This window comes from Erinaceus europaeus, chromosome 1 (genome assembly GCF_950295315.1).
Source record: "Erinaceus europaeus chromosome 1, mEriEur2.1, whole genome shotgun sequence".
In the NCBI taxonomy this organism is placed as follows: domain Eukaryota; kingdom Metazoa; phylum Chordata; class Mammalia; order Eulipotyphla; family Erinaceidae; genus Erinaceus; species Erinaceus europaeus.
In genome coordinates, this window is record NC_080162.1 from 32,307,468 (window position 1) to 32,424,158 (window position 116,691).

At 46.5% G+C, this 116,691-nt stretch overlaps 1 protein-coding gene and 1 non-coding gene across 2 annotated transcripts; one reads left to right on the plus strand and one right to left on the minus strand.

Annotated features, from left to right (window-relative positions):
* Positions 1–14,101: 14,101 nt before the first annotated feature.
* NTSR1 (neurotensin receptor 1) lies at positions 14,102–72,070 on the minus strand. Its single transcript, XM_007520372.2, has 5 exons — positions 72,005–72,070; positions 61,989–62,819; positions 18,440–18,641; positions 16,065–16,155; positions 14,102–15,106 (listed from the first exon to the last, which is right to left on the minus strand). The coding sequence occupies exons 2-5, from the start codon at positions 62,757–62,759 to the stop codon at positions 14,857–14,859; spliced, it is 1,314 nt and encodes a 437-aa protein (XP_007520434.2). The 5' UTR covers positions 62,760–62,819; positions 72,005–72,070; the 3' UTR covers positions 14,102–14,856.
* On the plus strand, positions 26,496–26,602 carry LOC132542805 (U6 spliceosomal RNA). The gene has a single exon (XR_009553774.1). It is a non-coding gene; the product is annotated as a U6 spliceosomal RNA (small nuclear RNA).
* Positions 72,071–116,691: the final 44,621 nt, after the last annotated feature.

Here is a 116,691-nt window from a genome sequence, read left to right on the forward strand (position 1 = left end):
GTTCTGCAGGCACTGACCTTGTTATCAGCTGCTGTGTGGCTAGTCAAGAAGTTTCTTGATGGGGCTGGGTGGTGGTGCACCTGGTTGAATGCACATATTATAATGTGCAAGGACCCTGGTTCGAGCCCCTGGTTCCCACCTGCAGGGGGAAAGCTTTGCATGTGGTGAAGCAGCACTGCAGGTCTCTCTTCCCCCCCCTCCTCTCTCTCTCCCTCCCACCCTCCCCCTCTTGATTTCTGGCTGTCTTTATCTAATAAATAAAGATAAAAAAATGTTTTAAATGTAAAAAAAAGAAGTTTCTTCTTGTTGTCTTTCTGCAGACTGAGGGACCACATGACCAGTGAGAACACAAGCGTTTTCCTGCTGTAAATATGCCTCCATTTCTTACCTTTATAATCCACCCACCCACTCCCCCATTCACCCAGCTACATCTACTCATCTATCATTCATCCATATGCAAAATAAATCTGTATTGCTAAAGAACTCAGCCAAAAGTCACTATCTTTCTTGGACAAAAAACAAAAAAATAGGGCTCAGAGGGGCTGGTTCAGTAAAGAGGCTGTATCCCAAACCCCTGGCCTCTGTGAAGGACCAGGGGCACAGTGACCTGAGATATGTGCTTCAACAATCACCAAGCTGCACAAACATCTGTCAACACATGATGTATGCTCCCCAGCTTCTAGAAGAATGGGTTAATGATCAGAACTCACACAAACACTCGATACAGGGATAACACTGACTCGTGAATAATACTAACTGCTACTATACTGTCGGGTCTTTCAGATACTAGTTGCGACCTCTCCTCATGTATACACAATGTATAGCACCTCTACACCAGGATCCAGCCTTCGGACCGATTCTCTCAGGGTTATGTGAGAACTATTCCCTCCTGGACTATTCTGCATCATGGATCAGGTTCTTAGATTGAGGTGTTTTTTTTTTTTTTTTTACCAAAGCACTGCTCAGCTCTGGCCTATGGTAGTGCAGGGGATTGAACCTGGGACTTTGGAGCCTCAGGCACAAGAGTCTCTTTGCATAACCATTATGCTTTCTACCCTCTACCTGAGTTTTTTTTTTTTTTTTTTTAACAGAGCACTGCTCAGCTCTGGTTTACAGTGGTGCTGGGGGTTGAACCTGGGACTTCAGAGCCTCAGGCATGAGAGTCTGTGTGCCTGCTTTGTCATGTGCATGACCCAGATTCAAGCCCAGGCCTTACCACACTGGAGGAGCCTCAGTGCTGTGGTGTCTTTTCTTTGCTGTCCCTTTCTCTGCCTGAAAAAGTCACCTTGGAGCAGCGAAACCGTAAGAACAATAAAAATCAAAGTATTCTCTTTCTGTTTGTCAGTCAACACATCCACCCACTCATCACCCACACTTACTCACTGAGGCATATCCATATCCATCCATTCATCTCTTGTATTGCTTTTCTCATGACAAAAGACTGGAGGTAATAATGCATACTTGCCACAGTATGGTGTTACTTCTAGTTGTAGCACAGCTCTGTGCAGGAGACTGGATCTGTTCCCTTTGACCCTGCTTTTTTTAAAAAAAAATTATATTTATTATTTTCCCTTTTGTTGCCCTTATTGTTATTGTAGTTATTATTGTTGTTATTATTGCTGTTGTCATTGTTAGGACAGAGAGAAATGGAGAGAGGCGGGGAAGAGAGAGAGGGGAAGAGAAAGACACAGCAGCAGACCTGCTTCACCGCTTGTGAAGTGATGCCCTGCAGGTGGGGAGCCGGGGCTTGAACCAGGATCTTTATGCTGGTCCTTGTGCTTTGCGCCACATGCACTTAACCCGCTGCGCTACCACCCTGACCCTGTTTCTTAGAGGCCACAGTGTAGCAGTTCACACAAGAGCGCATCATAGGCTTACATTCTGCAAATCGGAGGTCAGTGCAGGCTCCTGTGCTTAGGGTTCCTCAGCTGAAATCCAGGTGTCACCAAGGAGACACCGACAGGAGGCTGTAGGAGGAAGCTGCCAGCCACATACCTCCAACCTAAGGTCAGGGTCAGCTCCGGGTGGTGGCACAGAGGTTCAGGGGTCAGTCAGTCCCTGGTTTTAGTTCCTCCTGGTGATGATGGGACAAAGGTGAGAGTCAAATTCATGAGTTGTATTTGAAAAAAAAAGTACATATGTATTCAATGAAAAGGTAAGATTCAGAATCAAGCCCAACAGAACTCACAGGAAGACTTGCAGATTGGGAAGCGTTTGGGTTTCCTAACCAGTAATTAATGCAAAGTCGTTGAAAGTCAGTCTTGGGCAGTAGCTTTTAATGACCCAGCCTGGGGTTGTGCCAGTTGACGCTCTTTGAATTATGCATGGGGTTGATGTTCTGGGGGTGGGGCAAGTAACCAGCCCTGATCCTAGCCTTGTCAGGTGAGCCGTGCTGGAAGTCCTGTGGGAAGTGGGGCAGAGCTAGTGGGTGTGTGTGTGGATGGGGGAGGGTATGCTTTCCTTTTCCTCTGTGCCTTTGGCTCTTCTCAGGGAAGGCTCAATGTCCATGACATGTGAGAAAGTATAAAAAAGAGGGACTGTGGGGGTCGGGTGGTAGGTAGCACAGTGGGTTAAGTGCACATGGCGAGAAGCACAAGGGCTGGCCTAAGTATCCCGGTTTGAGCCCCTGCCACCCTACCTGCAGGGGGGTCACTTCACAAGCGGTGAATCATGTCTGCAGGTGTCTATTTTTCTCTTCCCCTCTCTATATTCCCCTCCTCTCTTGGGGGTGGGCAGGGAATGAGGCTTCAGGAGGCTATAGTCAGTGTGTGGGTGCACAGGACTTAGAGGGGGTGCCTCGCCCACGACAGCTTGAGGTCACCTCAGATTGGCAGATCCACTCCATGGGACAGGAGCTGAGTGCAACTCAAGGGCCAGGAAGGCATTCTGTGGGACCAGTGTCTGTCTATGGGCAGGGATATAGTTCTGGGCATCAGAGGTGTGTCTCCAGGCCAGTGAAAGTGTCATTTCCTAATCGAGACAAATGACAGGGTCAAGCAGAAGAGCCTGTCTGCCTGTGACGGAACTGGGTTATTAAGGGTAATTCAGGCCAAGGGGAGTGATTGATTGGATAACAGGGCCAACAATGCAGGACATGCTCACCCTGACCTGCAGGACACCAAGGTCTCCCCTGCTAGGTTGGGTTGACAGAGATGGGGTGGCTTTTGGAGGGGAACCCTATAATGTAATGCCACTTTTATATACTTCTATGCACATTTGAGTCCCTGAGGAACTCAAATCAAGACCCTTAGGCCCTGTGGTCCAGCCCTGCCCACCTGGGCTCCTCCTCTGGTCACACGCTGTCACCTCTCAGGTCCTGTCCAGTTTCCGTCCATCTCCACCTGTTCCCCGACACCAGAATGCTGGGACTCCTGTCTCTGAGTCTGTCTTCCTCCTCACCTGCTCCCATGGAATCCCAGGTCCCACCCTTCCAGGATCCTCAGATGATTGGAGGAGGAGGGTCTGGAATCTGTTGCCATCAGTCATTCAGGGAAAAAAAGGTGACCCCTGCCTGGGACAGGGAGACCACATGGATGAAGCACCAAGGGTGTCTGAGGACCAGAAGCTGGAGGTAAGGACAAGCCAGCCCCAGGTGGGATAATGCTGCATGGAGCCCACACAGGGCTTTCCACTCTGAGCCCAGCTTCTTATCAGTGAGAGGGACCATCCCTAATCCTGCTTGACTAGTATACCCAACAGGGGGCTATAGGGGCCGCCTGCTCCTCCTCACCTTCCTGTTGCCCTTGCTGGCCCCTGGCTCCTTACCTGGGCAACACATAGTGATTGCTAGGTAAGGAGAAGGGGAGGGATGTCGGGGACATTGTGAGGATGTGGTTGAGCTTGGCAGGGTTTGACCTGAGGAGTGCGTCTATCCTGTCAGTCTCTCTCTCTCTACCGAGAGGTTGAGCAAGAAGAGATAGGAGTAACCCCAAAGGTTTACCTCGTCTTATCAGACTCCCTACCTCATAAACACCCTGCATTCCTAATACTATGGCCTATCTACATAATCATTGTTTTGCCTGAAAGATCCCCACCCATTCCATTCCTTTCATCTCTCTTCTTTCTATCGTCAAGGCCCTCCCTGCCTCCAGGGTATTAATATTAATCCTACCAGTTAAAACCTCGCAACAGCTGCTAAGGAAGTTTCTATCTTCCCAGCCCTCTTTTGCCTTTCTCCACCCCTTTCCTAGCTATTTCCGTTTCCGACTTGCCACTTCTGGGTTGGACCTTTTTTTTTTTTAGGTAAGGAGAAATCTGGACTACACTGTAGTCCATTGCTCTTCCCTTTTTTTTTAATTCTTTATTGAGGAATTAATGTTTTACATTCAACAGTAAATACAATAGTTTGTACATGCATAACATCCCCCAGTTTCCCATTTAACAATACAACCCCCACTATGTCATTTATCATCCTTCATGGATCTGTATTCTCCCCACCCACCCACCCCAGAGTCTTTTACTTTGGTGCAATACGCCAATTCCAGTTCAGGTTCTACTTGTGTTTTCTTTTCTGATCTTGTTTTTCAACTTCTGCCTGAGAGTGAGATCATCCCATATTCATCCTTCTGTTTCTGACTTATTTCACTCAACATAATTTTTTCAAGGTCCATCCAAGATCGGCTGAAAACGGTGAAGTCACTATTTTTTACAGCTGAGTAGTATTCCATTGTGTATATATACCACAACTTGCTCAGTCACTCATCTGTTGTTGGACACCTGGGTTGCTTCCAGGTTTTGGCTATTACAAATTGTGCTGCCAAGAACATATGTGTACACAGATCTTTTTGGATGGATGTGTTGGGTTCCTTAGGATATATCCCCAAGAGAGGAATTGCAGGGTCATAGGGTAGGTCCATTTTTAGCCTTCTGAGAGTTCTCCAGACTGTTCTCCACAGAGATTGGACCAATTGACATTCCCACCAGCAGTGCAGGAGGGTTCCTTTGACCCCACACCCTCTCCAGCATTTGCTGCTGTTACCTTTTCTGATGTATGACATTCTCACAGGAGTGAAGTGGTATCTCATTGTTGTCTTGATTTGCATTTCTCTGACAATCAGAGACTTGGAGCATTTTTTCATGTGTTTCTCGGCCTTTTGGATCTCTTCTGTGGTGAATATTCTGTCCAAGTCCTCCCCCCATTTTTGGATGGGGTTATTTGTTATCTTGTTGAGTCTGGCAAGCTCTTTATATATGTTGGTTATTAAACTCTTATCTGATGTATGGCATGTAAAGATCTTCTCCCATTCTGTGAGGGGTCTCTTGGTTTGGGTAGTGGTTTCTTTTGCTGCGAAGAAGCTTTTTAATTTGATGTAGTCCCATAGGTTTATACTTGCTTTAGTCTTCTTTGTAATTGGATTCGTTTCATTGAAAATGTCTTTAAAATTTATGCGGAAAAGAGTTATGCCAATATTTTCCTCTAAGTATTTGATAGTTTGTGGTCTAACATCCAAGTCCTTGATCCACTTGGAATTTACTTTTGTATTTGGTGAAATACAGTGGTTCAGTTTCATTCTTCTGCATGTTTCAACCCATTGTTTCCAACACCATTTGTTGAAGAGACTCTGCTTTCCCCATGTAATAGTCTGGGCCCCTTTGTCAAAGATTAGATGTCCATAGGTGTGGGGGCGGACCTTTAAAAGCTTTGGCTCTCTGATCAATAAAGATATTGCATTGCCCCACCACAAGCTTGGTTCATGAGTCATCTCTCTCCCTTGCGTTGCTGAGTGAGCAATAGCCCAGGCTGGCTCCGGTCACGTTTTTTCCAACTCAGAGAGTACACACCCGGGAAGAGGCACCCCCATGCTAGCCTGGCAGAGGGAAAAAGGCCTCTTCCTCCTCAACTCCCAAGAGCCCCCAAAGGGCCTTTTCAGCCCCTGAGCGCTCCAATAAATTCAGCTGAGACCTGCCAAGACTGTATATGTTCCCTGCTTGGACATGGGACACTCAGGGATAGGAACCTCATGACATAGGCAGGCTATTTTGCCTTGGAAACATTTGAAACCTGGACATGTGTGTCTGAGAGATTGGTTTTGTGAGTGAACACTAGGGAGAAGGTGCACATGCACTGCCATGGCCCCACGTATACCTATGTGTGCAGGTGGGTGCATGTACCTGGGTGCACTGTGTGTGCCTGTGTGCAGTGCACCTCATATGTGTGCATGTGTACATGTGCACAGGTGTGTGTGTGAGGGCCCCAGGGTTGGTGTATTTGTGTAGCACCAGCTGGCAGTGCCACATTGCCAGGTAGTGTGTGCCCATCTGTCACTGTGAGGACCTCCTAATGGGACTAAGTGGGGATGCCATTTGGCACAGTCTGCTCTCTGATTATTTAAAATGTTCACACATGAAGCAGACACTCTTTTTTTAAAAAAATATTTTATTTATTTTACTTTTTGAAAGAGATGCAAAGAAAGACAGAGAGAAACACCAGAGCACTGCTCGACTCTGGCTTATGGTGGTGTGGGGGATTGAACCTGGGACTTTGGAGCCTCAGGCATGAGAGTCTGTTTGCATAACCATTATGCTATCTCCCCTACCCAGAAGCAGACACTCTTATGATAAAAGGAAAAGGTTCTGCATGTTGAAAGTTAATATTCACACAGCCAGCTAGATAGACTGGCTGGGGGGACCAGATGCAGTCATCCTCCTTGTGCCCCATGGCCTTGGGCATCCCCAGTGGTTCCTGGGTGAGAGGTCAAGCTCAGGTTCTAGGAGGTAGGTGCCTGTGTGTGGGCATGGTTGGTGTCATGGGAAGCTCATTGTCAGCCCAAGCAGCACAGGACAGACTGTCCCTGACTGTATTGCCAATGACCTAACCCTAACCTCCAGTGCAGGTGTCAAGGTAGCTGGGAGAGATGAAGCTATGGGCATCAGAGACCTGTTGCTGCCCTTATCTCAAACATCCAAACCCTGGAAGCTTTGTCAGTTCAGAGTTTGGCAGAAGGTTGGTCTTCAGAGCCAGCACACCTCAGGTTACAAGGTGCACAAAAGACCAGGGGGTCCCTCCAGACTAACATTCTCTACCCCGTCTGGTGAGCTATGCCACAGTCTGTCCAGCCCTTCCAGGATAACCCTCCTCCAATTAGGCCATGGGTCTGGGTCAGGAAACCACTGGAAAGGTGGGGTCACGGAAGCAGGGGTGGGGGAGGCTGTGCTCAGAGGGTGGGGGTCAGGAAGACATTTCAGATGGAACATGGCTCCTCACTCAGCAAACAATTAACACATAGATCCAGGTTCCCTTTCATTAAAAATAGTTTCCCTGAGGCCAGAAATTAGCTCACCTAGTGGGGCTGTACCTTACCATGCTCAAAACCCTGGGTTTGAACCCTGGCACTGCATGGGAATACCATAGCACAGGGAGAAACTTTATGGATGACAGCGTAGTACTGTGGTGTTTCTTCTTCCCACTACCTCTGTCTGTTTCTCTGTATTTGAGATAGAGGGAGTGAAGGAGTTGGTCCCAGGGGTAGTGGAGGTATATAATTGTGATGCCCTGGTACTGCAAGAAAAATGTCAAAGAAGTTCTACTGACAGACATTTTTGTGGGTCTGAGACTGAAACAAAGATGCTGAGATGGAGACCCCAAAAGCAGAGGTATCTCTCCTTCCTCTTTCCCTCTCTCACTCCTTCTCTTTTGTCTTCAAGGTCCCTGGGACATTCTCCAGGGTATCACTTTGGTTGACTGAGCTCAGAGAAATCAGTGTAGCAGATTTTCTGGAATTTTTTCCTTTTAAAAAGATATTATTATTGACAGAGAAGGCAGAGTGAGTGAAAGAGACCAGAGCACCAAAGCTTCCTTCAACGTAGTGGGGGCTAGGCTCAAACCTGGGTTGTGTACATGGTAATAAATATGTATATAAATTTTTGTTAATGAGATAGAGAGAGAGAAAGAATCAAAGTATCACTCTGGTACATGTGGTGCTGGGATTGAACTTGGGACCTCATGCTCTTATGTCCAATGGTCTAACCACTGCCCTACCTCTTGGGTACTTCCCTGAGATTTTAATACATTTAAAAATATTTATTTATTTATTTATTTATTAATTTATTTATTTATGAGACATATAGGAGAGAGAGAAAGAACCAGACATCACTCTGGTACATGTGCTGTAGCCGGGGATTGAACTCAGAACCTCATGCTTGAGCATCCAATACTTTATCCACTGCACCACCTCCCAGACCACTTAATGCTTTTTTTTTTTTTTTAGAAGAGATACATGGTTCAACTAAACTAAACAGAAAACTTTTTTGAAACTTTACTTTATTTGATAAAACAGAGAGAAATTGAGAGGGAGGGAAGGTAGGGAGAGAGACACCTGCAGCCCTGTCCCACCACTCATAAAGCTTCCCCCCTGCAGGTGAGGTTGGGGGGCGTGAACCTGGGTCCTTGTGCATAGTAATACATGCACTTAACCAGGTGCACCACCACTCGGCCCCAATAATCCTTTCATTATACGCAGATACAACTACAGTCATCAGGCCTTCATTAGCTTGCTGATATTAACCTCCTGCAGTCCTGGTTGCAGTTGACATGACAACAGCTAATGATGCAGGATGATGTGCATTTTCCTTTCTTCCTCCTCAAGGGCCCCAGGCCTGTTCCTTGGCCGTATACTACACTTCACCTTTGTTCTTCCGGGTAGAATGAATTTGAAAGACTTTGCTCTCCTGAATTAGCCAATTCTAAATAAATTTTGCCTTTTTCTCCAAGCACAGTGTTACTATATTATTATTGTTGTTATTGTTATTACCAGAACATTGTCCATATCTGGCTTATGGTGGACTTTAAAGCCTCAGGTATAAGAGTCATTTTGCACAACCATTAGGTTATCTTCCTTGTCCAGAGCTTAAGCTGGGATCTCTAGTGATTCATCATTTGTTTCCCTTCATCTGAGCTTTCTGGCATTTTGGACATAATCCAGCCCAGAGCACTTTCTCTCTCAATACACTCACATAGGGAAGCAAAGGGTGGGGTGGATCTGCTGGGCCGTGGCTCCAGGATGCAGTTTGTGGGTTTGTGTGGGTAGAGTTAGGGTGTCAGGTGTCTTTATGGTAGGATGACCTCAATTTAGCTGTCATTCCTCTAGACCTCTATCCCTCCCTCCCTTCCTCCCTCCCTCCTTCCCTCTCTCCTTCCCTCCCTGTCTCCATAGTCACTGAGGGCCTGTTTATGTGCCAGCCCCATGAGAAACAGGCAACCAGGTGTTGGGGTGCTGACACTGGGCCTCATCTTTGTGTTCCCACTTTTATATCATCTGGTGAATGAAGCTATTCTCCCAGAAACATAACCTGAGACAGGGTTGAGTGCCAGCGTTTATTGGGGACAGTAGCCCCAGGATACACAGAGAAGGAGGGGGACATGAAGAGGGCTAATAAAGAGGTGACAGCTGCTGTCAGATCTTCCCTGGCTTCTGGGGTGAAGGCATGCTGGGTACTTACCACTCCCCCATCCTTGCTGGTGAGGGAGATAAGGGACCCTGTTTTGTGTATACTACCCAGCCCATGCTACCATCCTCATCCCAGGCAGCCCCTGTCCTGTGGCAAGAGCCCACAGTGCCTACTACCCCCACTACTCCTGGAAGCCCCCACCCCTGCTCCCTACAGTTGTATTTACCACATAGTAATTGGACCTCAGAACATCCACTCTCCCCAGAGTGTTGTCCTGTCTTGTCCTGTCCTGATGCGGGCTGGCCCAGAGCTGGTGTCACAAGCCCAAAGGAGATGTCCATGCTGTGTGGCCCTGGGGGTAAGCAGAGGAGCAACAGAGGCAGCATCTGAGACTGGGCCTCCTTCTCTGGTGCGCTCTTGGCCTGGCCCAGTCTGGCTGCCTCCCGACCCAGTTGCTGATCCTAGGATCCTGGGTGCAAAGTGGGACCCAGTCTGTCCATCTAGTAATAGGTGGGGGTGGCAGGGACTGAGCCTCAAAGGTCTTGCCTCAGGCCATTGGAAAGTGGCCCTGGTCCAGCCTGCCAGGACCTCCCAGGGGTTCTCTCCGCACTCCCAGGGGAGCATGGAGTGGAACTAGAGGGCTCAACAGGTCAGCAGGGCAGGAGTCAGGCTCTTGCGGTTATAGGCTGAGAGCTGGAATCTCTCTGAACTGGGGTGAATCCAGTGGGGTGGGAGGGCTGGGACAGGTTATGAGTATGCACAGAGTCAGTTTACATCTACACATGATGTCCCTAAGCTGTATGCTCACCTGTGTGCATGGTATGTACATAAATGTGCATGCATGTGAATGATGATTGTGCATTGTGTGTGCTGGGAACCTCCCTGAGCAGCAGCCTTCTGCATGGGCCCTGGGTTCCACTCGTCGCTTGTGTCCCTTATTGGGCCCCAGTCTCCCTGTCCCGTTCTCTCCACACTGCAGCATCATTCCTTTCATCAATTCAGCCTGGACATGGTTTCCATGGTGTTCCAATAAAAACTGGAATTCAAACCATAATTGTGGGGAGTGCTGGGAATGGTGGGAGGAGGCAGGGGCAGGAGAAGGGGGGGAGGGAAGGGAGGAGTAGAGGGAGAAAGTAGTGGAGGAGGGGGGCCATCCTGCACTCAGCTTCCCATAGCCACTGTCTGGCTTTCTTCTCCACTAGCATCTTAATATAAAGAATTCTCTCCAAGTTCTCCTTTGGTTGCTTAGCAACAGCATGGAGCCCACAGTGTCCCCTGGAGGAGGGGACTTCCTCTCCTGTGTGTTGGAATAGGGACCCCAGCTCAGCAAACCTATAGGCATGGCAAACCTGGCCCATTGCTCTTGTGTCAGGGCCTCTGAGATGTGGCCCAGATGTAGGGCTGCTTGCATCAGAATTTCATTTCTTTGGATGTTGTTGTGGCATGGCAGGCTTCACACCTTCAATGGATGGGAGTCTGACTTCCTTGGTCTCTGGGGTGGGGGCCATGGCTGGGAGGTGGACAGCATTTGGAGCCTTGTGCCCCCAATTCTGTGCAAGGAGAATGGGGGAGGGTGAGTCAGGTGATGAAGATGTAGGGCCTAAGGTGAACCTGACAGGTGAGTGAATGAATGAATGAATGAATGAATGAATGGGAGGCTGGGGATAGTGTCAGTGGCATTTCTGCGAGCAGTGGGCATGTGTTGTTAATGTAGACACCAGTCCTGCTGACAATGGGAGACCCAGGAGGCCACAGAAAGTCACCTTTGAAGACCTTGCTGGTGCTCCCTCTGCCACCAGCCCTTAGACAGTGGGAACACCAGAGACACAGGAGGGAAGCTCTGACTGGCCTTGGTCTCTGCAGTCCCAGCCAGGCCGTCATGAAGGAGCACCATTGGTGCCAACCTGTCATGAGGCCCTGCTGACCCGGGAAAGGTGGCCTTGTTTCCTTCACTCTCACCTCAGCACTAACGAGTATGGGGCAAGCAGGGAGATGGGTGTGTGTGTGTGTGTCACCGAGCACACAGCCAGAGAGGCAGACAGACAGTGAAATGGAAACCAGGTAGAACTGGCTGGTATGGGAATGGGAAGGGCATTGGGGACAATGTGGGAGGCAGGGCAGGGAGGAGCAGGCCCAGTCAGAGGAGGTCCTGCTGGCTTTGGTCCCATGTCCTCCACTCTCTCTGGAGATGGGAGAGACTTGCCCATGTTCTCAGCTGCTGGTCAGTCAGTGTTTCCTGTGAATGTTTCTCCCCTCGGGCACCAAGACTTGTCATGTTGACAAGTCCAGGACATGAGGGCTGTCCTTGAGTTTGATCATTTGCCATAAGGAAATTCTCTCCCCTCTTAGTCTTGGACATAGCTTTCTTTTTTTTCCTCTCTCTTTTAAAAATTTTTTATTTTATTTATTTATTCCCTTTTGTTGTCCTTGTTGTTTTTATTGTTGTAGTTATTTTTTATGTTGTTGTTGTTGGATAGGACAGAGAGAAATGGAGAGAGGAGGGGAAGACAGAGAGGGGAGAGAAAGATAGACACCTGCAGACCTGCTTCACCGCTTGTGAAGCGACTCCCCTGCAGGTGGGGAGCCGGGGGCTCAAACGGGATCTTTGCGCTGGTCCTTGCGCTTTGCACCACCTGTGCTTAACCCGCTGCGCTACCGCTGGACTCCTGGACATAGCTTTCTTATGTCAAGGTGGATTGTGGTGTCTAAAGTTTGAGAACTGATTAGAAAAAAATTAACCAGGGTTTAAAAATAGCTATTGATTTCTGGGGAGGAATTTACTGCCTGGGAATTTAGCTTGAAGTCTAAGCAGGAGGGAAGGAGGGCAGAGTGTGGGAGGATGCCTGCAGCCCCCTAATTGATACTGGGGGTGGGGACTGTAGCTGGGCCCCCCACGTCCTGTAGGGCCCAGCACAGCTGAGTACTGGTCCCCACTGCTAGTGCCTCTACGTATGTCTATGCTGAGGGCCCCCAGCCATGGACCCCTTGGAGCATAACCAGGGGCTTTGGAGACCAGCACCAAGTGGTCAGGAGGCCCTATATCCCTTCCCTTGGGTTCCTCTGTGCCTGCTTCCCAGGTCAGGAGACTGAGCTGGGGTAAGGGATCTTTCTCCAACCTGGTGGTCACCCACCTCTGCTGGAGAGGATCCATGAGTACAGGGGTCTTTTTCTGCAAGGACCCTGTTTCCTTTCTGATGCTTTGTGGGGGAGGTAGACAAAATCTGAACTGGGGGTCCTGGCACCCAGCTTTTGGGGAGACATGACCAAAGACCATATATTTTTAGGTAAAAAGGCCCTGATTGGAAGACATATGCCATCAGAAGACAGGGAATGAAGGAGCAAGTGAGTGAGTGAATGGGTGAAGTGGCAATTCTCTCCCTGCACCCTCTCGCTACCAGCTCCTCAACAAAGAGGCCAAGTGATAGGGCCCATGGTCTCCTTTATTGAGAGATTCTGGTTTGTTCCTGTTGTTACTGCAGGATGTGTGGGGCATGGCTGGGAGGTGGTGGGTGGGGGTGGGGGGTGCATCATTAACAACCTGGGGAATAAGACAACGGGGTTTCAGTGTCTTAACTGTGTCACCACACGGGGTTCTGGACTTCCAGAACAAATGCACGTGGGGCTGGCTGCTGGGAGTCACAGATGAGAAGGTGGGATCCAGGGACAATGAGCTGGAGTGCCATAGTCAGGTTTGGTGGCACCTGGACACATAGCCCCACCCGCACTGGAGGGATAGGAATTCAGAGACTATGTTGGTGTAGTAGCTTTGGACTTGCAGTGAGTAACCTGTCTGTATCGGGTGGAGGGAGGGTTTGGACTTTGCTGTCCATATCAGCACCCTCCCCCCCGCAAGGACCTCATTCCCTTGTCATTCTGGGCTGGCTCTTCTGGGTCACACCCAGTCCTGGCACAGGGGAGAGAATGCAGCGTTCACACCCATTTCTCAGCTTTCTCAGATGGGAAGACTGAAGCTGAGAGGAAATTATGAAGTTTCCAGGGCCCAGAACACCCTGCAGAATTTTGAGGACCTCTGAAAATGAGTTCAGAACCCCTCTGAAGTCATGTCTAATCTCTGTCTTTGCTGCAGGTTGGGGCCTGCTAGCTGAGCAGGGAGGGGCTGCATTGTTATGGGTGGGGGGGATGGACCCAGCTGGGCTCTACTGTCCTGCCCTGGGTCCTGAATCAAGGCTGCAGGAGCATTCACTGCCAGGGTCTAGGGAGGGCTGTCTTGTGTGCCTAATTCCTTGGGTTCTGTTCTGCTGAGCTGGAGGGTCTTGAGGCTGGGACAAAGATTTTATGGGGCTTACTCTGTACAGAACTGCCTGGCAGAGGGGCAAATTGGAAAGGATTGCAGATGCTGTGCTTTCAATGTGTGTGTGTGTGTGTGTGTGTGTGTGTGTGTGTATGGGGACTGAGTCCACCTGGATGCAGGGGGACTGAGGAGACTGCAAGCATAGTTTGGCTGCTGTGGAGACAGCTTTCCTGCCTGAGGTTCCAGATCTCGGAGAGCCAGCCTTAAAAGGCCAGTCTTTCCTCGAGGACCGATGGGTCTGGGGTTGCCCCTTGGGGCCTGCCCTCCCTGTTCCAGGCATCTTAGGGAACCAGATGCCTATTCTGTCTGGAGACCAGCTCCTGCAGTTCAAGGAAGCACTCAGGGCTGGGTGGTACTATCAGCTGGTCACAGCCACTGGGGCTTTACTTTGGTTGCCAGCCAGAAGGCCGTTGTCCACAGCTCCACCTCACCTATCCAGGCCCTGGGCCCAGGGAGGGGTGTCTTGGTGGGAAGGGCTGCCTGGAAGTGGCTCAAGTGGGACTGAACTTGGCCTAAATGATAGGGTGTGGGGGCGGGTAGGTGAGTGGATCTGAGAGACCAGCATGGAGGGTTGCATGTCCAGCCTCATGTCTCTACAGAACGGATTGCAAAGAGGAGGGGGAGGCCCATCTAGTCAACAGACTGAATCCTTCATTACCCTTTGACCATACCCTGGAGAGGTAGGGGCTCCCGCTGTACCTGGGCTGCCACTGTGATCAGGGAGCCTAGGCCCAGCTTGCCAGCTCCTTGGGTCTCTTCTCTCAATACCCATTAGTCTAGGATCAAAATGGCTTTTCCTCCAGTACCCATCTCTCCTTACTTAGTAAAGGCCCTTTCATAACTGGGAGAGAAATGCTTTTTTTCTTGACTTTCAAAGAGGTAAGGAGGCAGGGCTGGGCTGAGGCAAGGAAGAAGGGGTGGGGGTGAGGAGGGAGAGGTGAAGGGAGGAGTTGTGGAGAAGCTGAAAGGAAATGGGGGTCTCTGGGATTGGAGGCCAGATCCCAGGCCTCAAGAATGTTGTGGCCTCTGATCAAGCTCCTTCCAGCTCCAGATTGAGATTGCAGCTAAGGACTGGGACTTAAAGGTCCTCCCTACCCTCCTTGCTTTCTCTCCACCCCATTCCTGCCCCTCTCTGACCCTGCAGCCCCCACCCGGCCCTAATAGAGGGTTTCTCGGGTGACGTTGCTGGAGAAGGTGTGGTTGCTGGACACGCTGTTGGTCTTCCTGGAGAAGGTGGGCTTCCTCCTTCTGCGCCCCCACAGTGGACAGAGGCAGACCAGGGTGGACAGGAAGATCTGGCGGAAGTTGGCGGAGACGAGGTTGTAGAGGATGGGGTTGACGGTGGAGCTGACGTAGAAGAGGACGTTGGTCAGCATGTAGAAGTAGTGGTAGAAGTCGTAGAGGAACCTGGGCAGGGACAGCATGTTAGGACACTGGGCACACAGAGCTGTGGCCAGCTCCTGGCTCCCATCACTGAGACCTGGTGTTTACAGACAATAGCAGAAACTACCTGCATAACTTTGGACATGGTATAGGCTCGTTAACTTCCAGGGTTCCTCTCTCTCTAGTGGCATTTCTTTTTTTTATATTTATTTATTTATTTTCCCTTTTGTTGCCCTTGTTGTTTTTCATTGTTGTTGTAGTTATTATTGTTGTTAATGTTGTTAGATAGGACAGAGAGAAATGGAGAGAGGAGGGGAATACAGAGGGGGAAGAGAAAGATAGACACCTGCAGACCTGTTTCACCACTTGTGAAGTGACTCCCCTTGCAGGTGGGGAGCTGGGAGCTCGAGTCTGGATCCTTACTCAGGTCCTTGAGCTTTGCACCACGTGTGCTTAACCTGCTGTGCTACTGCCCGACTCCCTCTGGTGGCATTTCTAATGTCTCCTTGTCCCCGTAGGGATTGCTCTACCTTGCCATCCTGAATACTCCTGCTGCTCCTCCATGCGTAGAGCCCTGGCACCCAGGGCTGAAGGGCTGAGCTGAGTTTGAGCTCAACCAGCCAGGCAGGAGCCACCTGAAACCTGCAGGACAGGGTGCACCCACCCTTGACTTGCTTCCTCTCCTCACGGGGATCTCACTCCTTCACCAGGCAACTCCAAGTCTTTGCTCTTGCAGCTTCTCATCATCTCACCTTTGTTGTCCCCATGGTTCCTTGAACCTGTCTGAAGCCAGCTCATAATATGCATTCATTCTTGTCATAACCTGTTCCCTGGTCGAATGGCTCCTTGGGCATGTGTCCCTTCATGGTGATTACAGGTACCTGGGAACCTGACTGTATCCTTACCTGAACTCGTCCTTCCAGCACCCCTCTTCCCCTGTCATACTTTCTGAGGCGTGCCCTGGTCACACCCCTGTACTCACGTGGTCCAGTGATTTTCTGAAATGTAGCAGAACATAAGGCGCCGCACATGGTAGGGCAGCAAACAGACGACAAAGGCCACGACCACTGCACCTGAGGTACAGAGACAAAGGCTCAGAGACTGAGAGATGCAGGACTCAGGGAGATGGGGATCAGAGACAGACAGAGGTGGAGAGGTGGGTCAAGCATGTGAAAGACAATATTCTGTGGTCACAGATGGGAAATTTAATATTTAGATGATCTCTACCTAGCTGAAATCTCTGTCAAAAACCCAATGACAGATTTTGCACAAACAGGACAACTCACTGAACATCATCTCCAGGACTTTTCATCTTCCCAAACGGATACTCTGTAGCCATTAAATACTCAGTTCCCCAGCCCCTAGAACCAACCTTTCCGCTCCTTGTCTCTGTGGATTTATTTGATGACTCTGTAGATCTCATCCAAGTCTTTCTATGTCTGACTCATTTCACTTAGTTGGGTGTCCTTACGGTTCATCTACGTTGTGGCATGTGCCAGAATTTTCTTCCTTAAAAAATTGTTGATTTACTTGCTAACACTAGGGAGACAGATTGAAGGTGGGGGCAGGAAAACCAATGCTGCAGATCAAACACAGGACTTCATGCTTTTACATTCAGTGGTCTGGCCACCTCCTGGGTTGCCTTCCTTCCTCTTAGAGACTGAATAGTATTCCCTTTTCCTCTACATTTTGTTTTCCATTCATTCATTGATGGACACTTGGGGGGCTTCCACATTTTGGCTATTAAAAATAGTACTACTACAAACATGACTGTGTAAGTCCTTACTTTAAGCTCTTTATTTTAAAAATTATATTTATTATTATTTTATTTAATTAATTAATTTTTTATTTATTTTTACCTAAGCACTGATCAGCTCTGGCTTATGGTGGTGTGGGGGATTGAAGCTGGACTTTGGAGCCTCAGGCAAGAGAGTCTCTTTGCATAACCATTATGCTATCTACCCCCACCTTGCTTTAAACTCTGGAGCATTTACCCATGAATAGAATTTCTGGGTCATGTAGTAATACTTTGCTTAATTTTTTGAAAGGCTGTTTTTCATTTGGGCTTAACCACTTTTACATTCCTGCCAACCATACTTTTTAACTTTCCAACTTTTCCATATTCTCTTTAAAATTATTTTCTGCTTATTTATTTTATTTTCTAGTAGCTGTCCCAGTGAGTGTGAATGGCAGTTCACTGTGATTTTGATTTGCATTTCCCTGGTGATCAGTGATGCTGAGCATCTTCTCAAGTGCTCATTAGCTGCTTCCATTCCTTTTCCCTGAACCAGCTCAGAATTTTTGTCAGCATCCTTACCATACACCCTTTGCACAGGCTGTGCCCTCTGCCTGCAGCTCTTAGTACTGATGATATCAGCTGGTTATCACCCCTCAGCAAGACCCTCTTGGGAGCCTGGCAGTGGTTCAACTGGTAAAGAGCATAAGCTACCATGGACCAATTAATCATTGCACAAGAGTTCAGGTTCAAGCCTCTGGTTCCCACCTGCAGGGAGCCAGCATCATGAGTGCTGGAACAGTATTGCAGATTTCCTCTCTCTCTCTCTCTTCCCTTATTTCCCTTTGTCTCTGTCATAATTTAATTTGAAAAAAAAAAACATATCTTGGCTGCCAGTTCTAGTCACAGGGTTTTATTTTGTTCTTTGTGCTTCTCACTGGATGTGTCTGATGTATGTATCTTTTTCCTTTGGTGAGCTGTGCTCCCAGTGGAATGTGTGGTTCGCCCTTCCTTTCTTTCTTTTTCTTTTTCTCCTCAGCTCTGTGAGCAAGATTCATGATCCAAAGTCTGTGCACAAAACCTGAATGAATGAATGGGGGTATGAACAAATGAGTGAAGGAATGAATAAATGAGTGAGTGAGTGAAGTAATGAACAAATGGAATGGATGAGTGAACAGATGGATAAGCTACCAAGTTTTTAAATGGGTGGTTGCTTGGATGAATGAATGAGTGAATGAATTAATGGGCACATGAATAAATAAATAAATGGATGGCTGTGTGAGTGAATGGATTAGTAAATGAATTAAGCAAATAAACGAATGGCTGAATAAATGAACACATGAATGAGTGGATAGGTGAATGTGTGGATGAATTGGTGGATGGGTGGATGCATGGGTAGATGGGTGGGTGGATGGATGGATGGGTGGATGGAGGGATGGGTAGATGAATGGATGGGTGGATGCATGGGTAGATGAATGGATGGGTGGATGGATGGATGGGTGGATGCATGGGTAGATGGATGGGTGGATAGATGCATGGGTGGATGCATGGGTGGGTGGATGCATGGGTGGATGGGTGGATAGATGGATGGATGAGTGAATGAAGGCCCAGAGGTTACATACGTAAGACATGGACACCATGCCGCAGTGCCTGGACTCTGCTGGGCTCAATGGACATGTTGAAGGAATTGTGCTGATCCCCAACTGTGCACACTTGGCCCTGCTCGGCTGCCTGACGGACCATGACAGTCAGCTTATTGGCGATGATGGTGTTCAGGACAGAGATGACCACCATGGGGAACACAAAAGACATAAAGGTGTTGATCTGCAAAGAGAGAGAGAGAAGGAAACTGTCAAACACCCTAACCACAAGTTGCTAAACCAAGATCTCTCTCAGGATGGCCAACGCCATGGCCCTTATGCTGCTCACACTCAAACTGAATCCCCTTCCTCCCACTTTCCCATTGCATCTGTGCATGGAGAAAGACATCCTGTTGGCACTTGTGTCCATATCTATCTCTGTTTCCATGCCATTCTGTATCTGGAGAAACTGAGTCCCACAGAGGCTTGCCATGCCCAGTGGCTCAGAAGTGGCCAAACCTGGACATGGACTGACATGTCTGAGCAGAAGCCTGTGGCACCAGCTTTTAAGGCCACTTTGCAGGGCCTGGTCCAATGGCAGTGACATGGAGTTGTCATGGAGCTGGTTCTGGAACCAGCATCTCCTCCAGAGACAGTGGAGTAACTGGATGGTGAAAACCCATTCTTGGCTTGAGGTCATGCCATTTTATAGCATGCTGCTCTGGTAATGGAGAAGCCTTGCTCATTCCATTTCTTTTTTAAATTTCTTTATTGGGGAATTAATGTTTTACATTCAACAGTAAATACAATAGTTTGTACATGCATAACACTGGTCTGCAATTAATGCTCCTTTTGTTTTAGCTTCAAGGAAGAGACTGTTGGCATTTGTGACTGTGATTCCATTAGGAAGTTCCAGGGTGACTGCACCAAGAGTTCTCCTGCACCCTCCCAGTGCCTCCTTGCCCAGGCTTGTCCTTAAGCTCTGAGGGTGGAGCTAAGGGTTCTGCCTGGAGGCCTCTTCAATACACAGTGACGCCATGGTTAGGGCAATCCTGCTCTGTTCTGCTAAATCTACAGTGCCCACAGAGAACCAGACAGTCACCTAGAATGGTCAGAGATTCAGAAAGTTGCTGGGCTTGCTCCTGGGCATCTGAGGCGAAGCAGGGCAGCCCTGTATGCCAATCTCTTTGGGGGCACTGGCTGATGTCCCTCTAAGGTCCTATCTACTGATTTACTTAGGAGGGCTTCCAGAAGGCAGTGCCCTGAGTGAGCCTCTAGTTCCTGGACAGCATTGGGAAAGTTTTCTGGGTTCTCCATTGGATTGGGGGGTGGGCTGTGCAGGGAGGACTGCAGGAGGCATGCAGGACCCAGGAGACAAACCCATTCCTTGTGAAGCACTTAAGCCTGGATATAATTTAAACAAAACAAATATATCCAACACAAAATTTAAAATGTCCAAATATTTATTTAAAATACCATACCTTGCTGAGCATGCAGTCAAAATAACATCTTCTGGGGGCTGCAAGCCATTAGCCAGGGCTTGGCCCAGTGGACTGTGGGTTCTGACCCAAGCTCAGCAATGGACCCTCCTCCCCCAACAGGAGAAACCCAGCCCTTGAGGCTGAGGTTCTGAGCAGAGGGGAAGGCCCTGCCCATAGACCTACCCTGCCTAGAGGCTGGGCCTGGGGCCTAGAGATGAGGTTCAAGCCAATGCTGGCTTCCCTGGAAAGGGGAGAGGGTGGTGGGGGAGGGGGTTACCTTAGCTTCCCTCACCCCTCCAGTCTGAAGTTGTGGGGGTGCTGGGAGACATGTTTGACCTTTTCTTTTTTTTAAAAAAAAATTTATTTATTCCCTTTTATTGCCCCCCTTTTTTTTGCTTTCCCCCTTTTGTTGCCCTTGTTGTTTTTTTATTGTTGTTGCAGTTATTATTATTGTTGTTGTTGTTATTGATGTTGTCATTGTTGGATAGGACAGAGAGAAATGGAGAGAGGAGGGAAAGACAGAGAGGGGGAGAGAAAGATAGACACCTACAGACCTGCTTCAGCACCTGTGAAATGACTCCTCTGCAGGTGGGGAGCTGGGTGCTTGAACTGGGATCCTTATGCCGGTCCTTGTGCTTCACACCACGTGCACTTAACCCGCTGTGCTACCGCGCGACCCCCTAAAATTTTTTAAATTTACTTTCACTTAATGAGAGAGGAGAGAGAGAGAGAGAGAGAGAGAGAGAGAGAAGAGATACCAGACCACTGTTCAGTTCTGGCATATGGTGGTGCTGGGGATTGAACCTGGGACCTCAGAGCCTTAGCCATTAGAGCCTTTTTTATATCTTTTATGCTATTTCCCTAACCCAAGACATGTTTGACCTATGGGGTTTGCCTGCCCTTGCCAAGGCTCACAGTGTGAATGGGTATTCAACCCATGCCCTCTTTTCTGCATTCTACTCCTACTTCTGTGTAAAGGGGAGCAGTTGACTCCCCAGCAGTAAGCAAAGAGAAACATATCTTCTAAGCACATGCAAAGTCCTCAGAAAATGCCGCAAATGCCTCCAGGAAGGCAAAGGCTAGACAATGAGACGCCAGGTCCTCCCTGGACAGGCTCGTAACTTGAAGGACTGTTTGACTGTGCATTCAGTCCCAACAAAACACCAGGGCTACTGGGAACAGACAGACTGATTTAAAGATCAAAAGGAAAAAAGCATTTAATGATAGCTAGGATATTTCTGGAAAGAAAAGGTCAGACCAGTACTGAGACTGGGAGGCATCAACCTAGACTACTGGAATATTCTGAGAAAAGAGGCTGGCTTCTTCTAGGCGATAAGGAGGGCAGCTAAGTCAGAGGGGGAGTGTGGTAGGCAGGCTGTCTAAGTCAGCGGGCAGGTGTAAATAGTACCAGTGTGTGGGGGGAGAGTCAAAGACCCTGAGGGTCTGCAGCTTCTGTTCATCTGGCATCAAATCCCCTTCTCCATCCAGCTAGAACCACCTGAAACCTTCCAGTCAGTGGCTTTCCCCCCTCTCCACACCATCCAATCAGCACATTTCAAAATACTTGAATGGAAGGGGGTCTCACTGGACAAACAGCAGGCCAGTTAAACATGATAGAGTCATCCTTGCACCAATCATGTCTGTTTAATGAGGGGGCGCCCAGGACTTACATTTTAGGAAAGAGACTATCTTTTGGGGAGACCTGTTGATGGAGGAATTGCCTTTATGATGGGGTCATTTTCTACCTCAGGGGAGGATCTGCCTAAGAACAAAATCAGCACAGGCAAAAGGAGAGTGTCCCAATGACATACTTACGTAACAATGACACCTGGGTGCAGCTGTGCCCACCCTCCACACTCCTGGTCTTTTTGTCTTTCTTGAGCAAAGTAAACATCCTTTTATTTTCCTGAAGACAATCCCAAATAGTTCCTGGCAACTGCCTGAACTCATAGAGATTTCACACCAGAAAAATCCCAGACAGAGTAAAATTAAACCTACAAGGGGTCATGAAATAGCTTTCTGGATACAGTACATTTTATCATGTGTGAGGCGTTGGGTTCAAGTCCAACATCACATGGAAACACCAGAAATGGTATTGGGGAGCACCATGGTACTTTTTTTCTTTTCTAAGTAAAAAAGAGAAAAATGGTCTCAGGAAGCTTCTCAGTGATATCACACATTAAAATGAAGAAGGAGAAGGAGAAGGAGGAGAAAGAGAAGAAGAAGAATGAGAAGAAGAAGAAGAAAAGGAAAATCCACATGACTAGTAATAGATTTCATGGGAATTTTGCATTTTTTTTTTTTACAAATACTATTGGAATTTTTAAAAATAAATTAGGTGGTAGAGGCACTGCAATATTGTTGCTAACAATTTAGTGATGGGTACACTGGGAGGTGGTACAATGGATGAGGTGTTGGCCTCTCATGCATGAGGTTCTGAGTTCAAGCCCAGTATTGTATGTGCCAGAGCAATGTTCTGTTTTTCTCTCTGTTCCCTCTCCCATAAATAAATAAGCAAATCTATTAAAATTTTTAGTGATGAAAAGATTTAATTCTTTCAGCCTATTGAGATTTCCTGGCTCACTTAAAATGTTACTAAGCTGAGTGATAGAGCATAGGCCTTGGATGTCTTGCTCTAAGCTTGATCCTTTGTACTGAATTTGCTAGTCTGAGTGCTCCTCCGATTCTCCCCTTCTCTCCCATAAAAATAAATCTTCAAAATGTTAAAAAAAATTAAAAAGAGGGCTTAGGGGACTGGGTGGTGGCATACCTGACTGAATGCACATATTGCCAGGTGCAAGGACCTAGTTTCAAGCCCTCGGTCCCCACCCGCAGTGAGAGGGGTGGGGTAGCTTCATGGCATGAGCCATGAAGCTGTGCTGAAGATGTCTATGTTTCTTTCTATCTATCCCCTCTTTTATCTCAGTTTCTTTCTGTTTCTATCCAATAAATGAATAAAGAAAATATAAAGTAAAATAAAGAGGGCTGGGGAGATAGCATAATGGTTATGCAAATAGCTTTCATGCCTGAGGCTTGGAACTCCTAGCTTTAATCCCCAGCACCACCATAAGCCAGAGCTGAGCAGTGCCCTGGAAAAAAATAATTACTAAAACTGGGTCTTCTGCTTCACTGATCCTTAGACAGTGGGGACCCTTAACACTTAACCCTAACGCTGAACACCAGTTTATATGAGGATAGTTTGGTTCTGACAAATGAATGGAAAGGCAGATTCATGGAGTGTAACAGAGGCCAGAACTGTATCCTGGAGGAGGAGGAAGAACTTGACTTCAGAGTTAGAGACTCTGAGCCCAGACCTCAGCAATAGGCGGTGACCCCTCCATCCCAGAGCCCCAACTCTGTCCTAAGAAGACTGGCTAGGCATCCTCCACCTTAGGCCTAGCCTATCAGTGGGTGTGCTCTACCCACACCAGGCAGCCTGCTTGGGGGAGGCAGGACCTCTTGGTACCAGACCAGGTGACATGCTTGCACAACTCCCTGCTTCCTCCCATCTCTGGGCTCTGAACTGAAGAGGGTGAGGCCCAGAATGGTCAAAAAGACTGACATGTGAGTGTGCCTGTGACTGGAGGGTTTCAGCTCTAGGGCAGGGGTGTGGGCTGAAGCCTCAGGCTCTTTCTAATGGCTTTCTAGTTATCTCACTATAGCAGGGAACAGCCAAGGTACTTCCTTAGGTGCTGACAGCGTTGTCTGTTCTCTCTGGAGTCCCGGTTTATAACTGGGAACAAGGGAAGCAAGCTGGAGAGTGGGGCTTCAACTGGGCAATCAGGAGTGGGGTGCTCTGTGGGCACTGGCCGTGGGTAGTTATATCTGAGGGTCTGAGGCCTCTCTGTGCTCCAGTACTGTGACTGTATGGGGAAGGTGGAACATGTCTAAGCAGTAAAGAGGAGGCGCAGGAGCTCTTAGAGGGCAGCTGGAAAGGGTTGTGGCTCTGCCCAAAGGGGAGAACTGGCTTCCCATGGTGGAGACAAGAGTGGGGGAGCCCCAGGGAAGAGGAGGAGGAGGAGGCTCTTGCTTCCAGGCAGCTGGCTGAGGTGTTTACAAATTCATACCTGCTAACAGGTGGGGGTGTCAGCTCCAGATACAACAGTCAGCCCAGGGCAGGATTTTGGCACCTGGGGATCCTCTTCCTCCTTCAGTGGAACTTGTTCCTTTACCTTCCTCTGCAGAGCAATGGCTTGCTTCCTATAGGACCACTTTCTTTCAACTTACTCTCACTGTGCAGAGATAAAAGCAACAGCCCCTAATTCGGAGAATTTCACAACCAGCCTGGTGAGTGGGAAGGTGGGAAATATTGTTCAGGATGTTTGCAAAACCCAGCAGCTTATCAAACACCATCTGAGGCTGCTGGGGGAGGGAAGGGCAGAGAAGAAAGCCTCTAGTCCAAACCCTCCCCACTACATTCCTGGCTGACTGACCTGGAAGGGAACTCCCACAGATGATTTGGCACCCTCTTCTCCCAAGGTGACCTTTCTTTCCTTCTTTCCTTCCTTCCTTCCTTCCTTCCTTCCTTCCTTTAATTCTTTCTCCCTCTCTCCCTTCCTTCTTCTTTTTTTAAAAAAGATTTTATTTATTTATTTATTAATTAATGAGAAAGACAGGAGGAAAGAGAGAAAGAACCAGGTATCACTCTGGTACATGAGCTGCTGGGGACTGAACTTGGGACCTTATACTTGAGAGTCCAATGCTTTATCCACTACTCCATCTCCCAGATCACTCCCATCCTTCTTTTCTTCCTATAAACATATTTATTTAATTTGCATAGAGACTGAGGTTGAGAGGGAAGGGGGAGGGGGCGCAAGAGAGCTGCAGCACTGTTTCACCACTTGTGAAGTTTCCCTCCTGCAGGTGGGGACCTGGGGCTTGAACCTAGGTTCTTGTGCACTTAATCAGTTGAGCTACCTCTCAAATCCTTTTTAAAAAAATAAACAAGTAAATAAATAAATATTTATTTATTATTGAATAGAGACAGGAGGGGGAGATAGGGAGAGAGAAAAGAGAGACACCTGCAGCCCTGCTTTACTACTCGTGAACCTTTCCACCTGCAGGTGGGGACCAGGGGCTTGAACCTGGGTCCATATGCACTGTAATGTGTATACTTAACCAGGTGCACCACTGATTTTTTCCCCTTGAAGCCTTTTTTTTTCTTTTAAAAATATTTATTTATTTACGAGAGTGAGAGGGGGGAAAGGGGGGGAGAGACAAAGAACGAATCATCACTCTAGAAAATGTGGTGTCAGGACTTGAACTTAGGACCACATGTTTGATAGTCCAATGCTTTATTCACTGTGCTATCTCCTGGGTCACTAGAGGTGACTTCTTTTTAACCTCTAGGACAGAGTTCGTGCACAACAGAGCACTCTTCAGACCCAGGAGCAATGTCCTGATTTCTCATAAAGCCTTCTCCTCCTCTCTTGGCTTGCTTGGAGCAGAATAAAGGTGTCAGTGAGGTCATAGTCCCTGTGTATCATTACCTCTCAATGTCATCTGGTTTAAAAGATTCAAAAACCACTTGAATGCCCTGAATTTGGGTGGTTGTTGGTTATGTGTATCTATTCCATGGGATGCTTTCCACATGTATGAAGCTAGTAGGGTGGGCTGGGATGTCGGGGTAACAGAAGAACAAGCTCAGAGCAGTGGTGAATCAGTAAAATAAGCAGATGACTCTAAACAGTGGTGTTCTCAGGCCCAAGAAAATCTCTGGAGAGTGGCTTAAGCAGTTAATCAGGCAGGGGTTGCAGGGGTCACCTGGTGTGAGTCCTGAAGGTAGATACAGCAATGAAATACATGGAATGCTCAGGTTGTGTTACTTCAAGTGTGTCCCATTGTTAAACCTTGGGTTCAGCACCATGGACAGTGATACCTGCACTGGTAGGCAGGGAATTAGGTGGGAACCCCAAGCCAACAAGGGTTGGGGCCATCAGGAGCATCAGTCCACATGCACACCCTTCCTGTCTGATGAGTGGCAGGTAAGCAGCCTGTAATCTTGGCAGGAGCCCCCAACCAAGGATTGTCCCTCTTCCAGCATCTCTGTACACTAGGGTCTTTGCCCTCCTGGGCTGTTGGAGTCAGAGACAGCATCTGAGAGTGACCCTGGTGCAACACACACTCCCCTGCCCCCAGCAGCATCCGATCTGGTATTGGCTGTGCTGCAGCCCTGGCACCAGTCAGGCTGCTAGGAGACCAGCAAGTCAGTCCAGAGGGCCTCAATTAGATTAGAGAAATGGCCTTCCAAATACTCTGTTCCCTCCACCTGTGGCAGGGGAAGTGTCTTCCAGGAGATGCCAGATGGGACCCCCTTCCCTTGCCAGCACAGGGTGGGGCATGAGGTCCTGGTGGGGGTGAGCTGTGCATGTAGGGTCATTTTATTAGCAGCTGTGAGCACAGCAGCTGGGGTGGTGAGTTGCTTTTTGGTCATGTCAGCAGCTCTCCAAGCTGCATGGATGCCATCTGCACAATGAAGCTGGCCACCAGCGTGTGGGCTGAGGGCCTGTTTGCTATTTCTTCAAATATCTGTCAGTTAGAAAACCCACGAGACTGTTCATATGAGTGGGACATCTGCTAAGTAGCCACAAACAGGGCTTTAAAAGCTCCTTGACCAGGTGCTTGCTTTGGCAGCACATATACTGAAATTGGGATGGTACAGAAAAGGTTAGCATGGCCCCTACACACAGAGGATATGCAGGTTTGTGGAATGTTCTATATAGTAAAAGGAAAAAAAATCCTCTATGGGGTGACAGGGAATAAGTAGGGGACAGGTGGGTGAAGTCTGACCCAGGCACAGCCCCCATGACTCTGTCTAATGGCACTGAGCCAGGAAGGTGTCTTACTGTCATTTTGTGCCCTGGAACAGTGGCTCCTATGGGGGGGTCCCTTGGCTCTTGTCCCTACTCACACTGATATTGCTATGACCATGTCCTAGCTCACAACAAAGCCTATCTTGCAAGTGTGTGTCCTGGTTTGACTGTAAGGGATTAGAAGCAGCTCTATTCCACTTGACATACAGTGTTGGAGAGACACTGCCTATGTTCTTGACAAGCCACGCCATCAGAAAGGTCTGGGGGGGTGGGTGGGTATTGGGCAGTAGCGCACTGGGTTAAGTGCACATAGTGCAAAGCATAAGGACCCATGCGAGGATCCAGTTCAAGACTCTGGCTCCCCACCTGCAGAGGGGTTGGTTCCTAAGCAGTGAGGCAGGTCTGCAGGTATCTATCTTTTCCCCTCTTTATCTCTCCCTCCTCTCTCAATTTCTCTGTCCTATCCAATAAAATAATGGCCTCCAGGAACAGTGGATTCATAGTGCCAGCACCAAGGCTCAGCAATAACCTTGGAGGAAAAAAAGTTCTCAGGTCTGTTCCAGGTAACTTGGATACCTGGTGTTTATCAAGATCTCCCGGGTCACATGGAGATTGGGAGCAGGTTCTGAGGGACTTTCTGCAAAGCTTGGCTGTGACTGAGGGTAAGGTCCGGTAAGGTTGCGGCTGAGGTCATGCTGCTGGGACCCAGAGCTCCACTTCAGGAAACACATCTGGAACAAAGCCCAAGTGTCCAGCTGTGAAGCTGAGGCCTGGGCCCTGTGGACTCATCTGTATCTGTGTGACTACCTTCCCTGTTGCCAACTCTCCATATTCCTGCCATCACTGGTAGCTTACTTTCCACCCTACAATTTCTGTGCTTCCTCACCATGTAATTGTTTAATGAATATCTTCTCCCCTCCTGATTTTGAAGTGACTGTCATTGTCAGTGTTGGTCACGGTACTCCCCTTGGACAGCTGGCTCTGCTGGCTCCAAACCAGTGCTTGGCTCCTTTCAATAGAATCAGTTCCTTAGGTGGACCTGATTAGAGCAGACACAGAGGTGGGTGCCACTGATAGAAGTTGCTCATGAGCCCTGGAGCCCTGGCAGGGGAGGGAACTCACCCTCATCCTGCCAACCTTTGACTGGTTTCTTCCCAGGCTGAGTCTGTGCTCTGGGTTTAGTCTCCAGGAAGCTTCAACTCCACAGCCAGGCAGCCAGTCCTTCTAGGGCATGAGAAGATGAGGATTAGGAGCAAATCTCCTTAGAAAATATGATCTGGGGCTGGCAAAATAGTTCACTGGAGTAGTGTGCTGCTTTACCATGTGTGAAACCCAGGTTGGAATTCACCCCCCCCCCCGCAATGAAGAAAGCTATAGTGCTGTAATTTCACCCTCTGACTTTATGTCTCTATAAAGAGAAAGAGAGAGAGAGAGAGGAAGGAAGGGAAAACATGGTGTGTTCTGTGTACCATGTCCCCACTTGCACCCCACAAATGCAGGTGAGCTTGGCTACAGGCTATAGACTAATATATCAAGAGGAGACTCGGGTATACCCAGATGCCCTTTTCAAAGCACATGCCCTGATTCCCTCCTGAGTGGCCCACAGGCTACCAAGAGATCTCAGGACAGCATTAATTTCCATTTTGTTCTTCTCCTTCACATAGCTCTTTGCAACAGTGCACTGGCCTGCCTTCATGTGTCTGCACTTGAGACTTGCAGGGCCACCTGCTCAGCTGTCTGTGGGGACTGCAGGCCTGACCCGCTGCTTCTGGAGCCTGTGTGCAGAGGTGGCCCAAACTCAGAGCCCTTGATCATGTCCTTCTTTCACAGGCCTGCTTCCTCTCTACAAAGGGGGCTGGCTGGTCCCCTAGGAGGGCCTGACCCTTGGAACTAGGGCAACCCCGGCTGCTGCCTTGAGAGAAGGGGGCAGAAGTGTCCCCAGGTCCAGGCCAGCCACAATAGTCAGGGCAACTTGCCTTCAGGACCTGGCTCCATTGGGCATGGCTGCGGTGACATTCTGAGTCCCAGCAAACGGGAGGGGCTGATTAGCGGCAGGAGATGCTTTGCCCTTGAGAGCTCAGCTGAGCTGCTCAAAGGTACTGCTGAGATGTTCTGTGTGTCTCATCAGTGCTATTCTCCTGAGGGAACTCAGGAGCAGCCGAGACAATTTAAAGAAATGAGATTCAGCCTCACTGTGACTCAGGCTGTCACTGCTTGTAGTCAGGAGACACCAGAGATCTGGTCTCGTTTCCAGTCTTGAAGCCACAGGGTTGAGCAGGCACTGGCCCTCATCTCTTAGAAAGTTCCAGCATTACCTGAATGCACCCCCTCTCCCCACCTGGATTTGCTCAGCTGCTCTCTGCCCCACCCTCTGAATGCCTGTGGCCAGGCTTGCCTGCTCTGACCTACACCTCATCGGAGTATCTGCTACATGGTGAGGGACTCTGCACAGACAACAGGTGACAGTGACCATCATGACACAGGTCAGCAGGAAGTGTGATCTGGGGGTGAGCAAGGGGGAATTTTTGGGAGAGATCATTGTGCAGAGACCTAAGAGATAAGAGGCAGGCCCCCTGGGTCAGGAGAATGGAGGGGAGGGCTTGTGAGATGGCAAGATTTTGTGGGGGACAGGTGGCTTAGCACAGCACAAGGTTGGGGGTGTTGAGACCATAAAGGGCATGTCTTAGGGCTTAAAGAAGGGTCTCAATATTTCTAGCCCCAGAAATAGGATAGGACATAGGAGCTGGCTGCAGCCACATTTGCATATTCAGGAAGTCTCCCTGCAAGATGGAGGAGAGAAGGGAATATGCAGGGTGATGGGGCAGGGCCCATGTGGGAAGTATGTGGGGAAAGGGTAGAGAGGGTCCAGCTAGACTCTTGCCTCCCAGGGCCCCAGATGGTATAACTGGAGGCCCTGGTGGCTCTGCTACATGGTTCCAGCTGTGCTGGCATCTCTGCTACCCCACATCAGGGGTCCCCTCAAAGCCTCCCCTATCACAATGGAGCCTCTCCCGGAAGCACCCTGGACAGAGGCTCTTCCTGTGTTCTGGAACAAGCCCACCATCCTGGCAGCACTGGTTCTCTCATTCTCTCCTCAGTCAACAGCACCCCCTCTGTGACTCACAGGGAACGGGATGCTGCACTTCAGCTGAGTCACAAAGTCAGTGCAGCCCAGGGCTTCCTCCAAGCCTTTCCCAGCACAGCTCTGCTGGCTGTCAGAGTGAGGAGATACATCTCAGACAGACAGAACACCTGTTAGTATTTTCCTGACCTGTGCTACACCTCTCCTGAGAGAGATGCCCTTGGCTTAGGTACCCCTCACCCACAGCACCACCATGGGCTGAAAGGGAGCCCAAGATGGTAGGTAGGGAGGAGGGGTGCAGCAGCAGCTCAGTCTGTGCATTGGACTATGACTTGTTTCAGAATGTGCAGTCTGGCATGCATAGGAATCTCCTGGAAGGTCTCATCCTTGCCTCACCACAGAAGAGGGGCAGAAGGGAACCTCTGATTTCACACTGGCTTATGATATTTTAAGATTATAGGAGCACTGTCATGCCTGTGTGTGTGTTTGAGCTTATACATCTCATCATATCTATCACCAAAGTTTCTGCCATCAAACCAGTCAAAACGCTCCACCAAATCCCCTGGGGGCAGGGGGATTTTCTCTGTCTCTCTCTCTTTTTTTTTTTTTTTTTTTTTTTTTTTTACCAGAGCACTGCTCAGCTCTGGCTTATGGTGCTGTGGGGGATTGAACCTGGGACTTCGGAGCCTCAATTCTTTCCTTTTGTTTCCTTTTCTTTCTATCTCCTTTTTCTCTTTTCTCTTCTTTTCTTTTCCTGTCCCTGGAAGAGGCTCATGAGCAAATCTGAACATTGGCCTACTTGTGGAGATCTCCAGTCACACACAAAGAGAAGTCCTGGCACTCTGCTGCCCACCCAGTTTCAATGGACCATGGCAGAGAAGGAACCAAGCTGCTGGTGGGAGTGGTGTGCAGACACCTCTCACGGGAGGATGAGAAAGTCACCTATGTGACAACAACTGTCTTGTAAATCGTTAGTTTCTCCAATAAAACATAAAAAAAAAGAAAAAGTGAGCCCTGGGCTGCTGACATGGGTGGCTGGTCCTTCAGGAGGCCAGTAGTTTGGTGATGTTGACCCCATAGTCATCAAATGGGTCATGATGCTGTTGTTCTGTGTGTGAACAGATGCTGTGTGTCTGTGGGTGCTATTTGCACCTCCCTGTGTGTGCTGTTCATGTCTGTATGAGTTATGTATCTGTGCACATATACTTCGTGTATCTGTATGTGTAGCCCTGAGTTGGAGTGTGTGTTTATTGTTTTATTTTTTTTCTACCAGATCACTGCTCAGCTCTGGCTTATGGTGGTGCAGGGGATTGAACCTGGGACTTTGGAGCCTCAGGCATAAAAGTCTTTTTTTTATAACCATTATGCTATCTCCCCTGCCCATGTTTTGTTATTGTATCCTATCCATAACAGAAACACCACAGTTGGCCTGGGCACCTCAGCTTCCTACACAATCACCACCTCAGATACCACCTGGCTCAGTCCTGCCTTGTGTGTGTGTGTGTGTGTGTGTGTGTGTGTGTGTGTGTGTGTGTGTGTGGCTGATGAGACCATGTCAGGTGGGTCCTTAGGTCCTGAAGGGTGTCTTGGGTGCTACTGGCGGGGCCTTAGCACCTCCCTGGAAAGACTGATCCACTTGAGCCACACAATCTTCATCCTGCCCTTCCCACCCTCCCTCACCCCCACATGCTGCCTAGGAGCCAGAACAAGCCCTCCCTCTGGTGAGTGCCAGGTTCATAAGGGCCACACATTGGATTCTGTGAGGGATGAAAATTAACAGGTTTAGATGGCAATTACCAGGCTCTGAACATTATTTGATGTAACGAAGAAAACAGTCAGAGGTTACAAATCAGAAATTCAGACCTTGTTTGGAGACAACTTTGAACCAGAAACAAGAACTTAGCTAGAAACTGGCTAACAATTTTTCTGCCTCTGCCTTTCTGAGTATGGGAGAACTCCCCCCATCCTTGGCCTGAGGCCATGGGTGCAAGTGCTCACCAGTTTATTTTATGTTTTACCCGCTACAGTAGAGGAAATGGAATGTCTGTATCTCCCAAAATTCACAGGTTGAATTCTAAACCTAGTGTGATGGTTCTGCGAGCTGGGGCCTTCTTGGGGTGCTTACATCATGGGGGTGGAGGCTACATGACAGGATTAGTGTCATTATGGCAGGAGCCCCCTTCTTATCTGGTGCCTAGATAGCTGCCTCTCTCCAGAAACTGGTCAGCCAGGACTGTGACCTGGGACCTCTAGTGCCTACCTAGCACCGAGCACTGGGGCAGCTAGTGTGCAGGCAATCAGGTGTGCAGACACTGGGGTCCCTGGCCCTGTGCCAGGTTACAGGTCACTGCCCCTCTGGGAAGGTTGTTCCCTAGAGCTGGGCATCTCTTCCTGGGACTGCTTCCCTCTGCGTCACTCCTCCACCTACCTAATCTCCTTCTGGATAATGTACTTGTCACAAAGACATAATTGATTCATTTATTAGATGGGAATGCTTCTCAACAGTAACTACGGGCTTTTTGTAGCAGAAAGCCCACAATACAACTGAACCGCCCGCAGCCTTTGAGGAAAGCAAATGAGGCATTCATCCTTCCCTGCCGACCAGTGGGGCCCCACCTCTTCCGCCCGATGTATCAATTAAAGTCATTTGCATAAATGTGAATGGGGCTTTCCAGGCCGCTAGGACTGGCTGGAGTACCCAGGTGCAGACTGGACCACACGGGGACAAGCTGAGCTCTCTGATGCTCTGCCAGGGATCACCTGAGCATGGAGGTGGTGGCAGAGGAGCAGGCAGTGTATGTGTGTGGGAGGGGTCTGCTTTTCTCTTTAGTGGGCACTTGGCCAGTTAAGTGTATGTGTATGTGTATGTGTATGTGTATGTGTATGTGTATGCTTAGGGTGGTGTGTGTGTGTGTCTCCTGGGCTTTGGCCTCTGTTCCCACACAGGAGGCCCACACCTGGTCTCTGCAATCACTTAGTCACTGAACTTAAATACAAGAATGAGTGCATGAATGAATGACCCAGTCACAGCACTGAGTCCTACTCAGCTGCTCTCACAAATCATGGTGGGGCTTACAAACAGTGATGTGAAGACTTATTCCCCTGCTAGGAGTCTCCCTCATCAGCTGACACCCCAACTTCCAATGACTGTCTAATGTGGCATGCCATCCTGTCTCCCCAGAAGCTGGACCACTAATTATAGGCCACTGTTTGGGTCCTCCCTGGGCTGGTCAATCAGTGGCGCATCCTAGAACTTCTCTCATCAGGCTGGAAAGCAGAAGTGGGATTCAGGACTGACTCCTCTGGGGCAGTGGCTAATGTCCTGCCTGGGAGAGGAGCAAAGCTAGTGCCGCTCACTGCTTCATTCTGCCATAATCGCACCCTCCCAGAGCTCTGACTCAAAAGGCTGATTGTGCAGAGGTGCCTCTAGGAAGCCTTGCCACGACCGAGGAGGCTGTTTGCCTGTTATGACTGAAAATCAAGATTCATTTTCCCCGACAGAGCTCAAGACATTCACACTTTGTTTATGACATTTAAATTACTTGGAATTTGCAAGTCCGATGTTGGCATGAATATTTATGATTGCAAGATATCCCCAAGCTCCTAGGACAGGGCAAATGCATTCACGATGTTATTGCTCTACTCAGGGATGTGACCATTGCCACTGACCTCCATGGTGGCTTCTCACCAGAGAATATTCCAGAATGAAAAAGCTGCCTGAACAGACACCCTTGCCTCACCATGTGTCAGCAGCACCCTCAGATAGAGTCACTACACTGTGACTGAGTAGCGCTGAGTAGTTGTGAGGTTTTCAGGTGGAGGGCACCCTGGAGGAAGCCAAAGTGGGTGACATAAGCATCTGGGGGTAGATGAGAGCCCTAACCTTGCTTCTGTGGGATGGAGGATCAATTCTGGGAGAATGTAGGGACCAGTTTTAGACTCATGTTGACACACGTGCTCACAAGCAAACATACACGCACACAATTTGCAAAACATAGGAACTGTGTGGAGCTCTGTATAGATGGTGTGGGGCTCCCTTGGGTTCCCAGGGCATGCTCTTCCCACAGTCTCACATGGTCCTCCTCATTGGGTGATGGACATGGAGCAGGGAATAATGGGCATCTGCTCCCCACTGACCACTGACCCAGCCCAAGCTCTGCAGCCCATCTGTGAGTACTGAGCATTTCGGGAGGCTGGAATCCCCCACTTGGGGGAATGTCTGACTTCCTGTCGTAGTTTCATGGTGCAGCTCCAGAAGCCACATAACCCTTCCTGCTTGAGTACTTCTGTGAGTCAGAGACCCACTAGCATGGGGGTGATTAAAAAATATTCAGGTCTGAGGGAAGCTACCTGTAGAATCTTAGACCACTGACCCATGGATGGGAGCACCTTTAGCAGAAAGAGCCACAGGGCAACAGCCTTTGCTCTATAAAGCTGATGCTTTGCCTTCCTTCGGGTATGCTCCAAGTAGCCAGGCCAATGCATTTCATCGTCATGGTGATGAGATGAGGAAACTTAGGCAAAGAAGGTCTCATTACCTGGCTGGCAAGAGCAGAGGGGACCGTGCCTCCTGGCTCTTACCTGCAGTTCAGTGGTTCAGGACCCTGGGACCTGGCAGACTTGCTTCTGGGCATTTGCACTCACTATTCTCTAACTGTGACCAGAGATGATACAGGGACATACTGTCTGCAGTCACCCTCAGAGCTCAGTGCCTCCAAGTAAAGAATGAAGCCACTGGAGAGTATTCCATCTGGGTGCTCTCTTCTGACGTGGGCCTGAAGAGAGCAGTTCTGGGTTCTGTGGGGGCCTGTGGGACTGGCCCCATTTATACAGAAGAAAAATGGCCATTCAAAATCCACCGGGAAAGAAACCACAGTCTCTGAGTCAGCTCATCCTCCACACAGATTCTTCCCTGCTTTCCTGTCTCTGAGAAAGACTTGAACGAAGAAGGTTTGCTGTGCATAGTACATCATTCTGTCATCGTTACTGTCATCATCTCCTCCTCCTTCTCTTCTTTTTTTTTGCCTCCAGGATTATTGCTGGGGCTCGGTGCCTGCTCTATGAATCCACTGCTCCTGGTGGCTAATTTTTTCCCCTTTTGTTACCCTAGTTGTTTATCGTTGTTGTTAGTTAGGACAAAGAGAAATCAAGAGAGGAGGGGAAGGCAGAGAGGGGGAGAGAAAGATGGACACCTGCAGACCTGCTTCACCACTTGTAAAGTGACCTCCCTATAGGTGGGGAGCTGGGGGCTCGAACTAGGATCCTTACGCCGGTCCTTGTGCTTCGTGCCATGTGCACTTAACTCGCTGTGTTACCTCCCAACCCCCCCTTTTTTTCTTATAACCAAGGTTATTACTGGGGCTCGGTGTCACCACTGCGAATCCATTGCTCCTAGCAGCCATTTTTTTCTCTTTACATTTCATTTGATTGGGCAGAGAGGAATTGAGAGGGGAAGGAAGAGAGAAAGGGAGAGGGAGAGAGAAAGATAGAAACCTGCAGATCTGCTTCACTGCTTGTGAAATGTCCAGCCTGCAGGTGGGGAGCACGAACCCCAGTCCTTGAGCATTGTGTGCGCTGAACTGGGTGCACCACTGCCCTGCATAGTCCATCTGCTTCACAGCATGGACCACTGTGTGGAGACAGAGCCCCAGGACTGTTGAGGAAAGGAGCCAAGGAAGCCACATTTTCTTCGGGTATTACTGAAATAGAAACAGTTTGCAGACAGGATGTTGAAGAAAGAGTTTTCTGCTGTTTTTAGAAACCAAACAGTAGAAACCTGCAGAGATAAGCTGGTGTGGGAGACAGAAGCTTGGTTTCCTCAGATAGTGGGCATCTGTTTGTCCTTCCCATCTGATAAGCATCTGCCTTACAGATTCATATTGGGAGCTAAGGGTCATAACTGCCTTGCTTGGCTTTATCCTTGTTACTGAGGATGGCCACATGGGAGTTGTGAGGTTGACAGATGGAGTGCTTCCTGGAGGAGGTCACAATGGGGAAATACAGACATCTGGGGGTAGGTGAGAATATCAACCCATTGTTATGGGGTGGAGAACAATGCTGGGAGAATGTAGGGACCAGACATTCACCTTTTTCCCCAGACTTGAAAGCTGACTTGACTCCTTCTCCAGGAAGCCCTCCCAGTTACTTCCATCATTCTTTCCCTGTCCTTATAAGAGCATGGGAAAGGTGCGCATAACAAGATATGTCTTGCTTTATCCTCAGATGGGCTATGGACTTGGGGCAACTCTGGGACTGTGCTATAGGGGCACTGTTTTTTTTTTAAAGTTATCTTTATTGGATAGAGACAGCCAGAAATGGAAGGGAAGGGGGTGATAGGGAGAGAAACAGAGAGATACTTGCAGCCCTGCTTCACCACTCATAAAGCTTTTACCCTTGCAGATAGAGATTGGGGGCTTGAACCTGGAACCTTGCACACTGCAATGTGTGCACTTAACCAGGTGCACCACTGCTTGGGCTCTGCAGGGCCTCTGTTTTTATGACATACTGTGGGCAACACGGGTAGTGTGCTCTAGCTAGCCCATCACAGCACTAGGGTGCCCAGACCACAGGGCACAGCTGCTCTGTTCCTCAGCTGGCCTCCCTGCCTTCACCCAGCAGCCAAATCTGCTGGTCTGAGACACCACATCTCCTGATTCCTAGGAAGGACCTGAGTGTCATGCAAAGTGATCTGGGTGACTTCCTGGGCACCTGTCCCAAGCTCTGTCTCTTGGCTGTGCATTGGGCTTCATGAAGTTGCTGCAGATCAAGTGTTTTTGAGTTATGTGCTATAAACATTTCCTGAGCTAGAGTCAAGGTCTTGGATCCTGCACTTCTCCCTGGGGATTCTCTCCAGCCACTCTGGACACATGTCTTGGTGGGGACCCATATCCAGCTGTGTCATCTGTGCCTGCAATAGCCACTCTGCCAACTGGGGACTCAGCTCAGTAACTGGAGGGGTACTGGTTAGTTGTCCATTGGACACCTGTGACATCTGTGTGAAGAGTGCAGCAGTGAGGCAGACCCACTATCCTGGAAACACTTTACCAGGCATGACAACGTTTATTTTGGTGACAGAGATGAACTGTTCAGGCCTTGCTTTTCTGGCACTTGGACCCCTTCTGGTTTGGAACTTGCTGTGATCCCATCCTCCAGCCCCTGCTGTACCCACCACCCTATGCAGAGATCAAGGGATGGTGCTTGTGGCCCAGGGCTGGACTGGTAAAGTGCTAAGGTAGCTGCAGAGGGTTTGCAACACACAGTAGTTGTCTGCGGTGACAAGTCTGTGGGATTGGTTATGGGCAGAACCTGGACTTTAGGGTACTTCCTGTTGGTATGATTCTAATTCTGCTTCTAAAACCCCCTTTTGTTTCATTTGGTTTAATCCCCCCTGCTTAACACTGCATTCTATTTACATAACCACTGTATTCTATTTACATAACCACTGCAGGGCATTGGTTTAATCCCCATTGGTTCATGTGTTTTTGCTCCGCCCCCTCTCCTTGTCACACCCTGATTTTCACCAGTCACTTTTCTCTCCACCCTCTCTACATCACATCCTGTTTACACCCTACTTGGCAAGTATATATAAAGACAGCATTGTTAGTTTTAGTTTTAGTTTAGCTTAGCTTGGTTTAGATTGTGCTGCGTCCTGCATGAATAAAGAGATATTGCGTACAGCTCAACCATGAGTCCTGGGTTGTCTGTCTCCGCTTGTGAAGCCAGCCTGACACTTCCTTTATGGGTTCCCAAGGAGGCTCTAATGTCATCTGATTTGGCTTCACAAAGTGATACTTCCCCACTAGGCTAGAACCTGGGGATTCCAGAAACCCCCAAATCCTCCGGGACCAAGGTACATTGGAGAGACTAAAGTTTCCACCACATGCAGTGATCCCTGCAGGCCTGGCAATGAGGTCAGTTTCCCTCTGGACCAGAGGACACATGCATAGCTACCTGGTTTCAGAGGAGTCTCTGGTGGTGTGATGCGACACTGGTTTAGTGTTGGGTAGCATGCCAGCTCCTCCTGACTTCTGCTTAACCAAGCACCAGTATGCCTATCTAGGGATTGGTTTGATCCCATTCAAAGTGGTCTATTTACATAAATCACTTTTACATTTACATAAAGCACCACATTCCCTCCAGGGCATTGGTGGTTTAGTGGTAGAATTCTCACCTGCTCCACCCCCTCTCCTTGTCACACCCTGATCTTCCGCCAGTCACTTTTCGCTCCACCCTCTCTATGTCATATCCTGTTTTCACCCTACTTGGAGAGTATAAAAACAGCTGCTCTTCTGATTAAAGACACTTGGAAATTGCTTTCTGGTTCCAGAGTGTATCTCCTGCGAAGTTAGTGTGGCACGAGTTCCTGATCCCTCTCCCACGCAGCAGCCTAGATCGGCTCCAGTTGAGTTCTCTCCAACCCAGAGAGCACTAGCTCGGGAAGAAGCACCCTCAGGCTATCCCAGCATTTGGCGCCTGAACAGGGACATGTAAGCAGCAGATTTACAAGAAGACATCCTAGATAAGTACACACCTTTTGGGTATCTGCAATATTGTGTTAAGGCACTGTGATTTTTTTTCTTTCTTATTGTTTTCCTGAGATCTCTCCACCATGGAAAATATTTTCCAAATTCTGCATTCTTTTTCCAGTATACAATTTTTATATATCTGGGACATTTTTCTCGGGGCTGCACCTTATATCCTGTTGATCATCATAGCAGCTTTTAAGGGATATATAGGGCAACCTCTCAAAAGGCTTAAGGACCTAGAGGCTGAGGTCCAAGAGATAAAGGAAGTGATCATAGAACTTAACCAGCACCTTAAAAACAAGAAGAAGCAAAGGCCTGTCGTGATCCTGACACACCCTAATTCCTCTGCATCTTGCCCTGAGGCCCCTATTTTGGCAGACACGTGTCCGAATTCTCCTTTGGACTCCACAGCCACTTCTTTGGCCACCCCCATTTTGGCAGACATGTGTCCAGAACCTCCTGCTGCCTCCACAGCTGCTTCTTCGCCCACCCCTATTTTGACAGACACATGTCCGAATTCTCCTGTAGCCTCCAAAACCACTTCTTCAGCCGCTTGTCCAGAAGCTTCCACTTTGGTGACTCCTCCTACTGCTACACACTTATCAGAGCAAGTCCACACATTTCCGGTCAATGTCGCCCCCAATAGACAAAAACCTCAGGCCTGGTATCCGTATTCCGCCACAGACCTGAAGGAACTACGCCAGGCTGTCAAGGATGACGGTATTCATGCCCCATGGACCAGGTCCATTTTACAAGGCCTGCTTCAGAACCTTAATACCCCCCAAGATTGGAGGGATGTAACTCGCGCTACGCTCCCAGGCCCCCTCTTCCTGCAATGGGAGGCATTTTTTCACGATGAATGTTTACAGCAATCGCGGAAAAATATTCAAAATCAGCCAGAGGGGAATTTTGATGCATTGTTTGGAACAGGCCAATTAGAAACAGGGATTCAACAGGCGGAAGCCAAGTTTCCACCTGGGTATTTTGATCAGGTACGCCTGTGTGCATTAAAAGCATGGGAGCGATTAACACCACCCATGGGAGCGGCCTCAGCCCCCATTCTCTCCCTTCAACAAGAACCTGATGAATCCCTTGCTAAATTCATTGCCAGGGTCCAGTCGAGTTTGGAAAGGAAGATTTATAATCCTGACACTCCTTTTCTCCTCCTGCAATCCATAGTCTGGGATGGAATGCTTCCGCATTTTCGACAGGCCTGTATCACTCTTAAAACGAACACCCAGATACTTGGATTATAGCTACACAGGATCTCAGATCAAGCTCTTTTCAAGGACCTATGTTACAGGCCTATGCAGCTACCTTACATAAGCAAAAAGGGGCTTGCTTTCAGTGCGGTTGCCAAGGGCATTGGTGTAACCAATGTCCAGAAAATAGACCGTGACCCCACCCCGCCTACAGTCAGGGCAACCCCGCCTCCAGACAGGGAACCAGAGATCATGAATGCCTTGTCCCAGATGCCAGAAAGGATTTCACTGGAGGAGAGATTGTTGGTCAAGGTTCTATAGGAACGGCACGCCTCTGCCAAATGTAAACAGGGATTTAAACTAGGTGTGGGGCTTCCCTTAGCCCCGCTCCCAAGAGGGAAGGAAGCAGGTCCCCCGCTTGGTGCTGTGCCCTTCTTCCACAAACAGAAGCCCAGCTTGGGACCCAACCCGTCGCTACACCCACCACGCCAAGTAACAATAACAGAGGGTGAGCAGAGGGAGGAACCTGCGGTATGTGGGAACTTCCAGCATAGAAATAACCGGCTGGAGCAAGAGAACAGCTCAAATTCAGAGCCTGAAATTTTATGGACCACCCGTTTTAGAAAGGGGTCACCCAACTATGACAGTAAAGATTGGTAATATTCCTTTTAAGTGTTTGATTGACATGGGAGCAGATAAGACAATCTTAAGACAAGCAGAGATTCCCCAGAGTTGGGAACTCCTCCCAGGACCACGCTTACATGGTGTTGGAGGATTGACTCAGGCATTCCTCACATGAGATTCCCTTGTGTGGGAAGATCCAGAAGGAACCGGACGCTTTCGGCCTTTAATAGCTGATATAAGCACCAATTTATTGGGAAGAGACTTGCTGGAATCTTTAGATGTAGTGATATCCTCAGACACCTCTGCAGGACACCACACTTACTCCTGTGAGACTGCTAGACCCAACCAGCACCCCCAATACTAACTGCCACTGTTCGTAACAGAACTCCCCGCTTAGATTGGCTTTCTAATAAGCCTGTCTGGGTGGAACAGTGGCCTTTGCCTAGGGAGAAGCTAGAAATTTTAAAAGAACTCATCCAAGAGCAGTTATCTTTGGGACACATTCATCATTCTCGGAGCCCATGGAATACTCCAGTTTTTGTGATTAAAAAGTGCTCAGGAAAATGGTGCCTCCTCCAAGATCTTCGTGCAGTTAATAAAACCATGCAGGTTTGGGGCTCCCCCCAAAGGGGTTTGCCTCTTGCTTCCACGATTCCCACAGGAATTCCAATCATAGCTATTGATATACAGGATTGTTTTTTCTCTATTCCCTTACACCCACAAGATTGTAAATGTTTTGCTTTCTCTGTTCCTTCTATTAATAATGCCAGCCCTGCTGATAGATTTGAATGGGTGGTACTGCCCCAGGGCATGGCTAGTAGACCTACTATTTGTCAAGAGGCTGTTAAATCTGCCCTTTTTCCATATATTCATAAGGGCCTTAAGCTTTTTCATTATATGGATGGCGTGTTAATATGGGAAGAATTAGATGTGGATCTCTCCGCCCTATGTGATTTTCTAATCCCTGCCTTAAAGAGAAGTGGACTTAATGTAGTTCCTGAGAAGATACAGCTAATTCCTCCAATATCTTTCTTAGGCTCAGAGATTTCCCTAACGCAGATTCATCCTTTAAAACCTTGTGTTACTTTTCCTTTTAATCTCACTCTTGCTTCCTTACAAAGTTTTCTTGGAAATTTGAATTGGCTTAGACAGCATCTTTATCTGCCTATGAGCTGTCTGCAACCACTGTTCGATCTGTTAAAAGGAAACAAACAGCCCTTCTCAAAGTGTATGTTAACCCCCGAAGCCTCCTTGGCACTGGAAAAAGTTAACCAGGCTCTCCAGGACATGCACCTTGTTCGATTCTCCCCCTCCTCTCTGGTAAATCTTCTAATCTTTGACTCCACCCCCACGGTAGTGGGGGCATTGTGGCAGAAACATGGCGTTCTCGAATGGCTTCATATGCCAGTAGGCGGAGCTCCAAGACTCCTTACCGAGACTGATGCCTTAGCATTTATGGTTTGCCAAGGAAGAAACAGATTGGTTCAGGTCTTAGGAAGGGAACCAGATTCAATCATTCTTCCCTTTTCTCTCACAGATACAGAATGGCTCATATGCCACCATTCTTGTTTTGCCATAAGTTTAATGGGTTTTCCAGGACAATTAGATAATCATTTTTCCTCTAATAATTTGATAGCTTCTTTACCTCTGTTGCCTCTACTAGTACCTAAACTTTTCTCTTGAGATCCCATTCCCTCTGCTCCTACAGTGTTAACTGATGGTGGAAAAAAGGGAGCTGCTGCCCTTATATATTATCCAGACCAGCAATACCCCAAACCTCTCTTTACTGAACTTCCTGATAATTCCCCTCAGTACAAAGAACTTTATGCTGTTTTCCTTGCATTAAAAGCTGTACCAGAATCCTTCAACCTTTTTTTCTGACAGTGTGTATACTGTTAACTTACTTCCATGGCTTGCTTGATCTTATGTAAGAACTGATGACAACCCACTTTCTCCTCTTTTAATTCAAATTGCCTCTATACTCTGTTCTTGAACCCAACCACTGTATGTTCAGCACCTACGTTCCCACAGCCCTCTTCCTGGTTTCGAAGGGAATGCTGCAGCCGACCACCTTGCCTCCACAGGAATTCTCCTAGCCTCTCTCTCTAATCCTGCTGACTTTCATTCCCTAACCCATGTTAATCTTAAAGGTCTTCGAGCTTGATATCCTGATTTTCCTCTGCCACAATTAAAACGTATTTCTTGCTACATGTTCCTCCTGTGCAGGTCTAATCAAAACACCTGCTATTCAAACTCTGGGGGTTAATCCTCGAGGTTTAAAAGCCAACACTCTTTGGCAAATTGATGTTACCCACATACCCAACTTTGGCAAACAAAAATGTGTTCGTCTCAATTGATACCTTCTCTAAGTTTATGTGGGCTACAGCTCAGACTGGAGAAAACTCAAAAAAGCTTATAAGCCATATGCTCTCCTGTTTTGTTGTAATGGGCTTACATCTTCAACTTAAAACGGATAATGGACCTGCTTTTACCAGCAAACAATTTAAAGATTTTTGTTCCCTCTGGAACATTACTCATACTACAGGCATTCCATATAATCCACAGGGACAAGGCATTATTGAGAGGGCCCATCAAACTCTTAAGGCTCAATTAAATAAAGAAAAAGGGGAAATGTACCCCCCCAATATCCAGCTGGCAAAAGCCTTAACTACATTAAATCTCTTTAATATTTACAAAAACTCAGACCAACCTCCTATTATTCTTCATTGGCAAACATCACCCACCCTCCCAGCTATTAAAGTCAAATGGAAAGACTCACTTGATAAAATTTGGAAAGGACCTGACCCCCTGTTGACTATGGGGAGGGGTTTCGCATGCATTTTTCCACAAAATTACTCCAAGCCTGTTTGGGTTCCTGCCTGCCATGTCCGGCAATACCCACATGATGGTGCTGATATCCCTGAAGAACAAGAAACACTGCAAGAAGACTGGCTGCAAGAGGACTGGCTGCAGGATGCACCCCAGGATCCATAATACAGCATGGCAGAATCTAAAAAAATCTGATTCACAGAACTCTTCCTCCCCCCCCCCCGAATGTCTTATGCTATGACTAGCCATTTGTGTTTTGTGAGTGAGTGAGTTAAAAAAAATTGAGTGAGTTGAGTGACCAAAATTTTTTGTACGACCCATTGTGCTCATAGTACTCTGAAAGTTAACTGACTTTATATAAAATGGCTTGACGCAGCCATGGTTTCTGGAGACATCCAGAAACAGTCCAAAAATTGTCTATTCCTCTTTTGATTTCTTTTTTAAGTCTTGATATAAATATGAAATGTTTAGTCTTAAACTGTGTGAGTAAAGATGGTTCAACTATGACAGTAGATCTAAATTTGCATTTGAAATGATATGTCTTAGTTACAAGTTTTTCTCCTCCTGTGTGTTATAAACTATATGTTTAATATGCGTGTTTCAAGTTTGGTTAACATTAACTTAACGGTTAAAGTGTAACTTTGAAGCTACATTCTTACCAGGAGAGGTAAAATCAATTCATTAAAGTAACTGAGTGTTTAAGGTAAAACTCTAAATATTCAATGTGACAATTCATCATCTCCTAAGTTAAAATACAAATTCTCTATACAGGACATTTTTGGAAATGTCCTGTAAGCTATCTTGTGGAAATTAATCCACAACAAATTTGGCATCAATCTGACATTGTAAATGTACCAAAAAAATTGTCACTAAAATGTGTTAACTCTAGTAACCTGAGTTTGCTTAAAAACCCAATGTAAAAATAGTTAAGAATCAATATATGTGACACTTACATTCGGTATGAAAATTTTGCTATATAGAGACTGCTACATGAGGTCACATAAGATGACCTTTACACGAAATTATAAAGATACCTAAACCAATTATAATCATTGAGTTATCAATTGTAGTAAACTTCTAATTTGTTACAAAGTTATTTCATAAGTAATTGACTACAGCTATGACAAGCCTTTGCATAAAGAAGCATCTGCTCATATAGAATCCCCAGAAATCCATCTTGGACCCCCTGACCTCTGACATCACCCACAATTACAGCCATCCCCCGAAACCCATGTGACCTGACATGATCTGGAGAACCTGATTCACAGACTCCAAAGGACAAGACTTTCCTACTGCCTTTCTCTCAACCATCGGTGTCTGCTCTTCCTGTTTCTGTTTTGCCCATCATGTTTTGGTGGTTCCAGGTCACTCTCTACAGAGAAGAAAAGTTCCAGTGGCTGTCCTCCTCCATCAAAATAGACGTGTGGCATTTATTTCCTGGCCATTGACATTGAACTGATGCTTCTATAGAACTTGCTGGACACTCCCTTTATACTGCTGGACTTCTTGAAGAATGACTGTAGCAGTTCATAGAACTTTCCGCCAGCTGACTCGGGATTTTGCATTGCCAGATCACCCCTCTAGCTCCTCAGCTTATCAGTCCCCCACTCCTCCACCCATCAGGCTCACTCTGTCCCTTGCTACTCTTACTTATCCCTCCCTGTCTTGTGCTAGTTCTTTCTGAAGACACTTACACGCTATCATTCTGCTTTCTTCCCAACAGGTTTCTGTTCACCCCTACACTGCTATTCCCCTGACAGAGATTAAGCCTTTTACAGACATTGACCCAGTTATATATGGCCATTAAGTAAGAGGGAGATGTTGGGGAATTGTGAGGATATGGTTGAGCTTGGAAGGGCTTGAGCCTGAGGGGTGTGTCAATCCTGTTAGTCTCTCTCTCTCTATGGAGAGGTTGAGCAAGGAGGGACAGTAGAACCTCAAAAGGTGTGCCTCTTATCAGTCTCCCTGCCTCACAAAGTGCCCCGCACTCCTGATACTATGGCAAATAGTTAAAAAGAAAGGGGGAGATGTTGGGTAGTATGCCAGTTCCCCCTGGATTCTGCTTAAGCAAGCACCGGTATGCCTATCTAGGGATTGATTTGATCCCATTCAAAGCGGTCTATTTACATAAATCACTTTTACATTTACATAAAGCACCACACTCCCTCCAGGGCATTGGTGGTTTAGTGGTAGAATTCTCACCTGCTCCACCCCCTCTCCTTGTCACACCCTGATCTTCCACCAGTCACTTTTCACTCCACCCTCTCTATGTCACATCCTGTTTCCACCCTACTTGGAGAGTATAAAAACAGCTGCTCTTCTGATTAAAGACACTTGGAAATTGCTTTCCAGCTCTGAGGGTTCCAGAGTATATCTCCTGCGAAGTTAGTGCGGCACGAGTTCCTGATCCCTCTCCCACGCAGCAGCCTAGATCGGCTCCAGTTGAGTTCTCTCCAACCCAGAGAGCACTAGCTCGGGAAGAAGCACCCTCAGGCTATCCCGGCAGTTTAGGCTGGGTTGGTGAGCGTCCTGTGGCTCTCCTGGCCACAGGAACTGCAGACAACCCAGCTCTGTACTTCAGACACTAAGTTATTTATTTTTTATTTCCTTATTGGGTCCATATGTTTTATTTTATTTTAAAAATGTTTATTAGTGATTCAATATTGATTTACAAAATTATACTGATCTAAAAAATTTATAAGATGATAGGAGTATAATTCCACACCATCCCCATCCCCTTTCTGTGGGAACTGCAATAGTTTTCTCCAGGTTACAGATATGGATTGACTCTATCTGTCTGTCTGTCTGTCTGTCTGTCTATCTATCTATCTATCTATCTATCTATATCTTTGCCCATTTTTATTCACTTCAATGGTCCTGCTTTCATTTCCTTTCTAAGGCACCCAGTTATTTGTGGAGAATGGTACTGGCTCACCCTTAGGCCAGCAAGAAGACAAAGGAGGTCCCTGGGTGGCAGGTGAAGTGCCTCTAGGACCCAGTCTGTACTGTGTGGCTAAGAGTGGGGGTGTGGGTGCTTTTGGGACTCCATGCAGGCCATGGGGATGCTGGCTTCATCTTAAAGGGAGCATGGGGTGCAGGGCCAGGGGCCATAAGGGGTCTCTAGTCACCTCTCTAGCACCCTGGACTCTGCTCTCTGATAGTGGCTGCTTCCCCAGAGCATAAGTGAACACAGATTTAATGTCCTGTCAAGAGGAGAGAAAGTTACCAGACAGATGTAGCCAGGCTGCCAGCTTCTGGAAGCAAGCATTTCTCTCTAGAGAAATGTTTCCATTGGATTCCTGGCATGTCTGTGCCTGGCTTTTTAACTGTGGTTCCTGTACTGTGACCCCAGCTCACATTTTGGGAGCAGTACCCAGGGAATTCACCCAGGGATACACCATCTACCTGGTGAATTAGCTAAAAGAGAGCAAGGAAGGATTCTATTAAACACACCAGGCAGCCCCCTAGAAAGGGCTGGAATCTCAAGGTCAGGCAGTGGTGCACCTGGTTAAGTACACATAAGTCAGTGCACAAGGATGCAGGTTCAAGCACCTGGTCCCCACCTACAGGGAGAAAGTTTCATGAGTGGTGAAGCAGTGTTGCAGATGTCTCTCTTTCTCTCTATCTTCCCTACTCCTCTCAATTCTCTGTCTCTATCCATTAATAAAAAATAAAAATATTAAAAAAAAGAAAGGGCTGAGTCTCTAAATGTTGCCACAGATGCACCCCCATTGGGGATGAGGTGACCATTAGTCCTGATCCCAGGCTGTTGTCAGATGAATCATGGTAAAGTCTAGGGCATGAGGACAGTGTGGCATGTTTATTATATACTTTTCTTTCTTTTTTAAAATATTTGTTTATTATTGGATAGAGACAGAGAGAAATTGAAAGGCTAGGGGAAGATAGAGAGGGAGAGAGACAGAGAGACACCTGCAGCTCTGCTTCACCACTCATGAAGCTTTCCCCCTGCAGGTGCAGACCAGGTACTTGAACCTGGGCCTTGAGCACTGTAATGTGAGTGCTTAACCAGGTGTGCCACCACCTGGCCGGAAACACTTTTCTCTCTCCCTTTCTTTCTTTCTTTCTTTCTTTCTTTCTTTCTTTCTTTCTTTCTGTCTCTCCCTTCAGGGTTGTCACTGGGCTCATTGTCTGCACTATGAATCCACTGCTCCTGCGGTCATTCTTTCAACTTTTTTTTGATAAGACAGAGAGAAATTGAGAGAGGAGAAGATAGAGAGGGGGAGAGAAAGATAGACCTACAGACCTGCCTCACCACTTGTGAAGTGACCCCAGCTGCAGGTGGGGAGCTGAGGGGTCTGAACCAGGATCCTTGTGGGGATGCCTGTGCTTCCTACTATGTGTGCTTAGCCCGATGTACCACTGCCTACCCCCCAAAACATTTTTCTTTCTCTTTTCTTCCTTCCATCCATCTTCCCTTCCTTTCTTCCTTCCTTCCTTCCTTCCTTCCTTCCTTCCTTCCTTCCTTCCTTCCTTCCCTCCTTCCTTCCTTCCTTCCCTCCCTTCCTCTCCTCCTCCTTCTTCTCCTAGTTTTCTTCTGTTTCTTTTCTTTTCTTTCTTTTAGTTATTTAATAATGTTTGACAAGATTGTGGTATAAGAGGTGTACAATTCCATACAATTCCCACCACCAAAGTTCCCTCCCCTCCATTGAAACTTTCCCTATTCTTTATCCCTTTGGGAGTATGGACTAAAGATCTTTATGGGGAGCAGAAGGTGGAAGGTCTAGCTTCTGTAATTGCTTTTCTGCTGGACACAGTGGAAACACTTTGCTATCCAGTGATTCCTGGGACCAGAATAGCACAGAGCATGTCTTGGTTTTTTTTTTTTTTTTTTTTGGGGGGGGTGGATATCCCTGGGCTCATGCAATGGGTAGACAAACCTTTGGGGCCAGAAATCCAGGTGCTCCAGTGTGCTCAGGCCAGGGAGTTCCCTGCAAAGCAGAATCATTAAATCCAGGATTGAACCTAAGCTGTTCTATACACATGACCCTTGAACTTCACCATGGGAGAGAGGCACTTCATTTTTGGCTTCCAGGGTTACTGCTGGGGTTCATTCCCACCCTGACTTCTTTTCATTTGATAGGACAGAAAGGACTTGAGAGGGGAGAGGGAGATAAAGAGGGAGAGAGAAAGACAGACACCTGCTTGTGAAGTGTTCCCAATGCAGGTGGGGAGTGGAGGCTTGAACCCAGGCCCTTGTGCAGATCCTTGCACACAGTACTATGTGTGCTTAATCGGGTGTGCCACCACCTGGCACCCTTGAGAGCGGCACCTTTAAGAAGCCCTCAGCTGGGCCTCTTATAGACCCGGGGGGCTGCTCAAGGCTTTGGGTCTGAGGTGGAAAAAACAAACTTTAAAGGTATAGATGTCACCTCCTCCTTGCTATGGCTGGTGTCCTCTATGACTCCTTGATTGTCTATGTCCCCATGACAGGCTCACACATGGTTATTGCAGTGTCAGGCAGGATCTGCAGGAACCAGCTGTCAACTCACCCCTGAGCCACTGGTGAACATCCTTAGAAGACTGGGGTCAGGGGTGCACAGAGAGAAGCCACATGAAGGTGGCACAGAGACTGGGAGGATGCAGCCACGAGCCCAGCGACATCTGGGGTCGCTAGGAGCTTAGAGCCACCAGAGAGCATGGCTGTGGGACCCCCTAGTTAGTTTGCAGTCCTTTGTCTTGGGGGGGGTCCCAGGACATGGTTGCTGGCTCCAGGATCCTGCCACCCTGATGAGAAGTAGCAGCATAAACAGTGTGGGGTCAAAGGTTTTTCAGAGCATGAACATCACACTGGTTTTAGCTGGAAGCTTTCTAAGCATCTTCTAGCTAAGCTCCAGATCTGATACAAATGTAGGTATTTTTAATACATTAGACAGTGTCTTTTAAACAAGCTGTCAGGAAAATGAATTACAGGAAGTTGAGCGGGTGTGAACCTTGTCTGAGTGCCCTGCAATTACCCGTGTCTCCTCGGCAGGCGAGTGTGACAGGGCGGGGGCCTAAGAGGCGGCTCACTCTTCCAGAAAAGCTTCTCTCAGCCTGGAAGGCTCCCGACCCCATCACTGCTCAAGCGTCTACTTGGCAACTCAGGCTACTGTTTCTTCCCAATCTCCTGTGCTTCTGAGGGTGAAAAGGCCCTCACTGCTCAGCCTCCTGGGTCCTGCAACCCCCTTGACTGGGTGTAGTCCAGCCCAGAAGCAGAGCAGATGTCCCCAGTGTGGCTCAAGTTCTCTAAGAAGACAGTTTACCTCACCAAAAGAATCTCAGAACTGAGTGGAATCTGGGGTTCTGGCAGTGACTAACCTGTGAGGACAGAGAGGTTTTCGGGACTGTCACTATCTCTCTTGCTTCCTGTTGAAGCCACACAGGTATCAGGATGGGCATTAGGATGGGACTCACCACGCAGCTCACAGGCCTCCCTGGTTTGCAGTGTTTTATTCTCCTGCCTTGGATGTTGATGCCTCTTCCCCACTATCACAGGAGCTGGGCCACTACCCAGAGGTCCCCAGGGCCAGTGCTGAAGGGATGCTGGTTTCAGAGAAGCTGGAACCTGCCTCCTCTAGGCTCACCTCTGGGGGTTGGAGAGAGACAGGCCAGCACAGCTCACCACACTGAGGATAGTCCAGATGGGGTGTCTGCAGACCACATGTCTGGGAGGGGCCCTGGGCTGGAAAGGCCCCTGTCTACCTTGGTCCTTCTGCCCTTTCAGGGGTCCTGGGAGGACTTGGCAACTGGTGCAGCTGGGAGCTCATGTTTCAAGATTCTGGAAGCAGGGACCAGTCCAGATGTGATTGCTTCTTCCTCCTGGTGATAAATAGTGGTCCTGGACAGTGGCTTCTGACTGTGCACATCCTGTTGGGCACAGAGCCTGAGCAGACGGCTCACAAGTGAGCGCATCCTTGATCCTGGCTCCTGCCCAGCATGTCTTTGTGGTTGACACCCGGGGCTCCAGGGTGATACAACCCAGATGGCACTCTTCCCATTGTCTTTGGGAGCAGGACACAACATGTAGTCTCCCCCCACTAGAGCGCTGGGGAATTATGCATGAGACAATTGCACCCATACTTTCTATTTAAATTTTTTTTATTATCTTTATTTTATTTACTGGATAGAGACAGCCAGAAATTGAGAGGGAAAGGGGTGATAGAGAAAGAGAGACAGAGAGATACCTGTAACACTGCTTCACCTCTTGCAAAGCATTCCTCCTGCAGGTATGGACTAGGGCACGAAGGAGGATCCTTTCTTACTGTAATATATGCACTCAACCAGGTGTGCCACCACCCGGCTCCTATTTTTTCTTTTGTTTTTAAAATGTATTAGTGACTTAAAAATGGTTTACAAAATTATTAGATAACAGGAGTATAATTCCACACTTTTCCCACCACCAGAATTCTGTATCCTTATTCCCTCCACTGGAAACTACAGTAGTTCTCCCAAGGATGCAGATATGGATTGACTATTATTTTATAACTATCTATATACATTTATACATATCAGCCCCCTCATGATCCCACTTTCTCTTCCTTTGTAAGTCACATCTACACCTATTATAACTTCCGAAAGTCCTTTCTTTCCTCTTCTATCTCTGGGTCCTGATGGAATCGGAGTTCAGAGCTCTCTGGTCATCTTCCTTTATCATTTCTCCCTCTCTGGGAGCTGCACCCACACTTTCCACAAGCAATTAGGACTTAACAATTCCTAAATGAGAATTATTCCCAAGAGCCCGAGATGCTGAGCCAAAGGGAGTGGAGAATGGCACAGACTTTCAAGAGAGGAAATGTTCCTGAAATATGAGTGTGCAGAACGTGCTGAAGAGTGCTCTTAACCTTTGCATATGTCCAGGGAGAGTTGCTGAAATTTACAATACATTCATCTTTTAACAGGAAGAAGGCTAAAAATATTGCAGTCCAAATAATATTACTCTTTTTTGTAAGTCTCAGCACAAGATTTACTCAAACACAGGGGCCTCTTCTACTTAGAGCTCTTGGGATTATTTCTTTGTTCTGTGTTCTTTTGCAACATTGTTTTAATAATTCCTTTGAACCAGAGTCTTTTATCATAAGCAGTCTCCTGTATTTTGAAGTGGGTATGTTTAGTTTCCACAGAAGACTTGGGAACTGGACTAGCTCTCCTGTGATAAACAGGGAGAAAACTGTACACAGTATATTAGGCCACTGTCTTCAGATACTGGATAAGCTGCAAAACCAGACTGTGATTGCTGAGAACATGGGCAAGCCTATAATCACCTTTCCTCTGCTTGGGGACATTTTCCTGATTAGAGTTTTAAGATCTGGGCAGACCCTGGTGATTCCAGCAGAGGAGGCAGAAATCTGACATCTGGCTGTAGGAGTGTCTTAATCTACAGAGGGAGGCCTGTGTATGATGGAGGTCCTCAAATATTAGTGAGGAACTGGTCTGATGAGACTGTGACTGAAGACTGAAACCTTGAAAGGCTGATAGGCAGACAACTGGTTTTCTGCAGGGCTGGGAAGGAAGTCACAGCATCACACAGAACATCCCACTGGGCTGCCAACAGCTCCACAGCTTAGGGGTGAGGCTCAAGCCTGAGAAGGCCTGCTCTAGAACTACTTTAACTGAGCCTAGAGACAAGCATGACAAAACCTACAGAGGAGACTAAGTCCAGACACGGAGTCTTCTCAAGTTAGAGGATTTGGGCTTTCCATGGAGTAGCACTTATGCAGTAAAATCCCACAAGTTCAAAATAGCCAGTTTGCAATGAGAATCAGTGCAAACTGATTCACAGGAAGAGAACAAAACCCAGGCATTCTTTGAAGTGTCATTACAGTAGCAAGCAAAAACAAAGTTACTAGCTATAAAAAAAGGGGGGGGGGACGGGAGAGATAAGATGAAGAAATTACAGAAACCAGACCTTCTACCTTCTGCACAACATAATGATCCTGGGTCCACACTCCCAGAGGGATAAAGAATAGGAAAGCTATCAAAGGAGGGGATGGGATACAGAATTCTGATGGTGGGAACTGTGTGGAACTGTACCCTCTTATCCTATGGTCTTGTCAATATTTCCATTTTATAAATAAAAATTATATAAATTAAAAAATAGTGTATGTCCCTCTTCTTCACATTTATTAACAACTCTATTTACTGTAAGCCATTAATACCTCAATAAAAAAGTAAAAATAATAGTAATTAAAGAAATCTACTGCCAGCAAAATAGTTCACTTTGATACTATTTTGTTTTGCCATGTGCCAGTGATTCAGGTTTGAAACTGCCCCCTCCCCCCACACTGAAAGAAGTTGTAGCCTTTTCCCCAGCCCTCCTCCTATATATTTCTATGTATTTAAAATATCCATCAATTAAAAAAAGCTTCAGATGGATAATGAGAGGAGGGGAGGGCAAGGTTAGAGCACGCAGAGTATAGATGCTCATCAGATGTTGATAAGGTGGAATCACACTGAGTGTCTGGAGCAGCCACAAGGAAAAATGTAAGAGGTACATCTAAAACCACCAGAGAGGAAGTAAGATGCAATACTCGAGCTCCCAGTCAGAAGAGGGCACCTGGAAACTGGAACAGATGGAAAGAACGATCACTGAGTGGAAAGTGGTCTCCTAACGGCACAGCCCTGAGGATGCTCTTGACCTATCCCTTTTTGGAAAACTCTTAAGAATCCTAAGATGTAAGAATTGAACTGTGACATAAACCACTTCCAGGATCCACGATGATCCCCTGAGAGGTGCAAAAGCACAGGGAAGGTGTGACCATAGAGCCAAGGGTTTGGAAACAGAAGTGCCACTGGGGCTACCATAAACAAGCAGCAGACAGTCTAACTGTTCCCATAACATTCTCCAGGAGGTCTGAACAGAACCCAACCCACAACAGTATTCAACAGACCCAGAAAGTAATTCCAAACTACTTGACAATGAAACAACCAAGAAAGTCTAACTAACTCTTCAGGAAAAGACAATCAGTGCATGCTACTGTGAGAAGGCTCAGCGGACAAAACTACCAGGAAAAAATCCAAACAAACAAAAGCACACTAATATTATAACCATACTCCTTGAGATAAAGAAATCACTTGAAGTGAACAGAAAGATGGAAGATCTTATCAGAAAAAGGTAAGGCATTACATTAAAAGAACCAAAGTGGGGAAAAATATATTGCCACTAGGGTTATCACTAGGGCTCAATGCCTGCACGACAAACCCACATCTCCCTACAGACATCTTTCTCTTTTCATTTTATTTGCTAGCACAGAGGGAATTGGGGGGGGGATAGAGAGGGAGAAAGAGAGACACTTGCAGACCTCCTTCAACCCTTATGAAGTCTCCTCCCTGCAGGTGGGGAGCAGGGTAATGTGTGCACTCAACTGGGTGCACCACTGCCACTGCCTCCGAAGGACATTTCAAAGCTTAAATAATACATTACAGGCCATGTTCACTCTTTTAGAGGATAAACCTAACACTAGCAGAACATACATTTACCAAGACAGGGTATTATCCTAGACTACAGTACAAACATTAATAAGCTTAAAGAAGGGAGTTGGGCTGTAGCGCAGTGGGTTAAGCGCAGGTGGCACTAAACACAAGGACTGACATAAGGGTCCTGGTTCAAGTCCCCGGCTCCTCACCTGCAGGGGAGTCACTTCACAAGTGGCTAAGCAGGTCTGCAAGTGTCTGTCTTTCTCTCCCCCTCTCCGTATTCCCTTCCCCTCTCCATTTCTCTCTATCCTATCCAACAATAACAACAATAATAACTACAACAATAAAACAAGGGCAACAAAAGGAAATAAAGAAAGAAAAATAAAAAATTAGAAAATAAGCTTAAAGAAATTGCATAACTATATTCTCTAAACATAATAGAATTTAATTAGAATCAGAAAATAAAATTCTATCCAGAAATAGCTGAGCATCTGGAAATTTAATAGTACACTTGTAAATAGCCCAAAAGTTAAAGAAGAAATCTCAGGAAAAATAAGAAAATCTGCAGAGCAATGCTAGTAGGGTGGGTGGAGGTTCTCAGATTCTAGTGAGGAGCTGGTCTGGTGAGATTGTGAATGAAGACTGAATTACGATATCACTTGAAATTTTTGAAATACTACAAAAGTAGTATTTAGGAGGATATTTATGGCATGAGATGTTTTTAAAGAATATTTATTTATATTATTGACTATATAAATAGAGACAAAAAGAAATTGAGAGAAGAGGGGGTAGATAGAAAAGGAAAGAGACAGACATCTAAACCCTGCTTCACCACTACTGAAGCCATTCGCCTGTAGGTGGGTACCAGCAGCTTGTACCTGGGTGCCTGTGCACTATAATGTGTACACTTAATTAGATGCGTTACCACCTGGCCTCTAGCATTTGATTTTTTTTTTTTTTGTCTCCAGGGTTGTCACTGTCGGTGTTAGCACTACAAATCCACTGTTACTGGAGGCCATTTTTTCTTTTTTAAAAAATAGGCTAGGACGGGAGTCGGGCTGTAGCGCAGCGGGTTAAGTGCAGGTGGCGCAAAGCACAAGCACCGGCATAAGGATCCCGGTTCGAACCCCGGCTCCCCACCTGCAGGGGAGTCACTTCACAGGCGGTGAAGCAGATCTGCAGGTGTCTATCTTTCTCTCCTCCTCTCTGTCTTCCCCTCCTCTCTCCATTTCTCTCTGTCCTATCCAACAACGACAACAACAATAATAACTACAACAATAAAACAACAAGGGCAACAAAAGGGAATAAATAAATAAAATAAATTAAATTAAAAAAAATAGGCTAGGACACAGAAAAATTGAGAGAGGAGGTGAAGATAGAGAGGGGGAGAGAAAAATAGACATTTGCAGACCTGCTTCACTGCTTGTGAAGCGACCCCCCCTTTGCAGGTAGGGAGCCAGATGGGGGCTCAAACCGGGATTCTTGCACCAGTCCTTGTGTTTTGTACCACATGCACTTGACCCAGTGCACTACCGCCTGGCTCCCCCTAGCATGGGATGTTTATAGAAGAAAATAGTTAAGGTCTCAAGTTAATCGTCTAAATGATCATTGTATGCATCTAGAAAAATAAGATAAATTAAGCCTCACGCAAACCTAAAGAAGAAATAAGTAAAATTGGAAGGAGAGGGAGGACAAGGAGGAGGAAGTGGGGGAGGAGAAGGAGAAAAGGAATAGAGAAAAATACAGGAAGCCAAATCATTTAATGATAATAGCAGCACTGGTAAACTCCTAGAGAAGAGAGAAGACCCAGGTCACTAACATCAGAAATGAAAAAGGAGACATCGATACTGTCCTCACAGGCTGTAAGAATGGTAAGTAATCACTACAGCAACTCTGTGTCCCCAACCCTCCCCCCTGAATTGACAACTAAGACACACTGGATCAATTCCTGGAAAAATACAAATTGTTAAAACCTACTTAAGAAAAAAAAAAACCTACTTAAGAAGAAGTGCATAATCTGAATCTCCACTTAGCTACTAAAGGCATTCGATTAGTAATTAGAAACTGTGCACAGAACTACAGGACCAGGTGACTTCACTGAAGAGTTCTACCATTTTTTTTTAAAAGATAGGACAGAGAGAAATGGAGAGAGGATGGGGAGGTAGAGAGGGAGAGAGACAGAGAGACACCTGCAGACCTGCTTTACCACTCATGAAATGTCTTCCCTTCAGGCAGGGAGCAGGGACTCAAACCTGGGTCCTTTCACTTGGTAATATGTATGCTTAACCAGGTACACCACCACTCAGCCCCATACCAAACTTCTAAGGGAGAAATAATGACATTTCTACACAATCTCTTCCAGAAAATGCACAGAAATGAGTAATCCCAACTCAGTGTTGTGAGGTCAGTGTTATCTTGATACCCAAAATGATCAAAGAGGTTAGATGAAAATAAAACCATTGGGGTGCTGAGCAGTGGAACACCTGCTTAAGTAGACACATTGCCATGTGCCAGGACCTGGGTTTGAGACCCCTCCCAACCTTCAGTGGGGAAGCTTTATATGGGGTGAAGTAGGTCTGTAGGTATTTATCTCTTTCCTTTTCTGTCTCCTCCCCTCTTCTCTCTGTCTTATCAAATAAGATTGAAAGAATGAAAAAAAAATGGCTGCCAGGAGTGGTGTATTTGTAGTGTTGGCACTGAGCCCCAACAAATAAAACACTGGTAGAGGTGAAGTATACCTGACCAAGTGGAATTTGTCTTGGGAGTGTGAGGCTGACCCAACATTAAAAGTTAGTCAATATTTTTCACTGACATGAAATTTCTAAAGGAGTCAAATTCATAGAGACAGAAAGTGGAATGGTGGCTTCTAGGGGTTAGGGAGGGATAAATGAGGAATTAGTGTTCAGTGAGGATGGAGTTTTTGTCTAAGATGTGAGAGTTCTAGAGAGGATAGTGGTGATGTCTATATAATATTGTGAATGGATTTGGTGCCACTGAATTGTCCACTTAATAGAACTAGGGCCTGAACTGGTGTACTTGGTTAAGTGCACATATTACTGTGTACAAGGACCTGGGATCAAGTTCCCAGTCCCCACCCACAGGGTGGAAGCTTCACAAACAGTGGACCAATGTTACAGGTCTCTCTCTCTCTCTCTTTCACCTTCTCTATCTGCCTCTTCTCCATTTATCTCTATCCAAAATAAATAAGTATATTAAACAATAAAAAGCATAGTGAAAATTGGAAATTGTATGTATATTGTGTTAGTAAAAATTAATTAATTGCTGCAGTATACCCAGTTGACTCACAAATAAAGAAAAAACACCATATAGTCATATCAATAAATGTAGAAAAAAAAAGAAAAAAATGTAGAAAAAATATCGAATAGTATTCAGTATCCTTTCAAAACTAAAACCTGAGCAAACTTGGAGTAGAAGGGTTCTTCCTAATCTAATTAAAAGCAACAACAACAACAACAAACAAACAAAATAGGGGCAAGGGAGACAACATAATGTTATAGAAGAAGACTTCTATGCCTGAGGCTCTGAAGTCCCATGTTCAATCTTCAGTACTACCATAAATCAGAGTTGAGCACTGCTCTGGTGTCTCTCTCTCTCTCTCTCAAATAAATATTAAAAACCAACCAACCAACCAAGCAACCAAAAAAAAAAAACAACACTATATTCCTTAAGAGAGAAGAAACAATACTGGGAAGCTTTTTTTTTTTTTTCCTGTTCAAGTTCAACATCATAATTGAGCAATAAGTAAGAAAAGAAATTAAAGGTATATAGATTGGAAAAGGATGACATAAAACTTTCTCTGTGCATAGGCAACCAGACTGTCTACACACAAAATCCCATGGAACCTACAAAAGATTTTCTAGGATTAATAGATGTGTTATGATTGCGAATGACAACTTCAATATATAAAAACAAATCATATTTATGTAGAATATCCCTGAAGACAAGATTTATGAAGTAATATCATTGTACAATAGCATCAGACCATGAATATTTAGGTACATCTAGTAAAATTAATGTAGTATCTTGCTGCCAAAACAGCTAATGATAAAGAAATCAGAATGCAAGTGCACAGAGGAGCATGCTATGCTCATGGATTGGGGGCTTGATGGAGAGATGTCAGATCTCCTCACATTGATCTATAGTGTAGATTGACATAATACTAATCAAAATCCCAGCAGGCTTCCAGAAAAATGTTGAAGAGCTCATTAACATTTTTTACATAGTAAACAAAGGAAGGGGAACAGCCAAAACAATTTTGGAAAAGAACAAAGTTGTGAGGCTGTTGCTACTTGAAAAACTTACTCTAAAAGTATGGCATTCTAGGTGGGCAGAAATGGGGGCACTGACACTGAAGGCAGGATGGGTGTGGGTTGCTTGTACTGCCTGTGAGCTCAGCTGAGTGCTGATTAAGGCGCAAGAACACTTCATAGAGAAAACGGTTGTTTTTCTACAAGGGGTACCAGATCATTTTGTGATATACATGCAAAGAGAAAAAAAGGTAGACATATTGTATAGAAAAACCAATCCCAAAAGGGTCATAAATTCAAATACAAAACTGTAAAAATTATAGAAGTTAGCAGGGAAGAAAGCCCTGGTAACACTAGGTTAGGCACAATACCTAGAACACAATCTATGAATAGTTTTGGAGAACTATATATAGTCCCTTGTAGGAGGGTGAAGTGATGGCCACTGAGTAGGGCAACAGTGGCATGAATGATTCTCCAAGAGAAGGAAAAGGCAAGACTCCCAGCTCTGTCCCCAGAGGACCCCTGGACACAGCTCCTTCTTCCCTTGCAACCTTCTGTAACCTGAACAAGTTTCAAACTGCAGAAAAGCTGCAAGAAAAGTAGAGAGCTATTCTCTACTCCTTTTCTAGATCTGCTGATTTTGTTTGTTTGGGTTTACCTCCCACATACTCCTCCTTGGATGTATCCACTTGGGTGTGTTTTCTGAATTGCTTGTGGGTGGTTGAAGGCATCTCATTTCTAGACCTCTGAATACCTAACTCCTTGTGTCTTTTGTAAGACAGGGACCTCTATTGTTTCAAAACCAAGAAACAACTTTGAAGTTGCATCACCATTTAATCTACAGAATGCATCAGCCTAGGTCTGGAATTGTCTTCCTTTCTGACCAGAGCCATGTCAGTGTTGCCTCTTTACCGCCCTTTACCACTCCTCAGATTGTCTTGATCTCTTATGGCCTGTGCATGCCCTGAGATCAGGCTGTCTGACTGTAGAAGGTTCCTTGATTTATGGGACTAAGTGATATGGATTGAGGGTCCTCGTTTTGGGCAGGGACCCCTGAGGAGCTCCTGTGTCCTCAGTGCATCCCAGAAGAAGGCATATGGTGTCAGTTTGGGAGTCATTTATTTTGGTGTCTGCTATGTTTCCCTTTATAATGTCATTTTTGTGACAACCTTGTCACCTATCAAACTTCACTTTCTGGTATTAGTGCCACCAACGCCCAGTTGGTTAGGCTTCCAGAGCCTGTGCTCATGGATTGTGGTAGGTGAAAGAGCAGGAGAGTCAGGGTACCATCACCAGGCCAATGTGTGAGCTCCCACAGTATTCAGACCCTGCCCCCCAACATCCTTCCTGGACATAGGGGGTGCCCTTGGAACCCCAGGGAGAGGTCATAGGCAGCTGGTACCCAGGATACATACAGATCATAGCCTAATTTCACTAGAACTCATTTCTTCCCACTGTGTGGAAACAGGTCCTAGCTTCCTCACCCTCTATGGAGGCTGGGTCCTTAGATGCTGCCTGGCCTATGGTGTGAACTCAGCAGGTGGATGTGTGAGCTCCCACAGGACTCAGACTTCACCCCCAACTTCCTTCCTGGACTGACCAGTGTCTCTGAGCTCAGGCCCATCCTGTGAATAGTGTTTCTGTTTGAGCTGAAGGTGAAAGAGTTTCTTGGGAAGAGGAACAAAGGGGCAGGGTCCTGGGTTTTGAGGCTGGCAAATGATTCAGAATGGTGATAATAACTGGAGGCACAGAGAACCACAGACCAGGAGCTTGCAGCTTGGGGGCGGGGGAGAGAAGGCCTTTATGAAATGGTTTGCAGTGATGCAGCTACTGAATTTAGCCTCCTTTTTCCTATGCAAGGTATGCTGGGTTGGGAGAGGTTGCCTTGACCTGGGAGCAGTCAAGACCCCCATCTCTCCGGGTAGGGTTATGTGCTCTCAGGAGACACAAGCTTTCCTACTGCTGGAGCATCATGACTGCATATACTGCACAGCCAGCAGAAGCAGCTCTCAGTGGAGGAAGCCCTGCCCTGAGGATTCTACAAGTCACTAGTGAGCACTGTTTGTGAGGCCTGGATGCAGGTCCCAGGTGTTCTGGCATGGCCACAGCACTGAGTTTTGGGACAGCCACTATCCTAGAGGTTTCTGTTTAAGCACCTGCTAAGAGAAGCAGGGCCATAGTCAGGTTTTGGATTCTGAGAGCCCCTTGCCTCCTCTCAGTGGGCACAGATACTCTGGTTTGAGGCAGAAGAGGAGACCTCTAGATCTCCTTCTGTAGCTGACAGGGCACCGTGCAGGAGTCAGGCATAGTCTCTGTGTGTGCTTATGTACATGTATAGTACCTGTCCCTCTGTGCTTGAATGCTTGTGTGTGTCTGTATGTGGATGCTGTTCCCCAGGCTCTTACTCTGGGCACTCCTCCCATAACTGGGAAGATGAGAGTCCACACAGGGACAGCGCATGTCCAGGAAGCCAGAACCCTGACTACTCCTGACGTGGCCCTGGTGCTTACAGCTGGTGGCGTAGTTGTGACTGATGGAGGTACAGAAAGAGGAGGCGGCAAGGCCAAGGCCGTACTGCTCCTGTGGGGATGTGTATGTAAGTGCACATCCTGCATGCAGAACCCTAACAGGCCTGACTGAATCAGATGGCAGAGCACACAATCAGCCCAGCAGTGGCTCCTAAGCCAGCAGCCTGTCCTTTAAAGAAGAATAGACCTTGATCTTTCAGGCAGTGACACAGAATTAGGGTCTGTCCACATTCTGTGCTCACACATCAGCCAAGAGGACAACATATTGGGCCACACCAGCCTTGTAGGGCACCAGGATGCAGAGCCTGGACATTGAGGGAGGCAGGGTGATGGTCTCAGGTGGGACCCATAGAGGGTGATCTCTCACTGTGCCTCTTCCTTGAGCAGGGAGAGGACTGGAGAGCAGAGCTCCCTCAGCACCATGTAGCTATGTGCAAGGAATTCTTTGTACAGGAGACACCTGTAGCCATGAGTTCTTAGAGTGACATGGGGACAGGAGCTTAATTCTGACACTCTGACACTTGGGCTTCTTGTGCAGACGGAGTGTTTGCCCACATACAACCTGCCTACACACCCATTGTACAGTACACAGGCACACCTGACACAGCACACCTAGTGCTCCTGGCACATCCTGGCTTCCAAGGCAGCAGTACACACTGTCCTGGAAAGACTGATGGGTCTAGTGTGGAAGGACAGCCAGACAAGGACAATCCCATTCTGAGCTCCTCTTCCCACTAAGCAGAGCACATGAAGGCCCCACCCAGCCCCTCAGTCCTGGGCCTTCCTTATCTACGCATGGAGAAACTCCTTGCCCTTCTGTGGCTACCCTGCTCCTGGGCCCCCACAACAATCTAAGTGGCATTTCTGCTCTGACTTCCTCTTTTTGGTATCGAAAGCTCAGGGCCATTGCCTGGCTGTCCATGCCAATACAGCCTTCTCCTCAGGACTGAACCCCTGACCCCCTTCCAGTCATCTTCTCTTAGTGACTCTTAGAGAGGATCCCTCTGGGTTCCTTGACTACCCTCAGACAGTGACACTGTGGACACAGAAGTAGGATCACTTCCCTGAGGTTAGCCTGCTTCATCTTATTCTCCTTTCACAGGCCCCCATCTGCCACCACGCCCAACAGAGACACCACCCATCCAACCAGAGCCTCTTGAGAGCCTCTCAGCACAGGTGTGCAGGCCCCTGTCCCATTTTCCTGAATCCTCTCCCTTCTGAAATCAGAGCTTATTTCACAGAAGGGGAAACCAAGGAAGAACTTAGTATCTGGCTGGAGATGGCACTCAGCACATCTGTTTCTCAGTGTGGAGACAGGACAGCCAGGGCTCTGAATAATCCACATATGCATATGGAGCCAGCCTCTTGGGGGCACAAGGCCTTTTGAGGAGCTGATAAGAGGGGTCTCTCACAGGTTGGTGACATCAGCATACAAGTGTCCCTCACATCTCAGGAAGCCTACAGATGTCAGAGGCCCAACTGGAAGTCTGAGCTCATTGCTCTGAGGTACCAGCTGCCTTTAGCAGAAGGAAGGGGTGAATTAGGGGATTTATGACCAAGTAGCCTTGCACTAAAAAATGGAAAGAAGTGGGGGTCACGCTGTTCCTGAGCTCTCCCCTTCTGGACTTCTTAGAGTAAACACTTCTCCATCTCCCTGAGCTCAGGGATGACACAGACCGGAAGCTACTGTTGGGGTGAGGGAAGTAAAAGTCTCAGACCTCCTTGGGGGATGGATGCATGACCATATAGCCACCAGGTGAACTTCTACCAGGTGCCCTCTAACTCCTGTTTCCTCCCAGCCATTTTCTACACCCAGAGGCTGCTCACCTGGATGACGATCTTGATGGTGGCAGTGCCCACGATGGGCGTGCACACCAGGCCCCCAGGGTGCTGGCCGTCATCGCTTTGGTTCTGCTGGCCCATGGTGAAGAGCATGGGCACAGCCAGTAGGCCTGAGGCCAGCCAGATGGCGCTGATGAACTTCTTGGTGCGGCTGCGGGACATGAGGGTCTTAGCTTTGAAGGGATGGCAGATGGCCAGGTAGCGCTCCACACTCAGGCTGGCTACGTTGAGGGCGGTGGCATAGGTGCAGGCATCCCGCAGGAAGTAGTATCCCCTGCAGACGGCGTCCCCGAAGGCCCAGGGATGGTGGACCCAGATGAAGTTGTACAACTCCACGGGCATGGCGAGCAGCAGGATGAGCAGGTCTGAGGCTGCTAGGCTGCCCAGGTGGTAGTGCACAGTGCTCTGCAGGTTCTGCAGTGACTTCTTGCGGGCCAGCGTAAAGGCCGTCACTGCGTTGCCCACCGTGCCCACCACAAAAAGAACCAGGTACACTGCTGTCACCAGCACCTTGGAGTAGATGTCAGTGTTCACGTCCAGGTGGCTGCTGGAAGTCGCCCTCACGTGCTGGGTGTTTAAGTCCAGCTCTCCTCTAGGGGTGGCTACCAAGCTTTCTGACACGTTGCCCGTGCGGTTGACCAAACCCGCGGCCAGCAGCGTTGCGTCCAGCAGCGCTAAGTCCAGCCCCGACGGCAGCAGGAAGGAGTCAGCAGTCTGCCGGCCGGGGGATCCTGGGGTCGAGCTGTTGAGGCGCATGGTGCTTGCTTACCTGGGTGCTGGGCTTCAGTCGGCACCTCCCGGCTGGGGTGGGCACGTCTCAAGGCCGAAAGAAGTAGAGGGATCGGGGAGGAGAGCGAGTGGTTAAAGATGAGCCCTCAGCGTCCGACACCGACCACCCCAGAGCGCACGGTGCTTGCACTCAGCCGGGGCTCCACCGCCCCTCCCAGACTGCTGCGGTTTCCCCGGCTCTCCAGTTCCAGCGGTTCCGCCTGCTCTCCAGCCCCGGGTCCCCTGGTCCCTGCTCGGCAGCGCCTTCTCCCGCCGGCTGGCGTGCGCGGGGCTAGTCTGTGTGCGGAGCGGAGCGGAGCTCAGCACAGCTACAGGCACTGTAGCTCACTCCCTCGCTCCCGCGCTCTCCCCGCAGCCGCGCCCCGCCCTCCCGGGCTCCGCGTCTCCTCTGAGCGGGCGGCCACCACTTGCCCCACGGCTAGAGACCGTGGGGCTGGCGGGGGGAGGCGGCGGGCCCTGCCTAGCCCCGATTGCTGGGCTGAGTGTAGCTCCTGAGTCCTAGGGGCAGTGACACTTGGGCGAGTACCCCAGTGGGTGGGTGTAGCGGCTGGGGAACGTTGGACACAGACACCCCACCTCAGCGAGCACACTCTCCCTTCCCTGCTGTTTCCTACCTCCCTCTTACTCCTCCGGGACTGACCTGCTCTCTCTCCGCCCCCCCCCCCCAGCTTTCTCAGCTGGGGAAGGGGCTATGGGGAGGGCGGGGCGGAGGAGGCTTCCTGCTGCGGTGACTGGGTGCTCCCGCTGCAGCTGCCTGGGCCGCCCCTCCCTCCTGGGGTGTCCAAGGATGCCTGAAGCTGCTTGTGGGGAGGGAGGGGGATGGGAGGTTGGGCTCTAGCACAACTAAGTGGTTCTGCATCTGGCACCCTGAGGTGGCATTGTGTCCAGTGGGTGCCAGTGGGCATGTTCTGCCTCCCCCGTCAGTAGAGGTGGTCAGCAGAAGTCATCCTCAATATACTTTGAAGCCCAGGAATATAATGTCTCCATTTCTATCCAACCCCCCCCCCCCCCGCCCCCTGAGATTGCTTTGACAATTAGGGATATTTTGTGGTTCCAAACAAATTCTAGCCGTGCTTATGCTAGTTCCATAAAGGATGCCATTGGAATTGCGATAAAGATGGCACAAATATCTTTAGTGCTTTGGGCCAAGTGGCCATTCAAACTATGCCAATTATGACAATCCATGAACATGTATTTTCTTCTATCTTTTTCTATTTCTTCTAACAATAACTTACAGTTTATCCATAGGTATCTTATTTATTTATTTTTAGATGTGATTGTGGATTGAAGAAAACACAGGCATAACACCCCAGGATATTGGCTTCAGAGATATTCAGAGATTCAATGCCAGTGGCAATTGAAATAAAAGCAAAGATAAATAAATGTGATTACATCAAACAAAAAAATCTGCACACTGAAAGAAGCTACCATAAAAAACAAAAAAAGTCATCTTATTGAATGGGAAAAATATCTGTACAGAATACATTTAACAAAGGCATAGTAGCCAAGGAATATTTAGAACTTACAAAACTCAACAACAAAAAAGTCGAGTGACACCAGTGAAAAATGGAAAGAAGAACTGAACCAGCATTTCTTAAAAGAAGATATGCAGATGGCCAACAGGCACATCAAAAAGTGCTCATGGTTTTTTGTTACCAGATAAATGCAAATTAAGACAACACCAAGATAGCCCCTCACTCCTGTGAGAATGGCCCACATCAAAAAGACCAAAAACAACAGATGCTGGTGAGGATGTGTATTGTAGATCATTAAGCCAATGAAATGAAATGAAACAAGAAAGAAAACTATGAGATGAAGCATTAAAAAAAAAGGAACTCTTATATCCTCCTTATATCCTATTGGTGGGAATGCAAGATGGTCCAGCCTCTGTGGAAAACAGTGTAGAGATTTTTTTCAAAAAATTAAAAATAGACCTGCCATATGAGCTAGCAATTCCATGGCTTGGTATGTAGCTAAAGAATACAAAAACAGCTAGGGAGTCAGGCGGTAACGCAGTGGGTTAAGTTCATGTGGTGTGAAGCGCAAGGACCAGCATAAGGATCCCTGATGGAGCTCAGGCTCCCCACCTTTAGGGGAGTCGCTTCACAGGTGGTGAAGCAGAGCAGGTTTGCAGGTGTCTCTCTTTCTCTCCCCCTCTCTGTCTTCCCTTCCTCTCTCCATTTCTCTTTGTTCTATCTAACCATGACGACGACATCAATAACAGTAATAACTACAACAACAATGAAAACATCAAGGGCAACAAAAGGGAAAATAAAAAAAGAATACAAAAATAGCTATTTAAAAAGACACATACACACCCATGTTCACTGTGGCAATACTTATAACAGCTGAGATTTGGAGACACTTCAAGTGCCCACTTACATACAATAGATAAAGAAGGTGTATTGACAGTACGCATGTACACAATGCAATGTTAGCTGCAAGGAATAAAGAATCCTTGCCTTTAGCTGCAATGTGAATGGTGCTGGAGGGGATCATGTTAAGTGAAATAAGCCAGAAGAACAAAGACAAATAACCAGATATCTCACTCATATGTAGGCTTCTAGAGAAACAAAATAAGAGACCTTACAAAGTTAAACATAAACAGTCCTTCAGTCTATGATTGTGGATCTGAGGTTACCAGTGGGCATAGGGACCCTGAAAGTCTATGGCATTGAGAAACTAGCACTTTGGGGCTAGGCAAGGTGTGTTAACACACATTTTGAAGACGTGCAAAATGTATCCCTAAAAACATAAACAGTTTTGTAACATAATGTTACCTCAACTAAAAAAATGATGTTATCATAGGTGATCCCAACATATAAAACATGTTAAGAATGTAGCCTTCAGGGGGCTGGGCGGTAGCGCAGAGGGTTAAGTGCACATGGTGCAAAGCATAAGGGCCTGTGTAAGAATCCCAGTTCGAGACCCCAGTTCCCCACCTGCAGGGTGTTGCTTCACAAGTGGTGAAGCAGGTCTGCAGGTGTCTATCTTTCTCTCCTCTGTCTTCCCCTCCTCTCTCGATTTCTATCTGTCCTATCCAACAACAACGACAGCTATAACAATAACAAAAACTACAACAAGGACAACAACAAGGGCAACAAAATGGGAAAAATGGCCTCCAGGAGCAGTGGATTCATAATGTAGGCACCGAGCCCCAGCAATAAAACCTGGAGGCAAAAAAAAAAAAAAAAAAGAATGTAGCCTTCAAAGACAACAAGCATCCTTTTTGCTGGAAGCAAGTGCAGCCAGCTCTGAGGTTGATAGTTGGGGCTGAAATCTGACCTTGTTCTTAGATTTCTGGCATATTGAGCCATCTGTAAAATGGGTGTGTGGCTGAATGACTGCTCAAAGTGGGATGCTACTGGTCAATTATCGCTGAGCATACTGTCTGCACCCAGAAAGCCATGGCAATGTTGGGTCTTTTCACTGAGGGTGATCACCTCTGACACTGAGCACTCTGTCACCAGCCAGTGGACACCGAGTTTGCTCCTTTGTTGGCTAGTAACCTGAGTGGCTCAGGATGATGCCCATAGGAATGGTGCTCACTAGGCGGCTGCTTAAACTCACTGTTTGATTTCTAAAATCCTGACCTTTTGACTAAGCTACCTTCTTTTCAGAGATTCCTTTTTGAGTCAGCCTTGGAGCTTAAAAAAAAATCATAAAAGGCAACTCTGCACAAATATTATGACAAGGCATTTGCTTAGAGCCACAGTGGAAATGTCACCTGGAAGGCAGCAGGCCCTTGCCCAAGGCTCCTTCTAGGCTGGCTTCTAAGCAGGACACACAACTAGAACCTTAAACCCTGAACTGTTTCCCCAGGTAGAACACTTCCCCAACAGCTGAGACACTTTGCAGAAAGTGCACCTGCTCTGAGAGGGTCTAGTCTGGGACCAGCTCTGTGACTGGGCCCATACCTGGCTCCCATGGTGACAGATTGAAACCTGACACAGGATGGAGTTTGGGGAAGCAGGGCTCTGATGCATGAGTGGGCCTAGGCTTGCTTGGGAGATGGGGGCGGATCTGCTGTGCAGACCCTAATGTTCCAAATGTTGCCTGCCAGAGAGTCTTGTCCTATGTGCAGTGGCTTCTGAGCTTCTTGGGAAGCAGGGCTGCAGGGTGTTTCTGGTTTCCTGAGGCCATGTGTGGTTCTGGCTGCAGAGCCACTGAAGTCCAAGTAGCTGAATGAGAGCTACCTGGATGTCCACTCTATAGCTGGAAACTGGCTGGCTCATGGTTCAAGCCTTTCACAGTGCCTGCACTGATTGGTACCCACTGGACTTCTGTTCAGTGAGCGGAAGGGATATGACAATGGTGACCTGGGTGGTGGCACTTGGATAAAGCTTTGGACTTCCAAGCACTCTAGGAGTTCTAGGAGTCACATATGTTCTACTTTCCTCTTCCACTTCTCTCTCTCTCTCTCTCCCCCTTCCTCCCTCCCTCCCTTCCTCCATCTTGCTTATACATGAATTAATGTACAACACCAAGTCCCTTCAACAAGTTTGCAAGTACAAGAGATACCACTAATGAGTGTGAGACCCTTGTACCAGCCTCCGAGGTTCTCAGGCCTGCTTTCTGGGAAGGAGGGAAGTAGCATAATACACCAGGAGGAAGAGAAGCCAAAATGTAGGATAGCATTATAGTAAAGAGGACTTCGCTTTTCTGGCTAAAGAATTCCATCATAAGTGCCGTGGTACATCAGGTTCCTTTCACCTGGAGGAGTGACCCACTGTCCTTGAAGTTCCTTTCTCCTCTGGTCCTTACATATCTTCTGGACAACTCTTACCAGCAAGAATATTCTTACTAAATGACCACAGCAATATACTGTCAGTTATCTATTGTAGCTTAACAGATACTATTTTCATTATCAGTAGTACTGTTCTGTTAGGTTTCTTATGAGGTACAGGTAACTGGGAGAGTGCATGTTTACTCAGAGAAACTAAGGCTATATAAGCACATAATTTGCATAGCTTGGTGGTGGATATTCCTCCCCCCCACTCCATGGCATGGGAGTTGCATATGTGCCAGAATACACAGCCAAGGAAGACTTTAAAAATAGAGCAACACATGCACCAGTGTAAGCGAAGTGTGGGTGCTGAGGGCTGGCTTCCTGACTGTGCTCATGGAACACAGGATGCTGGCAGAGTCCAGGGGTCCAATGCCAGTCTAGGAGGCTCAGCCATCAGGTCACCAAACATCACATCCTGCCCCTACCTTTCCCAATTGGCTGGGCTATGGCCAGCTCTCTGGAATGTGAGTCTGTCCATGGCTGTCAGTCACCAGGGGAGGAGGAGGAGTGAGCGCAAGTGAGAGTATCCACCATAGATGGGGCTTATGTGGAGCGGGATCTGACAAGGTAGGAGGTGGCTTTGAGCTCTAGGCTGGCCAGATCCTGATTGTGGGCTCCAGGGCAAAGCACAAAGCTGACTAAGGTCTAGTTTTCTTTCTTTCTTTTTGTTTTCTTCATTAAAAAAAAAAAAAAAACTATTTACAAAATGGAAATACTGACTCTTAAGACTATAGGATAAAAGGTGTAAATTTCCATACAGTGCTCACCCCCAGAGCTCCATATCCAATCACCTTCTTTGATAGCTTCCATATTCTTTATTCCTCTGGGAGTATGGACCCAGGATCATGGGGTGCAGAAGGTGGAAGGTCTGGCTTCTGTAATTGCTTCTTCACTGAACATGGGCATTGACAGGTCAATCCATACCACCAGCCTCTCTCTCTCTCTTTCCATAATGGGGCAGGGATCTGGGGAGGTAGGGTTCCAAGACACATGGTGGGGTCATCTGCCCAGGGAAGTCAGGCTACATCATGGTATCATCTGGAACCTGGCGCCTGAAAAAGAGTTAAGATACAAAGCAGAACAAATTGTTGACTAATCATGAACCTAAAGGCAAGAATATTGCAGATGAAGATTTGGGGTCTCCATTTTGGAAAAAGCTTGTAGGTCTACTTTAGATATATTGCAGAGGACCCATGACTTTACTAGTTTTTGCCTGTGCCTGACATCTAATATGCAGGTGGACCCAGGTTATTGCCTGGGGAGATGGTATCATAGTTGGAAAAAGGACTAGAAAGCTGGATCAGGGAAGAGAGTAGCTCCCAAATATGGGGAAAGTATATAAATATTGTTAGCTATAAACCCCGTCAATTTGATCTCGGGCCCATAGTCAGCACAGGAACCCACGTAACCTCTGCATCCCTGTATATCTGAGCTCACATTCTATGGTTATAGCTAGGAGCATTCCAGGCTATGTTAGGACCTATCTTCCTCAGGTAGTAGGTAGAGTATATTGTCTAATCTCCCTTTAGAGAATGGAATATTCCCTACCATTATTGATCCACATTGAGGGCAAGGTCCTGTAGGGACCCACAAAAGGGTCCATTATGTTGTTCCTGATAGAGATGACCAGTGACAGTGGCTAGAGGGATCTGTTAGAGGTCTAGGCCCATCATGTCTGTGTGGGAATCCCAGGACTCCCTGACTAGGGCTCCAGGTGATGGGGTGGCCTGGTAGTGACTAAAGAGTCATCATTAAAGTATGCCAGTCTCTTGCCCTTATTCAGCTTTTGTAGTCCTTACTTTGTCTGACAAGGTTAGCTTTGGAGTGATTGAGGGACATATAATAGGAGGTAGGTGAGGAGGGTATCTAGGTCTAAGAAGAAACTGTTTCATTAGGTACTTTAAGGTGTCTTTTTAGGTATTTCTACTTGCTTGCTTCATTTATTGACTCACTGCAAGTTATTGTATACTTTTGCTTTAAGATATGTTTTCCTCTAACTTATGGATACATGTACATATGCCCTATGTCATGGGCCCTGGTCTGTATCTAGGTTGTGAGGTTTTTTTAAGAAGTGTACCCGAAATGTAATTAAGAAGTCCTATAAGCTAGGAAAGGTCTCACTAGAGTAATGAAGCTGAAGGGTTGACATTCCATTCCTGAAGTCTCTGGACACAGCCTGAAGTGAAGCATGCTGAGGTGGTACTTGTTGTATTGATTAGGTTGGGATCAGCAGATGCAGTATCAGTTGGTATGAATTGAGATAAGTATACAGGAAAGTGAGCCCTGCCCTAGAGGTTCCAGGACTGGGAGATGTATGGGCTTTATAGAGAAAGGGGATGGTTCCTGCAGTCTTAGGGTTTAAGAAGGCAATAGATAGTTATTGCTTTACAAGGTTCAGTTTTCTAATCTATAAATGGTGGGTCTGATCTGGGACTGTACGGAACCAATGACAAGACAGGTGACTGTATCCTCAGATCACTGCCCAGTTAATGGCTCTTTAACTCTTTGGGTCTACTCTGCTGTGGCATTGGTGGTCTGAGAAGAGGATGATCAGGTGGGATCATGCACTGAGTCCTTTGGGGGGCATCCAGCTCCACAGACACTTGGCATTCCTGCCTTGCCTGTCCCTGGATGAACTGAGGTGACAGGCCAGAGGGTCAGGAGAGTAGTCATTCTGATTTACCTAGAACTTTTTGGATTTTAGCTGTGGGTCCTGACTGAGTGTTGGGAATAGTGTCCCAGGTTCTGGGGGTCAGTGTCTGCCCTCAGAAGACATTTCTGAAACAGACCCCTACTTTGCCCTTATGACCTCACACCCCCACCCCATGTTCAGCTAGAATCATCACTGACTCACCTGTCCTGGCAAATAGCCACCCCCCCAAGATTCCTTACCACCTGTTGCTTAAGTACCAAGAATCTGACCGGACACAATTCCCAGAGGGCAACTCTGCCTCAAACGTGTGTGTGCATGTGTGTGTGCGCAACAGAGCACGTGTGTGTTTCCTCCAAGCTTTATTTTGTCCCATAGTGTGACTTGGGGCTACAGTTATTCACCAGAAAATACTTCCCATCCTTTGCTGGGAATCAGTGGATAGACCTCCTCTATCACTTCCTGCCATCGTCAGCCTTTGCTGCAGGTTGGAGAGCACTTTGCTGTGGGCACACAACAGCAGCAATTGCAGCGAGACCCCCCCTCCCTTACCCTCTGAGCAGATCACCTTTAGCTGCTCCTGTGGGAGGCTGATGTGGCATGGTGTGAAGTGGGTGTGGGCAGCTGGCACCACAGGGACAGTGGCACTCCTCCTGTCCCATACCTCCCACTGGCTGCACATGGTCCCTGTATGTGTGCATGGTCCCTGAGGACCATGATGCCCACTCCTGCCCTTCCAGAAGCCAGAAGCCAGCAGCATCTTGCCCATACAACACCAACATTTTTAAAAAATATGTATTATTTATTTATTTATTTACAGAGAGAGAACACACTACTCAACTCTAGTTTATGCTGGGGACTAACCTGGGACCTCAGAGCCTCAAGCCTGAAAGTCTTTTGCATAACCATTATGCTGTCTCCCCAGCCCTAACAGCAACATCTCCACAGGATGCTTTCTGGACCATAAGGCCATTGGTTATTGATAGGACATGGGCATCTGCATGTGAAGCCTGGTCACTACCTCTCAGTGTTTGCAGAAAGAGGGTTCAGTAGTGTGTGAGGCTTGGAGGGGGTATATTGAGGGTGGGGAAGCACATATGGGTGGTGCCTTCATGCAGGGAAAGACCTGTTTGACTGGAGATGTTGCTGTTAGGGCTGGGGAGACAGCATAATGGTTATGCAAAAGACTTTCAGGCTTGAGGCTCTGAGGTCCCAGGTTAGTCCCCAGCATCACCATAAACTAGAGTTGAATAGTGTGTTCTCCTCTCTCTGTAAATAAATAAATAATACATATTTTAAAAAATGTTGGTGTTGTATGGGCAAGATGCTGCTGGCTTCTGGAAGGGCAGGAGTGGGCATCATGGTCCTCAGGGAAGGGCCTACAGGCAGGCAGGAAAGGCATCTTTGGGAGACATCATGTGGCATTTTGGGCTCCTAGTTTCTAGAATGGTTAATCACAGCCTGCTTCTGTTATCTATGACCTTCCTGTGAAGTGACCTGACAAGGGAGTAGATGCCTGTCAAAACCACTGTTGGCATCTTCAGAAAAGTGTACTGCCCAGGCACCCTGAGGCCACTCAACCTTGAATCTCTGGGGACAAATAACTGACAAAGGCTGAGTTCACACAGGGGGTGTGAGTGTGAGTGAACAAGCCTGAGTGGTTGTGGAGGAACCAGAGAAGCACAGTGGTGTTTGCTGACGGAATGAGTCCACAGTACCAGACATCTTGCTCTCAGGGCCTTCTGCTTCTCACTGCCTTTGCCCCATACTTACCTACTGGTCAGCGTTCGGTGCTGCAGGCTGCCCTCTTGGCATTCTCAGCCATAGCATAAAGGTATCCAAGAGTGTTGTATTTCAGTGGGTGACAGAGTAGGCCTGGTAGACATGGGGCATCTGGGAAGAGAAGGATGGCAAAAATTGGGGATGGGGGATGGGTGAGGACAGAAATGAGGAGACAGATATGGGAGTGGAGTTCAGCTCCTGGGACCCACTACAGGCTCTATACAGAAACTGAGGGCCAGAGTAGCTCAGTGGCTGTGCTCGTGAAGCACAACCCCCCCCCCCCACCATCCCCTAGAGTCAGACAGAGAAGTGGCTTAGAGAAAGGGACAGGTAGTGGGGACACCATCGTCACACTTGTTATTTCACTCCCGGTTCATAACCCACCTGGAGAGCCTTACTGAGCACTTTCCCAGAATATTTTTTAACAGAACCATTTGTAAGGTGGCAGATGTTGACTCTCCCAGCAGAAGAACGTTTACCAGCTTGGGTGGGACTGAACTAATGTGAAGTCCATTTGAGACACCAAACACTTCAGCAGAGATCAGCAGGAAAAGTTGACATTTTAGAGGATATGGGGGTATGTTAGATTATTTTAGGGAAAGAAGAGAAAGTCCAATTTCCCAAACATGTTTCAGTGTAGCTGGGATTCCTAGGAAGGCTTTAATGGGCCTCTGTTCTGGGAGGTGATTTAACATTTTGTTGCAGCTGTGTGGAAAAGCAGGGGCACTCTGGACAGGGTGGCTTGGAGTTGACCAGAGATCCCTATCCACCCCCCACCCCCCCATTCTGCTTGCACTCCCCAGTCATGTTGGAACTAGGGGCCCTCATTACTGGTCCTCAGGGAAAGGCATTTTCTTTTTGAGATTTGCTCTTGGGCAGAAGACAAACACACAAACAGTACACCCACCACAGAAGGACAAACAATTCCATCTGCTCATTTTGCAGAGAAAAGCCGTGTTTTGTCAGCTCTCATCCTGGGAAGCTGAGAATCTCTGCCTCTTATACATTTAGCAATCTGCAGTTAAGTTTCCCTGGCATGCTTGTGAGTACACCAGGAAGCTGAAGCTGAAAGTGTCTGGTCTGGTTCCTTTTATCAGTTTTCTTCCACTTATTGTCAGTAGAGATGGCCTAGGAGTTCTGGGGTTCTTCAAAGGACTATCTCTCAGTGGCTGGGTTGAGAACTTGCAGGGTCCTAGGGGGGTGGGGTGACAGGGACTCTACCAGGACATGGGACTGGAGCCACCCTCCCTGTCTCCCTGTAGCTTTGGCAGGTGACCCTTTTGGGAGAGATAGTAAGGGGGCAGCTGTGTGTCATCATCCTGCCCTCAATTTTTGAACTTCTCTGCTCCTAGTATGTTTATGTGTGTGTGTGTGTGTGTGGGGTGGCGGTGAGGTTACAAAAAATGATTTTTGAGGGCTACAATTCCTGCCCTCTTTGTTTAAATCAAGAATTTTAGTTGGTGGGGTCCTTTCCTGCTTTGGAGACCAGAGTGATATTAGCCTCATAAGTTGTGTTTAGGTGTGTTACCATTTCTGGAAGAGTTTGAGGAGAATGTGTGTTAATTCTTCTTTGAGAGTTTTATAAAATTCATTAGTATAGCCATCTGGATTGGGGCTTTTACTGTTGGGGAGGCATTTGATTACTATTTCAATTTCTACACTAGTGATTGGCCTTTTAAATTTATTTACTTCTTCTTGTATCAAGGTTGGCAGTTGGTATGACTCTAAGAATGTGTCCATTTCTTCTTAGTTGTCTAATTTATTTCTATGTAGATGTCCATAAGTCATGCATGATATTTTATATCTCTGCTTTATCTGTTGTAATATCTCCTCTTTTGTTTCAGAGTGGTTTTACCATAGCTTTCCCTTGTAATGAGTGTAGCTAGTGATTATCTATTTTATTTATCCTTTCAAAGAACCAGCTCTTGGTTTCATTAATCTTCTGATGGTCTTTTTGTTTTCTGTTTTGTTGATTTTTTGCTCTGATTTTAACTGTGTCTTGTCTCCTGCTGACCTGTTGATCTCTTTGTTGCTCTGTTTCTAGTTGGTTCAGTTGGGTTGTTAGATGGTTTATTAGTGATTTCTCCTCTTTATTAATGTAGGCCTGTATTTCTATGAATTTTCCTCTCAAGACTGATTTTGTTATGTCCCATATGGTTTGATAACTGGTTTCTTCAGTTTCACTGACTAATTTTTAAAAATCTCTTTATTGGGGGTTGGGCGGTAGTGCAGCAGGTTAAGTGCACGTGGCGCAAAGCACAAAGACTTGCGGAAGGATCCCGGTTCAAGCCCCCGGCTCCCCACCTGCAGGGGAGTCGCTTCACAGGCAGTGAAGCAGGTCTGCAGGTGTCTGTCTTTCTCTCCCCCTCTCTCTCTTCCCCTCTCCTCTCCATTTCTCTCTGTCCTATCCAACAACGAACAACATCAACAATAACAATAATAACCACAACAAGGGCAACAAAAGGGGGAAAAATGGCCTCCAGGAGCAGTGGATTCATGGTGCAGGCACTGAGCCCCAGCAATAACATTGGAGGCAAAAAAAATTATTTACTACTGGATAGAGACATAGAGAAATTGAGAGGGGAGGGGAGACAGAGAGATACCTGTAGCCTTACTTCATCACTCATGAAGCTTTCCCCCTACAGGTGGGACCAGAGGCTTGAACCTGGGTCCTAGTACACTATAATGTGTGCACTTAATCAGGTATGCCATTACCTGGCCCCCAATTTCATTGATATAGAGGAAATTCTCAATTTTTTTTTATTTCTTCAGTGACCTATGTGTTATTAGAAAGCATGCTGTGTAGTCTCCAGACTTTGAGGGAGTTTATTTGCTTTTTGTGGTTGATTTCTAACATCATATCATCATGATTTGAGAACATGCATTTTATGATTTTAATATTCACATATTTGTTGAGGTTGTCTTTAGGGCTCAGCATATGGTCAATTCTTATCTGTGTGTACTTGAGAAGAACGTGTATTCATTTCTCCTGGGATGGAAAGTTATATATCTTTTAGGTCTAACCTGAAATATGAGATAGAAAAAAGCTTTGCTGCTTTTTCATGCAAGTTGCAAAAATATTATCTGAACTCATGCTTCCTTGGCCACTCTGCTTTGGAGCTCTCGTGGCCTTTTAGGAAACACTGTGGGGGAGGCCAACAGCCACAGGGCCAAGGCAGGTCACAAGCTAGGGGTGGGGGCACATGGGAGCCTGGAGGAGAGAGTTCACAGAGGTGCCTACAGTCATTTGGTGGAGATTCCCAAGCTGGGGTTCCAGTGAGTGGTGTCTGGGTGGGGTCAGTGTCCCTAAGCCCCTCTCCTGTCCAGAACTGAGGAGTTCATCTACCTCCCTTGCAGGTAGGTTTGCCACAGGAGTATATTCTGGCCTGGTAAGGAGAGAGGGGTGTACAAGCCCATTACTGCCAGCCCTCCTCTGGCTTTTACCACCCAGCTCAGCAAGTGTTCTTGTTGGTGGGATACCTGGCAACAAAATATGGGAAACTCCTCACTCATGAGGAATAGTTGCCTCCCTGGGGACTCATTCCCAAGACCCCTGGCTTCCTGGCACACTATATCCCTGAGATTTTAACTCCCTACTGCCCCTCCTTCTTGGCACCCCAGCTCCCTGGGGCCCTGCTGTCCTGGGGCATTACTTCTCTAGGAGCTCCCATAATCCTGGGTCCCCACTTGCTGTGAGCACCTCCCCCCACTCAGGGTGGGTGAGGGGCTGACTATCAGGTAATCATGATATGGTGACAATGGGATGATGATGACCACTCAGTCTTGTTGGACTTAGTCAAAGTATTTGAAGGGCTGGAAGATTTGCAGCAAACCTTGGTTAAGATAGACACATTCCAGAGGTTCACACAGTGGAGGTGGGGCAGGGCTTCATCTCAGAGTGCTGGCTGCTGGCTGCTGGTTGAGTCCCCATGTGTCTCCAACAATGAATGTGGGGTTTGGTGGAAACCTCCCTCTTCTCAGATGCTCAGCTCATGGCAGGGGTGGCACTAGTCACTCTTATCCCTGCTTGAGGGCATCCCTGAGGGCACTCAGAGGGTGACCCAGGGGTCCATGAGACTGTGGGTCTTTTTTCGGGCCCAGAGCTGGGGAGTCTTCCCTGGGTTAACACTGAAGACCTTCTTGGGTGGCACAGTCTTGTGGGGGGTGCGCCTGGTGGTGCACAGAGAGAGGAGGGTGGATGCACTCTTGGAGAGCTCAGCAGCAGGACAGTGCTGCAATCTGGTCTTTAAAAATACCAGCATTGAGAGTAGAAGGAGCTTCAGCGTTCTTATGGCAAATGTGTGCGAGTATAAATGAGCAGTTAGGTCTAATCAGATTACGCATGCCGTTTGAGCGAGCAGGCTCTGCTAAAGTCACAGCCTCCCTCATGTACATAAATGCATGCCTGCCTGTGCGCACACACTGTGTCCCCAGCCTCAGGCAGGCTGGCTGCCGGCTATGTGCCTGCTTTGTTCCATACCGATTCACTAACATCTCCGCTCTATCTCCATTCGCCCTCCCCCTCTCTCCTCACCCAGCTTAGAGACGTACATTAAGTATAGACCCTTCCATAATGAGAGTGATGGCTCAGAGAAATGATGTACTATTCGATTTTTCTTTTAAGAGTTGCGGCTGCTGGATGTCGCCAAATGAATAATCTTGCTGTCAACATCCTTAACGGCCCTGGAATCCCAGAGTCTGGCTCCTGTAATCTTTTTCCAAATGCCACTTCTGTTTAACAAGCAAGTGCTCTGGATAAGGAAATCTGTTGCTCCTTTGTTAGTCTTCACAACGGGCCAAACACTGCTGCTCTGCTGTGGACAGCTGGCATGGACCTCACAGGGGACATCTGTTGGTTTTGCTTGACCAGACCTACGCTATCCCCCTACCCAGTCCCGCCTAACTGCCAGGTCACTGGGTCTCTATTCCCGAGAGCCCATTCTAACAGGCCCTGGCCTGGTGGGGCTGGGTGGGGGGTGGGAGGTTCCCAGTACCCCTCTTGCCCTGGGAATCAGAAACCCCGTTTTATGTCCTCAGGGGTGGATCTGGGGATAGAGGCTTCACTGCACATGGGCTCTGAGCCCCTCCTGCCTGTTGGGATAGACAGCCCTCTTCTATTGGCTGCTAAGCTAAGTCCAGAAGGCTCCAGGAAAAGACAGAAGCAGGAGTCATCATGGCTCTCAGGGCCTCTCTGGCTGAATCCAGCCATAACTGAAGCTTGTCAGCCCTCTACCCTCCCTGTTTCCTCTAGTGGGTTGGGCTAGTCTTCCACCCTCCACACCAAGTGTGGCGACCGTGGGCACTGCAGTGTGAATGGGCAAGTTATACCTCCACACAGACACTTGAGATGTCATCCTTTCAAGGGCCACTTGATTCCTGAGCCCTTTCTGCATGGAGACACAGACATGTAGGAAGTAACGGGAGCATGTCCGGACTTCATTTTCTGTAACTAGTTGGAAAATGATGGCGATGTCATGCATGAATAGAACTTCATCTTCTTTGGAAATTTCAAGGCTTGGTAATGAAGACATTAGTTCCTAAGGTGCTTTGGTCTGATGGGAGCTGGTTGGAGATAATTTGCTTCTTCCTGTGACAGCTAATGATTAGCTTCATAACAGCAAGTCGCTCTCAGACTGATGTGCCTACACAGTCAGAGTGACTTAGGGAAAATCACCTTTTTTGGGGGAGGCAGGAGAGAGAAAACATTAATTGTAGGGCCTTAGTGTTGCTTCTTTCTAAATATTCCAGACCCTTTGCTGCATATTCCTACTCTTATTTTTTCCCTTTTGTTGCCCTTGCTGTTTATCATAGTTGTTATTACTGTCTTTGTTGTTGGATAGGACAGAGAGAAATTGAGAGAGGGGAGAGAAAGATAGACACCTGCAGACCTGCTTCACCACTAGTGAAACGACCCATTTGCAGGTGGGGAGCTGGGGTCTCAAATCGGGATCCTTTTGCCAGTCCTTGTGCTTCGCACCATGTGTGCTTAACCCGCTGCACCACTGCTTGGCTCCCCATATTCCTACTCTTAACAGCCAGAGCTGGGGTCCTTCGCTGCCCAGGACACATCCCCACAGTGAATTCCAATTTCAACAGCAGAATGGGGTGACAGGAATCGTGGTGGTGTGAGAGAGGCCATCCCATGGCTCTGGAGCTGGGGTGCCACCAGCTCTCCTGGGATCCTCTTTTAAAAAGTACACTGGGAAATTGTCCTGTGATTTTGTCAACTGCTGCTAAAAGCATAACTGAGAGGAAGGTGCTGAGCTGATGAGGAGATGAATGGGGCTGACTGTATGTTGGAAACTGGAATTGGGCCACAAGTTCATGGGGTTCACTGATCCACTCTCCACTTCTGTATGTTTGACATTTTCCACAACAAAGTGAACAAAGTCTGGGTTCAAATAAAACCTCATTTGTGGAATCACAGTCCCCCTAGGCCAAGAGCAGACACTGGCTAGGTTCTGAATTGGAAATCAATAGGGTGTTTCCTCTTTATTGTTTAAAAAATAAATCCTAGAATTGGTTCAATGAGGTCTCTCACTGTGCAGAGATGTAATTGCTCATCAGACTCTTTTCTTTGGAATAAGTGTGACCTTGAATAGTATAGCGTGTGCCTGCCAGGAGCTGGTGCCCAAGGTTTCACAACAGGGCCACCAAGACTCTGTGGGTGTCAAGTTTGGAGGAGGAATGTGGGTGGCATTTCCTTTTGCTCTCCTATTAGTTTCCTCAGTGCTCTCACAAAGCCTTCTCCAGTCAGAGGCAGGTGAAAGAATCAGATGGCTTGGGGTCAGTGCTTAACCCTCCTGTCCTGAGCTCTGTGTCTCCTTGGGAAGCAGGCAGGTATGACCCTGACCCTTTGGGGTCTGGTGGAAGTTGATAGCATTGTCTGCTGTCCTTTTGCCCTTGGCCTCTCTGGAGTGACCCCAAACAGATGTGTGATGGGGAGTTCTTACAGGCTGTTTATTTGGGGAGGGGACAGTGAGGCTGTGCAGGAATCTCCTTGTTCATCTGAGTGAAATGCAAGGGGAGACCCAATGGTCAGCTGTGGGACTCCCGCCAGCCACGAATGGAAGGCTACTGTGGGGTGGGTCACCTGCCTCAGATCTGGACAGGTGCAATGGACAGGTGCTGGTGCGATGCTGGCTGGGTGTGGGTGGTGAGGTTGCACCTTGTTGTCATAGTTCGCCTCCTTTCAGTGGGACATTCATCACAAGCTCTTCATGCACATTATTCCTCTGCACCAGGACCCCAGGACACTGAACTTCTCTGTTCCAGACTCTTGGAAACAGAGTTGGCAGTCAGCTGAGGTAAAGAACAAACACCTCATCACAGACCCCTGCAAGCATCAACCCGGCTTTGACCTAGCACGTTATGATTGGGCCCTCCTCAATCGCTATGACGCTGTTGACTGGCTATGGAAGAAGGGCAAACGCTAGAAGAAGAAGAAGGACCCCAGGGAGACACTCCTCAGCTTGACCAGTGGTGTCCTCACTGACCGGTGATTGGTGTACACAAGCCTTAAGGTATTGGGGAAGGAACACTTGACAGAAGTGGCATGGGGCTTTCTACCTCAGCCTGCACCCTCACAGAGGGAGGCACAGACAGCCCTGAGACCAGCAGGGAGCATTTGGACAGGACATGACTTCAGGGACCAGAGTGGGTGCAGACATGTCTCCAGAGGGACCGCTGAGGAGGGGCCCTGCTCACCAGGTCCCTGAGGGCTGGGGCTCCCCTCTGACATAGCCAATGCCTTGACTCTTGGCTGGTCTGCTTGTCTGTGTGCACAGCTGGTATCTTCAGTGCCCAAGATGGTGTTCTCTGTGCTGGTTTCCCCACACACCTCAAGAACAAGATAACTGAAAGACTGAAGGAGATGGGGGCACCCCTTTATGGAAAACTGGGAGCTCTCTAGCTCATGAGCTCTTGCTCATGTCTGCTGACTGAGAGGACCAACCACAGGAGAGAAGGTGAGAAGGATTCGATAGACTATGAATGCTGAGCTTTTGTGATGAAATGGATTTTCCAGCCTTCTATACTTTGTGCATTTGCACTGTGGTATGTGCTCATTTAGTTTGCCTGAAGGAATTAATGTATTTCTCAGGAAATTAAAGCCCACCTCCTGCCAGGCTGGCCCCAAGTTCTACAAAGATGGAGTTACTTTTCACTTCTACTTAGCATTTGTTGCTATTGCTGCTGCTAGAGTATAGAGTTCCCAGTGCTGTCCCAGTGTTTATTTGGGGAGGGGGCAGTGAGGTTGGGCAGGGATTGACCATGTTTAGGATACTGCCTGAAGAGTCCTTCCCTTGGGTCTCTCTGGCTTGGGGTGGCCCCCTCCATGATCAGCTCCAGCAGTATTCCACCTTAGGAGGTGAATGCAACCTCTGTGTCCAGGCACCCCAGGTGCATGTGGCCCCATTGTGCTTGAACTCAGTGTCTGGAGTAGAGTCTGGAGGTGAGATGATCATGCACCCAAAGTCTCCAAGAGGAGGTGGTAAGAGCCTTCTTTCTTCCTTTCTTTTTTCTTTCTTTCTTTCTTTCTTTCTTTCTTTCTTTCTTTCTTTCTTCCTTTTTACTTATAAAAAGGAAACACTGACAAAACCATAGGATAAGAGGGGTACAACTCCACACAATTTCCACCACAAGAGCTCCACATCCCATCCCCTCCCCTGATAGCTTTCCTATTCTTTAACCCTCTGGGACTATGGACCCAAGATCATTGTGGGATGCAGAAAGTGGAAGGTCTGGCTTCTGTAATTGCTTCCCCACTGAACATGGGCATTGACATGTCTATCCATACTGCCAGCCTGCTTCTCTCCCTAGTGGAGTGGGGTTCTGGGGAATCGGAACTCCAGGACACATTGGTGGGGTTGTCTGTTCAGGGAAGTCCAGTTGGCATCATGTTAGCATCTGGAACCTGGTGGCTGAAAAGAGAGTTAACATTTAAAGCCAAACAAATTGTTGATTAATCATGAACCTAAAGGCTGGAATAGTGCAGATGAAGAGTTGGGAGGATGTCTCCGTTTTGTAGATAGCTAGTAGACATATTTTAGTTATATTACAAAGGGTCCATGACTCCTAGTGTTTTTTTTTTTTTTTTTTTTCTAAGCCTGACATCTGAAATGCAGGTGGACCCAGGTTATTGTCTGGGAAGATGATCTCATGGCTGGAAAAAGGACCAGAAAGCTGGATCAGGGAAGAGAGTAGCTCCCAAATATGGGAAAGGTGTATAAATATTGTTGACTGAAAACTCCATCGATCTGATGTGATCTGGAGCCCAAATTCAGCTTAGGAACCTATGTGACCTCTGCATCCCTGTAGATCTGAGCTCACATTCTATGGTCATGAGTAGGAATGTTCCAGGCTGCCCCCATATCAGGACCCATCTTCCTCAGGTGTAGCATAGAGTATGTTATCCAGCCTCCCTTCGGAGGATGGAACATTCTCTAGAGATCTTCCTTCCTTCCTTCCTTTCTTTCTTTCTTTCTTTCTTTCTTTCTTTCTTTCTTTCTTTCTTTCTTTCTTTTGTCTCCAGGGTTATTGCTGAGGTTTTGTGCCTGTACTATGAATCCACTGCTCCTGGTGGCCAATTTTTTCTTCCTTTCTTTCTTCCTTTTTTTTTTTTTCTAGGACAGAGAGAAATTGAGAGAGGACAGGGAGATAGAGAGGGAGAGAGAAAGATAGACACCTGCAGACCTGATTCACTGATTATGAAGCATTCTCCTTGCAGGTGGGGAGCTTGGGGCTCCAACAAGGATCCTTGTGCTTCTTACTAGGTGCACTTAACCTGGTGCACCACTGCCTGACCTCCAGGGCCTTCTTTCTTCAGGTTTGAGCTGTCCTGGGCTCCTTAATGACTTGCTCCTGCCTGACTCCTGATGGGGACCAGTAAAATTTCTTTTGGTGAATGGGCTGCCCCCTGACCTTCAGCCCTTCCCTGTGATGAGCCCATCTACCCACATGGTACCCTTGTGAAGGCAGAGGATCCATGGGCCAGGGGCTTGCTGTGCTGCTCTAGGATCTGTCATCAGCAGCAGCACAGGCCTGGCTTCTAGAAAACAAAGGCAGGATTTGCCTTTAGAGATTCTCAACTTCAGCTGGGGGAGTGTCCCTGGGGGATGGGGTGGGCTGGGCCTCCTCATCTGCTTTTTCTTTATGGCTCCATGTACTCTGTGACTCTCCCTCTCTTGCCCCATGTAAATCTATCTTTGGTGAGATAATAAATGCAAATTCAGACTAATGGGTAAATGACTGCTAAGGCATAAGATACTATGACACAAGGCTCTTTTATACTTTATAAACAAGATTTAAAACAGGAAAGAAATACAATCCAGAAGAACTGATGTGAGAAAGAGTGGGCAGACCCCCTAGTGGTGGAGAGTATCCGGTAGGGCTCTGCTTCTGTACCCCACCCCCTTCACTCGAAAGCCATGGAAAGCAACATCCAGTCACAGCAGGGACAGTCAGAGGGTAATAAACCTCTTCAGACAACCACTGTCCCTGGGAAACAGGGAGATATCTGTGCCACAAGTGAGCAAAAGGGCTCATTGATTTGAGGGCTCCTGTCCTCAGGAAGAGCTATTTAGAGGTCACCTACCATCCAGAATCCCATCCCCCAGGGCCTCCTGGGGACTGAAGTCACACTGAGGCGCCCAGCCCTCTCCCAGAAATAGCTCTGCTTCCCCAAACAAGCATATGTTGCTAGACAAGTTTGCCTAAGAAAACTGGATCTCAATCTGGTGTTCTCTATTGGCATCAAAGAGCACACACACCTAGGATGGTCAAGGGTGGCCAGGAAGGGCTTTGTTAGCCCCTGACCCCATGGCTGCCCATGTCTCAGCTACAACATTAGTGGGCCTACTGTGAGGTCCTGGGAAGTGGGGTGGAGGAGGAGCTAGGAGGGGAAGGGGAGAGGGAGGAGAAGAGAAGGGGAAAGGAGAGAAAGGAAAGAGAAGACTTTCTGGCGGAAGAATTCTGGAGTATTCCTTATAGGAATCTTCAAAAATTTTTTTTGTGGTCTTGGAGATGACTCAGTGTATAAAGCACTGAACTCTCAAGAATGAGGTCCTGAGTTCAAGCCCCAGCAGCATATATACCAGGGTGATATCTGGTTCTTTCTCTCTTCATATCTTTCTCATTAACAAACACAAACTTAAAAAAAAATTTTTTCCGATGAAATAACTGGGATCAAATCACCTCTCTTCCCAAAACAACAAATAAATACAACAAGAGACCCAACTAAAGTCATAATCTACAGCTGAAAGTTCTGCAGCCTCAGGTGGGTGCTCATGTGCGGTTGGTGGGTGGCATCGGCACTGAGCTGTGCCATTTTGGCGATTTCACTTTCAGCGCAGTAAGCAACATTGTCCCTAGTGCTGGAAGAAGAGACAGGGACTTAAAACCTCTCAGTGTTTGACTGGGGGTGGGTGGGTTAGCCTTCTGAATCTAAGGCAAGGACACAACATAAAACAGGGCATTTGTGACTACAAGACAGCCCAAAGCAACCACCTCTCCACCCCATCCCACCTGCCACAGATCAAACAAGAGAAACCTAGAGATGCAACAGCACCGCCTTCTGACTATCAATAATCAGCACAAAAAATGCGGTAAGCAGAGAAACAGCACCAAACTGCCAACTATGCCATATCAACTAGACAGAAATGAAACAGAGGAAATCCAAGGAATTACAGATTTAGAGAGACTCTCAGAGACAGACTACACAGAGCTCATTATGAGGACTCTCCAAGAATTTAAGCAAGAATTAAGAGAGCATAGTACTATGGAACTGAAACACACACGAGGGGAACTTATAACAGAGTTCACAAAGAGTCTTCAAATCTTGAAAGAAGAATTTCAGTTAGAAATCCAGGGAATAACAGACACTCTAACTGCAGTCCATGCCCAGGTAGAAGGCTTAGTAAGTAGATCCACACATTCCGAAGAAATAATCTCTAATCTAGAAGATATGGCCAGCCCACTCTTTCAATTCAAAGATGAAGGAGAGGAATGGTTCAGAAAGACTGAAATTGCAGACTCCATCAAAATATAGAGGCTCTGAAGAGGTGGGGTTCCAGGGTACATAGGTGAGGTTGTCTGAGCAAGTTAGGTTGACATCATGGTAGCATCTGCAACTTGGTGTTTGGAACATGTATCCCTTTGCTTTCTCCTTTCTTGTGGGACTTGGTTCAGTAGTTCTTGTAAGGTGGGGTTGATTCCCCACCTCTTCAGAGCCCTGGCCCAATAAGGAAAGATGGGGACAGGCTGGGAGTATGGTTCAAACTGTCAATGCCCATGTCCATTCGGAGAAGCAATTACAGAAACCAGACCTACCACTTTCTGCATCCCATAATGACCTTGGGGGGGGGTCTATGCTCCTAGAGAGATAAAGAATAGGAAAGCTTCCAATGGAGGGGATGGGATATGGAACTCTGGTGGTGGGAAATGTGTGGAATTTCACCCCTCTTACTATATGGTTTTGTCGATATTTTCTATTTTATAAATAAATTAAGTTTAAAAAAGGAAAAGAAAGGAATAGAGGCAGGAATATAGAAAAAATTGCCAAATATATATAACTAGAGATAGATAGCTATAGAAATAATAGTCAACCTATATCTGTAACCTTGGGAGAACTGCTATAGTTTCCAATGGAGGGAATGGTGACACAACATTTTGGTAATGGGAATTGTGTGGAATTATACCCATATTATCTCATGGGTATTTTTAAAATCAATAATAAATCATTAATAAAAATGAAAAAAAATTTTTACTTATTATTGGATAGAGACAGAGAAATTGAGAAAGGTGGGGCGATAGAGAGGGAAAGAGACAGAGAGACACCTGCAGCCCTACTTCACCACTTGAGAAGCTTTCTCCCTGCAGGTGGGGCTTGGGGGCTTGAACCCAGGTCCTTACACACTGTAATGTGTGTGCTTAACCAGGTGTGTCACCTGGCCTCTTGTAGAAATCTTCTATCCTGATGTTAAGTAGCTGAAGCCAAGGCTGTCTTATGTAGTCTGAGCTCTGTTAAAGCACAGCAGGCATACCCACACATTTATTTAAAAACCCGACTCTTAATGGATAGGCTGATGTTTCCAAGGTCAAGAACTTCAAACATCTTCTGCAGGAGAAAAGCTGGGTTTTGGAATTTTTGTCAGAAACTCACCCACAAGACCACAGTGGCTTCTGAAGAAAGTGTCAATTAGAGGAGGCTTCTTTGTAAGCACACAGGTGTTCCAGCATTCCAAATTCATTCTTTCTCTTTAGGAATGGTAATATGTGTATTGGGGAGATAGCAAAGGAGCAATGCAAATAGACTTTCACGCCTGAGGCAGCAAAGGTTACAGGTTCAATCCCCAGTATCACCACAAACAAAAGCTGAGCAGTGTTCTGGTAAAAAAAAAAAAAAAAAAAAAAAGGTGAGTGGGCGGTAGCACACTGGGTTACATGCACATAGTGCAAAGCTCAGACCAGTGCAAGGATCCCAGTTTGAGTGCCTGACTCCTCACCTGGTGGAGGGGTCGCTTTGTAAATGGTGAAGCAGGTCTGCAGGTAGATACCTTTCTATCTTTCTCTCCCTTCTCTATATTCCCCTCCTTTCTCAATTTCTCTGTCCTCAGCAGCATCACAGGCTGGGCTTTTAGAAAAAAAAAAGGCAGGATTTGCCCTTAGAGGTTCTCAACTTCAGCTGGGAGTTGTTGTTCTATCCTGCAACAACAACAATAATAGCAGTAGCAGCAACATCAACTACAATGGAAAAGACTGCTGCCAGAAGCAATGGATTCATAGTGCAGGCACTGAGTCCCAGTGATAACCCTAGAGGCAGAGAGAGAGAGAGAGAGAGAGAGAGAGAGAGAGAGAGAGTGTGTGTGTTTAACCAGGTGTTTCACCACCCAGGCCCTTCTCCTTAAGAATAGAATAAGATCACTTTTAAAATACTTTTGTTGGTCTTCTGGATCTCTATTGGGTGATGGCTTCTTTTGCAGTGCAGAATCTTTTCAGTTTGATATAGTCCTATTGGTTAGGACTCTGGGAGTGTGGGCAAGGGGGCATTCTAGTCTTTGTGCATGATGGTGGAGAGGGACCTAGGCTGGTGAGAATGTTTTGCAGAGAATTAAGAATTTTTACATGTATCAACAACCGTATTTACTGTAAACCATTAATCCCTCAATAAAAAACGAATGGAATAAGAGGGGTCAAGTGGTGGCACACCCCATGGAACATACACATAGCCATGTGTAAGGGCCCAGTTCAAGACCCTGGTCCTCACTTGTAGGGAGGGAAGCTTCAGAAGTGGTAAAGCAGTGCTGCAGGTGTCTCTTTGTCACACCCCCCCCCAATTCCTCCCTGTCCTACTAAATGAGAAAAAAATAATAAAGAGGAAAATATGGCCACTAGGAGCAGAGGATTTGTTATGTGGGCACTGAGCCTCAACAGTAACCTAACCCTGGTGGCAAGACAACAGACATCAAAAAAGCGCAGAACAGGAAGGTGACCTACCTTAGGCCAGGGCAGATATCAGGACAGACATAGAGATGGCACACAAGCTGCCTACATGGGTCAACCTGAGGGATCAGTCTATCTGGTGGGTTGTGGGGCTATGTGTAAGTTTGATCGAGCTTAGGGAAAACTCCCCCTAAGCTCTGAGGTCTGAGAAGACACCCCTTTGTTAATCTCTCTCAACCGAGATGAGCAAAGGGGAAAAACAGTCTCTCAGACTTAGTTCTTCCCTTTCAGTCTCTCAAGCCCACAGAAACCTCACTGCCTCTCCCCATTAACTGCAGGCCACATGGCTGCCTGCCTTAAGGTTCATTCAAAGTTCACATAGTCACCCAGAATTCACACAATCACCTCACTTTTGATCACTAGAGAAAGCATACTCCATCAAACACCTCTCTGACATCAGTCAGTGAAACTCCAAACTTTATTTCCTTATAGCTCTGATGACTATCATGCTCTGTTTATCTTCTCTCTATCTCACCCTGCTGGTTTAACCCCTATGTTTCTCTCAAATACCTTTGGATAATTAAGTTGCTTGCATCATGGAGAATAATTGTCTTGACCTTTATGTATCTCATCAATTCCTGTCATACCAGCCCCCTACCATAGGGGCAAGATGACCTTTAAGAAACCTGTAATTCCTGACATATTTGAAAAATGTTCTTTGTCTAAATCTCTATTTAAGCCCATGTCCATCTGCCATTAAATGAGAGTGACTCAATTCTCCCCGGTGTCTCTTGTCTCTATTTCACGTTGTCTCTTGAATGAGCGAGGGAGAACCGGTCGTTTACCTTCCTGGCTGAGAGCCAACCCACGTGAGCTCTGGCAGGGGGTGGGGGGATGATGATGACAATGACCTTGTACCCCTCCACCCCTTGCTGTCAGACCATATCCGCTCTTCCTCTGTTACTCTGACTCAATGCTTCACCCCCAACCCACTCTATTTCGCTCCCAGTTCCATTCCCACCTGCCCTCTCCACAGCAGCTGAGTTTGACGGCTGCTAAATCATCAGCAAGGTGCTCATTAAGCCTGGGGACAGCTGACTGTCCACTGTGGTCACAGGCTACCTCTCTGGGAAGGTGGGGGATGGAGAAGCAGTGTCATTTTTGTTGTAGTACTGGATGCGAAGATGTAGTCATTAGCTGTAATCCAAGCTCTCAAGGGGCCACTGGGGTGAAGTGGAACTAATCAGGAAGGCTGGGCTAATCAGGTTCATGGTTGGGGACTCCAGGTGCAGGAAGTACCCACTGTCTTGACTGTGCCACTAACAAAATGGGCTCTTGCTCTGCCCTCTCAGAAATGAGACACCTGGGAGGTGTTCATTGTGGCTGAGTGGTTAGCTCACCCACTGTTGAGTCAGGGAGATGGGGCTGCATGTTCAAGCCCACCCCATGCTGAAGCTCAGGGTCGGCCCTGCTGCCTCATTGCTCTTATGGCACACCCACGGGGACCCTCCCTGGCAGCTAGGCAGCACTATGAGGTGGCCTGGAGGCAACAATGGCTACTTGAGTGTGTCAGCTGATTGGCCTGGATACCCCACTGGCATAATGACCTGGTGGATCTGGGAGGGTGTTTGTGGTGAGGCTGGCATTGAATTGGTGATTTCTGTAGAGCAGTTTCCCCCCTTGACAGCGGTCACTGCCTAGGGCTACAGCGGGCAGAAGGAGGAGAAAATTGTCTATCTTTTCTGTCTGATGTGGGGCACAGCCTCCTACTCCACCACCAACTCCCCTTTCCCATCTGTGGATCCAGACAGAACCCTATCAGTGACTTCTGGACCTCAAGCCTCTATCCTATGCATGTTTGGAGAACCTTGACTGTACATTCAGGTTAACCACCTCTCTGTGCCTCTGTACCTGTCAATCAGATAGCAATTAATCATTGAATACACACTTAGTATACATGCTGCTGAAGTGAGCACTGAATACATACTTAGGCTGTGCTGTGCATGCAATGACCCAGGTCCTCCTGTCACCAGAATCCCAGTAAGATGGATCATGGGAAGTCCCTTGGTGAGGAAACTGTCATGAAAGGACCCCAAGTGCTTGTGTCTCACCCCACCTGTTAAACTCAACTGTGCTGCCTTATTGTGCTGAGGGTGATGTGTGTGAAATTGTCACCAGCTATTTAATTATGACAATGATATGCCTAGTGTGACATGAGCCATTGCCATTTTCATCATCATCATCATCATCATCATCATCATCCTGTTCTTTCCTTGTCTGACCCCTTCTGGCCCTGAGTCCAGGGAGCCCCCTGCAGGAGTTCCTCAAGAGCCATGGAAGGTCTTGGGGCAGCCAGAACAGAGGGCCGGGCTCCCTTCGTAGAACTCCCAAGAGATTTAGGTTCAAACCAAATTGACTTGGAATAAATTATCAACTTATGAATTAAACACAGCAGAATGTAATTACCATGGGAGCCAGCTGAGAACAAAATAGATTATCCATGCAGCAGTCATTAAACGTTTATCACACGTGCTTTTTAATGTGCTGCCTATTACAGAGAATTATCCAGAGCAATTGCTCCTCACGGCTTGCCAGCCTGCCCAAGGAGCTGGCTAGGCATGGAGCCTTGGAAGTGGACTAGACTTCAACAGATCACATGGGCTTGCCTGTGAGGAAAATGAGATTTGAACTCTGGAGGGAGTGATAAAGCCACTTCTCACTTACCTAGGCTGGGCCCCTGGTGCCCCATTTGTGGAGGGAACCTGAGGGTCTACAACCTCTAATGCTATAGCAGGGGCCCAACCCAACTCCAGGACAGGGTCTGGAACTTCTCTCCATGGGGACAGCACTTCAGGAATGGGTGAGTGTGTAATTTTGTATGGTTATGTGTGCACACTCATGAGCACATACACATGCATGGATGTACACTGATGCCCAGAGTCCAAAAAATCCATGTAGCTTCCACCACCCTGAGAGGAGATCCTCCTTAGATAGGAGACAAGGAATTATGGGACTCAGGAGCCTTCCCCCCACCAAATATTTGTGACGACTGTTGTATGCTCTCCCCCTGCCAAGAAAATTGGTTCAGTCCTGCTAGTTTTCATGGGCCCGCTTGTCCCCGCCCCAAGGAACCCCGACAGGGTTCCAGAGTTCGAGAGTGCTGGGAGCCGCTGCGGGGAAAGAGGCAACAGAGTTCTTGGTGCCGCCATGTGAGAAAGATGCAGGAGAGTTCTGTTTGTTGATTACTTTGGGTTAGTTTATGAATCGTTGTTTCTGAATAAAGAAATACAGCTTCCCTGCCCAGCCGTGTGTCTTCGAGTCTCTGTTACCCCCACCCCCGTGAAGCTAGCCCGGCCAGCTGGAGCCTCCGAATTTTAACAACAGATGACCTTATTACTAGGCTGTGGGTTTGCCTACCCCCTGCCCAGAGTCCCCAGCCCCTCAGCTCTTGGCAACAGATGTGTCATAGGCTTGGGCAGAGAGCCTGCAGGCACATGGGTTTTCCTGCCTTCCCAGCATACTTCAAGGTGTTGGCCCCCAAACATAGTTGCTAAAGCTGAGAAATCTATTGCAAGGTAAGAGATCACTCCCCATAGTAACAAGGATCACCCCAAGCCTGACCTTGCAATTTGCCATCACTCAAACCAGCTCAGGGTATGTTTGCGCAGATTTGCCATATACATATTCATTGTAGAGACTTCTGTCATATTAGTGATTATCTCTCAAGGACCCTGGTGATTCTGTCTGTTCAATAATACAAACAGGAACCAGCAAGATAGTTCACCTGGATAGTGTGCTTACTTTGTTTCCTTTTGCTTTTTAAATTTTTATTTGTTATTAATAGTATGTTACAAGACTGTAAGATTACAATGTATAGTTCCACACCACAGCCACCACCAAAATTCTGTATCCCTACCCTCCCACCTCCCAAAGATAACCATCATAGTTCTCACAAGTCTTAGAAACAGTTTGTTTCTTTCTGTTTTTTTTTCTTTCTTTTTTGAAAGTTCATGTGAGTCAGGTCTCTCAATTCTACATATGAGTGATACCATCCAGTAGTTGTCTCTCAACTCTTTACTTATTTCACTAAGCATAATTACCTCCAGTTCCACCATTTTGTTCCAGAGAACACAACTTCATCTTTTTAAATTGCAGAGTAGTGTTCCATGGAGTGTGTACCCCATAACTTCTTTATCCAGTCAGCTGGTATTGGGTATTTAGGTTGCTTCCACTCTTGGACCATGTGAATAATGCATCTATGAGCATTAGGGGTGCATTTGTCCCTTCTAGTTAGTGCTTGTTTTGTCATATGTGCCACCTAGGTTCAAGCCCACCCCCAGTCACTGGAGGAGAATTCAGTATCTTTTCTTCTCTCTCTCCCTCTCCCTCTCCCTCTTCCTCTCCCTCCCCCCCTTTATATCAGAAAAGTTGGCCCAGAGCTGTGAAACCCCAGCAGTGACAAAACATTATGAACATGTTAGCTATACTTCCTTTTTGGACTTCAGGTCCTGGCATCTAATACTCAGGACAGACTGGCCAGTGGTGGGGAGTGGGGGTCTCTCAGGGCACTGAGGTACCCTGTTTTCCTTCTTTAATTTTTTTAATTATCTTTATTTATTGGATACAGACAGCCAGAAATCAAGAGGGAAGGGGATGATAGAGAGGGAAAGAGACAGAGAGACACCTGCAGCATTTCTTCACCACTCACAAAGCTTTCCCCCTGCAGGTGGGGACTGGGGGCTTGAGCCTGGGTCCTTGTGCATGGTAACATATGCGCCCAACCAGGTGCACCACCACTGGCCCCAGAGGTACCCTTGTTTCCATCAGAAGAGCCACTGATGGCCACGAGGCCCTACTAGTGGTGGGGGCAGCTGCTCATCTCAGGGTGAGGGCCAGGTGACAATCTCCCTTTGGCCTTTTTTCTGCCAGTGGTACGAATGTGGTCTGCCTGAAACATCACAGTTTCTTCTCCCCTTCCAGGGGAGCAGCAGGAGGGACAAATGGCAGGGTGGTTGATACACTTCAGATCTGATCCCAGAGGTCCAGGCGACACATGATACATGGGCCTGGCCAGCGTCCTCTCTGCTGTCATTATTCCTTGGATATTTCCACCAGGCTGTGTTAGCCACTGTCTCCTGGGTCCTATCATCATCCAACAGACACTCCTGAGCTACAGAGGGCTGCCAGGGCACCTTGGAGAACAGACTGGGTAGCTTGGTGTGGTTTGAGTGGGACAGTGGGACAAGCTGTCATTCTGTTTTAGATGATGCGGGTGGGCTTCATGGTGACGAGGATGCTTGATCAAAGACAGGGGAGCTCAGAGACCTGTCAACATCTGCCTATACATTTCCTTAATGCACTTCCCCCACTGTGCTCCGATCTCACCAGATGGGCACAAAAGCCTGAAGTGTGATGGGCTCGGTTTGATGGACTCAAGTGAGATTCCAGCTCTTTAGATGTGTTTCATATCAAGGCTTTAATGTCTGCTTGGATTCAGGGAATTCCTGTCTGTCATTCTAAATTCTGCTTGTTTGTGTTGTCTACAGTTTACAGCCACTACAGACATGGAGGGATTGCTTTCTACTCTCTATGACACCCTGCTTTCAAATTCATGCAAGTTTCAACTTCATCTACAAATTGGGCTAGTTCAGGGTTCCAGCTGTGTGTGTGTGTGTTTAAATATTTATTTATTTATTGGCTAGAGACAGCCAGAAATTGGGAGGAAAGTGAGTGACAGGGAGAGAGACACCTGCAGTCCTGCTTCACCACAAAGCTTTGCACACTGTAATGTGTGCTCAAGCAGGTGCGCCACCACCCAGCCTCTGCTTTTTATTTATTTTTATTTCTTATACTTTAATGAGAGACAGAGAAAGATACAGAGGAAGAGTGACCAGAGCACTGTTCAGTTTTGTTTTATGATGTTGTTGAGGATTCAATCTGGGACTTTGGAACCTCAGGCATGAAAGTCTTTTGCATAACCATTACACTACATCTCCAGCTCTTTCACAGTATTTTGACAAAAACAAAACAAAACAACAAAAAAAAATCCTCACAATGTGTCTCACAAACTTTTCATGAAGGGGCTTGACCTCTTCTCTTGCCTACACACTCTCCATGCAAGGGGGTTCTTTGGATGCAGCCGAGCTTGGGATCCTCTACCCTGGCAGGGGTGGGAGAGGGTGGCAGTATGGTGCACAGACTTTGCTGCACTGAGGACCACTGGACTGAATTCTGCCCTTTTCTTGTGAGAGTCTGTGGGTGTGACTGGTGGTGAATTTGTCCAGACACAATTCTGAACCAATAAATTCCAGTCTCTGAGATGGCCCAGAATTGGTGTCTTTATATTGGGTTTCTCTCAACTCACAAGGAGATTCAGGGAGGATCAGCCCAGAACCTACTTATTATTTTTTTAACTTTTTAATTATTGATTTAATAATAATTAACAAGATTGTAAGATATCAGGGGTACAACTCTGCACAGTTACAACCACCACACTTCTGTGTTCCATTCCCTCCACTGGAAACTTCCCTATTCTTTATCCCTCTGGGAGTATAGACCAAAATTATTTATGGGGTGCAGAAGTCTGGCTTCTGTAATTGCTTCTCCAATAGATATGGACATTGGCAGGTCAATCCATACCCGCAGCCTGTTTCTATCTTTCCCTAGGGGAGCAGAGCTCTGAAGCCATGAGATTCCAAGACATACTGGTGAGGTCGTCTGCCCAGGGAAGTCAAATTGGCGTCATGATTGCATGTACAACTTGGTCACTGAAAGGCAGTAAGATATGAAGCAGGAAAAATTGTTTAATAAACAGGGACCCAAAGGTAGGAACAGAGCAGATGAAACTAAAGACCTTCAGATGGGAAGAAGCTAGGAAGTATATTTTAGGTATGTTCCAAGGAGCCCATGACCAAAGTAACTTTTGCCTGATCCTGCTAGCTGACATGCAGGTAGACTAAAAGTATTGTCTGGGAAGATGGTGTCAAAGTTTAGAATAGGGCTAGAAATCTGAATTAGGGCAAAGAGTAGCTCTCAAATATGAGAGTATATAAGTATATAAATACCATTAATTGTTTACTCTGCCAACTGAAACGAGGGCCCATATATTTTCCTATTTAGCACAGGAGTTTGTGTAACCCCTAAGTCCTTGTCAATCTGAACTTGCAGTCCAAGAGTCACTTCTAACTTGTCTTTGAGAGTCAGGAGTGGTACCACCATGAGAGGAAGAGAAGGTACAGGTCTCTCCCCTGATGAGGCGCCCAACCCCAGAAGAGTTCATGGGATGGGAAACACAGTGGTTTGTTCTCTGAGTCCATGGATTACAATACCCCTCACTGAAGGAGAGGCCCTCAATGACATTAGACCTGTCACCTGAGCCTCAGATGTGGAGGGGGAAGTCAGAAGCACTGTCCTCTTCTCCTAAAGTCCTTGAACTCAAGAGATAGTCTCTGCCCTGTGGTTGTTAGTGGGACCTCAGCTGATTACTGTTTCTGGTGCAAGAAGAGAGGAGTCACCCTGCTTTAAATTTTGTTTTTAATACTTGTTAGACAACTTTACATATTATTCTGTAAAACACATTTGTTGATGTGTTATTTGTATCCCCATAATTAAAAGCAAATTCCACACAGATAAAATAAAATAAAAAGAGGTGAGGAGCTCCTGTCTGAAAATCTATATTCTTTTTAAAAAAATTTTTCTTCATTTAAAAATTTTTATTTTAGAAAGAGAGACACCTGCAGACTGCTTTACCACTTGTGAAGCTTTCCCCCTGCAAGTGGGAGCCAGGGGCTTGAACCCACATCCCCATGCACTGTAATGTGTGCACTTAACAAGGTATGCCACCACCTGGCCCTGGAAATCTATATTCTAGCTGAGCTCTCTTGCTCTTTAAAAGGACTTAGTCCCAACTCAGAGATGCCCCCAGGGTCTGGATCACCTTCTGACCTTTTTTCCTCTCTGTGTCTATTCCAGGCAGCTGAAACATTCTTACAAGATACTCACACTCAGTCTGTGCTATGAGTCCTGCTATAACAACTCCTTAGGACAAAGTGGAACTGGCTGCTGACACATATGATCCCCTCTGGGGTACACAGAGGGGCAGTCTGGGTGGAGTAGCATCTCAAAGTTCTGTAACATTTTTGGGACCTACTATTTTGTGTCATGTGTGCTTAACCCACTGCATTATGGCCCAACTCCCTGTAATACTATTTTCTTAGAATCTTTTATTTCTTTTAATTTTTTTATTATCTTTATTTATTGGGTAGAGACTGTCAGAAATAGAAAGAGAAGGGGGTGATAGAGAAGGAGAAACAGACAGACAGACACCTACAACACTGCTTTTCCTTGAAAGCTTTTCCTCTGCAGGTGGGGACTGGGGGCTCAAACCTGGGTCCTTGCACATTGTAACATATGCACTCAACCAGATTTGCCACCACCTGGCTGTTCATCTCAAAGTTTTGCAATTGATCACTGTTCAACAACTTCTGAAGTGAGCATTTTGGAGTTTTGGGTGATAGCAGATGACACTGGTGAGTATAGATGTGTGGATGTGGGTGCTAAGAGCAGCATGAGGAGCCCTCCATCATGTGCACAAGAACTTGCACAGAGATGAGCTTGTGCAACAATGTGCCCTGGTGCGCGCGTGCACACACACGCACACGCACACGCACACGCACACGCACACACACACACACACACACACACAGAGGCAAATAAGAACAGATCTGAATAAAATGGGTGGATGCTCTAAGGAAAATATCCTGCTTGTGGTAATTAACACCAATTTTGTGAAGTGTTCCCAGGGGGAAGTGAGCAAAGTGTGTAGGGATCTTTCCATTGTTCATGGAACTGCACAAGAGTCTACAATTGTTTCATCCAAAAATAAAAACAATTGCTATTAAAAAAGGAGGAAGAAGTATCCCACAGTTTATTTTATTTTGTGTTGTCAGTATTACCTTGAGACCAGAACCAGGTAAAGAGAATACATGAAGGTAAGACTATTCACCAATATATTTCATGAACATAGACTCAAATTTTCAATGAAATGTTAGTAAATTAAAACTATCAATATACCAAAAGAACAGTTCTACAGCCCAGTGTGGTTTATCTCAGGAGTGGAAGGTTGGTTTAATATTCAGAAAGCAATCAACGTAATTTGCCACATCAACAGACTAAATAAGGAAAACCACAAGAGCATATTAACTGATGTAGAGAAAGCATTCAAAAGATTCAACATCCATCTGTGAATAAAACAAACAAACAAACAAACAAACAAAACCCTCAGCAAATTTGAAGCAGGAGAGCACCTCACCAGCCTGAGAAAGTGTTTCTCTATACAGCTCACATCACACTTAATGAAAAGACAGTTTCTCTCAAGGTCAGAAGCAAGACAGTGACATCCTCACACTCCTACTCAACATTGAACTGGATGTTCTGGCCAGTACAATAAGATATGGAAAAGAATTAAGACACATAGACGTGGTAGAAAGGCTAGCGTGATGGACTAGTAGGTGTGAGGTTCCAGGTTCTGTACCTGGCATCACACCTTCCAGAGTGATGCTTTGGTGTTCTCTACCTCTGTCTCTCTCTCTCTCTCTCTCATGCTAATGAATCTTTTTTTAAAAAACAACAGAAAAGACATATAGATTGGAAAGGATTGTGAAAGTGTCACTCCTCAGATGACAAGCTATTTATGGAGAAAAATCCTGTGGAATCAGTTTCATACACACATATTACTTAGCTGTGAAACTGTATTACAAACAAACAAATAAAAATGACCTCATAATAATGTAAACTAATGTTGAAACAATAAAAAATTGGGGAAATAGTAATAAAATAAAAATAATTTTAAAGTCAGTGTTAGTTTAAACAAAACATCAACAACAACAACAACAACAACAACAAATCCCACGAAACTCCCAGAGCAAACAAGTTAAGCAGGTTTAGGATACAAAAACAACATGTAAAATCAATTATATCTCTATATGCCAACAAAAAATACTTGGAAATTGAAATTAAAACACCGTAACAATATCTATAAAAGTAAAATAATTTATTCTTTAAAAATGTTGGGATAGGGTGGGGTGGTGGCTCACCTGGTTGAGGGCACATATTACTGTGCACCAAGACCGGGTTCCAGTCCCTGGTCCCCACCTGCAGGGGGAAGCTTCACAAGCAGAGAAGCAGTGCTTCACGTTTCTCTCTTCCTCTCTCTCTTTTTAAATTATTATTTTTTATTTTATTTATTTATTAATGAGAAAGATAGGAGAGAAAGAATCAGACATCACTCTGGTACATGTGCTGCTAGGGACAGTACCTTTTTTTTGCCTCCAAGGTTATCACTGGGGCTCGGTGACTATACTACAAATCCACTGCTTCTGGAGGCCATTTCCCCCATTTTGTTGTCCTTGTTGTTATTGTTGTTGTTGTTGTTGGATGAGACAGAGAGAAATCGAGAGAGGAGGGGAAAACAAAGAGGGGGAGAGAAAGAGAGACACCTACAGACCTGCTTCACCGCTTGTGAAGCGACCTTCCTGCAGGTGGGGAGTCGAGGGCTCAAACCAAGATTCTTATGCTGGTCCTTGTGCTTCATGTGTGTGCTGAACCCTGCTGTGCTAACACCTGGCCCCAGAGAGTACAATACTTAATTCACTATGTCACTTTCCAGACCACACTTCTTCCTCTCTATCTCTTCCTTCTCTCTCTCAATTTCTCTGTCTCTATCCAAAACATAATAACAAACATTTTAAATAAAGTATAAAAATATTTTTTAAAATGTCGTAAGTTTGATGTATCTTATTTGGGTTCACTCCTTTAGCCAAAACCCATTTTTATGCATCTTATCAGGATAAACCTTAATCTCTTTTGGCCTACAGCAATACTGTTGTGGGACAATTCACTTTAGATTTTTTTTTGGAGGCTCTGTTTGACTAGAGGCTCTCTGAGTCACACCCTGATGATTCTTTTGGGGTCTTCAAAACCAAGAGTTTTATAACAATATCTGTGACTTTACCTTTAGATCATCTGGGTACAGGCTTTGGCTTGCAAGTCTTTTATTAATTTAGACTCTTTTGTCACCTGGAGAATCTTGAATTGAGAAAGCTTATTTAATTTTTATTTTTAAACTATCATGCAACAAAAGCAATTTCATTCTTGGCATCCAATTTTAAGAATCTTGACATGTGTATGGATCTGTGTGTCTACCTCACCATCAGAAAGTTCCATCACCCCCCCCCCCCGACCCTGAAACATCCTTCTGAAGTAATACCTTTTGCTTTTGCTTGGGTTGACCCCTGGGAACCAACCACCCTCCCTGTAATTTTGCCATTGTTCAAGAGTGACAGAGAAGTGGAACTAGGAAGTGCATAGCATTTGAACCAACATCTTTCACCCTGCACAGCACAGATGACATACAGGAAGTCTGTTGTCTTAATTTCCTCTTTTACCACTGAACGGAACCCTCTGTGTGGACACAGCTGTGATCTCCCACTTGTCCTCCTATTTGGACCGGACTTGATGACTTTGAATACAACTCTTACTGCCATTTGTGTACATGTTTTGTGTGAAAGTGACTCTTATTTCTCTAAGGTAAACACCTGGAGGCAGGAGGCTATGTCATATGATCAGTATGTGTAGACTGATGAGAAAGCAGAGTTGCCGTGCCAGCTTTCATTTCACCACCGATGATGCATAGGTGTTCCTGTTGCTCCTCACAGCTGTGGACTTGCTAACAGTTTCCCTCCTTGCTCACTTTCTTGCAATTTTATCACTGCAAGGCCTCATTGCTCTGGGATGAATTTTTAAAATTTATTTTATTAGTAATTTACAAAATTATAAGATAGTAAGTGTATAATTCCACACCATTACCATCATTAGAGTCCTGTGCCCTCATCCCCCTCCAGTGGAAACTACCATAGATCTCCCAAGGTCATAGGTTTGGGTTGGCTTTATTGCTATATCTATTTACCTATATATTTCCCCGCCTGGGCTGTAGGGAAACTGTGAGGATATGGTTGAGCTTGGTGGAAACTCCCATTAAAAGATGGGTGCCTGAGAAGCATGCTCTTCCTGTCAGCCTCTCTCTACCAGAGACTGAACATGGGAAAAAATGGCCTTCAGGTTCAGCTTCACCTGTCAGACTCTCTGCCTCACAGGGACTCTGCATTTCCAAAACAATAGCTTTACTTCCTTGTCTTTAAACCAAATGGTCTGCTTATTCAAAAGCTACCAGAAGTTATCATACCTGACCCATATTCTCTCCTCCCTCAGGGCACCTCTCTGTCTGCTAGCCATTGATAACCCAACTTCCTCATTCCCCAAACAGCTCTTGTGCTTACACAGATTCTATCAGAGGCTCCTTTTCTCACTTCTTTGTTCTTGCCCTTCTGAATAAGACTATAACCAAACCTCACCCTCCTGACACGCAAGGACCCCTACACCCATGCACATCAAAGCCTAGCTTCCTCTTTCCTTAGATCATTCACCTGATAGTTCTCCCAACCCCTTACCTCTCTCTGTCCCTTTTCTGCTTTAACCATATGTGGTATAAACAAGCTACCTCCTTCTGCAACCCCTTAAAAGCCTTGCTTCTCTGATCAATAAATGGATCATTGCTATCAGCTTGGTCTCTGGGTCATCTCTTGTCTCGGACACAGAGTAAGTCCCGTAAGACTCAGCTCCTGCTGCCTCGGGTGACATTCTCCTAGATCCCCACATCTGGTGTGGAACAGAGTAGGCACACCAGGAGTCTGCACCGAGAAGAGGCCTGCAACACAGCCCAGCCTGTAACAGTCTTCTTTTTCATCGTAGTATATATCAGCTCCTTTATGTTTTCTCTAAATGTTTCTAGAAAACTAAAGATTTTACTTTACTTTATTTAGCTCATTTCCCTCTAAACACAGCAGCCACAAGAGTCTAACTGGTGAGGAGTTGAGCAGTAGTGCAGCTCGTTGAGTGCACATGTTACAATGTACAAGAACTTGGGATCAAGCCCCAGTCTTCACTTGCAGGGGGAGGGCTTCGCAAGCCATGAAGCAATGCTGCAAGTGTCTCTCTCCCTCTCCCCTTTTTATTTGTCTCTGTCTCTATCCAATAAATAAATATTGATAAAATATTTTTAAAAATCTAACTGAACTGCACTTTGAACTGGCAATGTCTGATTAGCCAGGCCATGGTCCCTTTGACACTGTTCTCAAGGTCACAGGCTTGTTGTCACTGTCTTTTTTAAAAATTCTCTCTCTCTCTCTCTCTCTTTCTTATTTATAAAGAGGAAACACTGACAAAACCATAGGATAAGAGTGGTACAGCTCCACACAATTCCCACCATAAGAACTCTGTATCCCATCCCCTCCCCTGAGAGCTTTCCTATTTTTAACCCTCAAGGTCATTGTCATTGTGGGATGCAGAAGGTGGAAGGTCTGGCTTCTATAATTGCTTCCCCATTGAACATGGCATTGACAGGTCTATCCATACTCCCAGCCTGCTTCTCTCCCTAGTGGGGCAGGGTTCTGGGGAATCAGAACTCCAGGACACATTGGTGGGGTTGTCTGTCCAGGGAAGGCCAGTTGGCATCATGTTAGCATCAGCCACCAGTGGCTGAAAAGAGAGTTAACGTATAAAGCCAAACAAGTTGTTGACTAATCATGAACCTAAAGGCTAGAATAGTGCAGACGAAGAGTTGGGGGGGGGGGTCTCCATTTTGTAGATAGCTAGTAGACATATTTTAGTTATATTACAAAGGGTCCATGACTTCTAGTGTTTTTTTTTTCTAAGCCTGACATCTGATATGCAGGTGGACCCAGGTTATTGTCTGGGAAGATGATCTCATGGCTGGAAAAAGGACCAGAAAGCTGGATCAGGGAAGAGAGTAGCTCCCAAATATGGGAAAGGTGTATAAATATTGTTGACTGAAAACTCCATCGATCTGATGTGATCTGGAGCCCAAATTCAGCTTAGGAGCCTATGTGACCTCTGCATCCCTGTAGATCTGAGCTCACATTCTGTGGTCATGAGTAGGAATGTTCCAAGCTGCCGCAATATCAGGACCCATCTTCCTCAGGTGTAGCATAGAATATGTTGTCTAACCTCCCTTCAGAGGATGGACCTTTCTCTACCATTGCTGATCTAAGTTGAAGGCAAAGTCCTATGGGGGCCCACAAAGGGTCTATTTTGTTGTACCTCATAGAGATGACCAGTAACAATGGAGAGAGGGATTTACTCAAGGTCTAGGCCCATCATGTCTGTTTCGGAGTCTCAGGACTCCTTGAATATGTTGTTTTGAATTTGGGATTTGGAGCCTCAGGCATAAGGGTGTCTTTGCATAACCATTATGTTATCTACCCCTCCTCTCCCCACCTAAGTTTCATCACTTTCCTGGTTGTCACTGACACAGGGACTATGGGCACAAAGTAGCAGCCACACTTTATTTTCTTTTTTTTTTTGGAAGCCGATGTCCAGCTGTCCATTTTTATTTATGTCTAAGGTCTTCACTTCCTTTCTTTTTTTTTTATTTATTTTTTTTTTATTTAAATTTTTAATTTAAGAAAGGATTAGTGAACAAAAGCATAAGGTAGGAGGGGTACAACTCCACACAATTCCCACCACCCAATCCCCATAACCCACCCTCTCCCATGATAGCCTTCCCATTCTCACACTTTATTTTCTTATATCTATTTTTTATTTATGATTGATAATAGGTTACAAGATTGTAAGATTATAAGATATAGCTCCACATTGTACTCACCACCAAAGTTCAGTGTCCTCACCCTCCCATTTTCAAAAGATAACAAATAACTACCATAGTTCTTACAAAGCCTTAGAAACAATTTGGTTCTCTCCACCTCCTCTTCCTCCTCCTCCTCCTTTTCCTCCTTTTTTGCAAGTTCATGTATTTTAGTTCTCTAGATGACACATATGAGTGAAACTGTCTGGTAGTTGTCTTTCATCTTTTTACTTATTTTGCTAGCATTATCACTTCCAATTCTGTCCATTTTGTGCCAAAGGACACAATATCATTTCTTTTGATTGCAGAGTAATATTCCATGGAATATATATCCCATAACTTGTTAAGCCAGTCACCTGATGATCCGCATTCAGGATGCTGCCACTCTTTGGCTATTGTGAATAATGCAGCTATGAGCATAGGGGTATGTTGTGATGTAATTAGCATATAGCTAATGAATTGGATGTAATTAGCATAGGGGATGATGTCAGGCTGACATTGGGATGGAACTTAAGTGCTCGCCAGGCAGAAGAGGCAAGCACTAGGTGAGGAAACACTGACTAAACCATAGGATAAGAGGGGTACAACTCCACTCAATTCCCACCACCAGAACTCTGTATCCCCTCCTCTCCCCTGATAGCTTTCCTATTCTTTTTTAAAATTTCTTTATTCGGGAATTAATGTCTTATATTTGACAGTAAATACAATTGTTTGTACATGCATAACATTTCTCAGTTTTCCATATAACAATACAATCCCCACTAGGTCCTCTGTCATCCTTTTTGGACCTGTATTCTCCCCCTCCCCCACCTCAGAGTCTTTTACTTTGGTGTAATACACCAATTCCATTTCAGGTTCTACTTGTGTTTTCTCTTCTGATCTTCGTTTTCAACTTCTGCCTGAGAGTGAGATCATCCCATATTCATCCTTCTGTTTCTGACTTATTTCACTTAACATGTATTTTTCAAGGTCCATCCAAGATCGGCTGAAAATGGTGAAGTCACCATTTTTTACAGCTGAGTAGTATTCCATTGTGTATATATACCACAACTTGCTCAGCCACTCATCTGTTGTTGGACACCTGGGTTGCTTCCAGGTTTTGGCTATTACAAATTGTGCTGCCAAGAACATATGTGTACACAGATCTTTTTGGATGGATGTGTTGGGTTCCTTAGGATATATCCCTAGGAGAGGAATTGCAGGATCATAGAGTAGGTCAATTTTTAGCCTTCTGAGAGTTCTCCAGACTGTTCTCCACAGAGGCTGGACCAATTAACATTACCACCAGCAGTGCAGGAGGGTTCCTTTGACCCCACACCCTCTCCAGCATTTGCTGCTGTTACCTTTTCTAATGTATGACATTCTCACAGGAGTGAAGTGGTATCTCATTGTTGTTTTTATTTGCATTTCTCTGACAGTCAAAGACCTAGAACATTTTTTCATGTGTTTCTTGACCTTTTGGATCTCTTCTGTGGTGAATATTCTGTCCATATCTTCCCTCCTTGTTGGTATGCTTCTAAATTCTGCTTTTAAGACCCGTTCTGTTTCATTGGTTTAATCCCCCCTGCTTAACACAGTATTCTATTTACATAACCACTGTTAACTAAGCACCGCCCTGCCTCCAGGGCATTGGTTTAATCCTCACTGTTTTGCACGCTTTTTCCTTCTCCCCACCCCCTATCCTACCTATATCCTCTTCGGACCAGACTCTTCCACCTCAGGATATATAAGGACAGGACTGTGATTAGAGGTAGCTTAGATTGTGCTGCATTCCACCTGAATAAAGACTGAACTGTGTACCACTCAGCCATGAGTCCCTGGTCATCTCTCTCTCCTGCCCGTGAAGCTAGCCCGGCACCTCCATTTTCAGATGGGGTTATTTGTTTTCTTGTTGTTGAGTTTGACAAGCTCTTTATATTATCTGGTTATTAGCCTCATGTCTGATGTATGGCATGTAAAGATCTTCTCCCATTCTGTGAGGGGTCACTTGGTTTGGGTAGTGGTTTCTTTTGCTGTGCAGAAGATTTTTAACTTGATGTAGTCCCATAGGTTTATGCTTGCCTTGGTCTTCTTTGTAATTGGATTCACTTTATTGAAGATGTCTTTTTCCTCTAAGTATCTGATAGTTTCTGGTCTAACATCCAAGTCTTTGATCCACTTAGAATTTACTTTTGTATTTGGTGAAATATAGTGGTTCAGTTCCATTCTTCTGCATGTTTCAACCCATTTTTTCCAACACCATTTGTTGAAGAGACTCTGCTTTCCCCATTTAATAGTCTGGGCACCTTTGTCAAAGAGAAGATGTCCATAGGTGTGGGGGCTTAACTTCTGGGCTCTCATTTCTATTCCACTGGTCAGTGTGTCTATTCATGTTCCAGTACCAAGCAGTTTTGATGACAACGGCCCTATAATACAATTTGAGATCTGGGGGTGTGATGCCTCCAGTTCTGTTCTTTCTTCTCAAGATTGTTTTGGCAATTCTAGGTCTTTTCTGGTTCTAGATAAACATTTGTAGCATTTGTTTTATTCTCCTAAAAAACGTGGTTGGGATCTTGATGGGGATAGCATTAAATTTGTAGATGGCTCGGGGTAGTATATTCATTCTGATGGTGTTAATTCTTCCAGTCCATGAACATGGAATATCTTTCCACTTCTGTTGGTATGCTTCTACATATGCTTTTAAAAACCCCTTCTCTTTCATTTGGTTTAATCCCCCCTGCATTCTATTTTCATAACACTGTATTCTATTTACATAACCTCTGTTAACAAGCACCACCCTCCCTCCAGGGCATTGGTGGTTCAGTGGTAGAATTCTTGCCTGCTCTGCCCCCTCTCCTTGTCATACCCTGATTTTCACCAGTCACTTTTCTCTCCACCCTCTCTGCGTCGCATCCTGTTCCAACCCTACTGGGATAGTATATTTATAAGGACAAGATTGTTTGTAGTTTTTAGTTTAGCTTAGCTTGGTATAGATTGCGCTGCATCCTGCATGAATAAAGAGATACTGTGTACAACCCAGCCATGAGTCCCGGGTCATCTGTTACCCGCCTGTGAAGTCAGCCCGGCAAAAACAACACACTTCTTTGTGTCTTTTTAAATTTCCTTGAGTAGTGACTCATAATTTTCAAAATACAAGTCTTTCACTTCTTTGGTTAGGTTTACTCCTAGATATTTTATTGTTTTTGTTGCTATAGTAAAAGGAATTGATTTCTGGATTTCAATTTCTTCTAACTTAGTGTTTGCATAGAGAAATGCCACTGACTTGTATGTTAATTTTGTAGTCTGACACCTTACTGTATTGCCTGATGATTTCCAAAAGCTTCTTGCTGGATTCCTTAGGTTTTTCTATGTATACTATCATGTCATCTGCAAATAGGGAGAGTTTTACTTCTTCTCTTCCAGTCTGTATGCCTTTAATTCCTTGCTCCTATCTGATTGCTATAGCAAGAATTTCCAACACCATGTTGAATAGTAATGGTGATAGTGGGCATCCCTGTCTAGTACCTGATCTCAGTAGAAATGTGTCGTTTTCTCCGAGCTAGCTTCATGGGCGGGTAACAGATGACCAGAAACACATGGCTGAGTTGAGAATGCAGTTTAATCTTTATTCACAAGCGGGCAAACAGTCCAACACCTAATCACCACACAATGTGCTCCTCCATCTTTCTCCTCCGGTGGCAGAGAGGAACCCAGGAAGTATGTAGCATAGGGGGCGGGGAGTAGAGTGAGCTGGAACCGCCAAAATGTGACAGGCAAAGCAGAAGCAGGAAAGGCAGACAGGCAGTAAAAAAGTTCTGTCATTGGAGTCTGTGAATCAGGTTCTTCAGATCATGTCAGGTGACATCTAGTGTTTCGGGGAGCGTGCCACTGTAGTCGTGCCGTCTAGTGGGTGACATCAGGGTGTGCAGGGGTCCAGATGGTTTTTCCTGGGATTCCTGTGGAAGAAACAAAAACAATCTGCTTCTCGTGGTTAGCAGGGCATATGATTTGAATTTTTTATAAAAGAAGAGGTTTGGTGCCTTAGCCAACTGAGTATTGGGGGATGTATCTTTCCTATTTATTTATTATTATTATTTTATTTCATTAATTAATTAATTTATTTTTACTTAATTGAGCCTAGGCATTTGGCGGGCCTTCTCAATAGCCTTTTGTCTTTGGGGGTAGTAAAAGATGTCCGTGGCATGGGTGATATTATAAAGGGAAATATCTTTAAATTGTTGGCTGACAAAGGCAGGCAAGATGAGATACATCAGTTAAGTGTAGAAGAATATGTGAGTGTTGTTAATTCACATGAGTGGTATATGGAGGAACTTTTTATAGTTTAATACCTTACCATATGAACAGATGATTCTTCATATGAAGGCTTGATAGCTGTACTCACTTACTTGTGAAAAAAAAAAAACTTGTAACAAGTTAGAGGTTTACTATAATTGGTACCTCAATGATTATAATTGGTTTAAATATCTTTATGATTTTGTTTAAAGGTCATCTAATGTGACCTTTTGTTGCAGTCTCTACAGCAGGATCTCCAGACCAGTTTTAGTTACAATATGTATTTTGACTTTTTAACTATTTTTACTTTGGCCTATAAAGAGACTCAGGTTACTTAGAGAGTTAACGCATGTTAGTGACAATGGTTTTAACATTTACAGTGCCAGATTGATGCCATCTCTGTTGTGGATTAATTTCCACAAGATAGTTTACAGGGCACTTTTGGGGGCCCTCCAAAAGTGCCCTGTATAGAGAATTTGCATTTTAGTTTTGGGGATATATTGTCACATTAAATATTTAGACTTTATCTTAAATAGTTAGTTACTTTTAGCAAATTAACTTTACCTTGCCTGGTAGTAATATAGCTGCAAGGTTACACTTTTAACCGTTAAGTTAATGTTCACCAAACTTGAAACATACCCATAAACATTTAGTTATAACACACTGGGGGAGAAAAACTTGTTATGAAAAAATATCATTTTAAAAACAAATTTATATCTGTCTTTACTCACACAGTTTAAGACTAAGCATATATATCAAGACTTATATATAAAAAATCAAAAGAGAGGGAAAAAAATTTGGGAATGTTTCTGGATGTCTCCAGAAACTTTGGCTGCATCCAGCATTTTTATATAAAGTCAATTACCTTTTAGAGTACTCTGAGCAGATGGGTCATACAAAAATTTTGGTCATTAAACACACTCACTCACAAATCACAACTGGCCAGTCATAACATAAGACATCCAGAGAAGGGGTAGGAGAGAGGGCTCTGTGAGCCAGATTTTCCGGATTCTGCCATGTCATATTATGGATCCTGGGATGTATCCTGCATCTAGTCCTCTTGTAGTATTTCTTGTTCTACAGGGATAGCAGTGCCATCATGCGGGTATTGTAGGACATGGCAGGCAGGAAGCCAGACAGGTTTAGAGTAATTCTGTGGGAAAAAGCATGCGAAACCCCTCCCCATGGTCAACAGGGGGTCAGGTCCTTTCCAAATTTTATCGAGTGGGTCTTTCCATTTGACCTTAATAGCTGGGAGCATAGATGGTGTTTGCCAGTGAAGAATAATAGGAGGTAGGTCCGAGTTATTGTAAATATTAAAGAGATTTAATGTAGTTAAGGCTTTTGCTAGCTGGATATTGGGGGGGGGTACATTCCTCCTTTATCTTTATTTAATTGAGCCTTAAGGGTTTGATGGGCCCTCTCAACAATGCCTTGTCCCTGTAGATTATAGGGAATGCCTGTGGTATGAGTAATGTTCCAGAGGGAACAAAAATCTTTAAATTGTTTGCTGGTAAACATAGTCTTATTGTCAGTTTTCAGTAGAAGATGTAAGCCCATTACAGCAAAACAGGAGAGCATATGGCTTATAAGCTTTTTAGAGCTTTTTCCTGTCTGAGCTGTCGCCCACATAAATTTAGAAAAGGTATCAATTGGGACAAACACATATTTTTGTTTGCCAAAGTTTGGTATGTGGGTGACCTCGATTTGCCAAAGAGCATTGGCTTTTAAGAGTTTGAATAGCAGGTGTTTTTATGAGACTTGTACAGGAAGAACATGTAGCAAGGATATGTTTCAACTGTGGTAAAGAAACATCAGGAAATCGAGCACAAAGGCCTTTAAGATTAACATGGGTTAGGGAATGAAAGTCAGCAGGATCAGAGACAGAGACTAGGAGAGTTCCTGTGGAGGCATGGCAGTCAGTTGCAGCATTCCCTTCGGACAGGGAACCAGGAAGAGGACTGTGGGAATGAAGGTGTTGAATATACAGTGGTTGGGTTCGAGAACAGAGTATAGAGGCGATTTGAATCAAGAGAGGGGAAAGTGGGTTGTCATCAATTTTCACATAAGAACGAGCAAGCCATGGAAGTAAATTAACAGTATACAAACTGTCAGAAAAAAGGTTGAAGGATTCTGGCACAGCTTTTAATGCAAGGAAAACAGCATAAAGTTCTTTGCACTGAGGGGAATTATCAGGAAGCTCAGTAAAGATAGGTTTATGGGATTTTTTGTCTGGGTAATATATAAGAGCAGCAGCTCCCTTTATTCCACTATCAGTGAAGACTGTAGGAGCAGAGGGGATGGGATCTCGAGAGAAAAGTTTAGGTACTAGTAGAGGCAAAAGAGGTAAAGAAGCTATCAATTTATTAAAAGGAAAATGGTTATCTATTTGTCCTGGAAACCCCAGGAAGCTTATGGCAAAACGGGAATGATGGCGTATGAGCCACTCTGTATCTGTGAGAGAAAAGGGAAGAATAAGTAAATCTGGTTCTTTCCCTAAGACCTGCACAGACCTATTTCTTCCTTGGTGAACCATGAATGCTAATGCGTCTATTTCAGTGAGGAGTCTTGGAGCTCCGCCTACTGGTGTGTGAAGCCACTTGAGAACCCCATGGTTCTGCCACAATGCCCCCACTACTGTGGGGGTGGAGTTAAAGACTAGAAGGTTTACCAAAGAGGAGGGGGAGAATCGAACAAGGTGCATGTCCTGGAGGGCCTGGTTAACCCTTTCCAGTGCCAAGGAGGCCTCGGGAGTTAACCTACATTTTGAGGAGGGCTGTTTGTTTCCTTTTAACAGGTCAAACAGTGGTTGGAGGCAGCTAGTAGGCAGATAAATATACTGCCTAAGCCAATTTAAATTTCCAAGAAAACTTTGTAAAGAAGCAAGAGTGAGGTTAGAAGGAAAAGTAAGACTAGGTTTTAAGGGACGAATTTGCATTAGAGAAATCTCTGAACCTAAGAAATATATTGGAGGAATTAGCTGTATCTTCTCAGTAGCTACATTAAGGCCGCTTTTCTTTAATGCAGGAATGAGGAAATCACGTAGGGCACAGAGATATGTATCTGATTTTCCCCATATTAAGACATCATCCATGTAATGAAAAACATTAAGGCCCTTATGAATATATGGAAAAAGGGCAGATTTAACAGCCTCTTGACAAATTGTAGGACTATTGTCCATGCCCTGGGGCAGTACCACCCATTCAAATCTATCAGCAGGGCTAGCATTATTAATAGAAGGAACAGAGAAGGCAAAACGTTTACAATCTTGCGGATGCAAGGGAATAGAGAAAAAACAATCTTGTATATCAATAGCTATGATTGGAATTCCTGTGGGAATTGCTGAAGCAAGAGGCAAACCCCTTTGGGGGGATCCCCAGACCTGCATGGTTTTATTTACTGCACGGAGATCTTGGAGGAGGCGCCATTTTCCTGAGCACTTTTTAATCACAAAGACTGGAGTATTCCATGGGCTTCTGGAATGACAAATGTGTCCCAAGGACAACTGCTCTCAGATGAGCTCTTTTAAAATTTCTAGCTTATCCCTAGGCAAAGGCCACTGTTCCACCCAGACAGGCTCATTGGAAAGCCAGTCTAAACAGGGTGTTTGGTTGCGAACAGTGGCAGTTAGTATTGGGGGTGCTGATTAGATCTAGTCTCGCAGGAGTGGGTGTTACGCTCTGCAGAGGCATCTGTGGATATCCTGACATCAAGACATTCCAGAAGATCCCTGCTCAGCAGGTTGGTGCTAATATCAGCTACCAAAGGGCGGAAGTGTCTGGTAGTCCCTTCAGGGTCTTCCCACATGAGTGACTCTCATGTGAGAAAGGCTTGGGTCAACCCTGCAACTCTGTGTAAACAGCGTCCTGGGAGGAGTTCCCAATTTTGGGGAACCTCTGCTTGCCTTAAAATTGTCTTTTCTGCCCCCATGTCAATCAAACAGTTAAAAGGAATATTGCTAACCCTTACTGTCATAGTAGGGTGACCTCATTCTATAACATGAGTGGTCCACAAAATCTCAGGTCCCAAATTTGTACCATTCAGGGGCGTGCCATCTTTATGAAACTTAGACCAACAATCTCTCTTCCAATGTAAACCTTTCTGACATCTAGTTCAAGGTGTTCGTGGCCTCTGGCTCCCTGACTGAAGGCGGGGTTTCCCTGACTGGAGGTGTGGTTGCCCTAACTGGAGGCGTGGTTGTCCTGACTGGAGGTGTGGTTGCCCTGACTGGAGGCGTGGTCACAGCTTATCTGGACATTAGTTACACCAATGCCCTTGGCGACCGCACTGAAAGCAGGCCCCGTTTTGAGTATGTGGGGTAACTGCATAAGCCTGTGTCATAATGGGAGCCCCATAAAATTCTGGTCTAAGTTCCTGTGTCACTAAAATCCAATTATCTGGGTGTTGGTGTTTAAGACTGAGGCATGCCTGACAGAATTCTGGAATCATGCCATCCCAGACAATAGAACGCAGGAGGAGAGAACGGACTAGATAAGTTCTCAGCTATTATGGCTTGAAGAGTGCTTTCTTCCCCTTCCTCTCTTTCTTCCTTTGGTAAGCCAGTAATGAGTATATTATTTCTTTTGAAGTCATCCCATAAGTCTCTGTTGCTGTTTTCAGTATCTCTTAATCTCTTTTTGAGATCTCCTACTTCTTTTTTAGTTGTCTCTAATTCATCCTCAATCTTGCTTATTCTGTCTTCAGCCTCATTGATTCTAGTCTCTCTCCCCTCTACTGTTTTCTGGAGTTCAGCTATTTTGTTAACCTGTTCTGATACTGTTTTAGCTTGTTCAGCTAGTTGTGTTCTTAGCTCAGATATTTTAGCTTTCAACTCTCTAATAACCTTGAGATAATTAGTGTTTTCTTCCAGGGTCTCATTTGTTGTTTCTGCATTTCTGATGACAATTCTTTCAAAATCTTTACTCACTCCTGTGATTATTTCCTTAACTAGTGTTTGAATGTTGACCTCATTATTTTGAGCTTCAACCTTTGGGGGGATTTTAGCTGGACTCTTGTCCTGGTTCATTTCTCCAATATTTCTTCTTGTTGGTTTAACCATTTGATATAGTATGCTATGAGGTCCCTCTCTCACTACTTTTCAAATTACTCATCACTCTTGCTTGGATTGACTTGTGTCTAAGTAAGGTAATTAATTAAAGGGTTCACACCTGTGGAAATTGACAGTTGTTTCAATAGTATTTTAATCCCCAAGTTGGAGCTCAGTGGGTTAAAAGCCTCTTTTGTTCTTTTTCTTCCCTGTAGGCTATGGGAGCTGAGGGCTTTTAAACTCTAAGTAGGTTTCTTAGCTTAATCACTGACTCCTGACCAAGAGATAAAGCAGGGTGGGGCAGAGATAATCCAGTGGTTATGCAAAGAGACTTTTACAGCCCCACAGCTAGGCCACTGATAGATCTTCTCCTGAGTTTCCTGGTTAGTTCTCTGTCCCCTGGTGTCAGCACAGGGCCTCCTTCTGCTGCTCCAGATTCTGAGGGCAGTAGCAATGGAGACTCACAGTTGCCTTTGGTGCATCTCAGGGGAGTCCTCTTCTCCCTTCAGCCATCCAGTTGGTGAAACAGAGTAGAGGTAGTGTCTCAACTGGTAAACTGCCGGACTGTTACCAACCACTTAATCTCTCCCTAGGCTCCTCTCTGTCCATGAGCCACAGGTGTTTGCATTCAACGGTGATTTGCTGGGTTCCTGAATTCATTCTAGTCCTGTCATGTTGCGGTCCCAGGTGGTCTCCTTTGGTATTCCTAGTTGACCTGGGAGAGGAGAGGAGAGAAACCCAGCTGCTGCTGCTCTGTACCCTCACCTCTGGATTTCTTGACTGCTTTCCTATTCTTATCGCTTTGGGAGTATGGACCCAGAGTCATTATGTGATGCAAAAGGTGGAAGGTCTGGCTTCTGTAATTGCTTCCCTGCTGAACATGGGTGCTGACATACTCCCAGCCTGCCTCTCTCTTTCCCCAGTGGGGCGGGGTTCTGGGAAGTGGGGCTCCAGGACACATTGGTGGGGTCATCTGTCCAGGGAAGTCCAGTTGGCATCATGTTAGCATCAGGAACCTAGTGGCTTAAAAACAAGTTAACATATAGAGCCAAACAAATTGTTGACTAATCATGAAACTAAAAGCTGGAATAGTTCATATGAAGAGTTGGGGGTGTGCGTCTCCATTTTGTAGATAGTTAGTAGTCCTATTTTAGTCATATTCCAAAGAGCCCATGACTATACTAGTTTTTTTTTTTTTCCCTGAGCCTGAAATCTGATATGGAGGTAGATCCAAGATACTGTCTGGGGAGATGATGTCATGGAAAAAGGACCAGAAAGCCAGATCAGGGAAGAGAGTAGCTCCCAAATATGGGAAAGGTGTATAAATATCGATGGGGTTTATAGCACATAGATTTGAAGGAGGTGGGGGGGACCACAAGTATTCACTCCAAACACTCCTCTGTCATGTTATAGCTCTGGGACACAGGATGGGTGACAATCCCCACCACCTGCACTGGGTACAAGCGTCTCTTCTTATAGGTGTGCACAGCAGGGCCTGATGGCCAGGAGCCCCCCTCCCTGCCCTCTAATCTACCTGTATTTCTTCTGCCACCACAGGAAACCCTGATGCCATATGTCTGGCCTGCCTCCTTCTGTGACATGACTTAGCTTACCTGAGTAATGTGCCAGCCCTTTCCTCCTAGCCTACCTGGCTCTTGCTGGTCACACTGGAGGTAGATCTTTGATGGTTGATGCCATTTTAGGTCAGAAAGCAGGAAACACCCTTAGTGCTGAGCCCCTGTGCCCCTCCACATGGCTTCTCTGCCCCGTCCCCACCTCAATCTGGACACCCAATATGCAGGGTCATCATCATCACCTCTATCCCAAAGCTGTGTCGCAGCCAAGACATCACCTCTCCAGGATGCTCCCTATTCTGTCATTTTCCTCCTTGACTTTCCATCCCCCCCATGGGCCTCCCTGTCTGGACTGCCTCAGAAGTCACAGTGGTGAGCTGGGGACACCCCTTCTGCTAGACTTCAGCCCTGGGTGTTGTGGAGGTAGTTGTCAGACCTTGATATGTGTGTGTGTGTCCTAGCATATAGTGGGTTTTGGTTAGTTCTGAATGCCAACTATCAGTCAATCCATGGGGACTGTTTTCTTCTTGGTCTTGGTGTTACAGTATCATCTTCAGTGACTGGGGGAAAAGCAACCCTCTCTTGCTCTGAGGGAAGAGAACTTGTCCAGAGGGAATAGGGTTTGTGTGGTGGGCAGGTTCCTGTGGACAGCACCCAGGATGTGTCTGTGCTGCCTCCTAGTGCTCACTAGCCATAACAGTGGATACTCTGGTTCCTTGACCTGCTGGCTGGCCCCCTTCCACTCGCCCTTTTTCCTGGGAGTTCCTGTGCTGGATTACTGAACTGAATGAATGTCCAGATGTGGGGCTTGAGGAACCACACCTCCGACTTGGACTCAGCTTCATACAACATCCAGTACTTTCTTCCAGAGTGGCCCCAGATGTCTGTTTGAGGGAACCTGGAGGCAGCTTTGCAGGGGACTGTTGGGAGTGTGGGCATGGCCCCTAATCTGAAGGATGGCAGATCCCTGGCTGTACAGAATTCCCCCAGAGCACTGGGGGTACACTAGCACTCCCTTGGTGTGAGGTGTGTAGAGTTTTGCTCAGGTTGTGAGTCTGGCGCCTGAAGGGCTGCATTCATTGGGTATCTGGGGTCAGAGGCGTCCCACTTTGACATTTGTTCCATGCAGATGTGGAAATGAAACAAATCACCATAGTTTAAATTTCAAAAGAGTGTTTATTAACGTAGATATATGTTAAGGTTAGGAAGGGGGGAGGAAGTTATGGAAATTTGGCTTATAGGAATAAGTGACAACATACAAGAGTCAAACATCAAATCAGGTTACTTACAACATCCACTGTTTCGGCGCAGCTGGGTGGGGCCCCATTGGAGAGTCCTGGGCAGAGTGTGTCCCCTCTCCACAGGTGAAACTCCCAGCAACCACCTCGAGCAGAGTCAATTTATATACACAAGTAAACAACTTTTGTTTTTCCTTATTACTTTGACATTCTTTTTCCTTCACAGGTAATTGCTGAATAGCACAAACACTATAAATTGTTTCTCTCCACTTTATGTGCAGTTCCTGGGGCCCCGAGAGTCAGGCTGTACCTTGAATGGCCCACTTGGGGAAAGAACACATTAACCTTACTGACATTGGGGATGGAAAGGCTGGTCCCCTCCCAAAGTCTGTTTAAATGTAACCATTTAACCATTTTTAGTAAACCAAAGAGTTGTGAATGTCTCAGTACATAGGGTGTTTGCTCTGAAGGTGGCCAATTCATAGCAAGACATCTTCCATCTTTTTTGTGGAAAGTGAAGGTGATGCTGGGGCACCCTCCCCTGGCAGTGCTATGAACTGGCATCTGTCTGTGCTGTTCAATCACCACTCTTCCAGAAAATGTTTGCTAAACACTGCTGCTGTATCCCACAAACAAGGTGGATGGGCCTTTCCCACAGAGGGACCTCAAGAGAGAGACCAATTCTAATCCAGCTCCCAGAGGCTGAGTGGACACAGGAAGAAGACTGACAGGGGTATGTGGGCCCTGAATAAGGGGTGGAGAGGGCCATAAGGAACTCTGAGGGGGTTTATTAGACTGTGAATGTCCAGCCTGAGGACCAGTCGATGGAATGGTGCAGTGGGGCTGGTTGGGGCACCAGGATTCTGAACCCTGACGTTTGTCCAGGGGATAGAAAGGGAGGATCTATCTGAAAGGATTGTTTGGGTGAAACTGATGAAAATGAGGGATGGGGGGATTCTGGGTGTCACAGGAGAAGCAGGTGCATCACATTATGGAGTAAGAAAATAAAAAAGGAGAGAGGGTGGGATTCTCTTAGGAGAGGTGGGAACACTTGGGCACTGGGGTTGTATAACCCAGAGTATAGTTGTGGGGGGGAGGTGGGGGGCTCTGTAGGAATTTCCAGGGTTTAGGGTTTCCTAATCTGGGGTGTTTGCTTGGGCCACTAGGTGAAGCTGGACTTAAAAAAATCCATCTATTCATTAGAACCACTCTGGCTTGGTGCTAGAGATCACACTCTGGGCCTCCTGCATGAAAATTGGTGTTCTGCTCAATTTGAAACCTCCAGGCTGGCTCTGACACCATCTTTGACACTGTGCTGAGATGCACACTCCCATCCTTCCTTGACTCATATGCTAACAGATGTGGGGGCCCTGCCTCTGATGAGAGCAGCACACACTACTGCATGAAAACCGGAATCTTTCTGCAGGATGACAGGTCAGAAAGGTTAAACATAAGTCACACAGGCTGGCAAAGGTGTTTCCTCAGCAAAAGTCTCTCTAGACTCTGGGTAAAACACACAGCCCAATAAAATGCATGAGAGAGAAATAGTTCACTTGGATAGTGCATTGCTTTGCCATGTATGCAACCCAGGTTCAAGCCTGGCCTCCACTCCACTGAAAGAAGCTTTGGTACTGTGGTCTCTTTCAGACTCTCTCTCTCTCTCTCTCTGTCTCTCTACCTAGAAAAATACACGAAAGCACAAACAGGCCTCTGAGGGTGGGTGGGACACAGGTGATAAGTGTTTGTTTCTCCTTTGTAGATGCACATTTTTTAGAAACTTGTGCATACAAATGCGTGTGTTTGCATGTTTACTGCTATTTAACAGATTCAGATGACCAAAGTTCAAGGGAGCAAGCAGCAGTAGTCATCAGATGGTGGGTGTAGCCCATGACTGCCCCAGATATGTTCCTTCCCAGGTGTCTCTGTGCTCCTGCTTCTTGATGGAGCATAACTGGCGTGTGTGTGTGTGTGTGTGTGTGTGCGCGTGCGCGTGCGCGTGTGCGTGTGTGTGTGTTCTGGGGTGAAGCTGGGGAGGTAACCAGGTAGAGGGAGACCCTCAGTCCAGGGACACTTCTGCACTCTGAGTCCCATGAGCCCTGCATGCGATGATGGTGGTCTGCTGCGCTTCATGGAGCCTGGGCTACTTCCTTTGTGATCCTGACAGCAGTTTGAGGGCAGCAGCAAGGGGAGGTGGGGGTTCTGTTCCATTTCAAGAGTTTGCTGTGATCCCAAACAGACCCCTTATCGCCCTCTCCTTCTCTCTCTTTAAGACAGATAAAGCCAGAGAGCCAGAGAGCCGAGAGCCAGAGACCAAAGCATTAAAACTTTCTTCAATGTAATGAGAACCAGGTTGGCTGAACCTGGGTTATGCACATGATGAAACAGTTCACTATCCAAGTGACCTATTTTTTTGCTGCCCACTAGGTGTGTCTTTAATAAGGACAGTGGCAGGTGTGTTAATGGAATGTGGAGGGCCTGCCTTCTTCCTTTTCATTTTTGCCTCTTTTTTTATGTGACACTGGGGATTGCCCCCCCTTTTTTTTTTGCCTCTAAGGTTATTGCTGGGGCTCAATATCTGCACTATGAATCCACTGCTCCTGGAAGCTATTTCCCCCATTTTGTTGTTATTGTTATTATTGCCATTGCTGTTGTTATTGGATAGGACAGAAAGAAATCAAGAAAGACAGAGGGAAGAGAGAAAGACAGACACCTGTAGACCTGCTTCACTACCCATGATGTGACCCCCCCCCTGCAGGTGGGGAGCTGGGGGCTCAAACCAGGATCCTTATGCTATGCTGGTCCTTGCACTTCATGCCATGTGTGCTTAACCCACTGTGCTACCGCTCAGCCCCCGGGATTGCCCCTTTTACATACATGACCTCCAGGGACTCTTGCATGAGTGATACCACCGAGTGACTTCTCTAGCATAATTTCCTATACTCTTATCACTCTCTTCCTTTCTTCCCTCCTTCCTACCTTCTAGAGGAAGGAAGCAGGAGGGAGAGACAAAGAGGGTAGAGCCATCATAGCACTGCTGCACCATCCAAGGAACTCGTGGTGCCTGCTGCTCATGGTGCTTTCATGTGGTGCCAGGGCTCAAATCCAGGGACTCAAGCGTGGTAAGGTGTACTCCACCAGCTGTGTTACCTCTCAGTCTCTCATGTGACCTCAGTGAAGAGGTGTGGCATCTTCCTGGGGCTGTTTCTGTCTCCAGTACTGGGGCGCTGGGACCTGATACCACTTCGGGCACAAGCTCTCTTGCCTTCCAGGCTGGCCCAGTCTCAGCTCCAGGCTTGCACCAGGATTCTACATGGTGCTGAAGAGAGTTCCCAATAGTGGTTAGAAGTAGAGGATGCTCCCACAGGGGTCACTGCCTTGCTGGGCCATTA

Bases quoted from the DNA above. Each gene is read 5' to 3' on its own strand.
- NTSR1 (XM_007520372.2), bottom strand. From the start codon at position 62,759: ATGCGCCTCAACAGCTCGACCCCAGGATCCCCCGGCCGGCAGACTGCT. The intron at 18,642-61,988 runs GTGAGCAGCCTC...CTCTCTTTGCAG, and splicing joins CCATCAAGATCGTCATCCAG to ATCAACACCTTTATGTCTTT. The intron at 16,156-18,439 runs GTATGTAACCTC...TCTGTACCTCAG, and splicing joins GCATGGTGTCCATGTCTTAC to GTGCAGTGGTCGTGGCCTTT.